This window comes from Barbus barbus, assembly GCF_936440315.1.
Source record: "Barbus barbus genome assembly, chromosome: 24".
Classification (NCBI taxonomy): domain Eukaryota; kingdom Metazoa; phylum Chordata; class Actinopteri; order Cypriniformes; family Cyprinidae; genus Barbus; species Barbus barbus.
The window spans coordinates 6,739,475-6,883,653 of record NC_136752.1 but is presented as its reverse complement, the minus strand read 5'-3'; the positions used below and the strand labels follow the sequence as shown (position 1 = coordinate 6,883,653).

At 37.2% G+C, this 144,179-nt stretch overlaps 8 protein-coding genes across 10 annotated transcripts in view; 5 read left to right on the top strand and 3 right to left on the bottom strand.

Annotated features, from left to right (window-relative positions):
* Positions 1–2,160, top strand: part of fam89a (family with sequence similarity 89 member A) — a 3,350-nt gene extending 1,190 nt beyond the window's left edge. Inside the window, exon 2 of the mRNA XM_079375838.1 lies at positions 193–2,160. Coding sequence (XP_079231964.1) covers positions 193–468 — 276 coding nt within the window. The 3' untranslated portion in view covers positions 469–2,160. The remainder of the gene's footprint in view (positions 1–192) is intronic.
* Positions 2,161–7,551: 5,391 nt separating this feature from the next.
* arv1 (ARV1 homolog, fatty acid homeostasis modulator) lies at positions 7,552–12,456 on the bottom strand. 2 transcript variants are annotated; one of them, XM_079375331.1, is made up of 5 exons: positions 12,322–12,436; positions 11,710–11,829; positions 11,414–11,567; positions 10,152–10,373; positions 7,552–8,819 (listed from the first exon to the last, which is right to left on the bottom strand). In XM_079375331.1, exons 1-5 carry the CDS (start codon positions 12,424–12,426, stop codon positions 8,692–8,694), a joined length of 729 nt encoding a protein of 242 aa, XP_079231457.1. In that variant the 5' UTR covers positions 12,427–12,436; the 3' UTR covers positions 7,552–8,691. The 2 variants fall into 2 exon arrangements, with proteins under 2 accessions (XP_079231457.1, XP_079231458.1); XM_079375332.1 differs by having other exon boundaries at positions 7,608–8,819; positions 10,187–10,373; positions 12,322–12,456.
* A 139-nt stretch (positions 12,457–12,595) lies between these two features.
* Positions 12,596–33,148, top strand: LOC306843623 (tetratricopeptide repeat protein 13-like). The gene is made up of 23 exons (XM_079375200.1): positions 12,596–12,779; positions 14,645–14,739; positions 15,274–15,349; positions 15,447–15,517; positions 16,678–16,743; positions 17,711–17,803; positions 17,905–18,021; positions 19,593–19,703; positions 19,866–19,948; positions 20,044–20,185; positions 21,297–21,471; positions 22,453–22,609; positions 22,745–22,875; positions 23,722–23,854; positions 23,985–24,077; positions 25,764–25,847; positions 28,372–28,456; positions 29,705–29,814; positions 30,462–30,597; positions 31,500–31,579; positions 31,813–31,891; positions 31,974–32,053; positions 32,142–33,148. Exons 1-23 carry the CDS (start codon positions 12,611–12,613, stop codon positions 32,254–32,256), a joined length of 2,481 nt encoding a protein of 826 aa, XP_079231326.1. The 5' UTR covers positions 12,596–12,610; the 3' UTR covers positions 32,257–33,148.
* Positions 33,149–34,951: 1,803 nt separating this feature from the next.
* On the top strand, positions 34,952–42,099 carry selenol (selenoprotein L). Of its 2 annotated transcripts, none has more exons than XM_079375497.1 (9): positions 34,952–35,293; positions 35,396–35,477; positions 35,565–35,618; positions 35,866–35,911; positions 36,346–36,473; positions 38,935–39,049; positions 39,280–39,402; positions 40,163–40,300; positions 41,723–42,037. In XM_079375497.1, exons 1-9 carry the CDS (start codon positions 35,191–35,193, stop codon positions 41,765–41,767), a joined length of 834 nt encoding a protein of 277 aa, XP_079231623.1. In that variant the 5' UTR covers positions 34,952–35,190; the 3' UTR covers positions 41,768–42,037. The 2 variants fall into 2 exon arrangements, with proteins under 2 accessions (XP_079231623.1, XP_079231622.1); XM_079375496.1 differs by having other exon boundaries at positions 35,136–35,293; positions 41,253–42,099.
* Positions 42,037–49,828, bottom strand: clec11a (C-type lectin domain containing 11A). Its single transcript, XM_079375498.1, has 4 exons — positions 49,285–49,828; positions 48,003–48,114; positions 47,438–47,629; positions 42,037–44,765 (listed from the first exon to the last, which is right to left on the bottom strand). Exons 1-4 carry the CDS (start codon positions 49,393–49,395, stop codon positions 44,368–44,370), a joined length of 813 nt encoding a protein of 270 aa, XP_079231624.1. The 5' UTR covers positions 49,396–49,828; the 3' UTR covers positions 42,037–44,367.
* On the bottom strand, positions 49,666–56,974 carry cUnh1orf198 (chromosome Un C1orf198 homolog). The gene is made up of 4 exons (XM_079375495.1): positions 56,657–56,974; positions 55,730–55,780; positions 55,074–55,640; positions 49,666–52,011 (listed from the first exon to the last, which is right to left on the bottom strand). The coding sequence occupies exons 1-4, from the start codon at positions 56,942–56,944 to the stop codon at positions 51,955–51,957; spliced, it is 963 nt and encodes a 320-aa protein (XP_079231621.1). The 5' UTR covers positions 56,945–56,974; the 3' UTR covers positions 49,666–51,954.
* A 3,383-nt stretch (positions 56,975–60,357) lies between these two features.
* On the top strand, positions 60,358–95,112 carry cnksr3 (cnksr family member 3). Its single transcript, XM_079375543.1, has 13 exons — positions 60,358–60,526; positions 71,455–71,618; positions 78,000–78,202; positions 81,223–81,310; positions 82,697–82,738; positions 84,054–84,173; positions 84,268–84,327; positions 84,486–84,554; positions 88,337–88,483; positions 90,338–90,462; positions 91,670–91,857; positions 92,749–92,835; positions 94,399–95,112. The coding sequence occupies exons 1-13, from the start codon at positions 60,475–60,477 to the stop codon at positions 94,689–94,691; spliced, it is 1,638 nt and encodes a 545-aa protein (XP_079231669.1). The 5' UTR covers positions 60,358–60,474; the 3' UTR covers positions 94,692–95,112.
* A 3,536-nt stretch (positions 95,113–98,648) lies between these two features.
* On the top strand, positions 98,649–116,917 carry ipcef1 (interaction protein for cytohesin exchange factors 1). Its single transcript, XM_079375544.1, has 9 exons — positions 98,649–98,944; positions 99,194–99,363; positions 102,398–102,471; positions 104,051–104,122; positions 105,325–105,386; positions 105,540–105,634; positions 106,932–107,103; positions 107,877–108,058; positions 115,930–116,917. The coding sequence occupies exons 2-9, from the start codon at positions 99,205–99,207 to the stop codon at positions 116,137–116,139; spliced, it is 1,026 nt and encodes a 341-aa protein (XP_079231670.1). The 5' UTR covers positions 98,649–98,944; positions 99,194–99,204; the 3' UTR covers positions 116,140–116,917.
* Positions 116,918–144,179: the final 27,262 nt, after the last annotated feature.

Sequence of the window (144,179 nt, the reverse complement as noted above, 5' to 3'; positions counted from 1 at the left end):
TTTAGGTCTATATTTGAGTATATTTGTGCATTACCTTTTGTTGTGACACTTGAACCATTACTGGGAAAGAATCAAATCATTACAACATCAGAACAAAGCTAAACCAGAAGAACATAAGGTTTGGAATATGTTTGGTTTTGAGTCACTTTGTTCTATGTTTCCGTAAGCACTCATTAGAGTTTATTTGCGCAGGTGGGTTTGCGGCAGCAGGACATGTCCCTGCTCTGTCAGCTCTGGTCCCTTCACGAGTCCATCCAGGAGTACAAGGGCAGCTGCCAGGACCTCTCCGCTGTGTCCAGTGCGGATGGACCCTACGGGATGGAGAACGGTTATTTCGACGAAGATGAGGAATATTATACTGAGTCCGGTATGACACCAGCCGAAACGCCAGATGGAAACGATACATCTCCTAAAAACGGGACATCCAAAGACAGCTGGATACATGACTCGTTCCATATCACAATCTAAAACACTTGACTCGTATTCTATAATGAAAACAAGCTGTGCCATAATTTAGTTTGCTGGCATTATTTCGTTTTACAGCAGACTCTTTCTATAGGACATATAATTGAGAATTATTAATTATTGTATATTCTACATAGTATTTTTTTTTTTCCTGATTTAATCAACATTGGAAATTTTATAAGCTCTTTTTTTATAAGGGGAGAAGCATATCATTTCATAATGAGGTTTACAGTAAATCATGTTAAACTTCCGTTGATGAATTTCTAGACATTTGTTTGATGCTTCACCCCTCTGAATTCAGAAAAGTCTTATTTCTTGTTGAGCAGTCGCTCGCTAGGTGCTTGCAGAAGACAGGGTTGTGTTTTTTATTGATAATATGAATTCTGAATATGCTGGAAATGCTACCTATTGTTTGCTGAAATGTAATCCAGGGTATAACCAGCACAAAGAGCTTGTGACAGCATCACCAAAACAAAACGCAATGTCCCAGTTTGCTCATTGCTTTATGTATTGTGTAACTCATTATGAACATATCTATAAGCAAGTAAATCGATAACCAGCTCCATAACATTTCCATAGTATTTACTTCTCACCTTGTGTAACCCTATTCTAGATGTTTTATTTATTTACTTATAATTGCTGCTTGGATTCAGTCTTCCATTGTGTTTGAACGTCCTCTCAGTGCATATCATGGGAGTGTCATCGTGTCTCTTTTTGCTCAAGTGACTCCCATAAGGTCACCTGTATTCATAATGTGAGATAATAAACTTTGTTTTGGCAAGTACAATGTCCATTAAATACACCAAAAAGGTTCAGTGTGTGCATATCATAGCATGCCATAATGTAAGCATTTTAGACAGTGTAACATTTACTTGATGTGTTGGTGAATCGTCTAATTCTGTAATGATAATCATCAGAGAGTATTACAAGAATATTAATATCAGCCGAGAGAGAATGTCTTCTACCTCTATTCTGTTTGAGCTCTGAAATCTTTTTTCTCACACCAGCAGACACAAACAAGTGGCCATTTACACAAATCCTGATTAAATTTTAACACTCTTCCAATATATTACCTTCAATTCTGAGAGAAAAAAGATGAAAAATGATATGCAACCAGCAAGGCTTTAGGTGCTTTGACCAAAATCATCAGCACTGAACTTCACACACCGTGCCTTGACGCACCTTGGCTTTGAATCCAGGTGTTTTTGCCATCTCTGTTATCATAATATTTCATATCTTCATGCATGCATTTCAGTCCCTCTCATTAACAGAAGAAAGTTCCACCCAGAAAATCTCTGCTCACCACCCATCTCATTATCTTCTACCCTGCGGTGATTTATTACTGTGGAAATTCCCACTCGATTTGTGTCATTTGCATAGAAGTCAGTAAAAGTGATTTTTGGCCTGTTTGATCTCTGTGGTTGGTTGTGAAATGATTGTCTTCGGTCAGTCTGTGTTCTTGAATGTTTTTCCAATTTTTTAAATGTGTTTAAACGCAAAACATTGCATATGTGAGGTTTGAACTGATAATCGATAAAGGAATGATCCTTTTGTATGTTTTATTGTGTGTGTTAGCGATATCAAATAAATGTATGGTCCATCTGGTTTTTATGTCACTTTAGAATTTTACTGTTCAAAATCTTCATTAAATATAAATATCAGCATAATTATGAAATAAATACTTTTTGTATACATAATATATGTGTGTGCACTGTGTATATTTATTATGTATATAAATACACATGCATGTATATATTTAATAAAAATATGTAAAGTTTATACACTTAATTTAATATTTATATATAATATTGATTATATGAATATAAATATATACATGGAAATATTTTCAAAATATATACTGTTTGTGTGTGTATTTATATATACATAATAAATATACACAGTACACACACATATATTATGTAAACAAAAACTTTTATTTTGGATGTGATTAGTCGTTTGACAGCAGTAATAAATACCTTTATTTATTAAAAAAAAATAGAAAAATGTGGCTTTCCAAAATAAGCGTTTCAGACTGTAGTATGCATTGATGTCACATGACCTTTTTCGCTTAATTCCAGTTGTTTATTTTGCATTTATATTTATATTGCATTTAAATAAAAATATCGTCCCGTCAAATAATGAATGCAGTTGATACCACTTTAGTTTCATCCATTACATTGGAAATAGAAGGTCAAGTTGATGCATTGTGGGTTATAATATTTCACACAATAAGCTCTTTTATAATGGTCATTTTGAAAACGTAGTAGGGCATCCACTGAATCTATTCTGTATATGCAGAAAACATGCTTAATGTACACAGTATACATGTTTTGAAGTTGGAATAGCACACTGTCATATACCACTCTGCTGCAGTATATACTGTGCACAGTATGCAAATCTTATGCATAGAATATCAGCCTGACCTACATATGCCAAAATGAACAGTACACAAGAGCTTACTGTGTGGAATATTGCATCCAATAATGTAAAGCACTCAATTTAACTTTCCATCTCCTTTTTGATGTATTATTTGACCATCCTGCCTAACTTGAATCTTCTCGCTAAATTAAACAAGGTCAGGTGTTGACACCTGACTGTGTCCCAATTTAGGGACTGTGTCCTTTGAAGAACGCAGACTTCAAAGTCCACACCTTTTTAGCCACAAAGGTCGAATTGAATTGTTAAATGGTAAGAGTGGCAGTAATATTTGTACTGGAATTTTTAGAGAGTTGCATTCAACTGTCTAAAACCAAACAGGGTTCACATCCTGTTAAAATATGTTCACCTTGGTCCATTTATGTGCATAATAAAAATGATAAACTAGCTATGAAATCACACCCTAGTAAGATTTTTTTGTAACATTTGTGTCATTAGATATTCAAAACCATGTTGACTGTAAAAATGGCTGTGATTTTAAGGGTAAAAAACTGTGAAAATGCTACAGTAAAAACCTGTTAAGTGGTTAACGGTAAGTTCTCCTAATATATATGGTGAAAAACTGTAATAGACATTTCAGACAATTTTACGGTGAAATACCGTTTTTGGATGTGAAAAAGAATGTAAAAAAACGTAAATTGACGTTCCCAGAATTCCCTGCGTTGCATTTCAAATTGGATGCTTTTTCTTAGTTTTTTTTTTTTCTTCTCAGTTATGTTTATTGGGGTTGTATGTTACATCTAATGTTGTTAAATGAATGTTTATTGCATATTTCAGTTTAATGATGGTGTTTAGTGTTTGTGTGAATGATACTGTGCACCTTCTATATGTTATTCTTTAAAAGCTGCTTGTGATGGGCTTTGGTTCATCATGTGACTTTCTCATCACCACCTGTATTTGGTGTTTATCAGTGCATTACAAAGGTAAAAAACAGATTTCAGTACCTCAATAGGTTGGTATATTAACATTATATCAGTTAATTAAATTACGGTATTTAACTGTAAATTTAAGCTAAAACCATAAAACCTAAAATGTTGCTGCCGTATTTTTTTACGGTAGACTTCCTGCAACCACAGGACAAAATAATGTGAACACCTGAGATATAGGCAGTATTCAGAATGTCTATCAGAACAACAGAGATGTTGAAGAAGGGAATCTGCTTCTCTCTCTTCTCACCAAACTGTCCACAGTGGTTTGCAAGTCAGGTGATTGGTCTAGCCTGGTCATAGTTTGAAGCTCATCTTGTCACTTGTCTACATACAGTACATGATGTATTTCCTGTATTTGGCCCTGTACTTGTAGTTTAGCTAAAAACCCTGATCATACTCATACCTACCTGTGATTTTCTGAAGACATTGATTAGCATGCTCAGGTGTGTTTGATTAGGGTTAGAGCTAAACTCTGCAGGAAAGTGGATCTCGCGAGCCAGATTTGAGTATCCCTGCCCTATAATAACAATGGGTGTTCACATTATTTAGTTCAGCCCCTGTACGTTTAGCCTGTATGCCGTAGCTATAGCATGACTTCATACTAATCTGAACAGAGCCAGAGATGCTCTGTTTTATATGCTACAGTGTCACCGGTCACATTGCTGTTTGAATAGCGTCCAGCACTAATTGGCATATAATTATAATGGGCAGAACAGTGAGTCCTTGCCCTGATCTGCCAGGAACAAACTGACAATGGGATTAAAAATCACACATTCATGCTGAATATTGAGGAGATGGATAACAGCCGTGTGGTGTTTTGGACACAGCTGCAGGCCACTGATGATATTATGATATTCCTCTGCTCACAGCTGTAACTGCGCTCGATATCTCAGAACATTTGATAGGATATTGCATCAATACTGATGCAGTTATACAGTGTCCTTTAGCAAAAGGGAGGTTAGATGCTCATCTTCATTGTTTCCATATGAGGGTGTCTTATTGCTGTGCACTAAATCTCTAAATCTAAATCCACACCTCTGAGTTTGGGCCTAAGCACCTGCTCAGGAGATTGAGCTGGATTACTGTAATCTTTATTGAATGTGTCCGCGTCATGTTGTCCAGGGATTTTCCTGCTCAAAATCCAACAAGTGAAAGACAAGTGCAGCAGAGACAGTGATAAAGGAGCCACTACATGTGTTAATAACAGGGGAAAACACCTTATTGGTGAACTAGTGCACGGTTCTATGAAGAAATTAAGGATTTTATAAAAGGATGGTTCATAAAAAATGAAAATTCTGTCATCATTTACTGTTTTTTAATGAAACCTAAAAGAGCTTTCTATTCCTTCAATGAAAGTCCATTCTACCAAAAGTTCCAAGCTTCAAAAAGTAATCCATACAAATCAAGAGATTTAATTACATGCTTCTAAAACACAATACAGTATTATTACATTTTTTTGTGACTTGAATAATTCTTCTTATATTGTCACTGAAAAATGAGGGTATGGGTCTCTCTTGACATGTTTGAGCTGACCTTTGCCCTCAGCCCATCCCCCTCTTAAAGCAATATTAGGGTTCAGAGCTGTTCACAGCTCAGTGCAGCACTTCCCTGGGTTTATTTTGCCGTTTTTAGTACATCAAGTTAAACTAGAAGATAATGAAGAGTGTTGCCTTGGTGTATATATATATTATTTTGTTTCAGTTAAAGTTTATTTTATTTCAAGTAACACATTTTTTTTGTATGGTTTTAATTTTAGTTACTACAAACTACAATCACATATCTGCTATATGACAGCTATATAACTGTGATACTTTGATATTTGTAAGTAATATGGAGTTTTAGGTTTGACATTGTGTTTAAAATGTTCATTCTGTAACGTCACTTTTTTTTTACCTTTAGTAGTTCTTTTGTAAATGGTCCTTATAAGACAAATTATTAAATAAATAAATGTAATTCTAATTCTATTTTCTATCTCTGACTCTGATTTGTTGCTAGATATACTCCCTGACATTGTTTAGCAGTTGGCCTCTAAATATATAAGATATATTTTATAATATATTTAACATTAATTTGAAAAGTGTAATAATATAAAGTATTTCAGACTATAATATGGAGACTGATTCTGTTACCTCATTCACATGTGTATTTTAGCATGGAATGCTACAGTGCCCTCCACTAATATTGGCACCATTGGTAAAATATGGAGTACCACAAGGATCTGTCCTAGGTCCTCTGCTATTTTCAATACACATGTTGCCCCTTGGTAATATTATTAGAAAATACGGGATTAGTTTCCATTGTTATGCTGATGATACTCAACTATATATCTCAACAAGACCAGATGAAACTTCTAAACTATCTAAGCTAATAGATTGTGTAAAAAATGTAAAAGATTGGATGATCAATAATTTCCTCCTACTAAATTTGGATAAGACTGAGATATTACTTATTGGACCAAAAAACAGTACACAGAATCTCTTGGATTACAATATACAACTAGACGGATACACTGTTACGTCCTCTAAAGTCAAAAATCTGGGTGTTATATTAGACAGCAACTTGTCCTTTGAAAATCATATTTCCCATGTTACAAAAACAGCATTCTTCCATCTTAGAAACATTGCCAAGCTTCGAAACATGCGACCTGTTTCTGATGCAGAAAAGCTAGTTCATGCATTCATGACCTCTAGACTGGACTATTGTAATGCACTGCTAGCTGGTTGTCCTGCATCTTCAATAAACAAGCTACAGATAGTCCAAAACATTTATTTCATCGTGAGATTTTCTCCCCGCTTTCAATTGTTTTGCTTCAATGAAAGGTTAACGTTTTTTAAATGAAAGATCAAAAGGATAAAAAATGCAGATTTATTTTCACTGCTAGCTTTGCTCATATTTACCAAGGGTGCTAATATTAGTGGAGGGCACTGTATATTGACTGATCATCATCCAGGACCTTAACTATTTAGTTTTTAATTCATTGGGAAGTAGGCCTGTTATAGCATCATTTTAACTTTTCTAACTTGTACACTTTACTGAAAATGACATTACATTTATACTAAATTTGCCCAGATGGCATCTGAAAAACAATACAGTATTCAAAGAATAACTTAAACTAATTGACTTTAATTTGAGCACAGCCCAACCTTACATTCTCTACTTATTGGATAATTTAATTTGAGGCCTTATTTAGCATGCTATTTTACTCTTAAACAATGCTGATCTGTGAAACAGACACACAAGAGATTCTTCAGACCTGAACCAAACCCTATGTCAGGAACGACAACAAATACCAGAGTGTGATCAAGCACCAAAGATATTTAAAAACCTGTTCTGACTTGTGGACGTTCCACACTGACCCGTGTTTAGTCATAACAATCTTCAGATGACAAAATATCTTCAGTGTGGATTGAATATTTCCACTACATCCACTGAAAAACAACACTGATTTAAAATATTTTTCTATCTGTAACTCATTTAAATTACTTTTAGCAATTAATTCATAATTGCTATTTTAAATGCTACTGTATCAGGTATATATATATATATATATAATATTAGTGCTGGGCAATGATTAAAACGTTTTTGTTTGCATAATATATGTGTGTGTTCTGTGTATATTTATTATATTTAAATACACACATACAGTATATATTTTGAAAATATTTCCATGTCTATATTTATATAATAAATATATTTAATATATACAAATATTTTTTTTTCTGAAATATATACATGCATGTGTATTTATATATACATAAATATACACAGCAAACATTTATGTAAACAAAAAACCTTTATTTTGGATTAATTGTTTGACAGCACTAATATACATATATATATGTACACGTGTGTGACAATACATATTACAAGGTTTTCATGCTTTAGATTGATACTGAAATCATCATGAAAAGTACACTCTTCAAACTCAATGCTGTATACGAAATCTTTTCTGTTGCATTACTTCTTACGACTTTTAAACAGTGGTTTAAAAGTTATGAAATATGAAACAGCTTCAGTTTACATAAACAGGTAATTTGTGCCAATGTGGATTTTAGACACCAATACCACAATGAATCAAACATAGCCTTTAATAACCACAATCCCCCTCAGCTAAACCGTTACAAAACATTCAGTTTCACAAATAAGTGCAAGATTTATTCCCCGAGTTTCATCAGAACAAGTTGTACAAGCTCATACTAAAGGCCCACACTTCACATTTAAGTAACAAGGATAAATTACACCAGTAAGAATGTCCATACATACATAACCCAATAAAAACAGATGGCATTCAGATCATTACATTATCGTGTCGACACTAATCCACCGGCATCTGTAGTATATTTGAGTTAACGTCTTCTCTCAGCAGAGCTAATTGAGGAATTTGACAAATTACCTCAAGAATGTGAAGCAGTGCCTTCAAAGTCTTTATAAACACACAGGATATTGTGAAAATTGCACAGGCTTACTCTTTTTCTATACAGACCCAAACCATTTTTACTCCGTATGAGGAGAATTCACAAGTGAAGACAAATTACTGGTATATATATAAGCAGGTAAAACCATGTGGTAACCATAGTAAAATAAACAATTTGCTCTCTATGACCTCATTTAGTTTCACTTAGACTTGCCAATGAATTTCTTTGTACAGAACATCTTGATCAAACAACATCTCCGAAGTAATGACAAGCAGTCTCGACATTCACATCTGAGATTTTACAAGGTAAACAGTTTTGGAACTCAAACTTTCTTCGCTGATGGCAAGGAGGACTTGAATCATTCTTGAAGAACGTTTTTGCTTCAGTTCCTAGAGCATCCATTTATCATCCGGACTCCTGGACTGAAGTTCCCGTGTTCTTCTAGACTACAGCATTGACAGATAGTCTTGTGAACAGACTTGCAGTGTTTTTAAAGCCTGGGCAACCCACGTCTCTAACAGCAAGCCACCACACACCGCCAGGAGAGACAGCCGCCGACTGCAGTTCAGAATCACTGAAACATGGAAAACACAAAATGAGTCCATGATAAAGGAAATGCATTTTAAAAATGTGCCAAGCTCATAATGTACTCCAAATATTTGTACACTTATTGACATATAGTCATAAAGGTTTGCAGGTGTTCTCTCGATGATATAATTTCATGCATGTTGGTTGCACCACATGACAAGAACAGCAAGTCACTGAAATATCTATACTACACATTACAATGCGTTTAAAGCATCTTTCAGCGGTGTCCAGATGTGCTAAAGAACACTAACATTTGCCCGCACTTTGATGATTTTTCATATTATCATATATTTTTAGAAAAATCACAATGTAGTGGACTAACTTCATAGTTTTTTCTTTCTTTTTTTTGGAAGGTCTTGGTTACCAGTCACTCAGGTGCTAAAATGAATCGCCATTAAAAGAAAAGTTCAGCCAAAAATTTAAATTTGCTTCCAAAAAAAAAAAAACGTACTCACCCTGAGACCACGCAAGTTGTAGTGAATGGGTGCCGACAGAATGAGAGTAAAAACATCACAGTAATCCACACAACTCCAGTCCATCAATTAAAGTCTTGTGAAGTGAAAAACTGCTTTTAAGAAACAAATCCATCATTATGGCTAGGCTATTTTACTTTAAACCATAGCTTCTGGCCAAAATACCAGTCTATCAACCATAATAACATTTCCTCCAGTGAGAAAGCCCATCTTCTGTTGTCCTCTCAAAACTACATTTTCCAACATACCTGTTTTGGAGTGTTTTTGCTTATAAACCGTGCATATTTCTCTCCTGATTCAGACTAGACCACTTATTTACTAAATCTGTTTAAAGTTAAACACATCCTAATGATGGATTACAAACATTCAGCTGTTTGGACTCTCGTTCTGACGGCACCCATTCACTGCAGAGGGTGACGCAATGATACATTTCTCCAAATCTGATGAAGAAACAACCTCATCTGCATCTTGGATCTCTTGAGAGAGTACTTTTTCAGGCAATTTTCATTTTTATGTGTACCGTTCCTTTAAATACACTTAATGTTTTGTTGATATCCCTATAACGGTGTTGGTGAACCATCTGCACACGCTACAGGAACTGCTGGGGGTGGTTAGCACCCCCGTGAAGACCTTACGCAAACAACGGCCCACTCTAAACAATACAATCCTCTGTGCGAACGAATATGTGTGGGAAAGAGAAAGTGTTTACTTTGGTTCTGTGAGTGTGATGTGGACTGTTCACTTTGCCTCTGGGTGTTTATGTGAATGAAAGAGAGTGTGCGGTTATCTTGCGCTGCCTGTGAGTGCGTTTAACGTGTGTGGATTCCATAAAAGTTGATATTCACCTCTTATGGCTTGTGAATTGGAGGTCAGGACGAACAGTCGTATGAGGCTGAAGCAGAGCGGGGAGAAATCGTGCTCCCAGATGACAGCTGGAATTAACAGCACTTTCCCGTAGCTGGACAGCAGAAGTGCCTTCAACAGCGGAGTGAATACTAGAGAGGTACCACAGCAGCGCTGCGCCGTCCAGAGAATGAACAACACACCGGTGCAAAACACGGCCAACTCTAGAAAAACACAAAGAACACGAGAGAATTAGGGTGAAATTCTGCATGGTGACATTATTTTAATGATAATTATGTACATTTTCCCCCAAATTCTCATTATGCTAAAGCACAAAACATTCTCAGTTTATTGCAACCTTTTGCATTACAGTGATAATAATAATAATTAGCAAAATTAAAACGATATCAGCAGTGTGCTATTATTTTCATGACAATTACAAAAATCATGTTGCATCCACGCGTTTAATTTTGGTACAGTACAGTAAGAAAATACTGCAATGTAAATAAGTACAAAAATAACAAATCCTAATATAAACAGTCGTATTTTTTTAGGAAATTATCACTTATATTGAGCAATGACGCATTAAACTGATCAAAAAGGTGACAGCAAAGACTTGTATATAGATACAAACAAAAAGTCAGATAAATCAAAAGCGGTTCTGAATCTCAAAAAAAAATTTTTTTAATCATTTTCAACATTGATAATAATATAAAGCACAAAATCAATATATTAGGATGATTTCGGAGGGATCATGTGACACTGAGGACTGCAATAATGATGCTGAAAATTCAGCTTTGATCACAGGAATAAATTACATTTTTATATATTTAAACAGAAAAGAGTTATTGTAAATTGTAATATTTCATATGTATTTTTAATTAAATAAATGCTGCCTTGGTGATCATAAGAGACTTAATAATAATAATAATAATAATAATCCTACATATCCCTAACTCTAGCAGTAGATTATGTTCTGGAAAAACTTTGTTCTTCATTCTACCCCTTTTGATTTTTTAAGGGGAATTAAACTAACCTTTTCCCGTAAAACATTATCATCAATGGTAGTGTAAGCCTGCAGATCAGTCAGAACAGACCTTTCAACAGATCACAGTAAAAATACTAGAGCTACAAAAATAGACTACAAAATCTTTCATAATAGCTTCATAAAAATGCATAACCTCTAAGCTACATTGTTACTCAACAACTCAATTAGTTAATTCTAATTAGCCAGTGCCGGACTTCATTACAAATGATGATTTACCCAGTGCAGCCAGTGCAAACATGCAGTAAAACTCCCACTCTTTAGTGTAACGGATGATATCAGCGGGGTCACTGCTGGGCTGGGACCCCTGCAGGAGGAACCAGCGCAGATACGCCTCACACAGCAGACAGAACACACACAGTTTCCAGTGGATCTACAGAGAGAGAGGAACAGAGGCGGTGTTCACTAAACAACACTTTGTATACCATTTATGCTGTCTGTATTCGGCACGCAGTACACTAATTTTAAGCATGCATTTTTTTTTCAATTCTGTTAAGTATAAAAGCTTTACTTGCATTGATCTCAGTGTTGAAGAGGATATGTCTAAAGGCCTGGATTTTGCATAAAATGGCATCTATCAGAACAATAACTGGATCATATTCAATGTATTTGTCAACTGGCTTCTTGCATGAACTCTGTAGAGAAACAGCACATCAGTTAGTTTCAGTTTTGAATGACAGTTTATGAATAGCAATGCATGTTAGCAAAAACACAGATTTTATTATTTGTATATGCATTTTATTTTATGAAATATTTTTTTGGGGTTTTATAACGTAGGCTACTTACATTATGCTGAAAGCCATTAAAAGCCTATAATATATTTAAAATGCAGAAGATGGCTTTACAGCATCAGATAATAGAGTTTTGTTTTTATTAAAAAGGTACTCGCTGTCAATAACGGGACCGTATTTGTTGTAAATTAACTATTTTATTTGCTTCTTTTTTTGGGGCAATAATGGTGAAAATGTATAACTTTTTTCTCCCCCCAAAAAGAAAGAAATACAGAAATAAATAACGTTACAGCCGTGCTCTTCACTATGTGCACTAGTTACCTCAGGCCTTGTGAGCACGCTAACCTCAAAAGAACAGAGAAAACAAACTTGACCTTTTGAACTTGATGCACTCACACATATGGTGATCTTCAGTATTCCGTTGCTGTAATCTCGATGCAGTTCGTCTGCATCTTCGTTACACTCGACGCATTTAAACAGTCCGGGTGCCATTCTCCACATGACAGCACTAAAACACGCCTACTGCTTCCTGAACCTCCAGAAGGGGCGGGGCTTACCAGGCTACTGACGGGAAATGTAGTTCTTTTCCTCTCCGTCTCCGCTGCTGGAAGCAGGCATTTAGTTCCACGTAACTACATTACCCAGACTACACCGTTCCTCACCTGCTCATAACATTACTCACAACATGGCACCTGCTGATGGGGGAGTTGTGCTGGCGGCTCTGTCGCTGCTGTACTCATGCGGAGCTATTTTATCCAGCGAGTATTTCTCCACCTTGACCTTTTTCAACAGCGACCTTCACAAGCACGGCTGCAGCTCTCCGGCCGAGTGGGAGGAGTATGCGGCGGACTGCGGTGAGCCACTGCCACGTCCTGATGTATATAATGTGCATCTGATTCACTCTCTTCCGCTTAACGTTACAGTGACACGAGCTTGACGGGATCATACATGTAAAAACTCAGACCAAACGGGAGAAACTCATATCATGTATGCATCAACTCATATAATGTATGCATCAACTCCTATCATGTATGCATCAACTCCTATCATGTATGCATCAACTCTAAAAATGCTTGTAGAAACTCATGCAGATCAATGCATGCAAAACTCATGCATGTCCTTCTAATTGCTAAATAAACATGCAACGATCTTTTTTATTGGGTGCCACAGAGTTCAAGATTGCTTTTAGCAGATGGAGATGATCGTGGCATTCTTTGAAGTAACTGAAATGAGTGCCATGAAAATACAAATAGCAAGTGTCCAACTGTTTTCAATAGTAACAATAACTATAGGGAGTAAATATGGCATTTTTTCAAATAGCCATGGTGACTTGGTATTCTGTTTCAGGTTGTATTTTGATCCAAAGGAGCCTTGAAATACAATCCTAGTAACACATAATGAAAGAACATAATGTACTTACTCAAGTGATCCATAGAGTATAAGAGATTAGGTTATGTTTGGTTACCTTTTATCGGTGGACTGTTTAATAATTTCATGCTTATGTATTTTGTGACCCTGGAACACAAAACCAGTCATAAGGGTAATTTTTTTGATTGCCATTGATGTATGGTTTGTTAGGATCGGACAATATTAGGCTGAAATACAACTATTTGAAAATCTGGAATCTGAGGGTGCAAAAATAATGAGAAAATCACATTTAAATTGTCCAAATGAAGTTCTTAGAAATGCATATTACTAATCAAAAATTAACTTTTGATATATTTACAGTAGGACATTTACAAACTGTTTTCATGGAACACGGTCTTTACTTAATATCCTGATTTTTGGCATAAAAGAAACCCATTTTGACCCATTCAATGTATTGTTGGCTATTGCTACAAATATATCTGTGCCACTTATGACTCCACGGTCACATTTCATGCTTTTTGAGCTAATATTACATGACTTTGCATTATGGATACAGATGTATGATGCAATATAAAGACAATTGTATTGATAATAAAAAGCAGAGGAAAAAAGACTATAGTGCAGCTAACTATATAATATTCAAATATTCAAGAAAGCAAAATAAATATTATTGTCGATATCAAAGATTGTGCATTTAATCAGACATTCTGGTATTTTGGCACAGATTTAGCTTTTGCTCACATAGACAAATGTCTATATGGAAAGTTTGTTGGCATCCTTAAAATGATTTTTAATCACTGTCATCATTTACTCGCCTTCCCCTTGTTCCAAGCCTGTATGAGTTTCTTTCTTCTGTTGAGCACAAAAGAAGGTATTTAGAACAATGCTGAATCCCAAACAGTTGACGGTAGCCATTTACTTCAATAGTATTTTTTTTTCTCCATCCTATGGAAGTCAATGGGTACCGCCAACTGTTTGTTACCAACATTCGTCTCTATATCATCTTTTGAGCTCAACAGAAGAAAGAAACTCATACAGGTTTGAAACAACATGAGGGTGAGAGAGTATTTTTTTTGGGGGGGGGGGGGGGGGGTGAATTATCCCTTTAAAATCCATGGACAAAACTATGCATGGTAAAAACGATCCAGATGCATTTGATGCTATTGATGAGGATAACATGTTTTACCTAGTAATTTTCTGAGCATTTGATTTGGGTTGTGCAGCAAAGCCAATCAGAAAGCAGTGATGGTGTATTGTTTTGAAAACAACACTCATTACATTTAGTTCAAGCCAAAGTTATTTGGTTAGCCTTTTACCTGTAGCATCCGGTAAATGTCTTTTGGTCCCTCAGAGTCAGCTATCCTGCAGTTGGAGGATCCGGACTGTGAAGAGGGGAGCAACCCACCCTGCGAGTCCATCTTTTCACTCAATGCGGAGAAAATCCTTGTGAGTTGCGTTTGCATTATATTGCACAGTGTTAAAGGATTAGTTCAGGCCATAATGACAATTCTGTCATTGGTTATTTACCCTCGTTTTGAACACAGAAGAATATTGATTAAGTGACCGGGTTCTGGGGCTGTTAAGCTCTAAAATGACCAGAATCACCATAAAATGTGCTTTAATGTTGTTGTTATTTGCTGCATAATTTCCAGTCCCCATTCATTTTAAGTGCATGAAAATGAGACACTGGTACATTAATATAGTTTTATTGAAGAAAGAAAGTCATAACGTGTGTAAGTGATGACAGAATTGTCATTTTCAGGTGAATATTCCTTCACCTGCTCTTTAGAACTTAGAACACTATAAAAAGAGTGTCGAACCAAAAACATTCCAATCCAGCACAAACAAAGGTGTTTTCCTCATCCTCTGTAATTATGGGTCTCTTCACATTGCTTTTGCAACCACTGGTGGGTTGGATTGATTGCTAGAGGTTGACCTACTTCCTGACATGTTGTTCTTTCTCTCTTTCTGTCACCACAGAATCAGGCAAAGTTGTTTGTCGAACAGCGACGGTTTCCTTTCGCTGTGGAAAACCAAAATACCAATGAAGAGCTTGGTGTGTATCAGCTCATTGTTTTGACTTTGGCAAGTGTGTTTTTTGCACTTGTCTTTAGTTGACGTGCTCCGCTAACACGGTTTTGTTTTTATTTCAGCCATTGGCTATGTTCTCATCGGAAATGGCCTGTATGATGAAGCTATCAAGCATTTCTCATTACTTCTGCAGGTCAGATTTGTTGGGACTGAAGTAAACATAACGATACAATGTTTATTTGGTGTTAGAATCAACATGAAATCAGCACTGTCCCCCATTTAGCATCATAATTCAAGTTTCTGGCCTTGTTGCGCATGATTTATTAGTTCCCATTATTCCAAATAGTAAAAATATATAAATATAAAAAAATAAAAATCTGTGATTTCATGATTATGACATCCTCGAACTCATTATTACGTGTAAACTCAGCTTCTATCTTGTAATAGTTCTAGTTAATTATTCCTATAACCGACTACTGTTAATGTCTTAAAAATGCAAGAATAATCTGAAAGTAATCAGACAATATAAAATATAGTTTAATGTAGCTGTTAAATAAAATAAACAAGCTTTGTATATAAAAAGAAATTAGTGCTGTTAAACTATTACTATCGCATCAAAATAAACGTTTTTGTTTACATAATATATGTGTGTGTGCTGTGTATATTTATTATGTAGATATAAATGCATGTATATATTTAAGCAAAATGTTATATTTGTATATTAAATATATTTATATGTAATCTAAATGATATAAATATATACATGTAAATATTTTCTAAATATATAATGTATGCGTGTATATTTATATATACGTAATAAATATACACAGCACACACACAAACAAACAAAAACGTTTATTTTGTATGCGATTAATCGTTTGAGCACTAAAATAAATAAATAAAGCACTACTATTACTTCTTGTATTGTGTTTTTTTTCTGTTAATTACTCAAATTAGACAGATTCTTTTTAGCGTTAATAGTGTTGCTATAGGAAGTAATATAGCAAAGAATTTCTGGCACGGTGTGAACGCACCACAGGCTGTTTCACGTGGAGCGGGTCGGCTCAGAGGAGACACATTTTGAGGTCACATGGATGAATCATTTGGTTATCTTGTTCTTTTCTTGTTATTGAACACTTTTCATGATCCACTCAGGTTTGGATATAAAGTTGCATGTATTATTTATTTAATTTTTTTGTAAAGAATATCCTATAAGTGCATTCTAGAAGTGAAAGTTGTGAAACACCCTAAATAAGATTGAGGAGTAGTAGTATTGAACAAGAAGTTGATTGTGTGGTAATAGTGAACTTGTTTTAAGGCCTTTTTCCCAAAAGAGCTGTCCTCTATCACCAGGGAGATCCTGAGCTGGTCAGTGCCATCTATGGACGGGGAATAGCCTACGGCAAAAAGAGTCTGCAGGTCAGTGTTTTCTTTAATACTGCCAGTCAAACATTTGGAATAATTAAGATTTTTTAATGTTTTTGAAAGAAGCCTCCTAAGACTAGATTTTAATATAGTAATATAGTAAAAACATAATAGAAAGTTTAGGGTAAAAAACAACAACTAGTGCTTTGAAACAATTCATTGCGATTAATCGCATCCAAAAAAAAATTTTTTTTGTTTACATAATATATATCTGTGTACTGTGTATATTTATTATGTATACATAAATACACACTCATACAGTATATACATGTATTTAAATGTATATATTTCTATTTCTATAATGTATATATTTAATATACAAATATATATTTTTCTTAAATGTGTATATATATGCATATGTGTGTATTTATATATACGTAATAAATATACACACGGTACACACACATTATGCAAACAAAAAAACTTTTTTTGGGATGCAATTAATGGTTTGACAGCACTAATAAATACACATGCATGTATATATTTAAGAAAAATGTTACGTTTATATATTTATATATGATATAATTTATATGAATGTAAATATATACATGTACATATTTTCAAAATATATGCTGTATGTGTGTGTCTTTATGTAGTATACACATATTATGTAAACAAAAGCTTAATCGTTTGACAGCACACAAAAAAAAATATTTTCAGCAAGGACACATTAAATTGATAGATTGATTTCTTTAAATAAATGCTGTTCATTGAACTTTCTATTCCTCAAGTCAATCCTGAAAAAAACGCTGTGGTTTCCACAAAATATATTAAGCAAGAACTGATAATGATAATGCAGCCTTGGTGAGAATAACAGACTTTCAAAAGCATTAAAATATCTTAATTATTCCAAAGTTTTGAACGGTAGTTTGTATATGTTGCTTCATCAATCACTACAACTCTATATGTGCAGTTTTAGTCATAGCTGTGAATATAAATGAAGGAATCTCTCTCTCTGAAGGACATAAAGAACACAGACTTGGCTCTGTATGAGTTGAGCAGAGTGATCGCACTGGAGCCCAGCAGACCAGAAGTGTATGAGCAAAGGGCGGAGGTGAGAAGCAAGGGATTGACATCCTTCAAAAATAGTATTTCACTACTAATTAAGACTGTTTATAAGGTGTTTAGGGGTAATAGTGAAGCGTGTGATTTCAGATTCTGTCTCCTCTGGGCCGCATCAGTGAAGCTCTGTCTGATCTGACTAAAGCCATACAGCTGCAGCCTTCAGCCCGACTCTACAGACACAGAGGAACGCTGCTCTTCATTTCAGAGGTACACACACATGACACGGCCGTCTTATCTGTCAGGATGCACTTTGATTTTGACTTGAGATTGTAAAAGTGTCGATCTATTATAGATCACTTTATATAATGTCCAGAGTGGACAGATAGCGCTGGATCAGTCTGGGTACAGAGTCCACAAACTTCACGTTTGTCAGCTTTAGCACAAGTGAAGATATTTATTGTTATCCAGTTGAACAGTAACTTGATTGATGCATTAAATACTACAGCGTGTCCTTGTGGTGATGCACATTGTAAGAGTGTATCCCCCCTTTAAGCTTAGTTGATAGCAATCTACATATAACTGTGCCTGACACGTTGTTTGGGTGGGTTATGGGGAGGGGTTTTACATTTAATTGTCTGTAAATGGGATATATTGTTTGCCCATTGAAGAAAAAAAGTCATAATCATTTAAAAAGAAATACTACAGCGTGATATAAAAAGAGATAAGTGAGTTTTTAATTGTAGGGGTCATATCATGAATAATCAATTATATCTAATGAGATAAGGGTTTATTGTACTATGAAACGGTTGTAATTTAAGGTTTAAATCCAGTCATTTAAAGAATCCATGCGATTAGGAATTTTTCATAAGAGTGAAATATTTCCCCACACAGATTAAAATCAGAAAGCTGCTTGGTTTGAAATGAACTTCTGCGTGAGCTGTGCAGTGTGCCTCATACATCTCTACACTATTAACAATTGAAAATGAACTTTATTCAACTGCTAATGTGACTTCCCACACGAAACATTTTTTGACCCTCCAAAGCAAACTGGCTGTTGCTACTGTACCTTTGAGACTTTAGATCATGTAATCATGTAATTTTGTCACAAAACTAACTTTGACTTGTTTTGTTCCTGTCATATTTCAATGCATATTCCACCTTAAGAATTGAAAAAAAAGGGCCCATTCTTATTTAATTTTTTTCCTGTTGATAATAGAAATAAACAGGAAGATAATCATTTATAGTGCAGGTTTTAATGTAATTTGTGGCTTGTTAATTATGATGTTATTTTATATATTGTATTATTAAAGGAATATACACTACTGTTCAAAGATTTGGGGTCGGGAAGATTTTTTTTTAAGTATAAATGTCACCAAGGCTGCATTTATTTGATCAAAATACAGTAAAATCAGTAATATTGTAAAAAAAACTATTATTACAATTTAAAACGACTATTTTCTATTTCAATATATTTAATATTTTTCAGCATCATTACTCATCATTACTTAAATCAGCATATTAGAATAATTTATGAAGAATCAAGAAACATTTATTATCATTACTGTTGGAAATAGTTAATAATGTGGAAACTGAGATATGTTTTCTTTTTTTTTTTGCAGGATTCTTTATTGTTCAGAAGAACAGCATTGATGTGAAATAGGATTTTTTTGTTTGTTTAAAAATCTTTACTGTCACTTTTAATCAATTTCACAAATCTTTCTAAATGAAACTATGAATGTACATTTCTTAAAACTCCAAACTTTTGAAAGATGTTGTTTTTAATTGCTTAAGATTTTATAATATTTACAGATACCTTCCTTTCTCTCATTGTCTTTCAGGACTATATGGCAGCCATGGAGGATTTCCAGCAGTCTCTAGAGATGAAGAAGAACCAGCCCATCGCTATGCTCTATAAAGGCCTGACCTTCTTCCACAGGGGCCTCCTGAAGGTAATAAGTGAAAACCTGTCCAGAATGCCCTGTTAAAGAACCTTATGTAGCTTAGATTTAAGAACTGAAGTTTAATGTTTAAAGAGGTTTACCATTGTACACATTTTACAATAGACTGCATTTACTGTAACTGTCTACTAAAATGGTGTTTTCTGCATGCAGGAGGCTATAGAGGTGTTTAAAGAAGCTCTCAAATTGAAGTCAGACTTCATAGATGCTTATAAAAGCTTGGGTCAGGCTTACAGGTGAGTTGCTACCGACTCATGATGATTTTAACAGTCGGTTTTTGCAGATGTTTCTCTGCAGACAATTGTTTGTTTGTGTGTGTCTGTGTGTTCAGGGAGTTGGGTGAGTTTGAGAATGCTATGGAGAGCTTCCAGAAAGCTCTGTTACTGGATCAGAACCACATCCAGTCTCTCCAGCTCAGAGGAATGATGCTGTACCATCACGGCAGCCTGCAGGAGGCCATCGGCAACTTTAAGGTAACTCAAGTGTGTGTGTGTACCAAATGGTGTTGTGTTGATCTCTGTATTGCCAATAGTAAACATGATGTAAAATAGATTTGAAGTAGACTGTTTACTGAATGTTAATATCATAAACCAACATTACAGTTTTAATGGGAAGTATATTACATTGCAGTAAAATTAATAATACAGAATAATTAATATGAGTTCTTATAAGCTTGAACAAAAATACAAGATTCACATTTATGCTTTAACATCGTTTTAGAATGCCTCGAACCATAGGCTTGTAAGCATTTTATTTTATTTTTTATCTATTAAGTGATATTTCAAAGTGAGGAACAACTCAAAATTTAGTAATTGACAAAATGTGCTGCTAGTAGAGTTTACCCAGAAATGAAACGTTCAAAACTCACAAGACTTCCGTCCGTCTTTGAAACACAAAAGATATTTTAAATGCAACCTGAGAGATGTCCATTGAACCAAAACTTTGATGCTTCAAAAAGTTCATAAAGACAACGACAATCCATATGAATCAAATTTAGGTTTTTAGTTGCCTATAAACATTTCCCATCACACATATATAGATCACATTGAATACGGTAAACAGAAGCTCAAAGCACTTGTTTGACGCGTAAGAACCAATGAGTTAAGTGTTTCAATTGTTTTTCTGAAGCCAAACAAAAGGCTTATGGGTTTGCAGCAACATGAGGATGCGTAAACTACAGAATTGTCATTTTAATTTTTAAGGTCTTTCTAGATACTCCGATTGTTTGTTTAAATGGATTCACTTATGTGGGACTATATCAGTCTCTATTGAAGATCAAGTAGACGTTTGTGATCATCAAGATGACCTGTGTAGAGTTGTGCAACTCCAAAGTCCTTCTTTACAATATCAATAACATTGATTTTTGTTTTTTTTAAAGTTCATTAAAGTCACTTATACATGATTGTTTTTCTTTCAACACAGTATTTTTCAGAAAACGTCTTTTTTAACTCTTGTATTGAATCTACAAACGAACACATTTTTGAGATATTCTGGTCAGCTGATGACAGTTTTCGCTTGTGTTGCACATTTGGGTTTGTGTCGTGGTTGTTTGTTTCAGTAGTGCTTTATCATGTTGTCTTTCAGAGATGTCTGCAGCTGGAGCCCTATAATGAAGTGTGCCAGTACATGAAGGGTCTCAGTCACGTGGCCATGGGCCAGTTCTACGAGGGCATAAAAGCTCAGACTAAAGTCATGCTCAACGACCCGCTCTTGGGACAGAAAGCCAGCTCTGAGTATCTCAAAGTCAAATATCTCAGAGGTGAGAAATTACATTTCCATTAGGTCATTAACAAACATTACATAATCACTAGTTCTTACTAGCTTCAGTATCTGTGTTAGCCAGATAGATAGTGCTGTCTTGTGACATAAACCAGCAAATATATCTAATATAAATAATCAAATATATATAATAAAATCACATTGGTTCCGCTCCATTCTTATTGTTGTAATAGAGGTGCAAATATTTGTTGTTAAATGATGTGATGCATCAACCTGGTTCAGATTAAAGTAAAAAAAAAAAAAAGTAGTATATTTATTATGTATATATATATATATATATATATATATATATATATATATATATATACACAAAAACATGCATGTATAGATTTAAGAAAAATGTTATGTTTATATATGAAATATATTTATATAAAATATAATAATGTAAATATATAAATACATTTTCAAAATATATACCAGATGCGTGTATTTATATATACATAATAAATAAACAGTACGCATGCATATATTATGTAAACAAAAACGTTTATTTTGAATCTCGATTAATCGTTTGATAGCACTATTAATCGTTTGATAGCACTAAAGTAATATTGTGAAATATTATTATAATTTCAAATACACTTTATTTATTTAAACATATAAATCACTTTAGTAACATGATCCTTCAGAAATCATTCTAATATGCTGGTTTGACTCTCAAGAAACATTATTTATTATTATCTTTATTAAAAACCGCTTCAGATTTTCATGGAAACCATGGTATTTCCTTTTGATGATGATCCTTGATGTTCAAAAGCACATCATTTACTTGGAAAAAGAAAAATTCCCCAAACATTTGAACAGTACCGTGTGTGTTTTGTTGTATAGTAATTATATGCATACAGTAATAATTATATTACATGAAAAATTAAATTATAATCAATTTGATTTCACTCCTTTAGTAAAAGGTGTGAAGTATTTAGGTAATGATTTGGAGTATGTTCTCTCTCTCATGTGATAGAATACTCCCGTTATTTACACTCTCATCTGGATGTACCGGTAGCGGAGTATAATGTTGATCAGGATTTGCCCGGAAACTTTAAAAACCACTGGGCAAAAAATCTTCCCTTCCTCATCGAGGATTACGAAGAACAGCCTGGACTTCAGCCTCATATTAAGTGAGTTTAGATCCAATCTGTGTCTTTTGTGTTTTGGGGCATCACATTAAATGTATATGTATGTATAATGGAGATTATTATCATGTTTTTGCTTGTTTTAACTTTCTTTTATTCCCTGCTTGTTTGTGATTGTAGAGATGTTCTACCTCAGAACTTTGACAGTTACTCTGCTGAAGTCCAGAAGCTGATCTGTACAGCGGATCACCTCGGTGCTCTGATGCAGTACGACACATTAGGCTTCTTACTAAACCTCAGAATACACAGAGGTCAGAGCTCTTTAAAAGCACTAAATAATAAAATCATACTTTAAAAAAAAAATGTAAATGATTAAATAATAAAAAAAAAAATCAATAACGTGGTGCAAAAAAGAACACAGACACTTGAATACATATCAGTGTAATTTTACTTATGTTTTTACATATAATTTTGTTAAATGATTTTTTTTTTACCTTTTTTAATATTTGAGATCAAAGCTCTTTAAAATCGCTAAATAATAGTGATACAAATATAAATATAGAAAAGTTTAAATGACTAAAAGAAAAAATATTAAATCATGTGGTGCAGCCTTTAAATTAAATTTGATAACACATATATATATATTAATTTATAAATTAATAATTCATTATATTTGCTATATATATATATATATATATATATATATATATATATATATATATATATATATATAGCAAATATAATGAATTATTAATTTATAAATATCATTAAGTGTTTTAGGAGATGCACCACAGGACATTTTTTGTAATGACTTAAAAGTCGAAAGCTATGATATTATTATTTTCTGTTTTATGCTGTTTGTTCATAAGTAATAAAAAAAATTTAATTCATTGTTACATTTTTTCATCTTAGAAATAACAAAATCCTATGCCTACTTAAATTTTTTATTTAAATAATATAATTTTTTTGAGAACTTTTTTCTTCGTTATGATGTCAAAACAGTTCCATTTTTGACTTTGTTTCTAAAAAAATATCAAAATGAATTGTAATTAAAAAATAAAAAGCATGCTTATCATAGAAGAGGTGCATTCAAGCCGTGATATTTATGAATTGCGTTTTTAATTTTGTGTGGTGTTTTTATTGTGTGTTTTGTGTAGCGATGGGGTTGGCCACCATAGAGGTGATGCAGGCCATGCAGCGCACCTGGAGTAACTCGAAGGTTCGAGTCAACGGAAAGACCAGACAGCTGCAGTGGAGAGACATGTTTGACATCGCAGTGAAATGGAGAAGGTCAGATTCCAGCCAGCGTGCCTGAGCTCTTCTCACGGCTCTGTGGAGGGTGTTACCAGGGCTTGATGATTAATCTTTGCTGGTGTGTGTGTGTGTGTGTGTGCGTGTGTGTGTTCACGGGCGTGAGCAGGATTGCAGATCCAGACCAGCCTGTGCTGTGGTTGGATCAGATGCCTGCCAGGAGTCTTAGCAGAGGATTTAACAACCACATTAACCTCATCAGGTGCTGTCTCTGCCCTCAACCTGTCATTTGCCCTGTAAAGCGCCCAGTCCTAATCGCTTAAGAACTTTGTTTGACTTTTAAAGGAACACTCCACTTTGTTTGGAAATAGGCTCATTTTCCAACTCCCCTAGAGTTAAACAGTTGAGTTTTACCGTTTTTGAATCCATTCAGCCGATCTCCGGGTCTGGCGGTAGCACTTTTAGCTTAGCTTAGCATAGATCATTGAATCTGATTAGACCATTAGCATCTCGCTCAAAAATGACCAAAGAGTTTCGATAATTTTCCTATTTAAAACTTGACTCATCTGTAGTTACATCGTGTACTAAGACTGACGGAAAATGAAAAGCTGCGATTTTCTAGGCCGATATGGCTAGGAACTAGGAAAATGAGCCTATTTCCAAAAAAAGTGGAGTGTTCCTTTAAGGGCCGTTCACACCAAGGATGATAACTAGAACCATGAAGTTTTAATGATTATTTTATTTCTCCACGACAATGACTATAACGAAGGAACGATATTGTTGTAAATTTTGTGGAAAAAAGAGAAGCTTTAAAAGGCTCCCTGTAGTTTTCCAGCAAAATGTAAGTTAGTTGGATGAAATTTAAAGAAATTAAGACAGCCGTAGATATTAGTATTATAATTTTAAAGTTGTAATGTAGAATAAAATGATTATATTTTATATTATTTATATATATATTTGTTTTATTATATTATTTTTATTTTTATTATATTTATTTATTTTACTTTGAAACATTACAATAGTAATATTTCTTATTTTGTTTTTATTTGTAAATGTTTGCCATTTTTATATTATTATTATTATTATTTAATAGTAGTAAAAATGATTATTAGTATTATTAGTATTAATATTGATATTATTTTATAGCTATATTGATGTATAATCACAAAGTGCTGGCCAATTTATGTAGCCTTGCAAACAAGCAAAGAAAACCTTGATTTTATAAAAAAAAAAATATATTTTTTTAAATCAATTCGATTTTTTTCCTCAAATCGTGCAGGCCTTCAGTGTGCTGTCAATGAAAATAGATACCTAACCAATATTAGATATTACTAATATTGGTATCATTAATGATGATTCTGTACAGAGAAGATGCAGCCAATTTCACACCTCAAGCGTGAGCAGAGTATGAATAGTTTTACTTCCTATTAGAATACTTTCTGATTGAAACACTGAAGTAAGCATTTCAGTAAAGCTGCTTTGAAACCGCATGTCTTGTGAAAGCGCTTCTGACTGCTGCTTTTGTTGTGAAGACACTGGTGTCAAACTCAAGGCCTTTGGGCCAATTCCGGTCTGTCACCTCATTTCATGCGGCCTGCGAGCGAATTTTTTAAACGTACAAGTGAAATGTCTCATTTAGTGCTTTTCTTGTAAACATTAACCCTTTGATGGATACAAGCACACTAGTATGTTTATAGCGTTCAGCGTGTGCCGTGATCAGCTGCTACACTCACATCGCTCAGCGCTAGTCATATTTCGCTATTATTAATGTTTTTTTTTTATTTTAATACATAATGTTTATTTTAGGTTCCTGGAATTGAGTTTGTGACCTCAGTTCTAACATTGGTGCCATTAAATATGTGCTGCTCACACTTGTGGTGTGAAATACTTAAAACTTTTACTATGGTTGTTTCATAGTTTTTTCATTGTTTTTTCTGTTGTTTCACAGAGGCCAGATCATTAATATCAGATATCTGGAGTATTTCAGTAGTATTCTCAGCTTTGTGAAGGAAAGAATACTAGTTTATCATGGGTAAGTCTCTGTGTGTGTTTTATTTATTTTGGAAGGCAGAATTTAAAAAAAAATACTGACAGAAGCTTAACAAAATTATTTGTTAGTTCTTCCATTTATTCATTTAAGGAACACTCCACTTTTTTGAAAATAGGCCCATTTTCCAATTCTCCTAGAGTTAAACAGTTGAGTTTTACTGTTTTTGAATCCATTCAGCCGATCTCCGGATCTGGCGGTAGCACTTTTAGCGTAGCTTAGCATAGATCATTGAATCTGAATAGATCATTAGCATCTTGCTCAAAAATGACCAAAGAGTTTTGATAATTTTCCTATTTAAAGCTTGACACTTCTGTAGTTACATTGTGTACTAAGATTGACGAAAAAGGGGAAGTTGTGATTTTCTAGGCCGATATGGCTAGGAACTATACTCTCGTTCTGGCGTAATAATCAAGGAACTTTACTGCCGTACTGTGGGTGCAGCAGGCGCAATGATATTACGCAGCGCCTGAAAGTAGTACTACTTTCAGGTGTTGCATCATATCATTGTACAAGTTTTAAATTATCGAAACTCTTTGGTCATTTTTGAGCGAGATGCTAACGGTCTAATCCGATTCAATGATCTATGCTAAGCTAAAAGTGCTACCGCCAGACCCGGAGATCGGCTGAATGGATTCAAAAACGGTAAAACTCAACTGTTTAACTCTAGGGGAGCTGGAAAATGAGCTTATTTCCAAAAAAAGTGGAGTGTTCCTTTAAAAGTGCACTAAGCGATTTTTGAAATACGCTTTTGACCACAGCGTCGGACCGAGTCCCAAAACACACTTGTAGCCAATCAGCAGTAAGGGGGCGTGTCTTGTAATGATAGAGAGAAGAGAGTGCACAGACGGATATCAGCAGATAGAGAGAGGTGGCCGATTAAAAAGAGGAAAATATCAGAGGAACAAAACATTAAAAAGAAGGGTTATGATCTGATGTAGGACCCGCGTAAATATCAGAGCAGCGGCTTTTTAATCTTCCCAGCGGTGTAGAGAACCCAAGGAGCAGGAAGGGCTCGAATCGTACGCCGAGGTTGCGTTGTTTCTTCTTGATAGGTGAGTAACGTTGATTTTGCTTCGGTTCATACAACTTATCCGTGTTGGCTGTTGTTTGAATATGCTTGTGTGTCGTCTTTGCTTGTTTCCGCGATCGTCGTTGCCATGGTTGCGTACTTACATGTGGGGCGGAGATTTCAAAATAAGGGCGAGGTCCTGCTGGGGTATGGGCGTTTGTTTTGGTGCTTTCAAGTATCAAAAATCGCTTAGTGCACCTTTAATAACATGCACCTCATTAATTCACAACTCCCATTCATTTATCCACAAAATTACCAAATTGAATATTTTCAACGTTGATAATAATAATAATAATAAATGTTTCTTGAGGAGTAAATCAGTATATTAGAATGATTTAGAATGATTTAGAATGATTTCTGAAGGATCGTGTAACACCGAAGACTGGAGTAATTCAGCTTTGATCACAGGAATAAGTTACATTTAAAAAAATATTAAAAATAGACAACGATTATTTTACATTGTAATAATATTTCACAGTATTACTGTTTTTACTGCATTTTTGATGGAAAGAGGAGTGGGATACATGTACAAATAATAAATGACATGAAATCCATCCTGAAATTTCAAACAGATTTTAATCTCTTTTAAAACTAGATTTGATCAAGTAGTATTTACCGGATGTCGCGTAGGTCATGCAAGACTGACTCGTGCATTTTTGCTTTTCTGTCAAACATATTTTATTGGACTGTCCCGCTTTTAATGTATGTAGAAAACTCTTTTATGAAGTGAACGCACTTAGTTATTTGTGACCCTGGAGCACAAAACCAGTCTTAAGTCGCTGGGGTATATTTGTAGCAATAGCCAAAAATACATTGTATGGGTCAAAATTATAAATTTTTCTTTTATGCCAAAAATCATTAGGATATTAAGTAAAGATCATGTTCCATGAAGAGATTTAGTCAATTTCTTACCGTAAATATATCAAAACTTCATTTTTTATTAGTAATATGCATGCTAAGAACTTCATTTGGACAAATTTAAAGGTGATTTTCTCCATATTTAGATTTGTTTTGTACCCTCAGATTCCAGATTTTCAAACAGGTGTATCTCGGCCAAATATAGTCCGATCCTAACAACATACATCAATGGAAAGCTCATTTATTCAACTTTCAGATGATGTATACATCTCAATTTCGAAAAAAAAATTCAGGGTCACATTTGGTATAATTTTTCCAGAAAAAAGTTGTAAAAATCTTAGTTTCCAAACTTTTAAACGGTAGCGTACATTATATTTTATACGCTGTACACTCAGTCAAACACTTCACCATTCAGTTATAAACCTAGTTTGTTTATTCATTTATTAATTCATTCATTATTTTCTTCAAACACCTTATTTTGTTATTTATTTGCCTCATTCATGCATGCATTCATGCATTTATTAACATTTATTAATACATTTGAATAATTTCCATGCACATGTTTTTTTCCTCCATCAGGGCGTATAACCCGCGGGGGCTTCAGGAAGTAATGCAGGCTCTGGAAAATGTGAATAAAGTGGAGGATCTGCTGCCCATCATGAAGGTAACATGAGCATTAAACATGACAAACAGTAGAGTTTTATAGCTGTTTATCAGTCTTTTTAATCATTTAATTATCTTTATTAATCATTAACTGGATAATTTGTGTGCTGAGCGAAATGAAGTAATCTTTCTGGTTAGACAAGGTAACTGTTTCTAGGTCTAGAAGCATCATTCGCACCCTAAATGTTTATTAGTGTTTAATGTCTGAGATATATTCAGTTTCCTATTATTAGTGCTGGGCAATGATTAATCTCATCCAAAATAAATGTTTTTATGTACATAATATATGTATGTGTACTGTGTATGTTTATTATGTATATATTATCTAAAAATTGATCCTTATGACTGGTTTTGTGGTCACATGATATTTTTTGGAACTTTACATCGGGATTCATTCATACAAGTTGAAAAGAAGAGCAGTTATTTGCAGTAGAAATCTTTTGTAGCATTATAAATGTCTTTACTGTAATTTTTGATCAATTAAATGTGTCATTGATGTTTTCAAAGTATTGTTTTCTTTTAATCTTTGAAATAGTATTGTATCATGGTTTTTACAAAACATTTGAGCTGCTAAAACTGTAAACTAAAACTATAACAATATTATATCAACATTTTCAACATAATAAAAATAAATGTTTCAACAAATCAGCATCTTAGAATAGTTTCTGAGGGATCATGTGACACTGAAGACTGGAAATTCAGCTTTGATCACAGGAATAAATTACATGGAAAGAAAATAGTTTCAAAATATTACTATCTTTACTGTAAATTATTCAAATAAATGCAGCCTTGGTATAAGGATAAGAGAAAAATATCAAATTAATTATTCCAAACTTTTTACCCTGTAGTGTATACAGTATATACTGCATATAAATAATGCCATTATGAATTTTTATGATTTTTTGGACACACCATTCATATATTTCATATGACAAACAAAATTATGTTCACAGAGAACAATAATGAGTGTTAGTCATAGAAACAACTAACTCCCTCAACACATTAAGTGAGTTAATGAGTGTGCGTAATCTAGGATTAGGTCAGATCTGTGAGTAATGATATGAACAGATGATGAGAGATCTTTTTGAAAATCTTTTTGTTTGCTGGCTCATAATTATGCGTGGTATCTAACACTTGCATTTGTTTATTAATAGACATATTTATTAAAAAATATGCATGTTCTCACAAACCGCATGAAGAAAGACGGAGTTTCTCTGATGTGCTTCTGTGTTTTTTTTTATATCTGAAGCAGTTCAACAGTAAAACCAGAGACGGCTTCACAGTTAACGCTAAAGTGCCCAGTATGAAGGATCCTGGGATAGAATACGACGGATTCACCATCACCATCACCGGAGATCGGTGAGAATTAAACTAGTCTGAAATATCATGCCTTTACAGTTCATGCTCTTTGGTGTATTTTCAGTTCATGGGATGAGGCAGGCCATGTTTTTAATTCTCACAGCTTCCATATGCAGCTGTGTGAAGGGCTTTCTGGAGGTGCTTAATATGATTAATTTGGTGCTTTAGAGAACAGATTCTGTCTTTCAGACACACTTAATCACACACAATTATGAGAGGTTTGTGTGCCTGGTTATTATTAATATAGCTTTATGTGATTCATGATATCTAACAGGCTTTTTTTCAAAAAAATTAACAAGCAAGTATGCACCAGGAACCACTATAATGAATAGATAGTAATATGTTATATTATTTACTTACATATACTTGTACAGGAACATTTAAATATATTTTAAAAATATAAAAATTTCTGTGAACTTTTTATAAAAGTTATATAAAATTGCCAGTTTATATTTCGCAATTCTGATTTTATAACTTGCAATTGCGTGTTATAATTGCGATTTTTGACTTTATTTCTCCGAGTTGCGAGTTTATATCTCGCAGACTTTTTTTTCTTACAATTGCGAGTTTATATGTCAGAATTGCGAGATGTAAAGTCACAGTTGGGAGAGAAAAGTATGCTAATGATTTAGTTGTTTGTGTGTTAGAGTGGGGAACATGCTGTTTTCAGTAGAGACTCAGACCACAGACGAGAGGACGCAGCAGTATCAGTCAGAAATTGAAGCGATATATAAAGATCTCACTGCCAAAGGCAAAGCCCTGATGCTCTCCACTGAACTCGGGGTAAGATTAACATCTGTCTGTCTCTGCTGAACATCGTTTTCACAATTTCCTGTTGAACCTGTAGTGTGACTGCTGGCGTGTGTTCATTAGTCACGTCTCTTGAAGCAAATGAATTCAGCGTCACGTAAATGGTCTGACCTGTTACACAGAGAATCATGGGAGATCTGTGACCTGTGACACACGCACATGGAGAGACACCCGGATGTCTTTGCCTGTGTCTTTATATTACTGCACAGAGCAGCACACAACGTTTGAATGTCATGAACAAAAACTAAAAAACTAAGGCTTAGTGCAGTAATTAGTGTGATTAATTAATCTGTACATAATTTCCATAAAACATTTTTTTAAACCACTGATATAACAGCACTTTACATATAATTCTTTATAAGAATCTAAAAGAAATTAAAAGAAACATTAGAATATATTTCTGTTAATTTGAAAAATTTAAATGCTGAAAATTTCACAGGAATAATGCATTTGAATATATTTTAAAATACAAAGTTTCTATTTTAAACAATGTCATGGTTAATTCATTCATACATTTATATTATTCCGAAATATTAAAATCTATCAGCCAGTTAATCAGCCTGTTTTAGTTATCAATTTTGAACACTTATAATTTTAATAAATGTTTGGTAAATCTTTCTGCACTGTAAGTTTCTGTAGATAAAAGCATCTGCCAAATGCATAAATGACATATATAAACATAAAATATAAAGTTAACCTGCTGATTTTTTGCTGTCATTATTACCTCCATCAAATCCTAATGAATATTTAGAGCCATCGGTGCTCCGATTTAATGACTACAGAACACAGACTACAGTCAGAGAGTAACAAAGCAAGAAGAACAATAAATAAATAAACATACAACCTTAATATGTTCACTCTCTTTGTGTTTGTAGGACGCAGATGCTGTGTGTAATTTAATTCTGTCTCTGGTGTATTACTTCTGTAACCTCATGCCACTGTCCAGAGGCTCCAGGTAAGAAAATGGCAAATACGTGCTTGCTAAGGTTTTAGTTGAATGTTTACTTTTTGCATAATCAGTAAAAATAAAAAGGGTATTTGGTTGTTTTGAACTATGTTTATTATTAAATAATTGCACATTTGTTGTTTTCAGTGACGGCAGATTTTTATATCAGAACTTCAGATCAGATTTTTATATATATTTTTTTATGTTTCTTGAATTTTTTTAAATCACTGTTATGTTTTCAGTGTCGTGGCATACTCTGTGGTCATGGGAGCTCTGATGGCCAGCGGGAAAGAGGTGCTGGGCCGAATCCCATCTGGAAAGGTAACATCAATGATTCGACGAGGCACATGAGCCTTTATAAGTGTCTATTGTAATGCTTGACTCTTTCTGGTTTGTCTACCAGCTGTTTGATTTCGAGGCCATGACTACAGCGAGCCCTGATCGCTTCAGTAAGACTGTCAAGAGTTGGATGAACTTAAAGAGGTACAACTTTAATGCATTGAGTGCTTGTTTTGAGTCCCAATCACTGTTACGAATGCTCATATTCGGAAACTTCTTTCTCTCTCTGTAGTTTGCCGAGTTGGTACCAGAACCTTCCATCGGTTTCAGAGACGTTCCAGTTAACGAGGACCATGATTGAAGTTCTCAACACAGACTCGTCTTCGCACTGTCCCAAAAAATCCTGAACTTGAAATACCATCAATATATTCAAAACACAAAGCACCATCTCTACTCAGGGCATCTTGGCTCACAGTCCTCACTTTTACATGTTTTTTACATATCGAATATCTCTTTGATTTTAGCTTTTATATTTCCACAAATATGGAGAAGAGAGATGACTCTTTATTCAAATTTTAAATTTGGGTTGCCCTTTATTATGTCATTAAAGTTCAGCAATTGCAAGCAAAAACTGAGTTGGGATAAAACAGCACGAAATGTAGCAGAATATAGTTGAAAATCTTTATGAAGTTATTATTCATCTGTTGCTTTTCATGGATCTTTTAGGTTTTAGACTCAAACCGGTGACTTGTTGCAGAGATGTCCTTTGAAGAGTTTATGAAGCAATATTCTGTTCCTTTCTGAATACTTGAACACAGTGGGGAAATATGTTTGTGAAGTTTTTTGTTTGTTTGACAGACAGAAGTTGGTAATATCACCATGTTCACTGTCCACACTGGCTTCTTTATCATTTTTGTTGTCTCTATTTAATGGCTCAACTGAATAATGTGCGATCGGATTCTGGAGATGTCCATGTGACCTAAAACACTGGGAACAGTTGAGCCTCAATCTGTAGTTGACTCAAAGCAAAAAAAAAGTCTTATTTCATTAATACATACATCTTGGACTTTATTTTATCTTCTTAACGGACCACTTTAAGTAGGTTTTCCGTTTCTTCATGTCATGGTTGGTGCTTTTTGGCAAAGACTTATTTCCTTTATTTTCCTGTGAAAAAGAGAAAAACTGAGGGAAAGGGGAAATAAAGGTGGGTTCTTTAACGCACAAAAAAAAACTTGAAAGTGGAAAATCTGTGACTTTATTTGCTGGAACAGCCACAGTCAATAAAAGCAGTTGAATGAAACCACTGTTGTTGTATTTAATCCCCTTTTGATCTTTTTTGTGGACCAAAATTCACAAATTTAGAAATAAATGGCGTATTTATTATTATAATTCTACAGGTGCTGGTCATAAAATTAGAATATCATGAAAAAGTTGATTTATTTCAGTAATACCATTCAAAAAATGAAACTTGTATATTAGATTCATTCGTTACACACAGACTGGTATATTTCAAATGTTTATTTCCTTTAATTTTGATGATTATAACTGACAACTAATGAAAGTCCCAAATTCAGTATCTCAGAAAATTAGAATATCAATTAAGACCAATGCAAAAAAAAGATTTTTAGAAATGTTGGCCGACTGAAAAGTATGAACATGAAAAGTATGAGCATGTACAGCACTCAATATTTAGTTGGGGCTCCTTTGGCCAGGATTACTGCAGCAATGCGGCGTGGCATGGAGTCGATCAGTCTGTGGCACTGCTCAGGTGTTATGAGAGCCCATGTTGCTCTGATAGTGGCCTTCAGCTCTTCTGAATTGTTGGGTCTGGCGTATTGCATCTTCCTCTTCACAATACCCCATAGGTTTTCTATGGGGTTAAGGTCAGGCGAGTTTGCTGGCCAATCAAGAACAGGGATACCATGGTCCTTAAACCAGGTACTGGTAGCTTTGGCAGTGTCTGCAGGTGCCAAGTCCTGTTGGAAAATGAAATCTGCATCTCCATAAAGTTGGTCAGCAGCAGGAAGCATGAAGTGCTCTAAAACTTCCTGGTAGACGGCTGCATTGACCTTGGACCTCAGAAAACACAATGGACCAACACCAGCAGATGACATGGCACCCCAAACCATCAATGACTGTGGAAACTTTACACTGGACCTCAAGCAACGTGGATTATGTGCCTCTCCTCTCTTCCTCCAGACTCTGGTACCTTGATTTCCAAAGGAAATGCAAAATTTACTTTCATCAGAGAACATAACTTTGGACCACTCAGCAGCAGTCCAGTCAAGACGCTTCTGACGCTGTCTCTTGTTCAAGAGTGGCTTGACACAAGGAATGCGACAGCTGAAACCCATGTCTTGCATACGTCTGTGCGCGGTGGTTCTTGAAGCACTTACTCCAGCTGCAGTCCACTCTTTGTGAATCTCCCGCACATTTTTGAATGGGTTTTTTTTCATAATCCTCTCCAGGGTGCAGTTATCCCTATTGCTTGTACACTTTTTTCTACCACATCTTGTCCTTCCCTTCGCCTCTCTATTAATGTGCTTGGACACAGAGCTCTGTGAACAGCCAGCCTCTTTAGCAATGACCTTTTGTGTCTTGCCCTCCTTGTGCAAGGTGTCAATGGTCGTCTTTTGGACAACTGTCAAGTCAGCAGTCTTCCCCATGATTGTGTAGCTACAGAACTAGACTGAGAGACCATTTAAAGGCTTTTGCAGGTGTTTTGAGTTAATTAGCTGATTAGAGTGTGGCACCAGGGGTCTTCAATATTGAACATTTTCACAATATTCTAATTTTCTGAGATACTGAATTTGGGACTTTCATTAGTTGTCAGTTATAATCGTCAAAATTAAAGGAAATAAACATTTGAAATATACCAGTCTGTGTGTAATGAATGAATCTAATATACAAGTTTCACTTTTTGAATGGTATTACTGAAATAAATCAACTTTTTCATGATATTCTAATTTTATGGCCAGCACCTGTATATATTTTCACTTAATTACTACTAAACAGGACAGACGAGACGGCTTGTAGTATGCAGTACTTCAGTGAGCCACTAGATGGCACATGTTTCAATGTAGATACGTCCCGGAAGCTGTCACTCACTGTTGCAGATGTAATAAGTCAAAGTAACCTTTTTTATTTTTTAAATGAGTCTCTGTGTGAATTTCTATTCAAGTTTCGAATTATTTCGTGAATTATTATTGGCCAAACGTGCTGCTGATGAAAATTCTATGATGACACGTGGTGCCTGGCGCATTTAAGGCTTGACCAATCACCGTTTAGTTTCCGTAATCACCAGATCATCTGGGTGACCGGTAACTCGGTGAAGGCTCAGCATGGCTACTGAAGTGGGCCTAAACACACTCTTAGCGGCTTTGAAAGAACTGGTCGGCTTTGGTAGAACATCTTTGGAAAATGTAGAAAAGGACGTCGCCAAAGGTATCTGAGATTTGACCTCGTACTGGTGCGCAAATGTATGCATTATGTAATATGCATGTAGGGTTCAAAGTGTATCTGTTTGCATGTGCTACTTTTGTTTAGGTGGTTCTTTGCACGAAATTGTCGATAAGAAAATTCGTCCTTTATTTGGTCTGATGTCAGCAGGTGCCAAGTTCTTTAACAGGTGTGTATATTTATCTTTAAACATTGCAATGGTGCATTTTTTTTGTTCCATGATCTGAAAATGTTCATGATATGATAATTCTTTCAGTCTGTGTGTGAAAAACCAAAAGGAGGCAGAGCATTTATGGGAACAGTTTTTTCAGTGAGTATCGGTTGTGGTCAAATATTTAGCATAATTATAATAATAACTGTTTGAATGATGGTGTACCAGGCAATCTCATCTTTTAAGAATTATTAATCAATAAAATCAGTGTTTTTTGGTGTAATAAACAGTCACGTATGTAAATAATGTATAGTTAGTTAAGAAAATTCAAACTTTTGCCTGTACATCATACTGAATATCATAATGGTATATTGATGATAATGCTATTTGATTCCCAATTTAACAGAAACACTGAGGTTCGAGATAATGTTGAAGGCTTACTACAGCTGGAAGTAAGCAATATCATTTTTAATAAAAAATGTTCATGAGACTGCTATGATGCCCCTAACAGGACATGAGGATGATATTAAAAATAAATAAATTAAACGAGAAGAATATTATATTACGATTCTTTGCGTACTCTCACAAAATTATTTTGCATTCTCACAAGAAACATAGCGTTTTTTTTTTTTTTTTTTTTTTTTTTTTTTTTAATGGAAATGATTTGAGATGGGAAGAAAAACTGTACTTTTGTGAGGGAAGGGAAAGTTTCTTCAGAGGAACACAAAACAATGAAAATATATTGTTTTCTCTGATCGCCGTCGGGGCTCCACGGAGTGCTTGTTTTCATATGATACATTGTTTGAATGTTTTTATGTTAGCAGGTAATATATTAAGTGTGTTTGAGTAGTTTAGTGAGCTGAATGCATGTTTGTTTGATTGACAGGTGGAGTGGGATAGGTTTTTGAAACGTCTGGATGTTCAGATGCAAATGAGCGACACAGTTCTTTCCCAGTGTCCTGCAGCCCAGACGCTCAGCTCAGAGACACAGTTTATACACGTCCAGACTAAAGAGTGAGATAAACACATAATATCATTTCTATTCATATCCAGAACTGCTGTTGAAACTAAATGAAGGCCTGCAGTTGCAACAGTTCATCACGTTACATTATGACTGTGATTACATCAGTGTCTCAGGGATTGTTTTGTTACCTGGTTGAAATTTACTCACGCATTTATTTTTTTGTAATGGACAACCCATAGGTTATAGCTGTAATTAAACTTATCTCTATATACAGTTAATGTTCATTGTTTTGTTTTTTTTGGTCATTTAGCAGACGCTTTTATCCAAAGCGACTTACAAATGAGGACATAAGAAGCAATCAAAACCAACAAAAGAGCGACAACGTGCAAGTGCTATTACAAGTCTCCGTTAGCCTAACGCAGTACAGATAAATATTATTATTATTATTAATTTTTTATTTATTTTTAATAAAAAGACATAGATAAAATAAAATTAGAATAGAATAGAGAGTGCTAGAGTTAGAGGGTCAAGTAAAGATGGAACAGATGAGTTTTTAGCCGTTTCTTGAAGATGGGTAAGGATTCAGCTGCTCGGATTGAGTTGGGCAGGTCATTCCACCAGATGGGAACAGTTAATGAAAAAGTCTGTGAAAGTGTTTTTGTGTGTCTTTGGGATGGTACAATAATGCGTCGTTCACTTGAAGAACGCAAGCTTCTAGAGGGCACATAAGTCTGAAGTAATGAATTTAGGTAAAGGGGTGTAGAGCCAGTGGTGGTTCTGTAGGCAAACATTAATGCCTTGAATCTAATGCGAGCAGCTATTGGTAGCCAGTGCAAATTGATGAACAGAGGTGTGACGTGCGTTCTTTTCGGCTCATTAAAGATTAATCTTGCAGCGGCATTTTGGATTAATTGTAGAGGTTTAATAGAATAGGCTGGAAGACCTGACAAGAGAGCATTGCAATAGTCAAGTCTGGAGAGAACAAGAGCCTGAACAAGGAGTTGTGTTGCATGTTCCAAGAGAAAGGGCCTGATCTTCTTAATATTGTATAATGCAAATCTGCAGGACCGGGCAGTTTTAGCAATGTGGTCTGAGAAATTCAGCTTATCAATCACAACTCCAAGGTTTCTGGCTGTTTTTGAAAGCGTTATGGTAGATGAGCCTAACTGGAAGGTGAGATTGTGATGATACGATGGGTTAACTGAAACCACAAGCAGTTCTGTCTTAGCTAGGTTGAGTTGAAGGTGATGGTCCATCATCCAGCAAGAAATGGATGCGAGCAGCTATTGTCGGATCATCAGGATGGAATGAGAGGTAGAGTTGAGTGTCATCAGCATAGCAGTGATCTGAAAAGCCATGTTTCTGAATGACAGAACCTAGTGATGCCATGTAGACAGAAAAGAGAAGTGGTCTAAAAACTGAGCCCTGAGGCACCCCAGTAGTTAGATGTTGTGGCTTGGATACCTCACCTGTCCAAGATACTTTGAAGGACCTATCAGAGAGGTTTTGTAAATTTGAGAATTCCAGTAACATTTTTGAATGAGGCAGGAAATTTAAATGAATATGAAATGAAATTTAGAAGAAATGATTAAATGCAATATTTCCAGAAATGTTGAAAATAATATAATGTATGTAAATTATATATACCTTACCATTCAAACGTTTGGGGTCTGTAGGGTTTTTTTTTTTTTTTTTTTTTTTTTTTTTTTTTTTTTTTTTTTAAGTCTGTTAAGGTGGTGACACACAAAAAAATTCAGCTAAAATTTAGTGGGGAAAAAATGGTTCATTTTCCATTGTCAATAGTGTAGCGATGTATGAAGCACAGCTAGTCAAAATATTATGATTTTAAATAAGTCTTCTATTTGAATATATTTGAAAATAAAATGTATTCCTTCAATGGTAAAGCTGAATTTCCAGCATCATTACTCCAGTCTTCAGTGTTAGGACACATGATCCTTCAGAAGTCATTCCTCATTTGCTGCTCAAGAAACATTTATTATTATCAGTTTTGAAAACAGTTGTGCTGCTTAATAATTTCATGGAAACTGTGATCGAAAGATTGAGCATTTATTTAAAATCGAAACATTATTACCATAACTTTTAATCAATTCAGTGCATCCTTGCCGAATCAAAGTATTTATTTATTCTGAAAACTGATTTTAAACAATTGTATATGGAAACATGTCAAATATGGAGCATTTTAGTAAATTTATTAACTGGTCAGTTGAGCACCATAGTGAATTTAAAACTTCCTAAATGCTATCATTTATCCCAGATGTTAATGTCAGTAATATTCAACTTTAGAAAAAATATTTCTAATCAGTTGAGAAACAAAATATATTGTATGTCAGGGGCTAAATATGCATTTGTCAATAAATTGTTCATGTGACGACTGTTAAATTTCTTTGAATTGCAGTAATTCTTCTTGTCAGTTCAATTTAACATGCTGTGGACTGTGGCTATTTCAGTTCAAATTTCAGCAAAAATGTTGGTTTTCCTGTACTCCTGTAGGAATGTGTCACTGGGTCAGTACTTGGGGAAGGGAGACAATCTCCTCCTTGTGTTGCTCCGGCATTTCGGATGACAGCCATGACGAGACCACCTGACTGAGCTGAAGAACAGCAAGGTAAGACAACCTGTCATTAAAGGAGATGGAAACTGCACAGCTGCAAGTAAATTCAGAGCAGACCTCCGCCATTTCTGATTGCTTGGAAAATATCTTTCGAAAGCTTGTTGACCCAGCTGTGGACTTGGCAAGGCAAAATGTTGTGCTGCTTTTTTGTAGCAAATGTTCCAGAGTCAGTATCCCTGTGTTCTTTGAATCATCGACTCTGTTTCTGCCTCTTTCTCTTACAGAAGCTTCTGGAAGCTCAGTCATTGCGGGTGCTGGTGGTCTCTTACGGTTCTCTTGAAGGGGCCACATTCTGGCTTGATCACACAGGCTATGAATTTGACATGCTGTTGGATGCAGAGAGAGCGGTGAGGACTATCAACTGGGCAAAAACATAATTAGCCCTTCTTTGCTTAATCCTAAGGTTATGAAAGCTTGTTTCAGCTATTTAATAAAGTAATTGCGACTTTTTTCTCGCAATTGCGAGTTTACATCTCACAATTCTGACTTTTTCTTTTAGAACTGCATGACATAAACTTGCAATTGCAAATTATAAAGTCCGAATTCTGAGATATAAACTTGCAATTTTAAGAAAATTGACAGTTTTTCTCCTCAGAATTCGACTCGCAAAAATGGCAAATTCCGAAAAAATGTCAGAATTGCGAGGAAAAAAAGTTTAAAGAGTTTAAATGGCAGTTCTGACTTTCTTTTTCACAATTGGGTGTTTATATTACACGCTTCTAAGAAAAAAGTCAGAATTGTGAGTTTATATCTTGCAGTTATGACTTTATAACTCTTAATAGGGAGTTTACAACTGCAAAATGTCAGAATTGTGAAATAAAAAGTCACAATAACTCTGGTTTATTTTTTAATTCAGTGGCAGAAATGGGCTTCCATATAAGGTCTTCAATGTTAATGGCTTAAAAAAATCTTTTTTTTTTTTTTTTATGTTGCAGTTGAGCCCTGCACATGACATGCAATCAATCAATAAAAAATTATTAATAACCACAATTTATCATCTTTCACAAATAACTTAAATGAGGGAACAAATGAATAAGACTCCATATACTTGACAGTAGTTTAATACTGATCATATGTGCTGATTGGTCTGTTTATGACGGGCCACAGGTGTTTCAAGCGTTCGGTCTGGGTTCATCTATCAGCAAGGTGATTAAGTTTAAGATATTGCTCCACTACTCTGAAATTCTGGCGACGAACCGACAGCTTCCCGATGTGCCACCTCAGTTCATCGATGATCTCTTTCAGGTGACATGCAAACATTTATTCAAAATATCACACGCAGAACAAAAGAATAATACTCTGACTTGGGAAATGAGTTGCACTTCTTTCCATGAGTTTATTACCCAGATTTTATGGCTTAAGGGTATGTATATAGGGCCAGTTACACAATGACAGTATCATAAATTGCACTTCTTCAGCTCAAATCACTCAACAAAACTGTGTTTTGTAGGCTGGTCTAGTTATGCAGTAGAACTGAGCCATATTAATGTATCTTTCCACAAATAGGATATAATTTGTTGTCCGATTTTGGCCCAAAGGTGTTTACCTTCTCACCTGTGTCATGTAAATATTCAATTCATTGTTGTAAAAAGCTGTTCTTAATTATTAAATATTAACTAACAAAAACATAAGTGTTCTACAGCCTGTTACTGTATGATTTTACCCTATTAAAAAATTGTGACACCTGAGAAATAATATTATTTGAACCCTTTCTACATCATGGCCAAGAAAAGTAGCTAGCTATATAATTCTGATATAGTTTCTTTACATTTTTTTTCTATTTAACATTTATTGCCGGAAAATGCATTCACATAAATAAGGGCTTAAACTGCATTTAGATAATGCATTTAATTCCAAAGGTTGCAGAAATTATAAACTGCTGATAAAATGTAAAAACTGTAACTTGAATGCAATGTAAGTCACGTCTGCTAAATGCATAAATGTAAATGTTATAAACCTTATGTAAAATCAATAGGAAAAAAAACAGCTGATATAGCATTTCATTTGACATCCTGAGGTAAACCAAGATTTTCTGAATGAGAAGGAAAATGGTTTTAAGAGATTCATGCTATTTGTGGCATTCCAAAATCATAAAAACTAACTCCAAACATTGCATAATACCCAGTGATAGAATAAACATTTGTCTCCCTGTAGTCTTGAAAATGGAGTAAAAGCCCTCTCCCTCTGTCTCTCTCAGATGGGTGGTGATTTTATGCTGGACCAGGATGGTAAAGTGATATATTCCTACCGGTGTAAAAGCCCTGTGGACAGACCATCAGTTACACAGATTCTGGCTGCCGTCTCTGCTCATTCTTAGCATTCCTGGAGAAAAATGTCTTTTATGTTTCGTCTTTCTAATGTTAAACTGCTTGACTTGCTTCCTTGCCATCCTGATAAGAAGTTCCAGTTCCTGAAAAGTTATACTCGTTCGTGTTCGTGCCAGATTTAGTATGATGGCCAAAATAAAGTTTATAAAATTAGCCGTTCCAGGCCAATTTGGCATGGAGGAGGGCTGTTCTTTTCCAATGCAAATTTTGGCCTGAATGGGTGATTTTACTAATCTGTAAAATATAAAAATGGCAGCTACTGTATTGCTATGAGATTCGTATTAAAGGGAACACTAAACAAATATGATTTTTTTTTTGGGCCTTAAATGTGTTGCTGTAGGTCGACTCCACAGATAGACAGCTCGCCCAGAGGTTGTATGGATGAAGATCTGACTCAAACTCATACACTTATGAAGAGTCATTTCTGATGGGCATTTACACCCTCTGGCCATCACAGCTTCTCATCTGTTGAGTTACTGTAGCACAGACCTGTCTGAACTCTATATCACACATCAGTGTCTTGATTAAATGAAATGTTAACTTAATTTTTACAGTTATTCAAGCCATATGAAATGAAATCTCATTAAGCTGTTTAACTATTTACTGTGAATGGTAAATGTTTACAAAAAAATGAAATAAAATATATAACTGATTTAAAATGTATATATTTATAGGTTTGAATTTCTTTGAGTACTAAAATCAACATTGAATAATGTCGGCCAGAATGAGACTGGACTTTTTTCTACCATTCAGCATAGCTCAAGAGTCCTATTTCACTTTAAACCTGCTTCAGTAGTGAAACAAATACAACTTTGAAAACAAATACAGGGTTGAAACAACAAGCCATAATTCTAAAGAATTTTAGAACAATAAAGAAGAAAAAGAAAACAAATTTCTGTTACGGTTTTGAACACGCGTCTAAAAAAGCACTAATGTAATGTCAGAACCAGGGCAGATGCAGACAACCCTTGAAATAATACAAACATTAAACATCAAAAAGATTAAATAATTTATTGTATTGCAGTATGTTTTCATTTGTCCATGATCTTCAAACCTTTATTACAAATATTTCCAGCACTGGCTTTAAGATCCCATGAATATTGGAGTTTTGTGGCATTTATTAGCTTTAAAGCCATCTACAGTATAGGATGTTGTATTTTTTTGTAAAGTTTGTTTACTTCTAGCAGTTATACGCTTTTTAAAATATACAGTATTTCTCTTCTCTACGCCCTACAATATACGATCCAGAGGAGTATCCTGGAGAATCCTATCCCCCTTCCTGAGCTAGTAGGCTAAGTAATTTGCTTGCTAACTGAAAATACTAAGAAAGAGACATTTTTAATTTGACCGTTTTTAGCTTCAGTAATATAACATGATACATGTATGTAGTATGTAATTCAAAAGGCATTAACATTTTCATGAATACAGGGTAAAATTATATATAGGGCATATAATAATGCATAAAATTTGTCTCAACCAATGGAATTGCTTTGGTATTTAAGGGGGACAGGAAGTTAAAGGATTAGTTCACTTCCAGAATAAAATTTTACAAAGAAAGATAAAACAACAATGTTGGACAATTTTGGAGTTGGAGGAGAAAATTTAAATGGAGTTTGGTACTATTTCTGCCTACGTCACACGTAAACGTTTCAACGTAACTACGTAATTCTTTGTGGACGTACATTGCGGAGCTAATGCAGGATGAGCATTTGTGTTTAAAAAGGATATACATTTGAATTTTTTTTTATTGTTTGTTTTTGTTTGTTTCGCTAGATAAGAGATTTAATTGTTTCGCTAGATAAGACCCTTATTGCTCGACTGGGATCGTGTAGAGCCCTTTGAAGCTGCACTGAAACTTCAATTTGGACCTTCAAACCATTGGTCCCCGTTAAAGGTGGGGTAAGTGATTTCTTGTAGCGAATGTTGATATTTGAAATCACCAAAACAAACACGCCGCTACCCCAAAAGGGTCTCGCCCCTATTTTGATAGCTCCGCTCCACACATACGTACGGCAACGATTAGTTCTGTGAAACAAAGCAAAACCAATGTTACTCGCTTATCAAGAAGAAACAAAGCAACCTCGGCGCCCGATCGCAGGCCTTCCCGCTCCTTGAGTTCTCTACAGCGCTAGAAAGCTGATCCGATATGTACACGGGTCCTACTTCTTGCCTTATCGTGTCTACACTGGATGCGAGCGGCGCGGAGCGGCGTGACAAAATACTATATTCATTATAATCAGTGATGATGTCTACACTGGATGCCGTGCCGTGACACGACAAATTCCCGACAGTAAACTGCTGCTGCGTTCTATTTATGACAATTGACGGACATTTCAAATGATTTTCAATGGTCGCTTTGTTGCGTCCAGTGTAGCATCCGGTGTAGACACTGTAAGCCTTCTTTTGTTCCGCAGACGGTTTCCTCTTTTGTTTTTTTTATCCACCATCTCTAGCGTTCTGTCGTCGCTCGGCTAATGTCCATCATGTGCACTGAGTGCTCTCTCCTCCGGAGTCCGGATCATGAGTAGACAGGCCCCTTACTGTTGATTGGCCACAAGTTTATTTTGGTACTGGACCCGACTCAGTTTTCTAAAGCGTTTTTGAAAAAATACATACCCCACATTTAAAGTCCACCATATGGAGGAAAATCCTGGAATGTTTTCCTCAAAAACCTTAATTTCTTTTCAACTGAAGAAAGAAAGACATTTACATCTTGGATGATATGGGGATGAGTAAATTATCAGTAAATGTTTATTCTGGAAGCAAACTAATGCTTTATAGAGTCCTGCTCCAACTTCCTGTTTCAATAGGAAAAATGTTTAACAGGTAAGAAAATTGCATTTATCAAACCATTTCATGGGATCATTAAATTCACTGGTCCTAATTTTACCTGTGCAATAACTGTTTTTAAAACGGTTAATAGCTGCTCTTGACTTTTTTTAAAAACAAACTCTTAATTAGAAGCCATTTAGGAAAGTATCAAGGTCAAACATCAAACTCGCACAGATAATACATGCGTCTTTCACAGTAGGTGTCCCACCAGTCTCCGTCATCTGAAGACATGGCTACACAGTTCTCTCGTTTCCCACCATCTGGCTGGCTTGACAGGAAGTGCTTCCTCCACTGGAAGTAAGTGACACGAGTTGTGTCCTCAAATAGATAGAGGCCTTCAGAGCGCTCGTCATTGATCCCAAGCCACACAGGCCAGTTTCCATGGAATACTGATTTCACATATTCAGCCAAAGCTTCCTGCTCCTTGCGATCTCGTGGCATAGCCATGCGTCCTCCCCGCTCCTGACACTTCTTGGATGCATCTGCGTAGGTCTCATACACGCGGTATGCCAGGAAGCATTTGTAACCCATTTTACGGCCTTTCTGGCACCCTGGAACCACAAAATAATTTTCATCTTATTTTACTAAAATACAGAACACAAAAGTTAATGAGTGTCAAGAGGAATATTTTGCTGTCATCTTAACCAGATTTGCCCAAGTAGTACATATTCCTGGACCAACAACCATTCTGGTCCTGGAACGTTACGATTAAACCGTCCAATTTTAGTGTTAAGCTTCTTTAGACATTAGGTCCTTAATTAAAAGATCAGAACCAGCACACACAGCATGTGTGATTTTCCTATATTACATTCAGATTTCAATTAGGGATTGGCATTAGGAGTTTTGTCAAGGAAAACACTACTAGAGTTTAGGTAACTCTGAAATTTGACAACTAGGTGTAGCTTTGGGAATAATGCTTAGGGTAGGACATTGGAGTTAGGTCTGAAGGTTAGAGGGTGTTGGGAATAAAGAACAGAAGTTAGAAATGGAGATTAAGGGTCAAGTTTTGAACTAGAGGTTGGAGTTTCAGGACTAGAGGGTTCAGAGATAACACTGCAGGGTTAGGATTGGGTTAGGTAAAGGTTGTCCAGTTCTGTTCCTGGCAAGCCACCGTCCAGCAGAATTTAGCTCTAGCCCTTACTAAACACGCATGAACCAGCCAGCCAAGGTCTTCAGAATCAATAGGGAGCGTCCAGGCAAGTGTGCTTGAACAAAACTCTGCAGGAAAGTGTCCCTGCAGGAGCAGGATTTGACTCCTTGTTCGGTCAAATGTTGGGGGCTGGAGGGATCAATAGCAGGGGTAAGGCCCCAGTATACTCACAGCAAAGTTATTTGCTGTTGTTTGCTTAGGGTTAAAAATACATTTAAAAAGAAGTTTCAAATACCTTAGCAGCGGTATATTGTTAAAATACTGAAACTGCTTACACTGCTGGGATTGGTGTTTAGGTGAATATGTAAATAGGTTCTGCAGACTTTCCTCTCAATACCAAAATAAACTAAATGAAAATGACAGCAGTGTGAAAACAGCCATTAATGAATAATCTAATCATAATGATGTGGATATATTTGCACAAGCTCTCCAGTGTGTCCATGTTCTTACTTGAGTCTGACCTGGACTTCCTGATTAGAAGAAATAAATCAGAAGATTTCCACGTCAAAAAGTGGAGCCCAGAGCACACCTTCATATTATGTATTCAGACCAATGGTTATTTGAAGGTGTTTATCAGCCACAGCAAACATTTCCTGAGAGTTTGCTTTGGCAAGCCGTTTCAAACACCTGAAATGAATTAGACAAAATTTGTTTTGGCATCATTTTGTTTGAAATGGCGTTGCACCAGTTTATTCTTCGGTTTTGCTTAAAGTATTGTTGCCTTGAAGGGTTAGAGTTCAGGCAGGGTTATGGTGTGAAATGGTCAAATTTCAGCTTGAAAGGGATTGAAAGAGTAGGACTTGTGTAACATGAAGGGATGGAGGCCAGAATTTAGATTTGAAAATTGACGGTGAGGTTTAGGACTAGGAATTTAGCGTTATGGTTAGGGCTGGTTTTAAGGGGTTGATCTTCTCATTTACCAATGATTTTGCTCTGAATTTAGGGTAGGTTAGGGATTGGTTTGGATAGTCATACCCTCATACGCCACTCCCACAGACCACCCACACCCATTCATTGAATGTCTGATATACATGGCGCACTAAACTGGCAACACTTGTGTGAAGGCAAAAGTGTAATCTGAAAAGTCTAAAGTGAAATCTGGCTAATATCTTCAGCTTTTCTAAGAGATTAGGTGTCAGCAAGCTTTAACAGTTCACCAGGAAACAAAGCTTTGTAAACAAGTACCGGGTGTAACCCCTTTGGTTCTACTCCTCCAACTTTTGCTGAGCAGGATTTGAACCGTTGTTTCCAACAAGGAAGCTAAAGACCGTAACTTCTAGCATCAGTCAATTGTGCACCTCTTAAGATCAGCGGAATGAGTTTTACCTGCGCAGCTCTTACCAGCTAGCCTCCGTTACACGGGACTACAGCAATGAGTGCTTCAACTAATTTCTGGATTTAAAAAAAGTTTGTGAAGTTCACAGCTAAAAGTAATTTAAGGCATTTTGAATTTAAAAGAGATGTGTTGACATGTTTACCTATAGCATACAAGAAAAGTTCTATTTTTCTGAGCTTGGTTGAATCTCTGGATTCTGTGTGATTTCATTTCATTAGTAGTGCATCCTCTGAAATACCTCACTGAGAAGGAAATATCTGTGGCATACTCAGGTGACATTTAACATGCCCCTAAACATGAAGTTGAACAAAACATAACTGTGATTGGTCACTTTTCAGATGACCTCTTCCTGACTAAGTGAGCAGTCCTTGGCCAATTTCAGTGGCTATAGAGCCTAAACCTTATGTCTTTAGGCAATGGTCTGGCTACATGGATCTAGGATTAGGGTTGGGATGGACTTATAACTATAACTTTGTTCCAGGTCCAACAAAGGGTGTTGATCCCACTTGTTCTGCCTAATTATTTGCTGCCCAAATAACCTTATGTATTGGGTCATCGTGAGCAAAAGGTTTAACTTGAGAGACTGCCCTTGAAATAAACTGTCACCACCTTACTTTATATTTGGTAAGATCCTCAGTAATAAAAATATGGATTCTTTAAGCACAGCTAGATTTCCACTGTTGACTACACTGCCATTTATAGCCCACAGCTATGAGCCCAAAGGTAAAGCCACTAACCCTCTAGTCGTCCGATCTCTTTGCGATTGTCCTTGCAGTAGGACGAGACTTGTTGAATGGCATCCTCAGTGTCGCCTAATCTATTCTCAAGTCGTGACATTCTTTCCAACAGTTGTGTAACTTTAATGTCCAATGTGTAATGTCCCACATTAAGCCTGTGGATAGCCTGATCCATCGCTGCCAGTCTAGACACTGCAAAAATGTATAAATAGACAAATGTGAATCAAGTCTTTCATTAGTCAGCTATGCTGCTGCATACCAGTGAATGAATAGAATATTAAGAAACTGTGTTGTGGAGGGGGAAGGGGTTGACAAAGGTAGCCGTCTGGATTCTTGAATAGCTTTTTTTTTTTTTTTGATCTTACTGATGTTGCATTATGTAATTCACATACCAAAACTATTAAATATTACCATACAAACAAGCCGTCACGTCAGGACAAATAACACCGGCTGTTATTGCAAGTAGAATATATGCAAATATACATTCCGTTGGATTGGTTTTGGCTTGTTTTTCTGGGTCTTCAGATGGAAGTGGGTAAGTGAAGTGAGTGTTTGGTTAACGCACGGATGTAGTTGTAAGTGCTCTCCATTTCAGAGACTGCAGTGGTGGGTTCAGGTTCTATGATGTCAGGAGTGTCCCCTCGCCCTCTAACCATCTCCTCATTGAACACTCTCACCTGTAGGATTAAACGACAGCAAAACCACCATCAAAACCAGACTTAAGGCTGGAATATACTACACAACTTCTGCCCATATTATTGCCCCAATTTACACTCTGAAAGAGTCAACATTAGTTCCCAAAATTCAGACGCCGTCTCCCATTTTGGGCAGTCACAGATTTTGCAGAAAATTGCATGGTATATGATGACCACAGACTTTGAATTTTTAGCTCAGACTACGAATCCATTCAGTGGCAGGATATCAAACAGATTTAATTATTTGAGCCAATTGTAGAACAAATAATGTTTCCACTTTAATTCAATTTCCTAGCAATGTTTCTGTGTGGGTTTGTTGTGTTCGGAGCAGTGTGTGACCCTTAGTCATAAAATGTATGATGCCCAGTTTTCCTCTGTAACCAACACAGCCAAATATGTGATGCCTAGTGGTTTGAAATCTGTCCAGATTTTAAGTCACATAGTTAATTCCAGCCTTTGCTTGATACACATGCACAATCACACTGGAGGTCATGGCCAGGCACTTCAAGTAATGTGATTGCTAATCGAGGATGTTTTGTAGCAACCAAAGTGCATGCCCTTGACATTTGATCTCATAGACTCTTAAAAGTGCTTAAAAGGTTCTTCACACGCGATGCCATAGAAGAACCATTTTTGGTTCCACAAAGAACCATTAGGTCAAAGATTCTTTAAAGAACCATCTCTTTCTTACCTTTTTATAATCGGAAGAACCTTCTTTCACCACAAAGAACCTTTTGTGAAACAGAAAGGTTCTTCAGATGTTAAAGGTTCTTTATGGAACCATTTAGACAAAAAGGTTCTTCTATGGCATCGTGAAGCACCTTTATTTTTAAGAGTGTAAATGCAGACGCATTGTGAACTAGCTTCATCGTTCCAAAGCTGTACAGTAACCCCAAGCAGAAAGCCATAGTGATGCAACATCACGGTAATACCCTGGTATTTTGATGTATGTTAAGGTGTTTACATAATACTCCAAGGTACTTCAATGAATACCATTCTATTAGCATCATGGTAGGTTTTCAAAGACATTTTGTAAGTCAAACAATTCACAATTGTTGCGATGGAAATCATTGATATATTAAGTTATAAAGAAAATGTCACTGTTCAACAGTAAATGGATAATTTCCCACAAAATAAATCTAAAATCTTAACCTGAGACAGATGAGCTGTCGTGATGGCCGGTCTCGTGGTGTTCTCGCCAGAGTTACAGGAAGACAGAGCGCTGAAGCCCAGTACAGCCGCCAGAATCACTGTTAGACTCATCTCCTCTTCAAATCACTTCACTTCATAAATCACTTTCTTCTGTTCAGTTTTACTGCATATATACACAACTCCTGATGTTCACTCAACAGCAGCCTTCTCTCCTCCTTTCACATCGCTTTCAACTCTGTCTCGCTCTATCGTTCACCTCTATACAGCTCTGTTTTGTTTTAGCCTCCTCCCTCTCTGCAGCTGTCGGACACTTTTCCTCCTCCTTTCACCTTGTCTGAAAGATTCCTTTTTTCTTTCTCTCTTTTTCTGTTTTCTTTCTTTCAGCTGCTTGTTCCTGAGAACCCAAACACAGGATTTATTTTTTCATCCCTCCCACATCTATTCTTTGTGCTAACATGGCAGTTTTACTGACACAGCTCTTTCTCCCTCTTCCATAAACATTTAAATAGATCTTAATTTTCTTGTCCAAGACTCAGCCTTCTGTGACGTTTTTATGCTGTTGTCCCTTGGGAACATTCTGTTCTGTAGGAGTCAATAGTGGCCGAATGACAGGAAAATGATGAACGTCTCATTACCAGCTGAGTTCTGTCTCCACACATGGAAGGAATTTGGACTTCTTGTCCTCTAAACAGGACACTTCTCTCTTTCTTGCTCACTTCCTCTGGAGGAGACTCTGGAAGGGAGTTAGATGTAAGAATGGAGTTTTGCCCAAAAGAATCCAGTTCATTACATAACAAATTCTAACTAAGCAAATCTCTCCCAGATGACTGTGTCTAGACATTATACGGTACAAGAAACTGATAAACAGCTTAGATGTCTACCTTTGACAAATAACAATTAGAAAATTACAAAACCATGGATATCTACTCGTTAGACTGATCTAATCCACCTATCAACTGAACTCCTTAAAAATAATTCCGATATAGCCAAAAAAACCTTTGAACGTTGAATGACCTCTTGGACAACTACAGAGCCACTTTCCTGTCAGAAACTAACAATGTGGTGCAATAACGTCAATCCTCCAAAATAAAAGTTATTGCCTGGGGAAATAAACTCTTTAAATAAAGCATATTAGAAGCATTTTGAAAGTGCCACATATGTGACCAATTACATTAACGCACATCCAATGGTTATATTTAACTAAAATAAATAACACTCCGGGCAGAAAACTGTCATGGGATTTATGAGTAGAGCTCCATCTTTCTGTTTTCAATTAGTGCTGCACTGCCCACTACCAGGCAAGAGAAGAATGAGACAAACAACAAGAGTTAGTGTACTTCTTTTATCGTACTTATCTTCCATTACAGAGATATGAATGCATAAATACTGGCTCCAGGCCACGCATTCGTATTCAACAAAAACATCTCGCAACAAAGCTCCAAAAATGATTCCTATCCTTGAACCCTAGTTAGCTTAGCCCTGAATCATATGACAGACAAGTACGTAAATGCAAACATCGATTTCACACATCCAAAATCAAGTAAAGAGCGAGTTATATCTATGCGTTTACAGTTGAACAAATGGCACATTCGGTTTCAGTTAACTCTATCGCCCCCTTGAGTTCTGGACATTTGCGTACTTGCGTGGAGTATGCTTCGGGCCTAACAGTGAATGGAAATTTTAACTATTGCTTTAAGATATTAAGTCATTTCTGGTGTACTGGGCTACAGGAAAGAGACAAAGAAAGGAAGCATTCAGGAGAATGAAGAGAAAAGTCAATGATTCACTTTAAAGCATACAATGAAAGTAGCACGCATATAAAAAGTCTACAAAACAAGCAAGGCGCAAGTCATCTTCTCAAAACCATGCTAGCGCTACGGTGTCTCATTTAGGTCCTTATCAATAAATGTACAGTGAAGCATCTTAACACTAGTATTGAGGTCTAGATAAATATAGATACAAATTTATGGCAGTGACTGATGTAGCATTCACACTAGTGGTTTTAGTGTGGATCTGAGTTCTGGCTTGTTTGATTAATGCATCTTCCGAACGTCTGTAACTGCACACAAAGGAATTTTACTTGAGTCTGAAAGAGGGGTTTGTTTTAATGTGAGCCACAGTGTGGTTCGTGGTTGATGTGAATGCAATCCAGAAGTGGGCTGGTACTGATTAGTGTGCCAGTTTGGTAGTCACACCAAATAAAAATTTAAAGCATTGTTCTGCAACTTTAAGATTTCAAACTCCGTTGCCTGGATACACAGGATAAACAGATTTTGGTGGTTCTAATGTTGATGGTAAAATAATTTTTGCAAACATACCACAGTTTAGAATAACAATAACAGAAAGCAGACCAACAGGGCCAGGAGAGTAGAGACAATGGGTTCTGAATCAAGCAAATGTACCAAGTGTGAAAACAACCAAAGTAACAAAGATTGACTTTTGCTCTGTTTAAAATCTTATCTGATGTATCATAGCTCATGCATTCAGTAACTTCTAACCAGTGAGATGAAGTCAAACAGATGAAGACTTTACTACAATCATAGAGATATTGATGCACTATAAAGAAACTACTGAAGCATTTGGATTTAAAAGGAAAGTGTTTGGTAGTGTTGGGTTTGTGGTGCTTGTAGGTCCTGTGATCTGGAATGGGTTCTTCAGGATATTCAAGCGTTACCAGTTGTCCAAGAAATCAAAGCCAGTCTTCAGGATACTGCTGCTTGTGTTAAACTGAAAAAAAGGAAATACAACAATTTATGTTGTTAGTCGTTAAAATGTTAGTAGGAAAAATCAAGAGAGAATGTGGGTCAGTGACTTACAAGTGTAAGTAAAAATAAATTAGTAAATGCAAATTAAATTAAAATAAATAAAATTAATAATTTAGATGCATTTTATTTATTGCCAAACAACAACTGTCTGAAATATATATATACACACACACACACACACACACATATATATATATATATATACACATATAAAAGTGTTACAAGCACTGATCTATAATCGAGAACATATAGATCAGTGGTTACGACCCAGTTTAAGCTACAGCGATCTATCAGACCACATTAAAGAGCGCCAAAACGGTATTTATTGCTTGAATTTCCTAATAAAATTGACAGAATTTGAAATCGGAGACTTTGTTTCATATCAAAAGTAACAACGTGATTTATTGGATGGCAGGTGTACTCTCTGTACTGTTCATTCATCAACTGAAAGCAGCATCGATTGGGATTTAACCATCGATATTGGTTCATAAAAATGAGAATCTATTAAAATTGAGAAATCCATTTTTTTTTTTTTTTTTTTACCCAGACCTAGCATATTTCGTTTATAGTGGCCTCCGCTGTCACTGTGGTGTTGAACATGAAAAATTACGCGCAGTCTGTTTATCTGTTCTCATCATAAATAAATTAATCCATAAACCTATATGCTCCTCCTGTAGGTTCAATATTAAAAATGAAAATGAGAACAAAATTAGAAGCAATTAAATGTATTATAATTAAAATATTAAAATGACGGGTAATAATAGATTATGATGGAATTTTTATGACCCTGTCCGTCAGAATTACGGAATATGTACAGTATATATATATATATATATATATAACCGATCGCAATTTGATGACGTCAACGCGTGAGGACGTATATATGCGTGAGATGCTGCAAGTCCAGCTGGTTCATTTTTAACAGCAGATTCAGTGACGTTAGATCTGATCAGCGCATCACTGCACGCGTCTGCGGAGCGCAGGCTTTACGGCTCCACGTGCACCGGAGCTGATCGCAGCCGCTCTATGAACGTTTATATGCACGTATGTATATGTATACATGTTCTTAGCCTACAGATTAATTATGCTAAATGTAGATCACAAACGTCTTGTTACATCTGGTTTGAGTATTGGTTATAGATAAATAGATGGTAAGAAAAATAACTATTTGCAGCATTGTTTTTTTTCCTGCTGTATTTTAGTGAAAGTATTCTATAATTTAGCTTTAGATAAAAATATTAGAGGATATAGCGCTGAAAGATATTTACCATAAACGACCCTGAGCGTTTGTTATGTGATCCGCGTCGCTGTTTTGACGCCCTGCTCACTTAAAATGGAAATAATAATAAATGATTATACCAAACTACTTGGTTTTCTTTTTTAAGGACATGATTATTTTAATAACTTTGATGCATTCTCATTTTTTATTCTGATAAACTAGCTTGTCAGTGAACTACGGCGTAGTAATTGCCGCTCCATCTGAAAGCAGATGATGGCGATTTACTGCTAAAAGAAACCGGCTTTACTGAAGAGATGCGCATGATGATCGAATTCGATTAATTGCACAGCGCTATGATAAACTCTTAAAAATATATGTTCCAGAAGATGATTTTGACCAATACATAGACATAGAAGAACCATTCTGGGTTCCCCAAAGAACCTTTCAGTCTTCTTAAAAGAATCATTTATTTTTCCAGTATAAGGAAACCTTGTGTGGAATGGAAAAGTTCTATGAATATTAAAATGTTCTTCATATAACTACAGATGCCAGAAAAATGGATCAAGATTATGAACTCTGTGCCCCCAAAACATGCTCATTCTATAGGAGTCGTATGCAAGTCATTGTACTCGTTAATTTCGTTTTAAAGGGGTCATATGATGCGATTTCACGTTTTCCTTTCTCTTTGGAGTATTACAAGCTGTTTGTGCAGAGATAAGATCCCTGAAGTTGCAAAGACTAAAGTCTCAAAACCAAAGAGATATTCTTTATAAAAGTTAAGACTTGACCACGCCCACCTAAAACGCCTCATTCAAACACGCCCCAAAATGTCTACGTCACGATGTGGGAAGATTTGCAAAACACTGCCCAAATGTCGACGCAATGAAAGAAGATGGAAGTATTATTCTCGTTGTAGTATTGTTGCTGCCGCCAGCACCATGTCCTGGAGACGCTGTGTTTCGTTGTGAAAACTAAACTACTTTGTTTGGGCTTCCAACTAGAAATCAGTGGTTAAGTTGTATTTACAACACTGTTCCAGTTCAACACAAATATTAGAGTGTGTGCAGCGCATTTTACAGAGGACTGGGAGTAGCCTGACAGCTGTGCACAAAGGCTGTTTCTATAAAGTGGGGCAATTCCAACTTTGCAAGGACAGTCTGGCGCTTCTGACTGTACGTTTTCTTATTTAAAGAATTTGCCACTGACTATTCAAACACATTCTATACAGACACTTCACAGCATGTAGGCTAGCGCTTGTTGTATGTCGTTTCTCCGATCACAAATGCAGACATGGTAATGTAAAAAGACAGTATAAGTCATTATATTCAGTAATTATGTCCCCACTGGATGCAACAAATGCCTCGTTTATAATGGGTTTTATTGTTTTTGTGTCGTCGCGCCGGGACACGGCATCGCAATGCGTAAGGGGCGTAACACTTCATCTCACGCTTGAGGTATTCAGCCAATCACAATGCGCCGGATAGCTGGCCAATCAGAGCACGCCTCGCTTCTCAGAACGATGAGCTTTGTAAAAATCGACGCGTTTCAGAAAGGCGGAGCATAGAGGGGCAACACTAATGTACAGTATGTGAAAAATAATGTGGTTTTTTAACCTTAAACCGCATAAACATTGCATCACACCAAATACACAAAATAATGCTCTTTTTAGCAACCTCACATGACCCTTTTAATATATTGCATTAATTAACGGAAAGAAAAATATGAAGAACATCAAGGCATTTTCCCCATGTACAACTGTCTGTCTTCATCTAACTGTATGAAATGAAGGTGAAATCCCATCTAACCTGTGAGAAGGTAGGACTGGAGGCGGGTGAGCTTTCTGCCTTGCCGGCATCTTTGACTGTGCTGTTGGACTGAGAGGAAGACCTGGTGACCAGACCAGGACTGAACACATCATCCATAGTGCTTACAGAGGGAAGCGTGCTCTGGGCCCTCTCCCACCCTTCCTCTGAGGAGGACACGGGAGCAGGAGGTGTTGGGGTCATGCTAATGGCCACAGGGGTCACGCTGATGGGAATGGGGGGAGGAGGGGCATGAGGTTTGGTGATTCTCTGCTGAACCGGCCGTGAGGGAGGCGCATCCTCTGACTCCCTCGGCCCAGACTCTGGCCTCAGGTACGACGGCAAATGCTTCTCTCCTTTCTCCAGAGACTTAATCTGGCTGGGCGTCAGAGACTGAAACTCATTCTTCTCGCCCTCTAGCCGCGAGCGCTCAGCGCTGATCTTCCAGAAGGACGACTCGTCAGTGCTGGGCTGCTTGGTACTCTGAGAGGGCTTGGGTTTGGATTCGTTCACTGAGGAGGGAACGAGCGGTTCTGGAGCGCCGGAGGTGATGCTGAATTCCATCTGACTCTGTTGGGAAGGGACAGGCTGAATCACTTTTGTTTGCTCTTTGCTAGCAAAATGAATACATGTATTTTTAGTAGAGGTGGCCTACTTACCTTGGTTTCCCAAGAGAAAGGAGCCGAGTGCTCATCTTGCCAAGTTAAGTCCTTGAAACAAGAGACAGAGATGTTAACATGCCATAAGATGTGACAATACTCCTTTAACTAATCTGCCATTTCTGCATTGAATAGGGATAAACATACAGGAGTACGCCAGCCCATCACTATATAATACATAACTTAAAAATGGTGCAGATTTGTTTAATAAGTGGTTCATAGATTCATCTTTCATAAACATTTTAATGTATAGAATTCAAAGAGATTTGTTTGGTAAACGCTTATTGATATTTGTTTGTTTTTACTTTTATCATCAGTTTACAAGCCAGTTTAACTGTATGAAGAATTTAAAATATTTGGTAAACGGTTTAATTTATAGCTATTTGGTTCAGGCTTTTAGTTTAGGCTAGACAATTTTAAATTTATTTTGTTGACACTTACATTGGTTTGGTAGCCTGTTTAACTAAATTAAATTAAATGTACTTTTTAGATATAACCGACAAAGATTTTAGTAAACATTTTAATGTACAGAAATGTGAAATATCTGAGAATAGCCGTTTTCTGAAATGTGAGAGATTTTAAGTATTAAATTATAAATAGTTGATGGAGATTTAAGTACGAACTGAGAGGTTTGTCTATTAAACTTTAATCTGAATTTGTTTTGACATTGAAGTCTAACAAGTTAAAAATTAACTTAAATTTGACTAGTTGAAGATAGCACTTTAATTAATATACACTTCACTTTTTAGCAGCTGGTTTAATAACAGTTTTGATTTACTAAACTATTTTATTTAGACCTACATATTTGGCAAATAAACAGATAGGCATGATAATATGTAAAGGTAATGGTTTTGTACAGACAAGCCCTATATTACTAGAGACACCCAAAACAACACTGAAATAACCAAACCAGCTCTAACTCAACACCTCGTCTCCGAAGTGCACGGTCTTCTGTCCGGTCTGGAGGAGCAGTTTCGGGAAGCAGACCAGCTCCTCTCGCTCCACCCGGTGCATCGCGTACCGAGCCCGGATCCGCGGATCCATCATCCCGTTGTCTATCGCCGTGTCCTGTTCGACGGGACTCATCTGGTCCCACTCCGTACCGTGCCTCTCCTTTATCTTCTCCCTTTCCTCCATGATCTTACGGGCCATAGAGTTGATGGAGGAGAAATATTCCAGCTTTTTAGCCTCCGTGAGGAGCGGATGATCCGCCATTTCCTCAAGCGCTGACGCACACAAGACTTTTATTCTGTTTCTCAGGTTAAAGTTATTCTTAAAATGATTCATTTGGGTAAAAAAAAAAAGAACTTTTTTTGACACGTACAAGCAAAAACAGATAAATAAATGGACCATGGTTCCATAGTTTTCCCATTCCCAAGCTGTCTAGTTGCTGATGGTTTCATAATAATAATTTAATAGATTTTTTTAAAAGTCAAAATTCCTTTATAATTCCATATTTAAAAGTTTGTGAGCAGTACGATAATATTTTTTAAAGGCTCTTATGCTCATTAAGGCTGCATTTATTTGATCAAAACTACAGTAAAAACAACAATACTGATAAATATTATTACAATTTGAAATTATAATTAATTCCTCTGATGGCAATATATATATATATATATAATTATTATTATTTTTTTTTTATAAATGTGGTTCTTTTTCAACTTTTTATTCATCATAGAAACTGAAGAAAGTACCACAGGTTACACAAAATATTAAGAAACGCCTTTTTTCAGCATTGATTAAATTTAATAAAAAAATAGAAACCCGGTATATCGTATTGTAATAATATTTAACAATATGACAATGTTTTTACTGTATTTTTGATCAAATAAATGCAGCTTTGATGTGCATAAGATACTTCTTAAAAAAAAAAAAAAAAAACATTAAAAAACTTACTTTTAACTTTTAAACGATAGTTTAAGCCACGTAGTATTTATAAACACCAGGAAGCATAATATTGGATTATTTTATTATTTAATTCAAGTATATGCATTGAAAATGTTTATACATTTAATAATAATAATGTTTTTCATTTTTCTTTACTTGTATTCCTTCAAAACTATCACAAAAATAAAAGACTTTTATTCTGTTTTACGCACGCGCGTGAATAAGTGCCTCTCAAAAGTAATGGCTTTAGTATCGGCGACCTCTAACGGTACAACAGAAGAAAACCATCCAGAGGAAAGAGACGAGCGGAAAAAAGGATGGTTATTTAAGAAAACGCACTTCACCAAGCGCTGGGAAATGATGTGGTTTCATATCAGAGACAGACAGCTTGTTTATGGTTTTAATGAAAAGGTAAGAGCGAATGATAGCGATTACGTCTCGCAGCCCTCTTAAGAAACTTGTAACAGTGTGATCAGTTTTAACTTCAGCACACCTGCGCGGACGCTGTGAACGCGGTCTAATTAAGAAACTGTTTTTGCACGTTAAATAATTAATAATTAAATGTCACGAGATTGAGTTGCTAATCGCCATGTTGTTGTTGTTATGTTACCATGGCGACGCCTGCTTGAGTTTTTTTCAATGATTCTGAACGGGGATCTTTTCCTAGTCAGCAGAAAAGGCCATTAATCTGGTTGGAGCAAAGGTGGAGATGCTGGAGGGTGATGGTGGGACATTTGGCTGGACCCTCACACCAAAGCACAGTAAACGCACCTTCATCCTGAGGGCCAGCACCGCAGAAGAGCAGCAGGCGTGGATGAGCGCCATATGTGAGGCACAGCTCACTTCTGAAGAGCACAGCTCCAATGCATGTGTTGTGCAATAACAAGACCATTTCCTTTTTTTCCACCATAGAGATTGTATAGTTTTCTACACCGTATTGTTTTACTTCCTTCTTGAAATGACCAAGAAAAATGCTCTACCCCTCGTGAAGTTATTTTAAAACATGTTTAATATAAGACATTGAGAGAACATTGTTTTCCTATATAACTTAGTTCTACCTAAAATGTTTTGAAAATCAAAGCCATATTTTTATGTGCTTTATATGTTACTGCATATGTTTTAATAAAACAGATTGCTTGATTTCACTGTTCAGTGAGTATATGCATCCTATATGTGACCCTGGAGCACAAAAGCAGTCTTAATATTTGTAGCAATAGCCAAAAACACACTGAATGGGTCAAAATTATCCATTTTTCTTTTATGCCAAAAATCATTAGGTTATTAAGTAAAGATCATGTTCCATCAAGATATTTAGTACATTTCTTACCATAAATACATCAAAACATAACTTTTGATTAGTAATATGCATTGCTAAGAGCTTCATTTGAACAACTCGACTCTACCGTGCGACTCCACCGGGCAGGGACACCGGCAAGGGATAGTAGTAGCTTTTTATTTAATTTTTTCATTGATATGTTTATTATTGAAATGTTGTTGTTATATGCATGTGTTAATTTTATTTTATTTCTTTATTTTCTTAAATATGTGGGTAGATAGTATTTATAGAGTTGTAACTTTTTAGTTTTAGTTACTTTTTCTTATTTGTAAGTCGCTTTGGACAAAAGCGTCTGCTAAATGACAAAAGTAAGTAAAGTAAAGTTAAAGGTGATTTTCTCAATATACTGATTTTTTGCTCCCTCAGATTCCAGATGTATCTCAGCCAAATATAGTCCGATCCTAACAAACCATACATCCATGGAAAGCTTATTTATTCGGATTTCAGATTATGTATGCATCTCATTTTTGGAAAAATTGACACTTAAGACAAGGTTTTGTGGTCCAGGGTCACAGATATACAGTGAACGTTATGAGCCTATCATTAACAGAAATTAAAACATCAAAAACACACTTTAAACAAAATAATCTGAAATAAAATATAAATGTAAAAAGCATTTTATTTCAGCTAGCTGCCAAGGCAACATTTAAAAAGAATAAAAAGGAAGAGAGTTCATCTCTTGGTTTGAGATAATGTCTCTGAGGCAGGTTTACACACTTGTGGCCTGTAGAGGGCAGCCTGTTACTAAATATGAAGAGCTAAACATCCAAAGTGACAAACTCCAGATGTTGTGATAAACAAGCAAATAATGGAGACGTCAATAAAATGCGTCTATTTGTGGCCGTGGCTCATTTCTATTTGACTTTTTTTATATCATATCGTTTATTATTGTATCGTTTTATAATGAATCATTATATTTATTTACTGTATAGTAGCCTAATATATTTTCCCTCTTTTTATTAATGTTATACATTTTATGGAGATTGTTAGCAATCGTAGTCATTCAGTAACAATAGCATCAGATATCAATGTCATGTATATATATATATATATTCAGCAAGGAAGAATTAAAATAGCAACAAGTAACTGTAAAGACTTTTCCATCGAGAGAGACTGAGTACTGCATGTTTGAAGTATGTTTTTAAAAATATTCACAATATTAATTCAATTCAAGATTTAGTTCAATATTACTATTTCACTTTATTTTTTACTTACAGTAAACTCTAAAAGTAGCCTATATAAAGCTTAAATAGCGTGTTTTGAGAAATCATGTTTGGAAATATAACGAGTGTAACATGACCCCCCCCCCCCCCCCCCCCCTCTCTCTCCCTCTCTCTCCCTCTCTCTCTCTCTCTCGCTCTCTCTCTCTCTCTCTCTCTCTCTCTATCTAGTTTCGGTCTGTGGGTGATCTGATCATTAGTGTTTAGTGGTTAGACATGAGAAAGGACGCTCGAGTGTATTTAACTCTATTTAACTTTAGTGAATTTTAGAACTTGGCCGAAACTTTCTGAACAGGAGAATGGAGCCGATCACAAAGTGGACATCGACTCAGGTTGTGGACTGGATCCGAGGTAGGAACTCAATTGACTTGTTGCTCCTTTAACATACTGCATCGTTCCTTTAATTAATGAACCACGATAACCATAGTTCACATAGCTTGAGTGTTAGTTTGAAAAACAAAACGCAAAACTCAGTTATATTGTTTTATATACAGTTCTTAAAATGAATACTTATTATATATTATTATTAATATGTTGAGAAATTATGATCGATGATCACTTTAGTTTAGAGACTGATTCTCACTATTAACTCGTTGCTTATTAGCATGCCTATTATTAACATATTAGTGCTTATAAAGCACATATTCTGCATGACCATATTCTACATCCCTAATTCAAAACGTGACAACTACCTAACTATTAATAAGCAGACAATTAGGAGTTTATTGATGCAAAATTCATAGTTTATGATTTGTTAATAGTGAGAATTGGACCTTAAAATAAAGTGTGACCTTGTAACTCTTGTCAGAAACTATGGTTGCTATGGTAAATGTTTGTAAAGGCAACATCTACATCCCTAACCAAATACAGAAATTCAGTGTTTATATATTCCTCCCTAAGCATGATCGAAACTGGGAAAGCTTTTGAAACAGTCTACTTCAGCCAAACTGTTCGTATAGGAAAGCAAATAGATGACAGATATATTTAATATCAGATATTATTATTATTAGTAAACCAGCTGCTGTACGTTTGGGTGATTAAATGTACCAGTAGGCCTACATTTCTAATAGCTAGTAATAAGGCCAGTTCTTAAATTTGACAAAAAAGTAATATTGCAGCAATGGACATTTTTACTCCCAGTTTATTGTTTTACTGAAGAGTCGAAAGTTTATTTGAATAAGCAAATTACTTTGTGTAGGTTGGACATCTTGTGGTTGGTCATTTAAATTTGAAAGTTGTTTTTGTGCTTAGCACTTAAAGTCTTTCTGTGTGTAATTTTATTTATTCTGTGATCTAATTCTAGCTACTGTAGCATTTCAATAGGAAAAAATTATATACATCATCATGGATATTGTTTTCCCATTCAGACTGCTTTGCATTGCCTTCGTAAATTGCTGTTAGAGTTAAAGCGGATATAAAGATTATAATTAGAAAAAGTGATGGAAAGTCTGATGAGGTCAGTGCATTAGATCTGTATTAGACAAACGTCTTCCATTTCTGGATAGTTACCACATTTGTGTTTAATTCTGGAAGTCTTTGCACTTATTTGTGGCTTGTTTTTGTTGCCTGATCCATACTTGCTCTCTATCTTGCTCCAATTGCCCGAAACAACACCATAAAAAACTTTCACTTAGCAGAGACCTTGGGTAAACCGTCAAGGTCCACCACAATATGAAATACCTATAATTCTCTGCTAACCAGAAATGACTGGTCATTCAATGCGAAAGACTTCTAAGATGGTTTGTGTCCAAGCCATTCACACACTCCCAAACAGAGACGTTTCAGCAGATGCATCTAATTATAAACCGAGCCATCTTGAAAGTTTCAAACCTGCTGTTCAAACTCTGGATACAAGTTGGCCTTTGGCGCTAATGAAGGACTAGCGTATCTCTCCTGACGCCAGTTTGAGACAATAAAAGCTGTGTCAGACAATGCAAACGTGAACAGATGTGGTAAATTATAAGTATGTGTGCTGGTCTAGGAACAGCTCCCATTGTTAAACTGACTTGATTAAGACACATACAGTATAGACTTTAGGTGCGTCCCAAATTGCATACTTATGCACTATTCTATGATGTTTTGTAGTATAAACCGTGCGAGTAGTGTGTTCACACGGGATATTCCAAAAAGAAAAAGTGCACTTTAAATACCCGGATGATGCACTTAAATAACCGAAAAAAACTAAGTGTGGAATGTTGGACACTTCATGCACTCAACTGTCGCAGCTTTAATTACGTTGCGAAGGGGGAGGGGCTATCAGCCTTAAATTATTAATGACAAAATAACCTTATAAAATTCATACACTACATGGTTGAGTACATAGTGCATAAGTACATAGTGTATACGTGCATAGTGCATAGTGGGTCATTTGGGACGCAGAGAAACAAGTGTGCAGCCATCTTTAAAATGTTGTCTTTGAACTTCCGTTTTGGCTCTATAGCATCAGGAGAATTGTAATTCATGAGAATTGTAATTTCAAAGCAGATGTCATAACAAATGGCAGTATACTGGGAAGATTTTAAAACAAGCGGTTTTTTTTTTTTCTTTCTTTTTTTGTATAATGTAGAAATTACACAACCATGGATAACAATCGGTGACTATGTAAATGAGGCTTACGAAAAACCGGCTTGTGAGACGGTGGCATAAGTTTACCTCAGACTGACTCGACTGTATAAAAGACTGCTGTGGACTGAAGGACAGTGCTTATGTTTAATGGTATAAAAATGTAAAACAAACAAAATATGACTTCAAAATCTACTTTTTGTCTATTCAATCCTTTACTTGCCTGCCAAAATAATGCTCTTTAGTCTTCATTTGAGGGCTTTTCTCAGCAAGTACTAAAATGCAATTAATTTGATCAATTAATAAACATTATTAATTAATAATATGGTAAGGTCCTAGACCAGTTCTCATATTTGGTTTCCCGGCAGATCAGCAAACTTCACAGATCCAGGATTCAAGTATGGCCTTGTGTTTACATTTGAATCCTGATTCACTGATAGCATTAGCCGTTACTGTCTGTTTACTTGTTCCTATGATGACAAGCTACACCAACCATTCACACACTAGCTCCTTATCGCCAGATTGGCAGGTCGCTGACTATTGCAGTGTGGTATGTATTTTATTAGCTATAAAAACTGTTTGCTGTGGGAAATTTGTCGATAATTAGCAAAACAGGACTGCTGTTTCAATGACCTTTAGACTTAGCAATACAAATATGCAAGTTCCCTCCTCAAGCACTGCTTTCACAAAACACATATTGCATATAGTATATCATCCAGTGCAATGCAGTTGGATCAGGTGCAGAAATACGTTTGGCTGAAAATATGCCACATTGCCTGCAGTCGTTGATGTGATTATCTGTTATCAGCAGGTATCATGTAGTAACACGCCCGCATATTTCAGCAGACTGACACACTTCACTCAGTACAGTAGACATGTTTTCTCTTTTCGTGATCAAATCTCTTCTATACATCCTGGCCACATCACAGTGTATCTGACATCATCACTGTATCGCAGACTCATCGTTGTGTTGTAGGTACTTTTGGGACTCGTTTGCAAATCATCGTCACACATGAGTGAGTTGCGTGACTGCGGTTGAACTGTTTGGGTTTCAGGCGGAGACGACAGTTTCGTCTTTGTTATCAATGTTGACTCTGAGTCATACACACACAGACATAAACACTTTAGCACCACCCCGCCACCAAAAGAGAGGTGACAGTTGTCTATCTATCTATCTATCTATCTATCTATCTATCTATCTATCTATCTATCTATCTATCTATCTATCTATCTATCTATCTATCTATCTATCTATCTATCTATCTATCTATCTATCTGTCTGTCTGTCTGTCTGTTTATCTGTCTGTCTGTCTGTCTATCTGTCTATTTGTCTGTCTGTCTGTCTGTCTATCTGTTTGTCTGTCTGTTTATCTGTCTGTCTGTTTATCTGTCTATTTATCTGTCTGTCTGTCTGTTTATCTGTCTGTCTATTTATCTGTCTGTCTGTCTGTCTGTTTATCTGTCTGTCTGTTTATCTGTCTATTTATCTGTCTGTCTGTCTGTTTATCTGTCTGTCTATTTATCTGTCTGTCTGTCTGTCTGTTTATCTGTCTGTCTGTCTGTTTATATGTCTGTCTGTCTGTCTGTCTGTCTGTCTGTCTATCTATCTGTCTGTCTGTCTGTCTGTCTATTTATCTGTCTGTCTGTTTATCTGTCTGTCTGTCTGTTTGTCTATCTGTCTGTCTGTTTGTCTATCTGTCTGTCTGTTTGTCTGTCTGTCTGTCTGTCTGTCTATTTATCTGTCTGTCTGTTTATCTGTCTGTCTGTCTGTTTGTCTATCTGTCTGTCTGTCTGTCTGTTTATCTGTCTGTCTGTCTGTTTATCTGTCTGTTTGTCTATCTGTCTGTCTGTCTGTCTGTCTGTCTGTTTATCTGTCTGTCTGTCTGTCTGTCTGTCTGTTTGTCTGTCTGTTTATCTGTCTGTCTGTCTGTCTGTCTGTCTGTTTATCTGTCTGTCTGTCTGTCTGTCTGTCTGTCTATCTGTTTGTCTGTCTGTTTATCTGTCTGTCTGTTTATCTGTCTATTTATCTGTCTGTCTGTCTGTTTATCTGTCTGTCTGTCTATTTATCTGTCTGTCTGTCTGTCTGTTTATCTGTCTGTCTGTCTGTTTATCTGTCTGTCTGTCTGTTTATCTGTCTGTCTGTCTGTCTGTCTGTCTGTCTGTCTGTCTATCTGTCTGTCTGTCTGTCTATTTATCTGTCTGTCTGTTTATCTGTCTGTCTGTCTATCTGTCTGTCTGTTTGTCTGTCTGTCTGTCTGTCTATTTATCTGTCTGTCTGTTTGTCTGTCTGTTTATCTGTCTGTCTGTCTGTTTGTCTATCTGTCTGTCTGTCTGTCTGTTTATCTGTCTGTCTGTCTGTCTATCTGTCTGTCTGTCTGTCTGTCTGTTTATCTGTCTGTCTGTCTGTCTGTTTGTCTGTCTGTTTATCTGTCTGTCTGTTTATCTGTCTGTTTGTCTATCTGTCTGTCTGTCTGTCTGTCTGTTTATCTGTCTGTCTGTCTGTCTGCTTGTCTGTCTGTTTATCTGTCTATAACTTGGCACTGGTCTTCACTTCATTATGGATTAGCACCAGTTAACTTAATTGGGGCTTAAAGGGGCCATATCCTACACTTATATTCTCACATATATTTCTGACCAAGTTATAATGTTAGTCAAGGTATTTTGCATCAGGTTGTGTTACTGCACATTTAAGACAGTATTATTCAGGTACCATGTGGGACCAGTCAGACAGTGAATTCATTCAGGATAATTGAGTCTCAATGAGCTCAAACAGGAAGCTGTTATATCACTGCTGGAATTACCCCAGAATACACAAGTAGAGTTTCAGGAACAGCACGACGGCCGACTATGTGGACGCTTTGTTGAGTTCTAAAGGGTTTGGATGGAGGAAATTCTCTTTTCCATCCTCTCTCTCTTTTCCCCACCCCCCACTACTGCCTTTGTTGTTTCTCATCTCCTGCCGATGGAGAAGACTGATGTCACGTCACCATTGAGAGGGACACTAAATGCACCAAATGTTTCTTTCATCCACTCTTGCTTTCCATGCGAACACTTGTTTCTGGTGGGAGAGGAGGGGCGGAGCAAACATTCCCTCTATTGACCCCCCAGGCTGTAGAATGTGTGCCAAACTTCACTTATTCACAGCTCTGACAACTAAGCACGTGTCCACAGTGATGAGCTGACTATACTGAGGGCTAGCTAAATGTATATGCTAGTAAATGACAAGGCCAGCTAAGCAGAATAGTCTGTGTTTAATAGGGCTGCCCTTGACTAAAGATGTTTCTGGTCGACTAGTAGTCGTTCATTTTAAGCATTAGTCGACTATTAGTTGCACATTTATTTATAAACTATATAAATAATGAGCCTTTAATTGCCTACAGCTTGCCAGAGCGCACCAGCCAATATAATAATTATGAATGTGTCATGGAAAAACAGTAAGTAGACTGCATTAACGTTTAAATAATTTATAGATAAACTAGTGCTTTCTTTGTTTTCGATTTAAGAGATGACAAATCGGCGACACTGACTCATCATCTCCACAGTAGTGGCTGCGCCTTTATGCATGTTTCATAATGGACTACATAATCTGAGAATATGTGTTTTCTATTTGAATTGTTTCATCTAGAAGTAGACATTTCACTCACTATAGATATATTTTTCATGTCTGTAAAGGCAAGCATACACAGAGTTTCTAAGTGACGTACTCAGGTTCACAGAGACCAAGACGGCAAAAAGCGCATCCTGTTTGCTTTCATTATTTTACAAAAGCGCCACGTTTCATTGTTATTGTGAGTGCACACACAAAAATGTAGAGTCTTTATAGATTTGAAAAATGTATTACTTTTATCTGTATGGCCGAAAATGAAGGAGTATTTTAAGAGCAAGTGAGCGCACCAGCACCTTCCACTCTGCACAGACACTTCAATAGCACCCATTTTTCTAGGTTAACATATTAAGCGGCCATGTATAGTTGCTACTACATACATCTTTCAGATGAAAAGCCATATTTCAGGTCGATGAATGATAGGTGAGAGTTTGGATGTTCTCCTCGGTGTATTACCACATACTAGTCCAGCTGTTAACAATCTGTCCGTCACGGACTGCATGACTTTTAATATGTGAATAGCTTTGTGCTACTTATTGCTAAAAAGCAGGATTGACTTTCATTATTCAAGAAAAAAAAAAAAACTTCAATGTTAACAGTGATGGCTTGGCATCATTCCAAAGGATGCGCTTTGCAAACATGTGAAGGCATATAGTTTAGCTAAGCAAGACAATGAGCTAGGCAACAATTCTGAGGTAAAGGCCACATGCAGTAAACAAACAATATGTAAAAAATTATATAGGCCTATGAATAATTGAACGTGCATATGTTATAGGGTAAGCTGTCAGGCTAAACAGCTAGCTATTTGCTAGCTGAGCGGTTAGCTTACAAAATGCTAACTAGCTAACTGACCCCCCCCCAAAAAAGTCTACAGCTTCAGTTACATAATATTATTATTATATGTACAGTAACAAATAATATAAAAGATGTTTTACTAACAAGATGACAGATTTCATACTTTAAAGGGATATCTAAAATAATAGGTTAAAGAGCAAAATAAAACTGTTTTTAGTTATTGTGCTCTTATGATGAAATAACTAAATCTGACTTTTGATGTGGTTGCTATATGAATGAATTACTACGCTTTAGAAATGAAGATATTTTTGGTTTTCTGATCTAATTCATCCAGCAGGAGGGCGGACATACTGTGACATCATTCGAGCCCTCAGTATGATGCATGCTTTGTTTTAGAAGAAAATATTTTGTTTGCATATTTTTACAAGTCTACTAAAGGGCAAAAATGCAAAGGCTGATGATTCATGCAGGCCTAGATATGGAGTGGAAGAGTAACACTCCGCACCGTTTCGGAATCTTGGAGGAGTTTCAGTCGCACACGGAGAACAATAAACATTCTTCAGGTCTCCAAAGGCTCAGTAGGAAAGCTTTAGAAACACACACTGCTACTGCTGACTTTCTCACCGCCGCTCTCTCAGAGCAGCAGGCCAGCTCTCTCAGTGAGAGAGAAAGACACCCTACCCTCTCATTTGTAACTGAAGCTCGGGTGCCTCGGCCCTCTAATACGGCGCTTTTAAGCTTGTTAGTCATTTGGATATGAGCAGGGTCAGTGGATACCATTAGTGTCTGTTTCCCACCACATAACACCAAGAAAGCCCTCATGCATTAAAGCAGACAATGTTTTCAAGTTTGGTAACTGTTGCAGCATGAGATACTTTTATTTCTGCTAAATTTACCTACCAGGGTAAGTGTTTATATTTGAGGCATTTTCCTAAACAAGATTAGAAGTTGTTGTGACATGGAAGCTTTGGGCTATAGCTCTTCTTGAGTGTTTATCTCAGTTAGGACTTTTATTTTGTCAACTTCCACTTATTAGTTTGTCTTTAAGAGTTCATCTAAATAAAATGAAAATTCTTCCATTATTTAGTCATCTAAATTTAATCTGATGTGACTTGTGCTGTGGCAGAGGAGAAGATTTTTAGAATTCCTCACAAGCTTTTGTGGCTACGAATTAAATGTAAAATTAATTAAATGGATTATGTTTATGAAGTTTTTATGGTGTTTTCTTGTCCTTTTTGGATCTTTTTCATTTTAATGCTTAATTTGAAGGCTTGCAGAGCATGTGTTTATGTAAACAGATCTCCGTCCACAAACATCCACATTCATCTTCTTTTCTTCAACTTTCTCCTGTGAACCACGAGACAGTCAAACTGTAAGATTCGAGGAGCTGGAAATAGAAATGCAGAAGATACAGATTTTTTTTGTCATGTATATAAGGCTAATGCAGTGGTTTTAAAATGTTTTCAGGTGGCAGATCACTTTCCCACTAAAACAAAACTTAACCAAACAACCCTAAACTCATTGAGGTCTTATTTGACATTCTTTTTACTTTGTAAAATTATTTTGTTTTATTTTAATTTTATTGTATATAATTTATTAAGTATTGTTTTTCATTTTTGATTTTTGAGTTGATAGACTAGTCAATTCATTCTTCGTGGATGCTTTTTTATTTAATTTTTTATACTAGAAGCTTCACCAAAACAAATCTATGGAAGCCTGTTTCCGCCACTGAATAATAAAAAAAAAAGTTAATTGCGATATTTTTTATCTCACAATTCTGACTTTTTTTCTCATAATTGCGTGATACAAACTCGCAATTGCGAGTTAAAAAGTCAGAATTGCGAGACATAAAGTTGCAATTCTGAGAAAAAAAGTCAGAATTGTGACTTTATATCTCGCAATTGAGAGTTTATATAACACAATTCTGACTTTATTTCTTATTATTGTGAGATATAAACCAACCCGAGCTCATGAAAATGCGTATGAATAGTACGCCAAATAAAAACAAAAACTTGTGGTATTGATACGCAAAAATGGCGAATAATAATATATTTTGTATCATATGCACACGAAAACTGCATATCATATGCACGCTAATACATTTCATATCATATGTATACGAAAACTGCGTATTATATGCACGCCAAACACGTTCATATCATATGCACGTGAAAACTGCGTATCATATGCATGCTAATAAATTTCGTATCACATGTACATGAAAACTGCGTATTATATGCACGCCAAACACGTTCATATCATATGCACGCGAAAACTGCTTATCATATGCATGCTAATACATTTCGTATCATATGCACGTGAAAAGTGCGTATCATATGCACGCGAAAACTGCATATCATAGGCTATGCACGCTAATAAATTTCGTATCATATGTACACGAAAACTGCGTACTATATGCACGCCAAACACGTTCATATCATATGCACGCGAAAACTGCTTATCATATGCACGCTAATAAATTTTGTATCATATGCACGCGAAAACTGCGTATTATATGCACGCCAAACACGTTCATATCATATGCACGCGAAAACTGCGGATTAAAATGCGTATGAATAGTACGCCAAATAAAAACTAAAACTTGTGGTATTGTTACGCAAAAATGGCGAATAATAAATTTTGTATCATATGCACGCGGAAACTGCGTATTATATGCACGCCAAACACGTTTGTATCATATATATGCCAAAGTCCATTTTTGCGTGTCAATACCATGAGTTTTCGCTTTTATTTGACGTACTGTTTATACGCATTTTTATGACACCGGCCTCTATATCTCACAAAAAAGTAAGAATTGCGAGTTTTTATCTCGCAATTGTGACTTTATAAATCATAATTCTGACTTTATAACTCACAATTGTGAAAACGGATCCCTTGTGTGTAAGCATATTTGGCAATAAATCTTATTCTTATTCTGATTTAGAGATTTTATTTTATTTTAGCTGTTTCAAACTTAAACTGCCTTTTCGCTGCACCGGTTTACAGACATCCATGCAGCATAGACGACCTTTCATCACCAAAAGTGCATGTCAATCAAACTGAACGGCACATGCCTGTATCCCTTTAGCTTCACCAGATTATTGAGCACAGAATACTTTAAGAATTAGAGATAACAAAAGCTGATGATCGTTTGCTCACACTGCATCGGTGGACTGTTATTGTTGACACTTTCTCGTATGTGGCAGCTTTTCTCTGGCGGTTCCATTGACACTCTGTCTCTCTTTTTGAGCTCAGAAAATGCAGCTGTTGTCTCTCAGTAGGGGCATTGAGGGTGGAGGGTATTCAGGAGTCCCTAACTTTGCCCTTTGACCCTTCTTTGCCTCCTTTTCTCGCTTTCTCTTTGATTTTAAAAGGGCCGTCTACCCCCCACAAAGAGCCACTTTTCATACTGCAGTCTCACACACAGTGGACAGAAGGGTGTTTAGAGCTCACCTCCCCGCTACAGACAAAAGTTTCAGGAGAAAAAGAGCTTCTCTGTGTCTTTCCCAGACTTGGTTTGCACAGTACTGTAAGTCTTTAGCCTTCCGGTGAAATCCAGTGAAATGCAAATTCCGGTTTAAATGAGTCAAATGAAGGTGAATCTTACCAAAACATGCCCAGGTCATTTCTCTCCAAGATAAAAAGCAAATATAGTAAAATGCATTAAAAAGTTAAGCCTATTCTAAAATAAAATTTGGTGTAGGATTTACTTTGAAACTATTTTCTAGTAAATGTTGAAGTAAGCATCAAGCAACACATTGAATTGAACATTTTGAAGCTTTTGAAACATTTTGAAATGTTTGCTTGTTGAACAAACTCCAGTAAACTCTGGTTTTAGTTTTATTTACAGCTATATTTACAACTTTGAAAAATCATTTTAAGATCATTGGGTTTTTTGGATTGTGGCTAGAGCTGTAAATCAATTAAAATGTTTAATTAATCAAAATTAATTACATGATACATTAATTAATTAAATGGATTAGCATGAATTACTCAGTTGGTAAGACAATTTCTTATTAAATTTACACACAGATAAGTGGGAATGATTAATTGTGTTTATCACAGGACAGTGATGTGATCTCATAGATCTTGCTTTATTTGTTTGCCCTTATATAGCAATGATCTGTTCTCAGATCAGGTAACTGGCACTTGTACTTGAGAAATACTGAGGAACTAGTGCAAATGTCTTACATTGACTCAGCGGCTCAATATTTGCACAGATTCTTGCTGTGTCAAAACACACGAGGATCCACACACTCTCCCTGAGAGAGTTTCTTTGTGTTGTGTCTCTCATGCTCACTTTCTGTCTGTGTCTCAGGGTTGGATGACAGTCTCCAGCAGTATGTTCCTAACTTCGAGAGAGAGAAGATCAGTGGAGAGCAGCTTTTGAAGATTTCCCATCAGGATCTGGAGGAGCTGACGATGACCCGCGTCGGCCATCAGGAGCTGATTCTGGAGGCTGTGGATCTGCTCTGCGCATTGGTCAGTACTTCTTTTCCCACCACGCATCCAATCAGATTTCCCAGAGAAGCCTTGTCCAATGATATTTATCTGCATCAGAATATATATATATATAGGTGCTGACCTTTGCTCTCCTTTTTAAAGTAGGTTATGTCTATGTTCAGAATAGCATACTACCATACTATTCTTACTATTCCTGCAATATTTAGGATGTATATACTGTGCACAGTATCTTTTCTGTATTCATAACATACTCAGATGACCTACTGTAGATTTGGCCTAAAATTGTCAAATTATGCAGTGTATACAACACTGTGTAGAATACTACTGTATGTCCCACAATGCAATGGGCTCAACTTGAACTTACATTTCCAGTGTTGCATCTGTTTCTTTACTCTTTATTTGATTGTGCTGCCAACTGTTAAGACATTTTTCACAAAAGTCAATTAAAAATGGCAATATAATCGAAATAGTCCAAGGTTACTAGACACCGCTCACATGAAGTAGCTTGAGATCATGTGACTACAATGTAGCATACTACAAATTTAAATGTTTGTTGTAGAAAAATATATGTATATTTTTATTTTGAAAGAATAGTTATTAGCTTAAAAGTTTAACATTTTTAATGCAATTTTGTGCAAAAATGTCTTAGCACAATGCAATGCGCTCAACTTCAACGTAGATTTCCAGAAAAAAAAACTGTTTTACTTATTATTTTGAAAGAATACAGATGTTGGCTTAAAATATTGCATTTTAGTGCAATTTTGAGTAAAAGTGGCTTGGCAGACCAAAAGAGTCAAATATATTAGTTACTTGTTCACCTGTTCACCACCTTAAGTTTATTGAATTGTGGGAAATTTACCCAGCATTATATATGCTCTAATATATATATGTATATATATAATGTGACGAGTCGGCGGCCTCCCCCCTTATTATCATCACCACCCCGTCCCGTATTCGCCGCCCTTCACCAGGCTCCCGACGGGAGTGGGTGTGTGAGAGAGGAGGGGCGCTGAAACAGCTAGGGCTGGCGGCGTGTCATGAGGCGCACCTGATGTGAATAGAGCCTCATCACCGCCGCTGTTTAAATGCCGAGCGCGCCTCTCCTCGGGAGACCGGTCTCTTCCCCGTGCATGCACGCTGGTGTCCTCGCAGGTCCAGGAAGGGAGCGTCGAGTCGGAAGTCTGCCGCACCCGTGACGGCTGACGGGCCAGGATGCCGGGCTGTTTAATCCCCCAGAAGCTCCAGGGGGGCCAAGGAGTAGGATGAAGCCGCTCGAGAGAAGCCGCCGCCACTCGCTCCCGGACCCGAGAGGGGAGCGCGTGTGGCCACCGGACTCCGCCCCTTCCCTGGACCCTTCCTTTCTGAACACTGCCCTCCTTCACGAACCCCGTAGCACGGCGAGGACTCCAAGATAAACTGTTTATTTTGGACACTTTTTCCCCTTGGACACTATTTCGATTATTATTGTTTAATAAAAACCTCTCCGAGGCCTGACGCCACGCCCACTGTGTCTGTCGTTTGCTCCTCCCACCACAATATATATAGATATATATTCTGTACTGTTTACTGAATGATCAGATCATTCAGTAAATTCAGTAAACTTTATTAAGTCATACTGTATCCCTCTAATATGTCATGTTTTAGTGTCAATCAGGCCACATAAAGCTGTTATCATGTTCAAAACTGTTTGGACACAGCTAGCTTAGCATTCTGTCACAAATGCCCTTATCTAACACTGGAAGAGCGTGAGCTCTGTTATAGGTGGAGACTGCCGTGAACAGGAAAGCAGAGATTTCCCAGGCATTCCGATCAGCTGTTTTCTCTCACTTCCTTCCAAAGATTTCTCCTCAATTTCCCCCGCTCTCTTTTTTTTACATTCAGACAGTATTAATGACCACAAAGTGCATCTTAAAGCACATGGTGGACTAGAGGAATGTTCTGTCTGTATAATCCCGTGTGTGTGTGTGTGTTTGTGTGTGTTTGTGTGCAGTTAGCAAACCCAAAGTTGTAGACAGTGCTGATTTTTATCGCAGAAGCTGTGCTAGCTGCCGCTCTGTAACAATGTTGTGGAGGATATGAATAGGGAGGGTCAGCTGGAATAAACAGTGTCCACTGTGTCTATTCAGAGTCTATTCTGTGTCAGGACAGGAGACTGACACTGGACCTTATAATTGGAGACTGCACCCTAAAGAGACACTGATGAGACACTTTCTGTTTTGTTGCCATTTCTCTGTGTAATTTGTTTGTACGTGAAATGGTACTTTTAGAAAGGAAGCTTATACAGTACAATGTGTAGCAACATCAAATGTGTCTTAAAGGGATAGTTCACCCAAAAATGAAAGTTATCTCTTTACTTACTCAACGTCATGAGTACAAACAGACATTAGGCAAAATGAGCCATATGGACACATTTATATACTTTTTTGTATACAATATATTAGTATAATATTGTCAATATTAGATTTAAAAGTATTGGTCACTATACACACACACACACTCATACAAATAAATTACCAATAAATGTAAAAATATATAATATTTATGATAACTATATATGACAAATGTGTCCATACGATTCATTTTGCATTTTGATTCATTGCCCTTTTTTTGGAGGGGGGTGGGATTTAAATTCATATATTGTTAATATAATTAATATTAATTTCATGAAACAGCTCAGACTTACATTTTAGTCAGGGACTAGGCTTAAGCCTGGTCTGAAACCGGGGGTAAAAGCTCCAAAATACGTTTAGGTCTAAATTTAAGATTTATGAATTTGAATTGCAAAATACATAAATGAAACAAGTAAGATTTACACTCAATTCAGTTAGTTAAAAATATAGATGATACAGATTTAAAGAAATTGGATTTAATAATGTTAAATATATAAACCTTGTTATTTTGTTTTTAAAACACATTCGGTTAATTAGTACTACACTGTAAAAAATAAAAGTGGTTTCAACTATGCAATTTAAATACTTTTTTTTTGTTATTTTTAATTTGTTTAGACTAAATTGTATAAAATTATAATAAAATAGTATTAGTGATATCACTAATATTGTTGTTTGACAGCACCTGGTCATCATCATATGCAAGAAGTAAGAAATGCATACAGGTTTGGAGCATGTAAGTGTGCAAATGACAACAATGAGTGAACTAATCCTTTATATCCGTCCATAATTGTACAAAAATTGTACAAAAGGTGTGTTTCTTTGAAAGAACACGCCTGCAGCAAACAGTAAACGGAAGCTCTGTGGTGTGGTTTGATGTTTGAGCTCTACCTGTCAGACCAGGTGGCTGTTCACAATGTTGTTGAGATTTACCTCAGTGGTTTTCCGCTTGTTTTTAAGCGTCATCTGTTCTAGGAGGTACTGAGCAGAGAACCACAGAGGAACTGTAGCATGAAGGCTGGAAAAGACAATGCTGTGTTGAATTTGTGAGAGGTCAGTTCTAGTGGGTAGAATGTTCTGGAAGATATCTCCTGGAGAGCAGGAAACAGATGTGACCCACCCACCTGTCAGAGAGCCCCCCGCCCAGCGCTCGCACACACAAACCCATACACACAAACACACAGTAACCAGCGCAGGAAAATATGTCACGCCATTGTTCCAGTAGTTTCCGCCCAGCGGATTGACTCAGCCTCATCTTAACTCTGTGTATCTGGCCGGCCTCTGTTTATTTTTAAAATCGCTTTCATGAGTGTTAGAGGACGTGCTAAACTCCCCAACTCTGGCTCGGGTCCACAGCGGTAAAGTACCATAGTTTAGGACAATATGAGTCTGAACAGTTTCTAACACCAACAATAAGAAAAAAAGACCGTTTCCGAATACAAAAAAACTACACTAGTTTTTCTCCTCAAAACAGCTACAAACTTATCAATATTAAATAACCAAACATGCTGTCATGGTTTGCCTTATATTTATATTTTTGTATGATCCTAAAGAAGAATGGGAGCTAATTTCTAAACGACACATTGTTGGCTGAGCCTGTTTTCACCTCAGATTAAAAAATAAATAGTTCATATCTTGTTTTGACTCTTGCACAATTGCGATTTAATATTTCTCCTGGTTTTAGCTAAATGTGACAGTTGCGACTTTATGTCCTGGTTTCACAGACAGGGCTTAGACTAAGCCAGGATTAGGCCATAGTTCAATTAGGACATTTAAGTAATTTTTATAAACATGCTTAGAAAAAAGTATTACTTTAGTGGAACTTGAGACAAAACAAAGGCACTGCTATGTTTTAAGATCAGTCAGTGCAAGGATATGTCAGCTGAAACAGCTCAGACTTACATTTTAGTCTAGGACTAGGCTTAAGCCTTGTCTGTGAAACCGGGGGTATGTCTCACAATTTCAACTTTCTCTGAATGTTTTGTGGAAGTTCAGCGTCTTCTCCGTCTGTCCTTCTCATTTATTTCTCTCAGGTATTTTGGTGAATGAAAAATCGGTAATTTGCTTTCAAAATATTCATGTTTGCGCACATGGCACCAAATTTGACACCAAACGCCATTGGATGATTGCAATGCTAACAGATAGCTTGATTGAAATAACATTTTCATTAGATGTGAAATGCTACAATGAATTGCTTGTTCGTTTAAAATGAAACCGATCCTACAGCCTGTGAGAGATTCTGCTTTTAATTTCTATCACAGTTTTCCTCCTCATCTTCGAGGAGGACAGCATGAAACGAATATCTGGAGAATGGATTTCCCTTTATCATTCCGTTAATAATTCAGCCATCATGAACTCATCAGAGCTAAGCTTCGGTGTAATACAAAAACAACAGGAGACGATTCCAGAAGAGCACCTGCACCCTTCCTGAACTCAGTGAGGCTATTCCCTCAAGCACCTGTATTCTGTGTTGTTGTAGCTGACCAGGCCAAAGTCTGTGCACTTTTTGGCCAACTTCATGTCCATGCAGACAGTCTGTCGGTCCGTGTCTGGCTGGGTTTAGAGCAGAGACGGTTTTCTGGAATCCCTTTGAAGTCAGGCAGTGACCATGTTCATGCGTCGGCTCTGACCGGTGCGATGGAATGCGATGGGATTTTTAGCTGGAGAGGTTGTGAGAATGACCCGTGCGCCGCAGCCACTGTCACATGGCATTACAAACACCACATACTTCACATTTCATATCACTAAAGGAAGATAGTATGGAAGATACACAAATGGAAACTGCCTTAGCGTTTGATAAGCCAGGCATTTATTAGTGGTACTGTCAGCATCACTATTATTATTACTTATTGATATGGATTTGGACAAAACCCCCTAAGTTTTAAACTTCAGCCTGACAATAAAATGGGACAACTTGCCCCAATTTACTGCATCTGTAGAGTACTTTAAATCTTTAAATCCGTGACCTTTTTCTAACACACTTAATTGCACTTTTAAAGAGTGCATTTTTGTAAGTTTTACTTTGAAGTACATTTTTAAATGTTCTTATAAACTTGCTTTACTTATTTTCATGTGTTGACAAACACATTTTAGCTGTAGTGTGTTATTTAAAACTATATTTTAAGTTAATATATGTAGTAAACTAAAACTTTATCATTACAAATGTGTTTAAATACATTACATACCATGTTCAATAGAAATTGTTACAGTATATTTTAGTTTTATCATAAACGCTCAGCAGTACACTTTAACCATATTTCAATGAAAGTGGGTGAAAAAGCACTGTAAAGTTCAGCTAATTGCATTTAGAAAATATTGAAACTATAATGCATTTTCTTTAAATTGCAGTTAACATGCTATTAATTGCAGTTAACATCTGAAAACATCACATTCAGTTCACACTTGAAATGATAGTTCACCAAAAAAAAGAAAATTCAGTCATCATTGACTTCCCCTCGTGTTATTTAAGTTTCTTTCTTCTGTCAAACACAAAAGAATAATAATACGAGTAACCGAACAATTGATGGTCCCCATTGACTCCCATAGTAAGGAAAAAAATACTATGGACCATTAATTTTAAGTTTATATCAAACACAAAAGAAGATATTTGGAACAATACGAGTAACCGAACAATCCCCATTGACTCCCATAGTAAGGAAAAAAATACTATGGAAGTCAATGAGGACCAATAATTTTAAGTTTATATTTTTAAAGTATTTAGTTTCCATAAGAAGTACTCTTTTTAGAGGTAGGCTAAAGTACTTCTTTTTCACAAGAGTATCTACAGATTTATCTCTCTATTTTTCCTAGAGACTGGGAATTGGTCTCTCTCAGAAAGCAACCATCCAAAACACCCTAGCAATTGCATAGAAACGTGCTAAAAGCACTTTAGTAACACCTAATACCATAGCATTGTGTCATTGACCTTTGAATGGAAAAGGCCCGCTTTCTTTAGATGAAAAATGTAGTTTAATTTAAAATGACTAATGCAAATGCTTATTTGTTGTTGCAGAACTGTGGCGTGGAGACGGATAACTTGAAGACTCTGGTGGGTCAGATGCGAGCAGCATCCAACAACTTGCAAAACTGTGCGTCAGAGCGCAGGAAAAACCCTAATTATGATGGAGGAAGTCCAAACAAACCACCTAACGTGTTTCTCACCGCTGTGGTGGAGCTGATAGGGGCTGCCAAGGGCATGCTGGCCTGGCTTGACAGGTATGTGAGATTTACACACTCCTTCTGTCTCTTACAGACTTCACCTACAAGGAATGTTCCAAGCACTTTGGCTAACGTAATGTAAAGGCTGTGCGAATGCTTGGAAGAAATGTTCTTAAAATAGTGTTAACAGGACATTAAGAAAAAAAATGTAATGTCCTTAAATGTAGGTTTATTTGAATTTTTAAGATTTTATTTGAATCATGTTCCAACCGCTTCGGCTAATGTTATGCAAAGAATGTGTAAATGTTAGGAACAAATATTGGGACAGCTCACTCAAAAATTGAAATTCATTTACTCACACTCAATTTGTTCCAAACTTGAATGAGTTGCTCTTTTCTGTTGAACACTAACTAATAGCACTAACTAATTACATTGAGGGAACCTTTTGAATAATTTGAATAATAACTCACCTAACAAGGAATTTTGGCTAACATTATTAAAGGGCTTCTAAATTAAATATGTATATAAATATAATGAAACCTGACTTCAAGTTCTCACAGTGTCAAGAGAAAACATTTTTTTAACATTGTTCAAATGTCTTTCAAATTAAAGGGTTAGTTCACCAAAAATGGAAAAGTCTGTCATTAATTATACAACCTCATGTCATTCCCAACTAAAAGCGACACTGACTCTGTTTTTCAAGTTTAAAACTGTAAAGCTGCTTAATTTAAGGCTATCTATGGCAGAAAGTACTATATAAATAAACGTGATATGACTGGACTTCACTACAGAGCTCGTGCATCGCTGTAATTATATGCATTCTTAACTGCTGCTTTCTCACCACTGTCAGTTTTTGTTGTATATTTCATTATTGAGAGGAAAGCGTGCAGCATATATTTACGCTGCTCAGCAGCTTCAGGTTCGGCTGTGTTTGCTGGGTTGCCAGGTTTTCACAACAAAACCGTCCCAATTGCTACTCAAAACTAGCCCAAAACTAGCACATTCGCATTTCGAGGGGGGCCCCTGGTAAAAATTGTGTTCCGGAGGGGTAAAATAATTTTTTTTTCAGTAGCCCCTCACTGCAGAACAAAGATCTAGGGGGTGGGGTTGGATCCACATCTAGGGGGTGTAGATGGTAGGTTTAGGGGTGGGTTTAGGGATCAGGGGGTGGAGATGGTAGGTTTAGGGGTGGGGATGGGTGGGTTTAGGGATCAGGGGGTGAAGATGGTAGGTTTAGGGGTGGGGATGGGTGGGTTTAGGGATCAGGGGGTGGAGATGGTAGGTTTAGGGGTGGGGATGGGTGGGTTTAGGGATCAGGGGGTGGAGATGGTAGGTTTAGGGGTGGGGATGGGTGGGTTTAGGGATCAGGGGGTGGAGATGGTAGGTTTAGGGGTGGGGATGGGTGGGTTTAGGGATCAGGGGGTGGAGATGGTAGGTTTAGGGGTGGGGATGGGTGGGTTTAGGGATCAGGGGGTGGAGAGGGTAGGTTTAGGGGTGGGGATGGGTGGGTTTAGGGATCAGGGGGTGGAGATGGTAGGTTTAGGGGTGGGGATGGGTGGGTTTAGGGATCAGGGGGTGGAGATGGTAGGTTTAGGTGTGGGGATGGGTGGGTTTAGGGATCAGGGGGTGAAGATGGTAGGTTTAGGGGTGGGGATGGGTGGGTTTAGGGATCAGGGGGTGAAGATGGTAGGTTTAGGGGTGGGGATGGGTGGGTTTAGGGATCAGGGGGTGGAGATGGTAGGTTTAGGGGTGGGGATGGGTGGGTTTAGGGATCAGGGGGTGGAGATGGTAGGTTTAGGGGTGGGGATGGGTGGGTTTAGGGATCAGGGGGTGGAGATGGTAGGTTTAGGGGTGGGGATGGGTGGGTTTAGGGATCAGGGGGTGGAGACGGGTAGGTTTAGGGGTGGGGATGGGTGAGTTTAGGGATCAGGGGGTGGAGATGGTAGGTTTAGTGGTGGGGATGGGTGGGTTTAGGGATCAGGGGGTGGAGATGGTAGGTTTAGGGGTGGGGATGGGCGGGTTTAGGGATCAGGGGGTGGAGATGGTAGGTTTAGGGGTGGGGATGGGTGGGTTTAGGTCTATGTAAGGTGGGAGGAGTTGGATCTATATCCAACCACGCCCCCTGGATCTTGTGTTCTGCAGTGAGGACCATCTCCATTTTTTGGCGGTGTTCGCCTGGTAAAATTTGCATTCCAGGGTCTAAATATCACGTTATTGGGGTCGCTTCAACCCACGGACATGATAAACAACCTGCGGCAACAGTGTTTAAGTAAACAAAATTGCGGGAAAATCACGGCCTTGGAAACACTGTCTGAAGTGCTGTGTCTTCTTCTCTTGAATTGCATCCAGGAAGGCTGAATGACAGTCTTGAGCTATAGTGCCACAGTGGTCAAACCGCATTATTGCAGGCTCTTACATTAGGTCATCAAATGACTACTTGACAGCAATTAATTTTTTTTTTGTCGACTAATCGTTTCAGCGCTAATAGACAGCAATGCAACTACCACATTCAAGGCCCAGAAAGGTAGTAAGGACATCGTTGAAATAGTCCATGTGACACCAGTGGTTCAACTGTAATGTTACGAAGCTATATGAGAATACTTTTTTTGCGCAAAGATAAATTATTAATAGGCTGACAAATTCAGTGTTATGCTAACCTTCATGTAACGTTCTGTTAACGCTAAGACAATTTTTAATTTCTAGTGAACCCAAAATCTTATGTTTGGAAAACATTTTAGAACTTATTTAGAGCAACAGTTCTAGCTCTCTACAGTATTTTCATACTAGATATGGGTTGTAGTACAGAGGGCCTTGACAGGGTTTTCAAATAAATTTCAGCATCACATTTTTTACTGGCAGGTGTCTCACCAACTATTGTTTTGGTTTTTGTGTTCAGTCAAAACACTTTAAATCTTTCCACATGATGTCATGCAAGCTGCTGGCATACTGAAACACACGTACATATACATAGACTGCACGCTTGGACTTGAAGCGACACATACCAGAATTTGCAAATGTGTTAACATCTCATGAGCTTTTGGATGAGTTACACTGGTTCTCTTTGTTTCTGTCTGCAGGACTCCCTTGACAGGAATCAGTGATTTCACCTCAACCAAAAACAAGATCATTCAGCTCTGTTTGGAACTGACCACAACTGTCCAGCAGGTTTGTTACTGTGTTCATTAGCGTTGATCTCCTAGTCAAAGCTTTGCAAACATTCACTACACACTGAAAAAAAAAAAGTTAACCCAAAAATGGTTACTTGAAATGGTTACTAAAAATGGCTAGCAAAAATATAAATTGCGTTAAGTAGTTTCACTCAACCAACCTATATACATCAATTTATCCCAACAAAACTATTTTTTATTTGGTCTGTAAGGTAAATAGTACAGGTTGCTATGCACACAATTTCATTCGCCAAGTTTGTATTAAACTGTTCAAAAATTCCATTAAAAATAATAATTTAATCATAATTTCTTATTGAAATATGATTTTGTATTTTATAAGTACTTTCATAATTTAATTATTACATTCTTATTGAGTGCACATTTTCTTTTTTTATCCTTATAGTAATTTTTAGTAAAATTGTGACAAGAGTTATTAAATGTAATGCATATGTAACCAGGGTTATTATCGTTAACTAAAACAAAAACAGAAAAAACACTTTCTGTACTTGAAATAAAATAAATATTAATTTAAATAAAATAAAAATTTAGCTAGTTGACAAAGTATTAAAATGCTAAAATAACTAAGACTAAAATAAATAAATGAAATGAAACAAACTAAAACTAATAAATAAAAATGTAAAAAATATTATATGCATATAAAAATAATACAAATTATAAAAACAAAATTTTTTCAAAAAATGAATATATAATTGAAATTATATTTGAAATTTCCATTAAAAAACATGCTGACCGCTTCTCAAGACTCATAATTAAATTCTATTAAGTTAAAATGTCTAGCTGCATTTAAACACGTGTCCACATAACAGATAAACACATGGACATGAGAAAATGTCTCCTGTGTGAACAACCTTTATGGTCAGATAATTTGAAAAACTAAAAATTTAAATAATATTTCATTAAAATAGAAACAGTAATTTGTAAAAATGTCTCATGATCAATGAAATGCAACCTCTGTTGAACAGTAGTGTATTAAGGTATATCTTGATGAACTCTTTGAGCACACAGATGTCTCCTGAAGCACAGAGAAACATATGTTTTTACTGAGCCGGAGCTCAGTGGGGATGGGCGGCTCCTAACTGTGATCGATGTCTCTGCTCTGCTTTTGCTCTTCATAGTCTCAAGCACCGCAACCCTCAAACTCTGCAGCAATTATCCTGCCAGACTTGTCTTTAGATCAAAATTAAACACTGGCGATAGGCCCTTCTCCATCTATTTGTTTGCACATTCCATATTTTGAATCCTCATATTACATTTCTTAAATACTTTCGTTGGTATTTTGATTTCATGTTTACCATTCCATATTTTCCTGTGGGAACTCAACATAATGTGGCATCTCATGCGAATCCTCCCTTTTTAATTGCAGGACTGCACAGTGTTTGAAATAGAAGAGAAGATATTAGAAGTGGTAAGTAGAAAGTCTTGTCGCTAGTTATTTGACACACAGCGTATTTATCATTCAGGCATTTAAACGCCTCTCAGGTCAGAGATTCAGCTGTTATCTGTGATGCATTTGGGTTCATTTTAAGTGTTGAGATGCAACTCTATTGTTCAGTTTGAGATGTTTTCCTTAGGAACCACTGGGATATCCTGTGGTAGATAACAGTATCTCACAATCTCCATTAAAGGAATGTTCCAGATGCAATATAATCATTTCGACTGTTTGTAAAAACAAGCATAAATTGGGTTAACACTTATGATGAACATCTATGGTGCAAGGCATTGCACTGGAATAAATGTTAAAATAAACATAACATACAAAATTCTGGTATTTTAGCTTAATATGCAGAGTGTGCAAGTGAAACAGAATAAGTTGCACGATATAATATATAGAATCGGTGCTTCCTTTGATTCTTTTATTGGATTTGATAAGTCACCCCCATATTGCTTCAAAATATGCTGTTTTGGACCCCATTGACTTCCATTGTATGCACAAAAACATTCTTCAGAATATCTTTTTTTGCAGAAGAAAGAAAGTCATATGAGTTTGGAAGAACAAGAAATAGAGTTTTCCTTTTTGGGTGAACTATCCCTTAAAGTAAATCAGGTTAACTTTGACTTCATGATTTCATCCATCCAGCCTCAGTCTACAGTGCATGTACAACAGATTATCCTGTGCACATCATGTCTGGCTTTAACAGAGTGCAGATCTTTCTGGAAGCCCCTAGAATCGCCTCCTTTTGTGCAAATGATCTCTAACTGTGTGCATTTGTTCTCTAGTACATAGTAAACAAATGCAATTTGACGTGCATCACAAATGTCATTCTGATATAGTAAACTTGCTCGATAGCCCACCTGGTACAGCATTGCATTTGCTGGTAGGAATCCTGTTAAATGAATCATGATAAAAGAGCTTAAAGAACAGTAAAAGCATGCTAAAGTGGCATCATGGTTGTGTCAGCAAATGCATTTTTATCATACGTTTGCGTTTGTTAACCCTTTCGGTTAGGTTTAGCGTAGGGCGTAAGTGGTACATTTTTCAAACACGCACTAACCCTTTTGCACCAATCACGGGATATTTCACTTACGAACTGCTGTAGTACAACAATCAGTTTTAGTACCACTCACTGGACATTTCTCTTTAAAAACGCTGCAAAACATGCAAGAAACAGCGTAATATGTTTGCATAATGAGCCTGGGTTGTTCAGTCACTAAGTCCTGGATAAGTTTCATGACCAAATGAATCATAAAAACCACAACATTAATCTTTCTGTTCATTTCAGTCACGTGTTTTGACTGGCATTTGTGATTCCACCATGAGGATGACCTCTGACCCCTTGAAGAGTCAAATGACCTGTTTGGAGGAAGTCACCATCACTAATATCAAAGCAGGCGAGGGACTGGTGAGTGTCAACAACCTACTGTATGCACAAACCCTGTTGGTATTGTTTTGCCTTTTGCTTTAACAACTGCATATTGTTTGCTTATTTTTTAAAGGGAATGTATATCAAATCCACTTACGATGGGATGCACGTCATCACCGGAACCACGGAAAATGTGAGTCAACAGAACAACAGATCGCTTTGACATGTTTTTCGTTTTTTGCTGTTAATGCATCAATGTCCAGCATCATTCAAGCCACAGTCTGTGACTAATGGAGTTCAAAAGCATTGCTTCAATTGATTCATGACGTCCGTTTGTGTTCCACCCTTCAGTCTCCAGCAGACAGAACTCAGAGGATTCATGCAGGCGATGAGGTGATACAAGTCAACAGACAAACAGTGGTGAGTCCGTTCATCTATCACGTGATAGTGAGGAGGATTATGGGTAATTGTTCTGCCCTAAAAGAGTGAAAGGAGGCAAGATGGTGAGCTTTTGTGTTAGACTGAGGAAACCTGATCCATGGGAGAGAGCAGGAGATATTTCAGCACTGAAAGGCCTTTTGGATAAGCATATTGTTATGAACACCTTTATCATTGTTTTGGATCAGTGCTGTTTTTATTCACCTCATATTTACAGAGAAAGCATTGGGTTGGTGCCGACCCATTTGTGTTTGTACAACATAAAGCTATTCAGACTACATTTACTCAGCTACAGTGGGATCAACTTTCCCCCATTTATGATTGTTTATGTCCACGATTCATTTCTATGAAAGTCCATCCTTGTGAAAAAGAGGCGCACGTAATTGTATAGATTGTGCACTTATATTTATTACAAAATGTGCTTGCAGATAATATAATATTAATAAAGTAAAGGGCACTTTAGCATACTTGGTTAACTACTGTAATTTACTGTAATTTATTCTGAGATCGCCATGAAAATAGCCTTGATGCTGGCATGGCATTAAAAAGTGAATAAATAAATAATGCCACAGTGAATTGACGATCGTAAATCTTAGTAAATCGCGTTGCGTGAGTCATTTAAATACTCTCCTCCCATAAACTTACAGATCGAAAGGGAAACTCCTACAAATGCATATTCAATAAGGTGAGTCACAAAAATAACTGTGTCCACACCTTTTCAGTGCTAATTACCCACCGTGTGTCTTTAGTAAATCCTGACAGTAGTTTTTTAACGCCAAATGAGGGTTTGCGCTGGCGCAAGCTGATAGTAAATCTGGCCCTTAGAGTACACTTTTATGACTGTCTATCTTAACACACTTAAGTACACTTCTGTCAGGACCACTATCGTCAAAATGATAGATACTCAGCATAAAGTTTGGTTTGGCGGTATGGTTCTGTTCTGGGCAAAACTCCCTGTCCATCCATGCAGCCTGTCATGAATGAGCAGGGAGAGCAGCAATAATAATAATAATAATAACCCCCCCAACACAAACGAAAGGCCAGAACCCCCCAACACACGATAGGCCAGAACCGCCCAAACCACAACTGATGGCACAAAGAAGCATAGCCTTCTTAAAATAGCAGAGACTGGGGCAGCAGGAAGAAGGCAGTGAAGGGGTGCTCTTCTTTATAAGCAGCTAAGAAGAGCAGCAAGCCCCTTTAATGCAATACCTGAAAAAGATGCAGAAAACGCACTAGAATTGGCAGCCTAATCTGCAGCAAACACAGCGTACTGCAGCCATATGAGCAAACATGAATGGTTCAAGAGATCGCCGGTTCGACCTGGCCTAAAAGATTCAGCATCCATTTAAAAACTCTATAAAACAGCATATAACAACTCAAATCAACTCATCAGTTTACAAGTGTGTCGTCTCCCACTGACATTGTGCTCGTTGTGTTACGTGTCCTCAATCTTGACAACCCACATGAGCAAAGACAAAAAACCTTACCAATACACTCGATAGCTTGCAGCAAGCATGTTGCTTGCTTAAATCACAGCATGTTGCAGTAGTCAAGAAACTTAAGGCAATAGCAGTCCCAATACTAGATGAGCCATAAGCAACAGCATATTTCGAGAACAATCAGATGGTCTAAACAACAGCAAAACATTAGCTTCTTGCTGTTGCAAATTTAACGAAGTACCAGCACTTGCAGTAACACCAATAGTTTAAAGCAACAAGCAGGTCTAGCAACAAACATGATACTGAGCACTAGATAAGCCCTAAAAGCAAGCGAAATCCCTATACCCTAACAGCTTTAAGCAAATACCTTCTGAAATAGCATAGACTGGGGCAGCATGCCCTTTAAGAAGAAGAGAAGCAGCGAAGGGGTGCTCTTCTTTAATAAGCAGCTGAGAAGAGCAGCATGCCCCTTTATTGCAGTAGCTACAGCATATGGTCAATAGCCGAAGTTTAGGCAACACCATGTAGCCCAGTGCTTCTCAAAGTCCGGACTCCGGTCCGGATCCGGACCCGGAGGGAATTCAATCCGGACCCGCTTCTATTTCATATTTCAAGAACATTAATTATATTTCCTACTTTGATAAACTCACGTTAAACTTGTAAATCATGTTTATTTATTTATTTTTTCTTTTTGGAGAAGGTCCGAAATTGCAGGCGAGATATTGAAACTTTTCCTTCATGACATTTGTTGTCATCACGACATCCAGTGAGCTTATGACGTTTGACGTAATCGGGCGACATTTCACCGCTAATATTTTTATTTTTTTTTGTTTTGTTTTACTATCACTTATATTATGGCAATTTGTCTTATAGCAGTGCCCAGTGTATACATTTATTTGTGGCGGCTTGTCACAATATCAAAACTGACCGCTACAAATAGATTTTCCAAAAGGCTTGTACTTCGTTGAATAAAATGCTGCGCGGGTGTTTTTATATGAATGTATCTTTTAAAAGAACCGTCCGTTTTCTTCAGAAAAGCTTTGATGTCAATTTTCATTTGGTCTTTCCTGTAATGGCTGATAAAGTAGCGCTTATTTGATTACAGTCGTTACCGAGGAAACAGCTATATCACGCTCCAACAGCGCCTCCTGCTGGCAGAGAATCAACTTGCATTTGCTAGTATGCGGGAAACACTGGTGTCTGTCAGCAAACATAAACAAAAAAGCATGCTTCAGAACTGTTTTGAGAAGGTGCTTAAGTTTTGAGCCATGTATTATTACTATGAATTAGGCTACTACTACTACTACTATTACTATCTAGTGCCCTGCAATAACCATTTACGCAAACTCTCTTTTGATATAAAAGGAAAAAAAGAGAAAATCGGCCCAAAAAATCAGCTAATTTGCTCCTGAGCAAGCGGGAAAAGCTGCCGATTCAAACTGAATAGAGCTTATATAGGAATGCCGCAATAGGTGTCGTATTCCTATAGGTAGATGTGATCAGCTGATGCAAGCTTGACTCACGTGACCTGCCAGAATTGACGCTAACGCTCGATTTTTAAAACATGTACTTTGTAATGTCAAATTAAAAGTTTTAATTTTGCTAAATCTTTGTTGCAATGATCTTTTGTCATGTTTTAAAGAAGTACAATTATTTTAATGTCTTCACTAATATACTACAGCACATTAAAAGTACTTACAGTAATTATAATTGTAACTGTAGTGTCTTGTTTGATATTACAATTGAATTTATTTCAGTAGGTGACATACACATTTCAATAGAAATTACATTAAAGTATATTTTTATTTAGCTTTTTAGAAAAAAATGATTTAGAAAACACTTTCCTCCGGTTTCACAGACAAGACTTAAGGCTAGTCCCAGACTAAAATGCATGTTTGAGCTGCCTCAACTAAAAATATCTTGCTCTGACTTATCTTAAAATATGTCAGAGCCATTATTGTGTCTCAAGATGCACACCTGTAACGTTTTCTTCTAAGGCATTTTTAATAGAAGCTGCTTAAAAACTTTTAATTTAACTAAGGCCTAGTCTTGGTTTAAGATAAGCCCAGTCTGTGAAAGCAGGCCTTTATCTCTTTGTGTGAATTAAAGTTTAAAATGAATAAAATAACATTTAAAAATGCTATTTAAAAAAAAAACTTACGTTGAGACAAAAATCACATTTATGAGAAATACAGTTGCAACTGTGAAAAACACAGTTATTTACTGAAGAAAATAAGATATATGCAATCATGAGAAATTACGAGAGCAATTACGATTACAATTACGAGTCACCCATAAACAGATGTACTGCTTTCTTCTCAGGTGGGCTGGCAGTTGAAGAATCTGGTGGAAAAGCTCAGAGAAGATCCTCAGAATGTGACACTGATGGTGAAGAAAAGACCATCAGGAACCTGCGGCTTCACACCAGCACCCCTGAAAAACATGCGCTGGAGACCCCCTGTCGTCCAGGTACTGCCCTCATTCTCCTATAGTTTAACCTCTCAGAAAGCTTTTGTCTGAAAAAAAAAAATTAAGCAGCACAACTGTTTCAAAGAAATGTTTTTGAGCACCAAATCAGCATATTAGAATGATTTCTGAATGATCATGTGACACTCAAGATGGGAGTAATGATGCTCAAAATTCAGCTTTGCATCACAGAAATAAAGTACGTTTTATTATATATTCAAACAGAAACCAGTTTTTTTTTTTTTTTTATAATATTTCACAATATCACTGTTTTTACTATATAAAGTAAAAAAGTAAAGTCGTGACGTATTGTCAAGTATGGTGACCCATACTCGAAATTGGTGCTCTGCGTTTAACCCATCCAAGTGCACACACACAGCAGTGAGTAGTGAACAAATGCACACACACACACACACACACACGGAGCAGTGGGCAGCCATGCTGCAGCGCCCGGGGAGCAATTGGGGGTTCGGTGCCTTGCTCAAGGGCACCTCAGTCGTGGTATTGAGGGTGGAGAGAGCGCTGGACATTCACTCCCCCCACCTACAATCCCTGCCGGCCGGGGACTCGAACCCGCAACCTTTCGATTACGAGTCAGACTCTCTAACCATTAGGCCACGTTTTGAATAAACACAAGCAGCCTTGGTATCTTATCAACCCCAAACTTTTGAACACTAGTGTAGACTAGTTTGTAGTAGTATGTTTGTAGATATTTGTATGCAAATGACAGCTTGTGAGGCCTTTTCTACTGTTTCTGTGTTTCACATTTGGACAAATTCCATGAACTTTGTTCATTGTTTCAACATGAGTGGATGGCTTTGCATGGGTGTTGCAGAACTAAAACAATGAACACACACACACACACACGTTAACTTGCCTTTGAAAATGCATGTTGATGTCACACATCTTCCACAGCTGACTTATGTTGATTAATAGAGGTTAAGATTGCTGGACCAGCAGCAGGGTTTCACATCAGGATGTGTGTTTCCACCTGATTAAACTCCCGGTCCAAATGTCACACAGCCATTGATTTCAGAAATACTGTAGCTAATATTAGTCCATATGGACTCTCCCAAACACCTCGCTATTCTTTTAAAGGTCAGACTGTAGACCACAGCTCAAGAAAAACAAGAAAAAATGTCCTTCAATGAAAAAACATTATTAATGTTAAAAAAAATCCATGATAAAGAGACATTTTGATTTGTGTTATGAACATGAATGCTATTACAAATCAGGCTGTTTATTTAGGAGTGGTGTGCTGTTACTTTTAAAAGAGTTTTGCCTAAAAATGACAACTATCCATAAGCATAAGCATTATGGTGGCAGGTTTTGCACAAACAAGCACATTTCAGGAAGTGTAAAAATCTAGTTTACATAATGAACCTTTCAATGAACGAAAGTTTGCCAACAAATGTCCTTAATATCGGTTTATCCAATTCATATAATCCATACAGGAACTTACTGAGTAAAAAGCCTACTATTGGTTCTTTCTTCAAAAGTAAAACAGTACTCTTGAAATGATGTGGATTTATGTCCATTCTTGCCCTAGCAAAGTCTCTAATTAAAGGCTTAAAGAAAGTCTACTTTCAACAAAAATGGGCATGTCTCACAAAATAAAGCAGGTCCTTGAGAAGAAAAAAAATACTTGAGTACAAAGTGTCTTAATGTAGTGATTTACTGTTGAGATCAAAGGTCTGTGGATTCAGATTTAGTAAAAATGAAAAGCTCTGTGATCCAACTAATCTCATTTAAAAGATTATATAAGATGTAATTTAACAAGGGTTTCTTCACAGCTATCATATGTAAATATATCTTAAACCAGGCAGAACGAGGGAGTAATAATTTTGTTTGTTTTAGAGCCCATCGTATGTGCCTCCTGCCGCCCAGTCATCCAGAAATCCTGTGCAAATCAAGCGTCCGGAGAAATCTGCAATTTTAGATCTCTATATTCCTCCTCCTCCTTCCATGCCATACAGCCCACGGTCAGTATCTGTTTCTCTGATAACGTATCTCCTTCATATTAAATCAATTACTCTGTGGCTCTGTTCCAAAACAGTGATCTGCCTTGCAGTACATTACAAATTATGCTCACTTAGTCCAAATTATACTTCAGTTTTGCCATGTATGCAACACCATCATTCCATCATTGTCCAGTGTCTGCGCTATTTCTCTCCAGAATTTATGATTGACTTATATGTCTCATACATGTGGCCATCTAAATTTTTGCTGTTTTCAGTAGTTAGTTGTATTTGTTCCATCTCACTGCATGGTGAAAAAAAAATCAAGCCGCACATGCAACCTTACCGTACAGAATATTTAGAAAAATTGGTTACACTATGCAGGCACTATACTGGTGACGAAATTTACGCCACGTGTACTGTATGCATACCTTAGCGTACTGAAGTGTACAATGTGCTTGATTCCAGTAGTTTTATGTTAGCATTTTGCTAAGCTATCTAAACTATTGGTGCATTCAAGCCATGAAAGAAACAATCATATTAATGAGTTAAATGCACATAACTGCCGCCACAAAGTCGTAATTACAAGTGTGAGACTCCAAACTTTCTCTAAGCATGGATTTTTCAAGTTGGTGACGTGTTGGATGCATTAGATGCAGCGTCATAACTTTTTTTCATTTGCAATAAAACTAGCTAAGTTGCAAGTATAAAATTTGACATTTGTATACAGTTACGGTCAGGGGCACCTCTATGGTTTCTTGGGTCCCCTGGACAGCATATTCACTCGGGACCCCGCGGTGGGGAGTTTGTCCCCCTCGTCAGAAATCGTGATCGCAGTCCGGGGAGGAGGGGTGTCCCCCTCCGTACAGATCCTTTCGGTAAATCGTGTTCCAGGGGGGTTCCCCATCGGTAGAAACCGCATTCTCCTCGATAGAAACCGCATTTCCCCCTCGGGTGGCCCCCCTCCATCGTCACCCCTGGTTACGGTAGAATATATACAGTAATGATTCAATTTACCGCACCTTCATAAATTGAATAAAAAGAAAAAAACACTCCTGATGCACATTCTTTATTCATCATTTTGTAGAAGCGGAGTTGTAGAAATCTTGCTGGATTTTTCATAGAAAAGGTGCATCTTGCTTTGGCCAAAGTGACTTGAACACACCTGAGGTCAAAATTATGACTTCCGAAATCATAAATACAAACTTTCTTTATCTCTGTGTGTGTGTAGGGATGCAGAGATGAGCGAATATGCAGGAGTAAAGATGAGACCAAAAGGTTCAGAGTCGCCCAACTCATCTCTGGATTTAGCTAGTAGACGGCGTTCAAATATCAGCGACTACAACAGCAAACCTAGCGTAAACCCAGCTGAGGTCGCCATCCCACAAGCACGACTGAGACAGCGGACCCCATCTAGAGGTCTGTACCTGTTCAACCTACATGACTTTATTTTGTAACATCACCAAAGCAGCCGCACTGATAACTCGATTGTTACGATTGTGATTGTTATGATTTTCTTCAGACAGCAAAATTTGTGTTTTTAAACTGAATGCTTTCTGATCATTCAAAAGTCAAGTTTTTTTAAATGTTTTAAAAATGTTTTTTGTTATGCGAACATTAAGAGAGCATTCCAGTTTATAATTTTCCAAACATTAAGGGAACGTTACCTTTGAATGTCCTCTGAACGATCTGAAACAAGTAGACACACATGCATGTATATATTTAAAAAATGTTATATTTATATATAAATTTAATTATATGAATATAAATATATACATGTAAATACATGTAGATATTTTCTAAATACATACTGAATGTGAGTGTATTTATATATACATAATAAATATACACAGTACACACATATATTATGTAAACAAAAACTTTTATTTTAGATACGATTAATCGTTTGACAACACTGTAGTAACATTTAAAAAAACATTAAACATTTCAAAATAAAACATTCCATAAATTAAATAAACATGTGCTGATGTTTTGAGAACATTAGTAAAGCACAGATGACTTTGAATGAACGCTCTATTAACGTTACTGGAAAAAAAGTTTGTTCAAAACAAAGCTGGGTTGCATTACTGACTGATTGTCCATACGACAACATGAAGTTTTTAATAAAGCTCTTTAGTCAACTATGTGGCATTTGAATGCATTGTGAACAAAGCTTCAAAACAAACTCAAATAAAACCTGCACAGAAATTAAAGAGGAGATTCATATGGTTCCATGACGTCTGCTTCCTTTTCACTCTGAGCCTTTAAAGACTCAATTAGACTGATTATTTCATTGTGCATGTGCTTTAGGGAAGCCACGTCCCATGTCCATGCCTGTAGACACTTGCCTGGGCGTCTCGGACTCCCCCTCCAGACCCTGGGCTCTTGGACGGAAAGGTAAGTGCAACACCTGCCTGTGTGTAAACTACCGCTGAAGCGAGTTAATCTCCAGCTGTCAGCGTAAACATTTCACGAGCCCAATTACATTGGAAGGAGCAGACAAAGGTCAGATAACGCTGTTGCATTGCATTTTTGTCTCTGTATGTCAGTAGCTCAAGGGGTGACCTCTGTATACCCATAGTTCATCAGTAAACGTGCAATGTTTTTTACAGACTATAAACAGATGTAGAGATGTTTTCTTGTTGCTACTGAAGAATGCCTGTTATCATAGCTAGTCAAAAGCAAGTTATCATGTTGCATCATGATTTTTTTTTAACTTTGTTGCTTGATCCATAGTCTGGCAGAGCCAGAGCATAAATCTGTAAAAATTCCACATTGTAACTTAAACTTGTCACATTAGCAAGTTTTCAGTGAAATATTGCAGGCAAAAACCTCTAAGTCTAGCGATGTATGAAGCACAGCTCACATAAAAGTTACTTTCAAAACAAGCAGCTTTCCGCTGGAAATCTGTCTGGAAAAATCTTCAAATTTCCTTATTGTGTAGATTACTATAAAAACGACTGGATTTCAGCCATGAACATTTGCTCATCATAAACATGACCAAACCTTAAACCTGTAATCAATGGCACCATATACAATTACAGACTGATGTGTACAGAATACGTTTTGATTATCTTATGGACATAATTGTGGGTTTCTTTTGCTTGATTTAATTATATATGAGTTAAATATACAGATTTATATATTTTGCTATATTTCAAATGATTGTTTAAAATTGTATGAGAACTTAAAAAAAAAAAAAGAGTAATATTAACATTATAATATTAAAACTCTAATATTATTTTTTTTTCTAAATTGGGACTATCCCACATGTGTGGTGTTATTTCCAATGCACTGAAAATTTTTGCAACTTTTTTTTTTTTAAATAAAAAAAATTATTTTAAAATATATATATTTTTATTTTTAAAAAATAAAAGAATATATATATATATATATATATATAAAGTTTGTTTATTGAAGAAGATAACAGTGTGAGAGTAGAGTGTGCTTACGATGAAAAGAAAACAAGCAAAAATCTAAATAATTGTGTCGTTTTAAAAAACTTTAATTTTGTCAAATTAGGAAAAAGTGTCAATGGTGTCCATCATGCAATATATCTTTTTAGATGTTCTGGAAATTACACTGTGATGGGGGGGAAATTCATGCCTATGATAAAGTAATAATAGAGAAAAACACTTTGTTTTCTTGTAATGTACACTGTTGGGCATAGTGGACAAATTAAATTAACTAGTGCAGTATGAAAAATTTGAAGATATTTTCTTTTCCTACAGGGTTACAAAATGGTATTGGTAATAGTAAATCGAGCTATGAAAACAAAGCAGAATATACAGCTTTTACATTATAAAAATGACTTTGGTTCCACATAAGTCAGCCAATTAGATTGACTCTTGCCACAGTCCCTGAACAGTTTAAGAATGCCATCAAAGGTTTTCAGTTATGTTAAACAGCTCTCATAAAAGGTGTTTCCATCCTTACATGATGTGTCTCGTCTGTCCTCAGGTGATGAGATCTTGCACAGGTATCTGAGTAACGAACAGATCCCCACCATCTCAGAAGAGTCGCCCTGTTACCCGCTGCCCTACCGCCGCACAGGAGAACGGCAACTCATCCGAGGAGTCGACCACATCCGCGGCAGCCAGTGCTTTATCAACGCAGACCTACACAACAGCGCCACCATACCCTACCAGGAGGCTGTGGCTCGGAAACCTGCAGCCAAATCTTCCAAGAGACCCCCCTCAGAACCCTCACTGCTGAGCAGCTGGATCGCCCGACTCAAGCTGCTCACACACTGAACGCCTTGCTGCTCGTCTGCAGTATTATCACTTCAGATCCAGAACGCTCCACAGGACCTGTTGAAATTCAGTTGGGCCAGTATTAAAGACATCCTCAGTGAAACACCTGTTACTTTATTTAAGGTTTCTTCAGCATTAAGGACACTACTGAAAACTCTTTCTCTGATAAATCAGGTCTTTAAAAGGACTTGGAACTGTGTTATCAATAAGGTATTTAATTTTGTGCATATATTGTATATTATAGATACAGCTCCAGCATATTTCCCACTTAATAAATGGCTTTTTTAAACATATGCTTTAGGTAAGTTAAAGATATGTTATCTCTGAAATGAGAAAAAGAAATATACTGTACATGCAAGAGTTTTTTTTTTTAATAAGAACATTTCTTTTGAAATAAATGTGCACACTGGTGTAAGGCAAGAAAGTTTTTGTGAAATTCAAAATGTTTGCTTCAAAATTGACTCCCTTTTAATACATGAGTGTAAATGTGAATCCATTTGGTCACTCCCCGCAGGAAGTAGAAATGGATTTGGAATGACAGGAAGTGGAATTTACTGAAATGCAATCTAATGAAATTTCAAAGGTCCAAGGAAATTTGACTAATTATTAGTGCTGTCAAATGATAAATCACGATTAATTGCATCCAAAATGAACGTTTTTGTATGTATATATAAAAACACACATACAGTATATATTTAGAAAATATTTATATATTGTATATACATTTATATATTTATATTATTAAATTTTATATTATAAATAAATATATACATACCATATTTTTCTTAAATATATACATGCATGTGTTTGTATTTATATATACATAATAAATATATACATTACACATATATTATGTAAACAAAAACTTATTTTGGATGCGTTTGACAGTACTATTAATTATGGTTAATAAGTAGAATATATTTTATTCTGATTAGAAAAAAAACTCACTTCAAATTAACAATCTTTTTTTTTTTTTTTTTTTTTTAGGTCAGTAATATTTGTTTTAAGAAATTAATACCTGTATTCAGTAAGGATGCATTTAATTGATCAAAAGTGACATATTTCTAATTCATATTAGATTCATAAATGCATGGCATTTACTACCAAATTCAGGAAAGTGTCAAAATTCTAAATTCAGTTCTCAGTAACACAGAGCCGAGTGAGTATATTTTGCCATAGCATAGTGTGACGTGTATGCTACAGTAGCACAATAATAAAGTCTGAAATCTTTTTTATTTTATGTACTAACTCGCATTTCAGTGTGCAAATTACTAACTGTCTTAGATCATATAAATGGTCTTCTGTTGTGAGTGTTATTCATGCTTGAATCCTTTCAACCGTTTCAGATGCAAACAAACTGTTATTAACAAGTGGGTGGTCTTAAAACCATCTGCTGTAACACAAGTCATTAGTTTTGAGTAAGATAGGATACTACTTGATACTCCTTTATGTTGTCAAACACTATTAATAAAGAATGCTAAATGGAAAAATCCCCATCATACCATAGATTCTTGTGCGGGGCAAATGTGACAACCAGTCTTAAGTCGCCGGGGTATATTTGTAGCAATAGCCAAAAATACACTGCATGGGTCAAAATTATCCATTTTTATTTTATGCCAAAAATCATTAGGATATTAAGTAAAGATCATGTTCGATGAAGATATTTAGTAAATTTCCTACTGTAAATATATCAAAACTTCATTTTTGATCAGTAATATGCATGGCTAAGAACTTCATTTGAACAAATTTAAAGGGAATTTTCTCAATATTTAGATTTTTTTGCACCCTCAGATTCCAGTTTAAATAGTTGTATCTCAGCCAAATATTGTCCGATCATAACAAACCATACATCCATGGAAAGCATATTGACATCCTGGGTCACAAATGCATTGGGCTATCTGATATTTTATGGTCTTCCTCCAGAGGGCGCTCGCGGCTCAGAAAGCCAAAAAAAAAAACATCTGAAATTTGAAAAATCTGATTTATTGGAGAGATTTGCATATTTAAAAAAGTGTAAGTGTTTAAATCTATTCATTCCCAGGTTTTATACGTAAAATATAAATAAAAATATCACATTTAAATATATAATCCAACGAATTCTACATAAAAATAAAACCTTACACATTTTTCTGAATTCTTTATTTAGTTATTTATTAGTTATCACAACCGACGCTGTTTCAATTCAAAGACTTTTTTTTTTAATTAAAAAAAAAAAAACAGTAGAGTTGAGAATCACACCTGATACAACAAACAAAGTCCCGCCCATTTTTAGTACCTGTGTTATGCTAATTGCCTTTCTACTTTATTTTCTACTTGTGTATCATATTATCCGAATAATTAGATAATTAAAGGAGATTATAAATACATCCCAAAGCATGTTGAAGAAAGTTTTTTCACCTCGGTGGTCGACAGCTGAAGTCCTTCTTTTACGCAAACCACTAGATTACACTTGAATATAATGAAAGAAAAATGTCTTATAATGCCATGAAGTTAAATACAAAGGACTTGCTGAAGAGACGCGAGTGATTAAATCAATTATGCAAATGAAAGGCGTTATTAGAGTCAAACTGAGGCGCTTCACAAACACACTGTGTGTGTCTCACAATGTCTTCCCGGGGGGTTTTCCGAGGAATAAAACACCTGCAGGTTTTCACATGTTGGTTACAGGTAAGTAAATGAAAAATATACATAATAACATAAAGAAAGAGTAAAAAAGTGCATGCGTCTGTAAAAGTTTGTCAGTCAAAGATAGGCTACTTCAAACAAACAATACAATTAATTTCTATGTCTTTATTAGAATATATAAAGCCAGATTTGTTTTCTTCGTTCAGTTGGTAGAGGACATCTTTCTATTGTTCTCCTATCTGAAGGCAGCAGAGGTGAATCAGATGAGCCGGACAGAGTCAGTAAGTATATGAAGTATGTCATTTATTCTTTCTTTTGAGGACATAATTGTTTCCTAACCATATAAACAAACAGCATTTCTATCAAATAGTTTAAACGAATACTTCAAACTGAATCAGTCGAGTACAACAATCTCAGTGTCTCAATTATAACATTAAAAGTAGCTGTAAATAATGTTAAATGTATTTGAAATGAGCTGTTTTACTGACTTTAGCAGATGTTTTCCTCTACATTCAGTGCTGATATTATCACTTTTTTATTCTACTTTTTGCATTTTAATCATAAACCTATTAACTAGACATTGAGCTGTCACCAGTTCCCAAGCGACGCTTTAGATGTTTTTCACATAATATTCAACAGAATGTCTATCCATCTCTATACAAATTCTGTTTAAATGACAACCTTCAGAAATAAAGGTACAAAAGCTGGCACTGGGGTGGTACCTTTTCAAAAGGTACACTTTTGTACCTATTAGATTCAAATATGTACACTTTAAGTACTAATATGTACCATAATGGACCCTTTAGGTCAGTATAAATCAGCAAGGCGGTAAGATTGTAAAACTGACCCTAGGTGGAATAACAACTTCAGAATATCAAAGGTCAGAAGCATTATCAGCGGCTAACCTTAAAGCTGATGAAACCGAAGTATAGATCATGACAGATCTTTACTTCCAACCTGATCTCATAGGAAAACGTAACGTTTTTTAGTAGATGCCAGAGTCAAGTAACCGAAACATAAAAATTCAATAAGCCACTACAGTTTTTTTTCAGCTGCTTGCACACATTTTCAAAACTTTTTTTTCCGAACTTCACACACAAATCTAAGAATTGTACACACAAAACGCAAAAGCCTGTTGCACAAGATGACATTTATATAAATGTTTCTGGGAAAGTGTGTGTTTAAGCATGGTTACTGATCACCATTTAAAGTTTTTTATATCTAACCAAGGATTAGAGGGAAATAAATGTTTTGGAATATGACGAATAGCATGTTACACTGCTTTTCACGTCATATCAACTATCCAATTACTGTAGCTTCAAAACATTCGTCAGCCTGTGGGGAGTCCCTGTTTACTGTAGGTGGCTATATAGCGTTACACGTGAATGTTTTGAAACGGTAAGAGGGAGGATATCAGTAGAAATGTGTACGTGTACTTGAACTCTCTTACTGGCATGTGTGTGGCAGTTCTGGGAAGTGAAGACTCTCTTTAGAGGCAGCTGTGTTATTAACGCGGTCTCTCTGAGCTGTGGGCGCTGATGGCAGAGTTCACTGCGTAATTTACAGCATTTCTGTTTCCTTGCACCTTCAGTACCCTCTTCAAGACTTTGCTGCTGAGAAGGCTCAAGGTAAGGTTTCTAACATAGATTATTATTAAGACAATGTTTTAAACTTACTGAAACAGTAAAATGATCAAGCACACAATGTACAAACAAAATTTTGATTTGCTAGTGTAATCTTGACCCTGTTGAGTGCATCATGCTATTATCTTTGCTATTGATATTTCAAAGTACCGGTACTATTAAGTTAAGAACCTGGTGAGAACGGCACTGCTGAGGACTGATGTGGCCTCATTTGCATGTGTTTGTTTGTGATAGGAGATGGTGTGATGAGCCGCAGAAGGGTCTCGGTGAAAGACCTGGGTCAGGGCGACTGTCAGGGCTGGTTGTACAAAAGGAAGGAGAGCAAAGGGCTCTTAGGCTGGAGGTGGAAGAAGTTTTGGTTTGTGCTCAAGAAATGTTCGCTCTACTGGTACACGTCGGACATGGTAAGTTACGTGGTTTTCCACTGTTAATATGTGGCTTCGCTGTGGAAAATGTGAACATGTGCATTTATGTCTTGAGAGTTCATTTGTTATCTCATATTGGAAATGAGTATCTAGACGTCTGTTGCACAAAACAAGATGAACAAACTGCATTTCGATAGCAAAGTCACAGCTCTCGCTACTGTGGGTTTGATTCAGAGTATGCAGTGAACAGCCAATCTCATGAGCAGTTTGATTCGCAATTCACTTTTCTGATGAAAATTAGGAGATTATGAAAAAATATGAGTAGTTTAAACACATTTACAAGGTTATAAGAACCATTGCTGCTCCCACAAAATTGAGAAAAAATATCTGGATGTCAGTGTAAGTGAAACATCAAGTTAATAATTTATATACTTTATACAGAGCTCAACCAAAACATGTAAGATTAGTCATTTTAAAAACTTTTTATATTGTCTAAAGCATTTATTTATATGTATTTATAATAATTTAAGTTAAAAGCTTATTAATATTATGAAATAATTATTAGCTAAAGATAATTATTAAAAAACAAATTTAATTGTCAAATTATAAATTCTTATGTTCATTTAAGCATGCTTTAAGAATATCATATAAATATGATAATATATAATTTATATAAAATATAATAATTAGCAAGATCAAAACAAATTTTCTCTAAAATTCTTGTACTGTTTAATTTAGAGCAAGAGAGACAAAGGAGTGACTTTATTGTGTCAGAGAAGCATCGTTTTGCTCACAGCTAATTGGTCCATTTTCAGTTTGCGATCTCGTATCCATAAAAAAAATCCTTGTTTCAAATCACGGCTAAATTTCGTGAAAGCATAGCTATCCTTAAAGGGGTCATCAAATGCAAAATTCACATTACATGTTATTTGAACAAATGTGTGTTGGAAGTGTGTGTGTACATCCACCCTATAATGATAAAAGTCCACCCAGTGGTTTTTTGTAAATCCTTATTTTAAAATCCTCTTCTCAAATCAGGCTGTTCTGAGATTCCTGTCAGTATGACGTAGTTCTGCACAGGCCCCTCCCACGATAGTTGATTGACAAGACCGTCTTACCTTAGATCTGCCCTGAGTGAGCTGAGAGCTGTCCGCCATTGTGTCGACTCCGGTGCAGGGGAAGACAAGATGTCTCCGATTAATTGATTGAAGTGTTTTGTTGTTGGATGTAATAATGAATACAGCAGCCGTCATTTACTCCCGACATCTGAGTAAGAGTAATGTTACTTTCGTTTTGAAGGGAATGCTCTGATCCCCGATCTGCCTAAATGCGTCTGTTCGCGCGAATCATTTGTGATCCAGCTTCGTCTACAGAAGTGAATATAAGGGTTTTTTATGAATCTTTGCAAATCGCCTTTCCTAATACATGCTGGTTAGCAAGTTTTGCGGCTGAAGTTTACATTCTGCTCGTCAACCCATGGAACAGAGGGCGGGGCAAGCAGAGCTCATTAGCATTTAAAGCGACATGGACTAAAAACAGCTTGCTTGAAAACAAAGCTGATTTTGACCGGTTAAAAAGGGTGTTTTTTTTAAGCCCGGCTCACACTGTGCGGTTTTTGGCCACGATTTGGTCGTCTGAGACAAATTTTGAAAATCCTAAAAGATTCCTATAATCCTAGGCTAAAATCGGTTGTCTAGATCGCTGGTTTGACATGTTCACCGACAGCCGATTAATGGCCGTTGCGATCAATTTTTTCCTCCGATTAAATTCTGGCAGTGTCAGAAGATTTCAGACACTTTCCTGCAGTGTGACATCTCCTACGACGACCGTCAAACCAAGAACCAATAGGAGCAGTGAACTTGATGACGCAATTAGCGCGACAACTTCAAACTTCAACTTCGTTATTTGTAAAAACAATATATGTACAAAGTAAAGTTTACTTAAAGTTTATTTATTAAGGGGCAGGATGTTTAAACTCGAATAACAAAATTACCTCAAGTTCGCTCTGTAGAACTGGAAGTCCATAAAGTCCTCTTTTGCCCAGCCATGACTTGCTCCACACACGTCGTCTTTTTCATTTGTTTTTTTTTTTTTTTTTTTTTTTTTTTTTTTTTTTTACATCAAGGCATGTAATTAATAAAACTAACGCTACACGTTGCTGTTGTTTGCTAGCTACCATTATAGCGAGAGAACGCAGGTCCCGTATTGATGACGTAAAACTCCAGACAAGTCTTCTTGAGTAACTGTTACGTCCGTTTTTGTAATATGTTTTGTCTGGAATTAATATGGTATTATTGTGTTAAGCCTTCCATACCAGATTCTTTTTTGTATACTAATTAAGGCCATTTTGTTGTACTTCGATTTTGTACTCCATTTAAAAAAAAAAAGTACATCCGTTTTTGTCATGTCTTGACTGTCGTACAGTCTGACATTAAGACAACTGAGATCCTACAGTCTGACATGGGGATCATGTTCGTACAGTGTGACAAGCAACAATCGCAAAAGACTTTTAAAAATCGCACAGTGTGAGCCCGGCTTTACAATACCATTGAAAAATTTTAACCTTTTTTTTTTTTTTTTTTTTTTTTTTTTTAATCAACACAACCAATTTTAACAGGTTGTTCCAAACCTGTATGAGCTTCTTTCTTCTGTGGAACGAATTTTGAAGAATGCGGGTACCGAACAGTTGATGGTCCCCATTGATTTCCATAGCCTGGAAGAATTACTATGGAAGGCAATGGGGACCAGCTGTTTGGTTACCAACATTCTTCAAAATATCTTCTTGTTCAGCAGGAGAAAGAAACTCGTATAGGTTTGGAACAACTTGAGAGTGAAAAAATAACACTACTTTCACTTTTTAGGTGAACTATACCTTTAAGTAGATTGTAGAGACCATTGGTGCCAGTGGTTTCTACAATGTATTAAGACTTATGCTTTTGGGTATCACAGCCCTGGCTATATGTATACCGTAAGTTGTGTATCATGGCAATGAACATCGCTAAAAACCAATCCACCAGAGTTTGTTCAAAACTAAACTCAAACTTAAATGGGTAGTCTCTCTGTTTCTTTTCAGGCAGAGAAAGCCGAAGGCTACATCAACCTGAGAGACTTCACCATAGAACAGGCTACCGAATGCAAGAAGAAGTTGTGAGTTCATCTTTTTTAGAGAGGTTTTTTTTGGCTGCTTGTGGTTTAAAAACAACAACTCTGACATATTTGCACCATGTGGCCTTATGTCTATTTTCTGAAATTACTGGATGTTAAAGAAAGCATGGCTATAATTGTTGCTCATGCTTGGTAACACACAGCGATCATATGCAACACCCCCACAAATTCATAAAAACTCCTTGGGATCCACACAGAGGATCCTAACACCCTAGGACATCCTAGCAACATCTTGTCAACCATTCAGATCACACTCACACTGGTCTCTCAAAACCATGCCTCAGAAACCACCTAGAATTCCCCTAGATACATAGAGACCCAGAACACCAGCAGCCATAGAAATGCATTAAAACACTAAGATCCTTAAGAAGTGAATGGCAACTAGCCAAACTACACTATTAACAGCATAGAAAAGCCCTGGAAACTACTCAGAACATCCTAGCTACCACATAGCAAGGAATGCCATTCCAGTAAAGATTAACAAGACTTTTTTTTTTTTTTTTTTTTTTTTTTTTTTTTTTTTTACTTGCTCAGCAACACCAACAAAAACATAATAGGAGCACACTTAAAGGTGCAGTGTGTAATATTGACAGCTAGCACTTGAAATGGATACTGCAATCCAAATTGAAAATTTTGAAGAGAGTTGTTTACCCTCCTCCTCAAATTCAATGCTTATGTGGGTTGCCAGATTAAGGACATGCAACAGGAACAATTGACATTGGAATGCGACAAACCTTACACTGTAAGTTAATGAGTTAATTTATCCTCATTTTAATGTGTCTCTGGTAGGATCTGCGATCTCTGACTGTTCGTTTACTGGCTTCCATGGCTTTGTTTCCCACCAACTGGCAACCCGGGGTGTCAAAATACTATTAGATAAACTGGCAGTGGGCTGAATCGCACAGACCAAAACAAAAACAGACATTCCGACACGGAACACACATTTCAAAAGTAGAATAACTGGCTGTTGCATTGTTTTTGAGAAACAAGCATCATGTGAACTTGGCATGTTTCCTAAATATCTCCGAACATATTATTGTATTTTAATGCTTTAGTACAGTCAAAAAATTATACAACAATTATGCAACAACCCACAAAAGGTGAAAATATGCTTATGCAATATGCAGTATTCACAAATTTTCTGAAGAAAATGTAAAATGGCTTTTTTTTTGTTGTTGTTTAACTGATGCATTTTGAAGAGCTAGTGTGAGTTCTCAGGCTGTAAATCAGATTTTTTTTTCACACTGGAAGTGTGTCATTTATACCCCTCTTAAAGCGAGCTCAGAACACAGGAAACTGCCTGCTCTAAGTGTGTGGTTTGAGCTACTATGTTTTACACAGATATCCTTCATAAAAGACATACAGTAACTGTGCTTTACTTTGATAACTAAGATTGGATCTAGATGAGACCGGAGACAAACCTTGGTGTCAAACATGTTTTTGGGTTTTGTGTAATGCTTCCACTACATCATGTAACCACACATCCACAAAGATGCTGTCTCTGAGATCTGCTGGGGTTGTGTATGTTTTAATTTGCATTCACTTTATTCTTATTTTCCAGTGCAATGAAAGCAAGCCACCTTCACATGCTGACACTCTACTTTGCAGCTGAGAACATGAAAGACATGAACAAGTGAGTGTGAAAAGACACAATGTCTTGTTAGTAAATGTGGTCCGAGATAAAGTGCTTGCTGATGCTACACTCATGAAAAAAAAACTACCTTTTTTAGTCATCTAGCAGTTATGCATACATGTGAAGCTTGTGGGTCTGGTTTTTGGCCCAGCGTGACATGTTTTCAATGCAGTCTTGGCAGGCTGCTTTGACACCTCGCTGTGACCAAGCACACCATGCAGTTGAGCATGTTTGATGAAAATACAGGGTTTTGCAGACCTCCAGTACTAAAATTACAGTTTGGAATCCTTAAACTAAGCTTTGCTGGTAGAAAGTGTCCAAAAAGTGATGTGCTCTATTGCAACTATTTTATATGAATATCTTATTTAATAGAGTAGTCCACACAAAAAAAAAAATCAAACTTTTAAAATGTAGACAAATTTAAATATTGAGGAAAAAACTAAAGTTAAAAATATATGTATAAAACAAATGTATGGGAGCCTTCTAACAAAAAATACAAAGATATTAATTTGCAATAATTAGCAACAGGGCCCAAACTTTGCAGTTTAATTGCTATTTTTTGCCAGATATAACCAAGAACTGCTCTGTGGATGCCAAATTAAATAAATTTTAAATTATTATAATGTGTACATGCGTGTAAAATTCAGTATGCAGTACATTTCTAATCTCATGAACACTTCAGTTGTAAAATTAGCCTCAAAAATGTCTATATTAAACGTAACAGTTGTCTATGGTGTGAGCGAGCTACACATTTATAGTGAATGTTTTAAATTTCAATTGGACTCCTTCAAAGCTGTTGTTTGGCTTCAGAATACCTGAGTATATCACACAATTCATATGGACCTGTTTTTACAATACTGTTGTGGCGCTTGTCATGTTTACTACAAAGCTTTTTTGTATGGAAAAGATCAGCCTCGAGATTCTTCAAAATACCTCTTTTTGTTCCATGGAATCAAAAAGTCAAATGGTTTTGAAACGACAGACAGATCTTTTTTTTGTTTGTTTTTGTAAACCATTCCTGTAAAGGTTTATTGAAACATGCTGAAATAAACCTATGAGTGGAAAAAAAAAAACATTGAGAGAAACCTGTGGGTGTGCTGCTATTAAACTGTGTGGGCAGAGGACACACACAATGATCCATTACAATTATTCCACAGATCTGTTGAGCAGATTAACTGTAATTAATGTTCTTTTTAACCTAGATGGCTGGCTAAACTCACCCAGGCTTCAAATGAACCTGAGCCCACAGATTCAACCGATGGAGGTAAAGATTCACACCACACACGCTTACAGAAACCAGGTTAATACCGAGTGTCTATTTCAGTCTACTTAATGTGTTTCACCAAAGCCACACCTGACACTTTAATAGCTGTATTATTATTATTCTGATATTGAGACTGTGATTGTGTGAATATAGAGTGCTACAGTGAGGAGAGTGACGATGAGGATGAAGCAGACACAGCTGAGATGTATGCAGAGTACATGGATCAGCTGACTCCCGGCTCTCTGCATGTGAGTAACCACACTGTATGCTAATATAAACAGACCCATAACCATAAGTATTTAAAGTCAGCATTCAACTCTTCTATTGGTTTATATGTGCTATTAATACCTGGTGAAATGGGTCACACAATATTTTGACTGCTTGGTTTGATAAAAAAAAAAAAAAAAAAAAAACTGAGAACACTAAACCTATTGTTAATAGATATCTATAAAGGTGCATTTAAAAAAATCATGAAAAACGTATTTTTTTGTAACTTATTTCAAAGTGAAACTTTCATATATTGTAGATTCATTACATGTAAAGTAAAACATTTCAAAAGTGTTTTTGTTTTAATTTTGATGATTTGAGCTTACAGCTCATGAAAGTCAAAAATCCAGTATCTCAAAAAATTAGAATATTTCCTAAGATCAATCTAAAAAAGGATTTACTAAACAGAAAAGTTCAAGTTCTTTAAAGTATGTTTATTTCTGCACTCAATACTTGGTCGGTGCTCCTTTAGCACAAACTCCAGCATCAGTGAGGTGTGGCATGGAAGCGATCAGCCTGTGGCTCTGCTGAGGCACTATTGAGTCTTCAGCTCATCTGTTGGATCGACTGTTTCTCATCTTTCTCTTGAAAATGTCCCATAGATTCCATATGGGGTTCAGGTCAGGCATGTTGGCTGGCCAATCAAGCACAGTAATATCATGGTCAGCAAACCACTTGGAAGTGGTTTTGGCAGTGTGGGCAGATGCTAAAGTCCAGCTGGAAAAGAAAATCAGCATCTCCATAAAGCTTGTCAGCAGATGGAGGAATGAAGTGCTCCAAAATCTCCTGGTAGATTGCTGGATTGACTTTGGACTTGATAAAACACAATGGACCAACACCAGCAGACGTCACGGCACCCCAAATCATCACTGACTTCAGAAACTTCACTCTGTACTTCAAGAAACTTGGATTCTGTGCCTCTCCAGTCTTCCTCATTTAATGGTCATTTAATGAAGCTCAAGTGTAAATATTCTAATATTTTGAGATGCTGCATTTTTGATTTTCATGAGCTGTAAGCTCTAATCAATTAAAAAAAGAAACCATTTTTTTTTTTTAATGTTTTACTTTACATGTAATGCATCTAGAATATATGAACCTTTCACTTTTTGAAATAGGTTCCAAAAAAAATGAACTTTCACGACATTCTAATTTTTTGAGATGCACCTGTATATAATTTTGTCTTACAAGTTTTTTTTTTTCTTTTTTAAACTGAATTTATTTGATATTTTGATAGACTGATGTTATATTTTTAAATGTATTTGTGTGTGAATGTTTCAGGGCTGTCTCCCGCCTCCCCGCTCCTCTTCCTCTCCATGTCAGGACTCGTTCCCGCTGGTTGCTCCGGTGTGTAAGCGCACAGAGACTCAGAGTGCAGACAGTGAGTCGTGGCAGGAGATCAGCTCAGAGGAAGACCCCATTCAGAAAATACAGGAATTCAAAGGAAATGACTGTAAGTGAGTGCTGGAATAAGATCTTTTATCCTTATGAGAGCACTGCATAGGAGTCTGAAATAAAAACTTTTTGTTTTGTTTTAAAGGGATAGTTCACCCTAAATGCAAACTGTCATGCTCATGCTACTCATGCTCATTTCATTCTGCAACCATAAGTCTTTCATTCATCTTGGAAATAAAAATTAAGATTTTTAATGAAACCTGTGAGATTTCTGTTCCTCCATTGAAAGTCCATTCACCCAAAACTTTAAATCGAGGTCACGAGACTCGGTCCTGGAGGGCCACTGTCCTGCAGAGTTTAGCTCCAACCCTAATTAAACACACCTGACCCAGCTAATCAAGGTCTTGCTAGGTATGGTGTGTTGAGGCGAGTTGGAGCTAAACCCTCCAGGACAGTTATATAATGCTTATATAATTTAATGCACAAAGTAAATTTGATCTAAAATTAATATGAAAATGTAGCCATGTGCTGTAATATTGAGAATGCAATGCATCATATTGAATTGAATCAAATGATAATTGTAATCGAATCGTGAAGCCAGTGGAGATACACACCCCTAATTTTTACTAGAATATTCTTAACACAAATGAGGAGATTTAAGCTTCTTACTTATACTAGATATTGCTTGTTGTCCCTATAAAATGATTTTTAAAAATTCTTACCCAGTTATTGCAAACTTCTGGAAAATTCATGGAAATGGATTTCTCAATAAATGTGGTAATCATGTAAACTGGTTTGTAACTAAATACTCTTATGTTAATGTTTGAGCAGGCCCCCCGTCTGATGAGATGGAGATGCTGTATCTTCACCTCAAACAAGCGAGTCTGTCCCCCGCAGGAGCCCTGCAGCCGACCACCAAACGTGACTTCAGGTCCTCCTTCATCAGACGCTGCAAAAATGAGAGCGTTAATGAGAAACTGCACCTGATTCGAGCTTTAAACAGCACTTTAAAGGTGAGTTTGACATTGGTGTCCATTCATAGGTTAAAAGTGTCCTGTTTAAGTCCTGAAAGGGATATTCTAAATAGTAATTAATCTACAGGGAACATGTTAACGGATACAATTCTAGATTTTAGTTTAATATATATATTTTTTTTAAACTTTATTTTAAAGGTATTTTTTTTATTAACTTCAGAAAACTGCATTAGTTCTTGTTTTAGTTAACCGTAACACTAATCCAGATGTATTTATTTATCCAAAATACCTTAAAATTCTACATAAGTTAAATTTTGTAAAAATAATGAAGGAACAAAATGTCAGTTTTAGTTGTCAAATGTCAGGGCTGTTTTGTGATTATGATTTTTTTTTTCTTTATGTAAACTGCTGAATTTTTTTTAAATTTCGTAGAAACTGTTGTGTGTGGTGTACCTTTTGTAGTTTTTAAAAGTCTCTTCTGCTCACCAAGCCTGCATTTATTGGATCCAAAGTACAAAAAGAGTAGAGTTTTAAAATATTTTTACTATTTGAAATAACTATTTTCTATTTGAAAATATTGTAAAATGTAATTTATTCCTGTGATTTCAAAGCTGAAATATTAGCATCATTACTCCAGTCACATGATACTTCAGAAATCATTATAATATTCTGATTTGCTGCTCAAAAAATATTTGTTGAAAACAGCTGAGTAGAATTATTATTATTTTATTTTTTTTGATGAGTAGACAGTTCAGAATAATGGTATTTATCTTAAATATAAATCTTTTGTAACATTGTAAATGACTTTAACATATAATAAAATAATCATAACTTTTGATCAATTTAGTGTGTTATGGTAGTGTATTATGTTGAGAAATAGGAGGAAACATTTTATTTTCCAAATGCACTATAAAACTGAGTTCTGAGCACTAAAGGCCCGTTCACACCAAGATTACTTTACTTGTAGCAGACGCTTTTATCCAAAGCAACTTACAAATAAGAAAAAGTAACTAAAACGAAGTCAAAACTCTGTAAATACTATATACACACATTTAAGAAAATAAAGAAATTAAATAAAATTGACAAATGCATACATTTCAATACTAAACATTTAAATGAAAACAAAAATTAAGCTAAAAACACAACAAAAGGTATGAGTATAATAATGCTTCTAACATAACACTAAGCTACAACCACACACATACATGTAAAAATAAATTCAATATATATTATTTCATTTCCATATAGTATGAAGTACTAAAATAACTCAAATTAAATAAAGATAAACTGAATAAACAACCTATACAGACATCAACACTGAGCCAAGCACACGTTTTAAAACAACAACAACGACCTACTTACACATAGTAAGAAATGGTTATAAAAACTGAAACAGAAGATAAACAAGTAGTAGGAAAGAGGAGAAATAAAAAGCGATGCTTATATCCTTTGCCGGTGTCCCTGTCCGGTGGAGTCGCGCGGTAGAGTCGATGGTCTTTACACTCTTCGGTCTTCACACGAGGAGGCCTTCACACGACGGCTGCCGCGGTATAATAACCTTTTTTATACCCATCTAACAAATCACTGTTTGAATTCAGCTGGACCCACTTTCCTGTTTATCACAAAAAATGGCCAAGCAAGTGCAGACACTGACAAGATACGCGATTTAGTATGAGACCAAACCCGATTTCAGCAACTCTCAACAGTCAACAAAATAAGTGTTTCCTAGCAATGGCAACTGCGCTAAACCCTAATGAGACAAGTAAATACACTTACGAGCTGATTTTAACTTCCGCTGATAGACTGCTTCTCAAAGTTCACACCGTAGTTCTAAAAATTGTTCTCGGTATTAAAGAATAGCACAGTCCACACCACAACTATAACGAAAGGCACAGAGAAACGATATTGTTGGAATCACTTTCAGAACGATTTTTTCCAGCTGATGAACGATACAAACATTGACATCCAATCAGGATCCATCCTGCTATAAGGAGCTGGAGAATTTAAAGGGGCAAACGCGTGTGTGCTTAGAATAAACAGATGGTATCATTTGCTGGTGTGGAAGCTAATATCGTCATCTCTACAGTTATCATTCTTGGTGTGAATGGGGCTTAAGTCTAATAGATTTCTCCTTATTTGGAGCTGTAACATTTGTTAAAGCTTGTTACTGTTACTACTACAGTAAAACCGTGATCATGATGTGTAGTTGGATAGCGTGTAATTTATTTTGGTGCATGGTGAAGTTTTGTCGTCTTCTTGTTAGTGCAGTTTTGTCGAAGATATTTGACTTCCTCTTTAGTGCTTTAAAGTGGAATATCATCGCTGGTCTGTGATATCAAGGGAAACTACACTGACTCACCCTAATGATCTGCTTTGCACTATGTACAGTGTTTAGGCGGAGGCAGGTGGTATTTATAATTCAGAGGTGAGGGGGATGTTTGTGTTCGAGGAAGCGTTAAGATTGGTCAGAATCTCTCCAGTGCATTGTGACTCATCAGACTGTTTTAAATATTTAGTCAGAAGCCAGAAAGAGCTTTATTGCCAAGTATGTTTGCACATTCAAGGAATTAGTTTTAGTGTCACAAGCTTCCAGTACACAGACGACAACAACATTTTCTCAGTATTTTTATTGTATTTATTTTTATTTATTTATTTTTTGCACCCTCCGATTCCAGATGTTCAAATAGTTGCATCTCGGCCAAATATTTTCCCATCCTAACAAACAATACATCAATGGAAAGCTTATTTATTCAGCTTTCAGGCAATTATTGTTATATAGTTATCTGAACATAGATCTTAAGTTGTATTCTCTTCTTGTATCAATACTTTACAAAACCCCAAATAATATAACATGACCTGATGAGACTAGTCTGATAAATGCTTGCTAACCTAGTTTGTCATTTTTATCTATAAATATCAGAATCAGAATGAGCTTTATTGGCCAAGTACGTTTACACACACAAGGAATATTAGTGACAGAAGCTCCACAGTGCAACAAAAAGACAGCAACAGGACAGGACACGGATAATAAAAGAATCATTTCCAAATATCCAAATAGGCAATGTACATAACCGCAAAAACATTATGTAATAGACTATTATGTGTGTACAGGTCTGATGTGTGCAAATTTGAAATGAAGAAAAAAATAATTGTGGTGAATAAATGTATAATAGAGTTGTGCGTTCCTTATTGTCAAGTGTTCATGAGATGGATTGCCTGAGGGAAGAAACTGTTTCTGTGTCTGGTCGTTCTGGTGCTCAGAGCTCTGTAACATTGACCAGACGATAACAGTTCAAAGAGGGAGTGTGCTGGATGTGAGGGGTCCAGAGTGATTTTACCAGCCCTTTTGCTCACTCTGGATAAGTACAGTTCTTGGAGAGTGGGGAGGGTTGTACCAATGATTCGCTCAGCAGTCCGGACTACCCTCCGTAGTCTTCTGAGGTCAGATTTGGTAGCTGAGCTGAACCAGACAGTTATTGAAGTGCAGAGGATGGATTCAATGATGGCAGAGTAGAACTGTTTCAGTAAGTCCTGTGGCAGGTTGAACTTCCTCAGCTGGCGAAGGAAGTACAACCTCTGCTGGGCCTTCCTGACAATGGAGTCAATGTGAATGTCCCACTTCAGGCCCTGAGAGATGGTGGTGCCCAGTAATCTGAATGACTCCACTGCAGTCACAGTGCTGTTCATGATGGTGAGTGGGGGGAGAGCAGGGGTGTTTCTCCTGAAGTCCACAATCATTTCCACAGTTTTGAGCGTGTTAAGCTCCAGGTTGTTGAGACTGCACCAGACAGCCAGCTCCTTAACCTTCTGTCTGTAAGCAGACTCGTCACCGTCCTGAATGAGGCCGATCAGTGTGGTGTCGTCTGTAAACTTCAGGAGCTTGACAGAGGGGTCTTTAGAGGTGCAGTCGTTGGTGTAGAGGGAGAAAAGCAGTGGGGAGAGAACGCAGCCCTGAGGAGTTCCAGTGCTAATGGGGCAGGTGTTGGATGTGAATTTACCAAGCTTTACTAACTGCTGCCTGTCTGTCAGGAAGCTGTTGATCCACTGACAGACAGAGGTGGGGACGGAGATCTGTCAGTTTATTCTGAATGGTGTCCGTGATGATGTTAAAAGCGGAGCTGAAATCCACAAACAGGATCCTCACATAAGTCCCTGGTCTGTCCAGATGCTGCAGGATGAAGTGCAGTCCCATGTTGACTGCATCATCCACAGACCTGTTTGCTCTGTAGGCAAACTGCAGGGGGTCCAGTGATGTCTTTCAAATGATTTCATGGCCACAGACGTTAGAGCCACAGGTCTGTAGTCATTAAGTCCAGTAATTTTGGGTTTCTTTGGGACGGGGATGATGGAGCGTTTGAAGCATGAGGGGACTTCGCACAGCTCTGTTGAAGATCTGTGTGAAGATCGGGGCCAGCTGGTCAGCACAGATTTTTAGGCAGGCTGGTGACACACCGTCTGGGCCTGGTGCTTTCGTTTTGTTCTTTCTGGAGACCTGGCACACATCTCCTTCGCTTATCTGAATTGTAGGTGTGGGAGAGAGGGGGGGTTGCTGGAGGTGTGACTGGTTGTGTGGAGAGGTGTTCAGGGCGGGTGTGGGGTGATTTTTCAAACCGGCAATAAAACTCGTTCAAGTCGTCTGCTAGTTGTTGATTCTCCAAAGTGCTGGGGGATGGTGTTTTGTAACTGGTGATATCTTTCATACCTTTCCAGACTTTCCTCTTTGCCACTCTGATCTCCTTTTCCAGTGTGTATTTGGCCTGTTTATACAAGACTTTATCCCCCTTTCTGTGAGCATCTTCTTTGGCCTGATGGAGCTGTCTGAGTTTTGTAGTGAACCATGGTTTGTCATTGTTGTAGGTTAAATGAGTCCTGGAAGGAATGCACATATCCTCACAGAAACTGATATATGATGTTACAGTCTCTGTGAGCTCGTCCAGATTGGTGGCAGCAGCTTCAAAAACAGTCCCATCAGTGAGAGAGAAACAGGCTTGTAAATCCCGCTGTTACATTAGTCCATCTTTTAACAGTTCTTAATACAGGTTTTGCAGATTTAAGTTTCTGCCTGTAGCTCTGAATAAGATGAACCAAACAGTGATCAGAGAGTCCTAAAGCTGCTCGTGGAACAGAGTGATATGCGTCCTTTATTGCTATGTAACAGTGATCTAATATATTACTGTCTCTGGTGGGACATGTTATGTGCTGTCTGTATTTTGGCAGTTCGTGGGAGAGATTTGCTTTATTAAAGTCCCCGAGAATGATTAAAACAGAGTCTGGGTGTTGTTCTGTGATCAGATCAGCGAGTTTCTGTAAATCGCTTGCGGTGGAATGTGAACACTCACGAGAATGAACGAGCAGAACTCCCGCGGCGAATAGAACGACTTGCAGTTAATGAAGAGCGTTTCTAGATCTGAACCGCACATCTTCTTTAACACCGTTACATCTGTACACCACCTCTCATTGATGTAAAAGCACGTCCCGCCGCTGCGCGATTTCCCCGTTGATTCCACGTCCCGATCTGCTCTGATCAGCTGGAAGTTAGCCAGATGAATCGCGCTGTCCGGTATGTTGCCATTCAGCCAGGTTTCCGTGAAACACAGAGCATCAGAGTTAGTAAAATCCTTGTTTGTCCAAGAGAGCAGAAAGAGTTTGTCCGTTTTGTTGGGTAGAGATGGAGATTCGCCAGATGGATGCTAGGCAATGGCATTCAAAATCCATGCTGTCTGAGCTTCACAAGCGCGCTGGCTCGCTTCCCCCGTCTGCACGTCCTGAAGCGTTTGACCAGAGCTACAGCTCAAAGCACAGTGGCTGCCATCTGCGGCGCCATCTTAGTTGTCATCAAATATACACTTTAAATAAACACTTTAGTTATATTTAAACTTTTAGCTTTGTTGTCATAATTACATAATGCGGTTGAGCCTCTAAACCCGGTAACTTCTGCACAAAGAAAATACTGAGATGGGAGATAAGGTAACGTGATTGTTGGTGATGAACATGAAGTTTTCCAGGCCGTTGTCTTGATTCAGGAACACAAACTTGTCTTCTTACTGCTGCCTGCATATGTTCATACAAACCAGCTAGGAACAGAACAGGTGTGTCACATCACAGGCAAGAGCCACAACATTACATTTATAACAGTTCAAATACATTTTGGCGGTAAATTTTATTTATTTTTAGTCAGTGTTATTTTAGTATATGGGCCATTCTACAGAATTGGTGCAAACTGCTGTCCCACAACTAAAAAACATTTAAAACGCATTAAAGTATTCAAATCTTCGATGTTTATTAAGATCCTTCTATTATCTATTGAAACCCACAATAATATTTAAAATATTGGGTACTTTCAATTAGGAGGTGGCTGTCCCGAACCCGAACCCCTAAATTTGAACATGAAAATATTGAAATCATTTTTGTACTTTCTTTTTTGGGTTTTTTTTTGTCAGGACATATTCCTGTCCCCCTCTCTCATAGCTATAAGGTGTCAGTAGATGATGGTGAGATTAAGGTCTCGTCGTTTTGAGGGAAATTTGTTCAAAAATCTATGTGAAACTTTAAGGAACGTCACTACTGAACACTTTTTTTTTTTTTTTTTGAGGTTATTCCATAACATTTAGTTGTTGTTTTTTTATATGTATACCACTGTTCAGAACTGTGCTAGGCTAGCTAACCATGTGCTGATTAGTATCTTTGAGCTGATTAGTATCTGAGGTTCAGAAGTATCTAAAATTGTCACTACCGAAACATTTGGTGGAGTTTCGGTAGTGACATCTTTGGGTGATGGGTTTTATAGTTTTAGTTTTTTTATTAAAGGTTTTAGTCATTTTAGTGCTTTAGTTTAAACTTTTTATTTTTAATTACTTGCCAAGGCAGAATTGATCATTTATATTTAAGGTTTTCAGGTTCAAGGTATGAATGATATTTATATTTTTATTTGATTTAATCTTTGTCAAGTTCATTTTAACTTGATTTAAAGTTTTAATTAGCGATTACATGTGACTTAAGTGTTAACAGTTTTTATGTTAATGTTAACATAGTGTCTGTATGCATAAAAACTTTGGAAACATTGATATTTAAATGTTTTTAAGTATCTTACACTCACCAAGGCTCAAAAATACAGTAAAAACACTAATATTATTACAATATAAAAACTGTTTTCTATTGTAACTTGTTAAAATACATTTTATTTTTCTAATGCAAAAGAGGAGTTTGCCATCACCATCACTCCAGTCCTCAATGTCACATGATTCTTCAGAAATCATTGTAATATGCTGATTTGCTGCTCATTTCAAACATGTCTAAATATTATCAATGCTGAAAACAGTTGTGCTGTTTAATATTTAAAAGTAACAGTAAAAACTATACTGTTACAAAACACTCTATTTTAAATAAATGCTGTTCTTTTGAACTTCTTTCTCAACTTTGAACTTTCTATTCTCAAAAAACATTTTTAAAAAGTTTCCATAAAATATTAAGCAGCAAAAACCATTTTTAACATTAATTGAGAACCCTTATTAATAACTGAGCACCAATAACAACTGGGCAGCAAATCAGTATATTAGAATAAAAGACCATGTGACACTGGAGTAATGATGCTGAAAACTCAGCTTTGCATCACAGGAATAAATTCAAATATTTATTTCAAATTGTTCACAATATTTGCGCTTTTTTTTTTTTTTTTTTTTTTTTTTTTTTTTATCAAATAAATTCAGCCTTGTTGAGCATACTTTAAAAACATTTTAAAATCAGACTCATTGACAAACTCTGTTGATTGAACCAAGAGTATTTGAAGTCTACAGACAGTAGGTGGCGGTATTGATCAAACGAAATCACAGCAGCTTCACTTGAACAGCTGGAAATTATATTTATAGTTTCAGAAGAAACCATCATATGATTCTGTGTCTGTCTCATTTCAGGCGAAGGAGGCCGATCTGCAGGCCATCGAGCAGGTCTTGAGTGAACAGTCTCTGAGCGCTTGTAAATACAGACAGTGGCGAGATGCTAATGTGCTCCTGCTGCATGAGATCGGAGAGAAACCCGAGAGCCACGGAGCTGCAAGCCCAGGAAGCTCTGGTTCAGACGCTCGGCGTCAGTCGCTCCCTGTGTACACCGAGACCAACCTGTGAAGACCAGAGGACGATTACAGACAAACTGAAACTGATGCGTGTTGTGTGAAGACGACCACAGGAACACAAACAGAGGGGGGTTTCCTGGAAACAAATAAAGCTTCGCTGAAACACTTCAAACCGTCTGCAGTGGCAGAACACAGTAACTGCATCATGGAGAAAAATGACCTCAATTTTGATTCATTTGATATCAGTTCTCTCTGAATCTGAGCACAGAAGAGCCTAACTTGATCATAACTCATTTCTGAAACATGTAGTTACTGACCCTAACCCTGCCTTTGTAGTTCAGAGTTGTAACAAATGAATAAATGTCATATTTGTTCATATTCAGTGATTTGATAAAAAAAGTGGGCGAGAAAAATGTTGCAGACTTGTGTTTCTGTAAACTTTACTCATCGAACTGTTGAATGAAATGGTGAGTTTAAAAGGAAAATGAATCACTCATGGATATATAACGACACTGTCTTTTTTTTTTTTCTTTTTTTTTTTTTTTTTTAAAGCAGTCTATACATGTATTTCTTCAAATTGTGGTTTGCACAGGACGAACACACTCCTACATGTCTTGTATTTGTTCCCAAAAACTGTTTTTAGAAACGGGGTGTTGTTTATCTGTTTTTAACATGACAGTCCCTTTTAGATGTGCATATTTGAGCATTTTACAACTGGAAATGAGTGTCTTGGGTATTGTATATTTTTGTATAAATGTTACTTTTTTGGAGTAATTAATGCTGAAGGTGTGCCAAAGGAAATAAAAATGGCAATTTAATATTTTATTTCAAGATTTTGTCTGTTAGAGTGTGTTTGAGAAATTGAAGTATGTCCATTCAACCACTTTCTGGTTGTCAGACTTGCTCATTGTGAATGTGGTTATTATTCAAGGACACCTGTGTGAACTTGAGGGGATCTGACTTCATACATCCTCTAAAAATCACTTTGGCAGTTGCGTGGAAGTCATTGTTCAGAAAAATGAAGTAAATTCTGAGAAGTGTCACTTATGAGAAAATGCATTTTCAGTTTCTAAACCCATTATAGCATTTGAGAACTAATTTTGATTTTAGAAGTTTCAGCTTTCTGTAAAGGACAAGAGAGACAACTTAAAATGCTTAAATGATAGTTAAATAAAACAAATTTACATATCAAATATGGTAAACAGACGCTCAAACATGGTTCATGCACTAAAATCGTTTTTTTTACAACAGAGACATAATTCAAATATGCCACGGTGACAACATAAAAATAAAGTATAATAGAAGTTGTAAATCACATCTTTAAATAAACGCTTCAAAATCTGGCATTTTTACAATGCAAGTCTGTGGGATGAAATTCAATAAGAAAATAATTGAAAACACATTTTTTGTTTTTGAATAAACCATTTTGCTTACAATATAATGAAGTTGGCAACATATTCAGGAGATAAATGATGAAAGTTTTCATTATAAGAACAAAGGGCTGGTAACATATAAAAATAAATCAGCCCAGAATATTTCCTGAAATCCATGTTTGTGCACTGGGCAATGTTTAAATATGTTGATTTAAATTAATAGAAAATGCAAAAATGTCTTTCACACCATGACACCAGACAGAGCTGAGGTCCTCTATCATGCCATCTGTGAGGGACGAGTGTATGAATGTATACTCGGACTGAAACTTTTTGATATGAGTCCAGCGCACCGATCACACTCGGCCATCTGCTGCCAACTTTTGTACCCCAGCACAAAGAGAGTTAATCCGACTGCTGTCCTGTTATCCTTCACTGCCACTGATTTACATGACAATAGAAGCTTCTGCACACTTTTAGCTGAAGGCCTGTAGGGGACACCATAGAGTAAAATGTATAATTTGACATCTGAATGTATGCTACTTTTAAACTTTTTAATACTATACCCTGAAACTATGTACTTGACTTGTTAATGGGAAAAGTACATGCTACACACATTCATACTACATAGAATGCACTTTTTTAATGCTTGTGAAATAATGACTTATTCAAAGGTATAAGTATGCAACTTCAGATGCAGCCTGAGAGCTAATGTGTCTAATGTGGATAATTAGCTTGTTGCGATTATCTTATTAGTGGAAATGTCTTTTCTTTTGGATGGATAATATGATAATACACCAGTATTGTGCTAAATTGTGTCTTGGTAGCACACACCCCCTTTTTGTCAAAATGTTGCAATTATATATAAATGTTAGCATTTAGCTAAGAAATTCCTTATTTTCTTGACTTTCAGATTTGTACATTTACAAACTACTATATAGAAAAGCATCTTTTGACCTCAAATAAATTTTTATTTAAGTGGAAACGTCTGTCCACCTTGTGCGTTGCACAAGGGTTTGTGGGTAATCAAATTGAGCACACCAGTGCATGGCCACTTTTTCACCAGCATTGGTTCCAGAAGTATTTTTCCCATTCATTTTTCCCAAAGGGATTTTCCAAGAAGTCTTTGTTAAAGAGCTAAAAGCCATGAATGAACCAGTTTTGAGGTAAATTACAACATTTCGACAACTTTGAGTTGATGTGTTTGAAATTTGACACAAAAAAAGTACAAAACATAACAGTTTTAATGGGAGAAAAACTACAATCCCATAATACTACACTACCAACGCTATCTCACGGCAATTCGTATGTATTTTACGAGGTGGCTAATTTGTAAGAATTCGTATGACCTCACTCGTACGATTTAGTACGATTTGTCTAAACCCCAGTGACGGGTAGGTTTAGGGGCGGGGTTAGGTGTAAGTCATTCGCACAAATTCATACGAATTGGCAACTCATAAAATACGTATGATTTAGCAAAAATCATATGAATTTGTATGAGTGAGGTCGTATGAATTCATACGAATTAGCTACCTCGTAAAATATGTACGTATTGCCGTGAGATCAGGCTGACACTACTGATTTAAGGATGTTGATTAAATAATGAAACAATATGTTTTACATTTATTGCAAAATATGCATGCATACATTGAAGCGTACTCAAACTACATTGAAGTAGTTTGAGAGTTTAGGGAAGCGGACTCTATCACATCATTCGTAGTGCTTCATGGGAGTAGTCGCCGATAAAGGGCCCAAATTGCATGTTGCAATTGTCTCTGTAAAATCATGGGTAATGTAGTTTTCTGTCAGGAATTCTACTGTTGAACACAATTATTTAAATATACTGATGATCAAAAGCATATACTATTGATTGCATTTTTACTTTTTACTTCCAGAACCTGACTTTTGCTCTCTATAGCATGTACAGATGCTCACTTTAAAAAAAAAATCCATTAGAAAAAGTATAAACAGCACTATTAGCATATTTATTAAATTCCCTTTATAATACTATTTAGAATGGAAACTATGTGAATTGGGCTGCAATGCTAATTAGGCCAGTGTAAAGAGACAGACTGAAAAGGTGTTATTGTTTCTTGTGAGGTGAAGAGAGGGTAAACTCATGTCTCCTGGGATCAAAATAACAATGTTACTGTCTATTTACGCGGCAGACAGCAGTTTAACACACAGCAGAGGTCAGGGAGAAGGCAAGACACTCACTGTAAACAGAAGAAAGTGTCCGTTTGGGCAGAGATTGGAATACTACATCTTTTTATGTGTCCTGTGAGGCCATATTTCTTCAGAGCGGTCAAATGTGGCTAGCTCAATGAAACTTAATGACAGTGTGCTGTCCACAGGTTTATAATGGTGTATGTGTGTGTATTCTTCTGCAATAGCCTCCGCAGAACAGGACCTTCTTAAAATGTAATAAAGCATAAATGTGGAATATTTATATGAATAAATATTTTATTCATTATTGAGTTGCTTTTTTTTAACACATCAGGAAACCATTCTAGATACCAATTTCAATAGCAAAGATGAATAAAAAAAAAAGCTATTGAATATTTTTTTTTCAGCTGTTGAACTTCTTCAGTGTTTTCAATTTTAAACAATATACATTTACATTTAGTCATTTAGCAGATGCTTTTATTCAAAGCGACTTACAAATGAGGACAATAGAAGCAATCAAAACCAACAAAAGAGCAATAATATGTAAGTGCTGTGACAAGTCTAGTCTAACACAACAGACGTAGCAAGGTTTCTTCTTTTTTTTTTTGACTTCTTTTTAACTTCCGGCTTCGCTACTGTTCGGACGCTCTTGCTTACTGCTCTGCGCTTTGCTCCCTGCTTACGTACTTTTCTCAGATTTTTCTAAGATTTTAACTTCAGCAGACCAGCACAGTGCTCAAACAACACATTTTTGGCAGAAACACTAAAACTAAAAACTTTTCGGGACTGGATGACAAAGAAGAATCTTTGCCTCCCACTGCCAGCAGCTTATATTCTGGAGAAGGGAAAACACAGCTGTCTACGTTCAAACAGACGAGAAAGAAATGCCACTTGTGGAATCAACTTGCTGCATGAACTGCCACAGACTTCTACAAAGGATTACGGTTTTTGAAGCAAAGTTACTTGCTGGACTTCCAAAACAGGTGGAACACACAGCAGATGGTCATCACGGACCCTCTCAGCCGGACAGTTCTGTGAATCTCAACAGTTTATACCAAGTGTAGAGGAACAAGCCGAAACTGATCGACAGACTAATTGATGACACAAAGGAAGTCGTGGCCTAATGGTTAGAGAGTCGGACTTGTAATCCGAAGGTTGCGGGTTCGAGTCCCCGGCCGGCAGGGATTGTAGGTGGGGGGAGTGAATGTACAGCGCTCTCTCCACGCTCAATACCACGACTGAGGTGCCCTTGAGCAAGGCACCGAACCCCCAACTGCTCCCCGGGCGCTGCAGCCGTGTGTGTGTGTGTGTGTGTGTGTGTGCGTGCGTGCGTGCGTGCGTGCGTGTGTGTGTGTGTGTGCATTTGTTCACTACTCACTGCTGTGTGTGTGCACTTGGATGGGTTAAACGCAGAGCACCAATTTCGAGTATGGGTCACCATACTTGACAATACGTCACGACTTAAACAGGGAGCGAGACATCAGAATACCACGAGTATCTCGTATTGCTGCAGTAGAATCCTCTACCCCAGATACAGCTATGACAAGGCTTGCAAACACTTATATTCTACCACCCCCTATACATCTTGAGAACAGATTTGAAGCATTAATGAATGTGGGTGAGGAATCCCCAAATGTGACAAAACATGGATTGAATCAACCAGCAGCTAACATTGCTACTAACCGGCTGCTTGGGCTGAATACATGGCTACAAAGAACCTGCGTTATAAAAGGAGTCAGCTTCATCGACAACTTCAATATTTTCTGGGGCCATAGACAACTGTTTATACTGGATGTCCTCCACCAGGGCCGGTGCCCCCCCAAACGAGTTACTGTGCCCCTCCACTTTCCATCCTCTCCCCTCCTTGCTGAACGCAATCGATTTTTAAAGCGAAAGTACCGATAAAACAGCGCACATAAGAAAGCGATTGCACGCTTTAGCGAGCATCAGCAACTGCCCGAGATCACAGATTGCACGCCCCCCCCCCACACACACACACACACAACGTGATTTGTGCCCCCCCTAGAAATTTAAATGCCCCCCCGATGAAGGTGCCCTGGTGCCAGCTCTGGCCTCCACCCAAACAAACTTGGTGCAAGAGTGCTAAAGGACAATATCTATTTCTCCAGCCGTCATCCTTCAGTGATGTGTGCCAATCCACTTAACCTGAATGGCACACACACACACCTGGACAGAATATGAGTGACCACAGGACTTCATATCAGCTTCAGAGTCATTATATTGTTGAAGAATCCCACAAGGATAACGCCACGTAGCTGCAACAAACTTGGCTCATAGAAACTATCCCGGCTGAGCCCTGCCCACAGAGCTCATCACAGACAGACTGTGACGTACTACAACAGCTCCAAGACTCAGCACCCAAGGACGACTTTCTGGAAAACAGCCAGGGAAACACCAGAGCCAGAGCCCCGTTCACCAGACACACTTTCCCTATCTCCAGCATCTCCACTTCTAAGCTTCTCACAGAAAATGGAGGAACTGGTACATGCAGGGTCCAAACTCTCCCACTCTTTCGCTGCAAGCCCCCAGATATCAACTAAAAAACGGCGGGCTCCACAACCACCAAAGCCTGTGGACCCAGCTCATCCTCCTCCCCCTTTGAGAGCACTTCGACCGCTGCCACAACGCCAGGGCCCAAACCCTCCTCCATCGGCTGTAGGTGAACCACAAACAACTGATAGCTACTCTCAGTGATGTGTGTCGGGTCCCCGCTATGATAGCATCAACTTTCACAATTGTTTACAGAACAAGCGGTAACCCAGTGTGCCTGTAGCTTTCTCTATCTCTGTTCTATCACGTGATAGAAAGTCTAAGGCCTTCTCAAGCCATACGGTTGACCTAATCTAATCTGCGGCCTACAATGCTTCAAACTAAGATTGCTGAGACACAAAATAATTCCATCAAGTTAGCATTTTTAAACATTTGCTCACTAAAAAATAAATTTCTGATCAATGACTTAATAACCACAAACAACCTGGATTTTATGTTTCTAACCGAAAAATGGCTAGAAGACAGCTGCAGTTCAACAGTCCTAAATGAAACAGCCCCTCCTAACTTTAAATGTAAAAGTGTCTGCAGGACTGTTAAGAGAGGTGGAGGTGTAGCTGCTCTTTTTAAAGATGTCTATCAATGCAAGCAAGTGTCATTTGGTCAGTATTTGTCTTTTGAATACCTAGGTATTGTGCTGAAAGGTGCTCTGCGTATTCTGTTTATCATTATTTACAGGCCTCCAAAATACTCTGCAGCCTTTGTTGAAGATTTCACAGAACTGTTATCAATGATTTTCTCAGAGTTTGACTGTTTTGCTATTGCAGGGGATTTTAATATTCACATAGATAATGCAGAAATCAAAACTACTAAAGAAATTATAACTGCTTTAAACACCTTTGACCTGATTCAGCATGTGCATGGACCCACACACAATCGTGGACACACTCTAGATTTACTCATCAGTAGAGGTCTAAACATTTCATCCATTGTTATTAATGATGTAGCACTATCTGATCACTTCTGTATTTTCTTTGATATATTGATCTCTGTTACCACTGAATCTAGATCTGTCTCTGTCAGAAAGAGATGCATTAATGAGAACACTAGTGTGCTATTTATGGAGGCTATATCTTCAACACCAAGCATTTCTGTAGACTGTAGACTGTTGATCTTCTCCTTGATTCCTTTAACTCAAAAGTTAAGAATGTTATTTATGATATTGCTCCCGTGAAAATCTGCAAGAAGCATGGCAGACAAAAATCAACATGGAGAAAATCAACAGCAGTTCAGAGTATGAAAAGACAATGCAGAAAACCTGAGCAGATGTGGCGGAAGACGAAACTCAAAATTCATTATAGCATCTATAAAAACAGCCTTCATGCTTTCAATGCGGAACTAGCCACAGCTAGACAGACCTTCTTCTCAAACCTTATAACACAGTAACTTAAACAACACTCGCACTCTTTTTGCTACTGTTGAGAGACTAACAAACCCCCCAAATCAGACTCCCAGTGAAATGCTTTCCGACAGCAAATGCAATGAGTTTGCTTCCTTCTTTTCTGAGAAGATCAATAATATCAGAAAGGCGATTGACACGTCCTAAAGTTATGCAGAGGTCACACAGGTTCGACCGCAATTTCAAAAAGAAGTAAATATGTCTATTTTTGAAGCAACTGATAGCAAAATATTGGAAGAAATAGTACAGCACCTTAAATTGTCAACCTATATCTTGACACACTTCCCACATCTTTTTTCAAAAGTGTGTTTAACTGTTTGGAAGCAGATCTCTTGAAGTGGTGATTGTCTCACTCCTCTCTGGGATTTTTCCAAACTCCATGAAAACTGCAGTTGTTAAGCCCCTTCTGAAAAAGCGCAATCTTGATAACACCATATTGAGCAACTATAGACCAATTTCAAATCATCCTTTCATAAGTAAGATTATTGAAAAGGTAGTTTTTAATCAGCTGAACAACTACTTAAACTCAAATGGATATCTGGACAATTTTCAATCTGGTTTCCGAGCACATCATAGCACAGAGACAGCATTTATTAAGATAATAAATGATATTCACAAAATAAAGACTCTGACAAAATATCATTGCTGGTACTACTAGATCTCAGTGCTGCATTTGACACTGTCGATCATAACATACTTCTAGAGAGACTGGAAGACTGGATTGGGCTTTCTGGGATGGTATTCAAATGGTTATTATGCGAGTATAGGAGAGCATAAGTCTAAGTGGACGTCCATGACATGCGGAGTCCCACAAGGCTCAATTCTTGCACCGCTCTTGTTTAGCTTGTATATGCTCCCACTAAGTCAGATAATGAGGAAGAACCAAATTGCCTATCACAGCTATGCTGACGATACCCAGATTTACCTAGCCTTATTTCCAAATGACTACAGCCCCATTGACTCCCTCTGCAAATGCATTGATGAAATTAACGGTTGGATGTGCCAAAACTTTCTTCAGTTAAACAAGGAGCAAACTGAAGTCATTGCATTTGGAAACAAAGATGAAGTTCTCAAGGTCAATGCATACCTTGACTCTAGGGGTCAAACAACTAAAAATCAAGACAAAAATATTGGTGTGATTCAGCAGTCATGTCAAAGCAGTAACTAAGTCAGCATACTATCATCTCAAAAACATTGCAAGAATTAGATGTTTTGTTTCCAGTCAAGATTTGGAGAAACTTGTTCATGCCTTAATCACCAGCAGGGTGGATTATTGTAATGGTCTCCTCACAGGACTTCCAAAGAAGACCATTAGACAGCTGCAGCTCATCCAGAACGCTGCTGCCAGGATTCTGACTAGAACCAGAAAATCTGAGCATATCACACCAGTCCTCAGGTCCTTACACTGGCTTCCAGTTACATTTAGGATTGATTTTAAAGTTCATTTACTCGTCTATAAATCATTAAATGGCCTAGGACCCAAATACATTGCAGATATGCTCACTGAATATAAACCTAACAGACCACCCAGATCATTAGGATCGAGTCAGTTAGAAATACCAAGGGTTCACAGAAAACAAGGGGAGTCCACTTTTAGCTATTATGTCGCGCACAGTTGGAACCAGCTTCCAGAAGAGATCAGATGTGCTAAAACATTAGCCACATTTAAATCCAGACTCAAAACTCATATGTTTAGCTGTGCATTTGTTGAATGAGCACGGTGCTACATCCGAACTGATTGCACTGTACTTTCATCTTATATAATTTTTCTTGTTTTAGTGTTGTGATTATTATTCCTTGTTTTTATTGCTGTGATAATCATTTTCTATTCTTAACCGTTTTAAATTTATTTTAATTAAATTTTATATCATTTTAAAAGTTTAAACTGAAGGCTAAAATAAGTGCTGTGATGGTAAAGAGAATGTGGGCAAAGAAAGACAAGTGTGTTGTTTAATCAGTTTAAAGTAGGACCTCTGAGTTCTATTTGTTTGGTTTCTGGTTAGGGACTGTATGTAAGCGGAGGGAGTGCGGGAGGGGGAGAGCAATGGACTCACTCGGGCGTGAGTGAGGGACACCAGCAGAAGAAAACTGGTGTCATAATTTAGGTAAACCTGTAAGTGTAAAGGTGTACGAGTGCACATTTATAGATTGAGAGACGTGCATAGTCCGGGGGGAGACATAATGCATTCTCTAAGGCACTAAGAACCCTACATGTGATTAGTGCATTTGAAGGTATAAATACAGAGAGAATGTGAGACGTTAGAAGAGAGGTTCTAATCGTGAATCACTCTACCAACTCTAAATTCCTACCATTACAGACAGGGGCACGCCCCGAGTTTTAGCGAATAGGTCAGATATGATGTTCAAAGTAAGTAGGGGGTGAAGTAGTGTAATAGTTAGGTGTTTTTCTTTCATGTAATTACCATTTCATTTGAATTACCATTGTGTATGAAATGTGCTATATAAATAAACTTGCCTTGCCTTGCCTATAACAAATAAAAAGAAAACAAGTAGATAGAATAGAAAAGGAGTAGAGAACACTAGTGTCAGAGGGTAATTTTCATAATAAATTAAAAGAAAACAGGTATTTAAAATAGAAATAAACCAGAGAATGCTAATGTTAGAGGGTCAAATATAGATAGAGGAGATGTGTTTTTAGCTGTTTCTTGAAGATGGCTAAAGACTCAGCTGCTCGGATTGAGTTGGGCAGGTCATTCCATCAGGAGTGAATAGTTAAGGTAAGAGTCTGTGAAAGTGATTTTTTGCCTCTTTGGGATGGCACTGTAATGCTTCGTTCACTTGCAGAATGCAAGCTTCTGTAGGGCACATAAGTCTGAAGTAGTGAATTGAGGTAAAGGTGTGCAGAGCCAGTGGTTGTTTTGCAGGCAAACATCAATGCCTTGAATTTTATGCAAGCAGCTATTGGTAGACAGTGCAAATTCATGAACAGAGGTGTGACATGAGCTCTTTTCGGCTCATTATAGATTAATCTTGCAGCCACATTATGGATTATTTGTAGAGGTTTGATTGAATTGGCTGGAAGACCTGCCAAGAATGGATTGCAGTAGTCCAGCCTGGACAGAACAAGAGCTTGAACAAGGAGTTGTGAAGCATGTTCCAAAAGAAAGGGCCTGATCTTCCTGATGTTGTATAAAGCAAATCTGCAGGACCCCGGGTTTTAGCAATGTGGTCTGTGAAATTTAGTTGATCATCAATCACAACTCCAAGGTTCCTGCATGGGTGCCTTTAAAGGAGTTATGGTTGATGCATCTAGCTGGATGGTGAAATTGTGATGAAGTCATGGGCTTGCTGAAACCACAAGCAGTTCTGCCTTGGCAAGGTTGAGTTGAAGATGATGGTTCATCATCCAGCAAGAAATGTCTGTTAGGCATGCTGAGATGCGTGTAGCTTTCGTCGGATCATCAGGATGGAATGAGAGATAAAGTTGAGTGTCATCACCATAGCAGTGATATGGAAAGCCATATTTTCTAGTGATGCAATGTAGACAGAGAAGAGAAGTGGTCCAAAAACTGAGCCCTGAGGCACTCCAGTAGCTAGATGTTGTGACTTGGACACCTCACCCCTCCAAGATTGAAGGACCTTGAAGGACCTAGCAGAGAGGTAAGACTTGAACACTGGAGTGCAGTTCCTGAGATGCCCTTTGCCAATAGGGTTGACAGGAGGATGGGGTGGTTAACCGTGTCAAAAGCAGTGGACAGATCCAGCGAGATAAGTATTGAAATATAGCATCAAAATATTCAAGCAAATAGTCAGTAATAAAGAAGAACAAAGAAACACATTACAAGCAATAATAAAGAAAAAGTGTCTTCAGTATCAAGGACAGTAAATGATTTTTCTTTTTTTTTCTCAGCATTATTACTCTTTGAGTATTGGATGAAATAGATCTAATAGGCAGCATTCACACTAATGTACAGATCGATTTTAACATCGTCCCATCTGTTTACAATCCTTTAAGACATACTATAACTCACTAGGTTTACATTCATTTCACATCATAAAAAGCTGAAGCTAAAAATTTATTTATTTGTTTGTTTGAATGTTCCCTTTAATTTTTGTTCTTGCTTTCTCTATAAGGTGGACATTTTGGTCATCTGAGCAAAAACATCATGCAGTAACTTCAAAGTGCTATTTCTATTTGATTTAACACTTAAAATTAGGCAAATGCACCTCAGTGTATTGTAGTACTAGTACATTATAAAACAGTATACAGTCTGATTCCCACAAAGGCATCACGTCAGTTATAATAATTCATTACATTTATATAGCGCTTTTCTACTTTTCTAAGCACTCAAAGCGCTCTACATTGTGAGGGGTGGTGTCTCCTCATCCACCACCAGTGTGCAGCATCCACCTGGATGATGCGACGGCAGCCATAGTGCGCCAGAACGCCCACCACACACCAGCTTACTGGTGGAGAGGAGACAGAGTGATGAAGCCAATCAGTGTAAGGGGATGATTAGGAGGCCATGATGGTCAGAGACCAATGGGGAAATTTGGCCAGGATGCCGAGGTCACACCTCTACTCTTTTCGAAAGACATCCTGGGATTTTTAATGACCACAGAGAGTCAGGACCTCGGTTTAACGTCTCATCCGAAAGACGGTGCTTTTTTGACAGTATAGTGTCCCCGTCACTATACTGGGGCGTTAGGACCCACACAGACCGCAGGGTTATAGGCCTAATAATAGTTATAGGCCTAATAAATGCCAGTTAGACACAAATGGGATTAAAAAAAGTAGGATTCAAACACGTGTCGATCACAACCAAAACTATAACCGCTATTCTTACCCTACTGCTCCTGTTACCAGACAGGTTTGTTTTGTAATTATGTCTGGCTCAACCAAACAATAGTGGGCAGAATTACTGCGAACAGCCTATGATAACAAGGCAGGCTATTTGCAATTAGTGTAAAAAGACACTCTGTTAAAACAACAAACATCCATACAGCATTGGATAGCTCTTCTTTTCACACTACGTAACTATATAGCAATATTAATAGCATTCATGAAATTAAATCTAATTCTGATCACGTGACTGTCTTCTGTAATATTTCAAAGTTCCATGTTCCAGTAGACATTCAAGCATTTAAAAACAAGCCAGATTCCACAGGCTAAACCAGAGCTTCATAAATGTACAACTGTATATGTTCTTCTTCCTTCATTCTGTGGATGTGACATTGGCTCCTGGACTGCTGAAGGTTGAAAACTTCGTTTTGGAGAGATGCTGAGGTTCCTGTGCATTCCTCAGAGGGAATGTGGTTTTGAGTTGTGACTCACTGTAAACCACAGCACAGCAAACTCACCATTCATTCTTCTGGTTTGACTCATAATAGCATATAAGAGAATCTGTTGCTCATTTTAACTAAAATATAAAAGCCTGTGATGGGTTTGTTCGTTTTCCAGGGAATTGTTGTTGAAGATCTGTAATTATATGGGAAGACTTCCATGGTTAAGAGTGAGACTCCATATATCATACTTATAATATTCCTAATTTCCCATGAACAGTTGTATCTAGCTGTGTGTGTTCCATAATACACTTTTCAGTTGTTCACAATGTAAAATTCACTCTAGGCACAGAATTTAACAATTCTAGTTCCTGTTCCACTCACTTACCATTAAGGAGTCCATTCTCTGTTCTGAATATGTATCTTTAACTATAGATCATGAACAACACATCAGTTTTGAGTCATTGTTTGTGTTCTAAATGATGTGCTACACACTGCACTTATACTATGAATTCTTCCATTTAGTGTATAGACGGTAACACTGTATCAAAGATTTCAGAAAGGTGCCGTCATCTCAAATAGAAGAAAAACATTTTTAGTACATGGAAGCAGTCACCATTTTCCAGTTGAAGGAAATTTCAAACACATGTGAGGTCTTGGCGCTAGCTTTAGCACACTTAGCCCCTCCCTTTCTTCTACATAGGGAACACTAAAAAATCTAATTTAACTGGTTTTATTCAAATCACAAATATCATTTAACGTCACTGAATCAACTGAAATTCATTAATATGTACTATTTTATGGGTTAAATCAGATGAAAATAGCTGTTAAAGTTTACTTTAACTTTTTTAGTATTTCATACTTTGTCTTTTCCAGTTTCATTCCAACCTATTCTTATAGAATAGGTTGCGTGAGTTTTAGGCCTACATGAATTTTAAACAAATTTGAGTCTTTTTGACCAAATCGTTAAAAAGAACTAATTCCAAAGAGTCATTCATTTGGGAATCTGACTACACTGGTTGCTCTGTATGTTGTTTTTTTTCTCCCATGTATGGACTATGTAATATGAAAATTTGATGTCAATTTCTCGCCTTTGTCTTATTCTCTGTTTCTTATCACAGTCAACAGTTCAAGGTTCAGATTTACTAAACATGGCAAATTAGCCGAGACCACAATCCAATAAAAGCACCGATGGGAGTGCAAAGTTCTACTGGTGATGTACATTTATAATGAGGGGTCAGAAGCGTGTGGATCCATTTGCAGATATCTTTAATCAAAGTCAGGTCAAACAGGCAGTGTTCAAAACAACAGTGGCAGGAATAACAGAGGCAGAGCAGAGACAAACAATACCGGGCTTGAGTCAGGGCAGGCAGCAAAGCAGTCAGAGTTCCAGAAAGCAAGATCACAAGGGCAGGCGGCAGAGAAAATCAACAGTAGTCAAACAATCCAAAGTCATACACAGAAGGGTCACAGAATGGTAGACGCTTAGAAATGTCAGCCAGGGCAAAACAAGACTTCGCAATGAGAGTGAGAGTGGATGCTGTTTAAGTAGTGTGGATAATGGGGAACACCTGTGCAGGTGATTAGTCTCTGAACGGGGTGTATGGGAAATGTAGTCCGGGAAAGTCAATACTCAGGAGAGGGTGCCCTCCGGTGGCCATCGGAGAGAGCCACAGAGGTCTGAATCATGGCAGAGCCCCTCCCCTGCGAGAGCCTCCGAAGGGCATCACGACACCAAGGTCTTCCACGAGCACGTGGTGCAGGTTTGTCTGGATGAGCTTGGTGAAATTCCAAGATGGGATCCAAGATGTCATGGGCGTTGACCCAGGATCTTTCCTCTGGGCCATATCCCTCCCAATCGATCAGATATTGCAGTACTCGCCCACGGCGTCGAGAATAAGCCGGTAAGCCTCCTTGCCGTCCACGATGATGGGAGGGGTCCTCTCGACAGCGACCTCTTCCTGGGCCCCTCTCCTCTGGGACCACCGGCGGGCTTAAGCAGGGAAACATGAAAGGTGGGTGAGATACGATAATTGGCAGGTAAAGCTAAACGATATGAAACTGGAGTGATTTGTCGGAGTATTTTGAATAGACCTACGTACCTGGGACTTAATTTCTTGCTGAGCAGGCAGTCGGAGTCGTAGGTCTCTAATTGAGAGCCAGACCCATTGTCCAGGGGCATATTCTGGTCCCTCCCTTCTCCGGCGATAAGCTTGTTCCCTAGTTTGCCATACAGCTCGTTGTAGATGCACATGGGCTGCGTCCCAAGTGTTCTCGCTTCTTGTAAGCCAATCGTTGACTGCAGGGAGTTCAGAGGGTTCTCCTGACCAGGGAAACAGAGGCGGCTGGAAGCAGAGAACACACTGGAATGCGGTGAGTCCGGTTGAGGGTTTGCGGAGCGAATTCTGGGCGTACTCGGCCCAGATCAGGAACCAGCTCCAATCATTCTGGTTTTGATGGCAGTAGGATCTTAGAAATCGGGTTACTTCTTGATTGAGTCTTTCTACCTGACCGTTGGATTGTGGATGGTAACCTGAAGTGAGACTGACGTTGATGTGGAGTTGTTGACAGAAGGATTTCCAAACTCGTGACGTGAATTGTGGACCCCCGGTCTGAAACAATGTCCTCGGGGAGTCCATAGAATCGGAAGACCTGCTCTAATAGTACCTCTGCTGTCTCGAAGGCTGTGGGTAGTTTTGGTAAGTGTATGAGTCGGCATGCCTTGGAGAGTCGATCGATTACGGTCAGAATGGTTGTGTGATTTCTGGAGTTGGGAAGGTCAGTAACAAAGTCTATGGCAATATGGGCATTGAGGAACGGCAGAGGCTGTAACAACCCAGTGGGGCATTCATGTGACGATTTGGACATATTACAAGTTGGGCATTGTTGGATGAAAGCGATGGTGTCAGCCTGTAGTGATGGCCACCAGAAGCGTTCTGACATCAGTTGAAGTGATGCTGTAATTCCGGGGTGACCAGAGCTGGGCGAGTCGTGTACCAGATGTAGTGCCCGTTGTCGGAGGTCCTGAGGAACACAGGTTCGGTCATTGGGGCAATTCGGTGGAGTGGGATCATTGGTTTGAGCCTCGGTGATCTCAGTGAGAATATCCCATTGGACCGGAGCTACGATGAGGGTAGATGGAATGATGGTCTCAGTGATATTTCCCAGAGGTGCTGAAGAGTCGTATAGTCGTGACAGTCCATCAGCTTTGCAGTTCTTGGAGACCCCCGTCCTTCTTGACAAAGAAGAATCCAGTTGAAGCAGCAGAGGTAGAGGGTCTAATGAAGCCCTTAGCTAGTTCCTCCTCAATGTATGCTTTCATCGTTTCAGACTCAGGTTGTGATAGGGGAAATACTCTACCTCTCATCGGCATAGCTCCTGGAAGCAAATCGATGGCGCAATCACTGGATCGATGTGGTGGCAGCTGAGAGGCCTTTGATTTGCTGAATGCCTCAGAGAGAGCTTGATATTCTGCAGGAAGGTCTGTTATGACTGGAGTTTCTGATGACGAAGGAGATTCGGGGATGGTGGCATGAAGTTGAAATTGCAGGCATTCCTTTTGACAGGGTTCTGACCATTGTTGAATCTGTTTAGTGGTCCAGGAAATGCGAGGGTTGTGTTTCTCCAGCCAGGGTAAGCCGAGAATTACCGGATTTTGTGGCGAATCAATAGCAAAGAGACGAATGAGTTCGGTGTGGAAGGATCCAACTTTAAGAATGAGGTCCTGGGAAGTGAATTTGACCAGTCCTGTGCCTAAAGGGCGACCGTCTAGCGCCGCCACTGCCAAGCGGGATCCACATGGTTGATATCAATGAAGTTCCCCGCTGCCCCAGAGTCAATTAAAGCCATTGTCTCAACCGTAACATTCATCTGGGTTAGAGAGATGGGTACATTTAAACTATTAGAAGATGAACTCACCGCCGTAGTATCCTTGGTGGATGGTCGAGTGGGACAGTTGGCTCGTAGGTGACCCGCAGTATAGACAGAGGTGGTTTGTATTCTGCGTTCCCTCTCCTCCGCAGACAGATGAGTAACTCCTACTTGCATGGGTTCAGGTTCTGGAGTGAAAGTGAAGGCTGGCGTTTGAGTGGGTGAGTGTCGTCGTGAACGTAGCAGATTATCGTGGCGGATGGCTAGAGCGATAAACTGTTCCAGCGTCTTTCCTTCATCGCGACAAGCCAGTTCAGTTTGAAGTTCAATCGCTAGACCCTTTCGATATAGCGGTTTCAAAGGACCATTACCCCAACCTGTCTGAGCTGCGAGTGTGCGAAAAGTGAGAGAGTAGTCAGCTGCCGTGTCTCTCCCTTGGTGGAGCGCAAGCAATTGTTCACCTGCCTCTTTGCCACCAGCCGTGTGTTCGAAGACTTCTCGAAATTGCCTGAGAAAGTTGGTGTATGAGGGGAATGCCATGCTTCCACCCTCCCATACTGCAGTAGCCCAGGCGAGAGCTCAGCCAGTTAATAGGGAAAAGATAAATGATACCCAGCTCTTGTCACTAGGGTATAACAATGGCTGCTGGTCCATAAACAGAGAGCATTGCAACAAAAATCCCTTACACTTGTCCGGAGAGCCATCAAATTTCTCTGGGAAGGACAGTCGCGGGTTCGCCATGGAGAGGTTCATATTAGGGCTGATGGGCTGAGGCTCAGGTACTGGCGGGCTCGGCGGTGGTGTGGTTAGCTGCAGTGCTTGCAGAGTCCTCACCAGTTCCTCCGTGACAGACGTAAGGCGGTGGAGTTGTTGTTGGTGGGACGTTAACATGGCAGCCTGAGCTGAAACCTCAGAGGTGAGTTGATACACGGCTGCTGGATCCGTATATGGCAAAGCCTTCTGTAATGAGGGGTCAGAAGCATGTGGATCCATTTGCAGATATCTTTAATAATCAAAGTCAGGGTCAAAACAACAGTGGCAGGAATATCAGAGGCAGAGCAGAGACATAAATAATACCAGGCTTGAGTCAGGGCAGGCAGCAAAGCAGTCAGAGTTCCAGAAAGCAAGATCACAAGGGCAGGCGGCAGAGAATTAACAGTAGTCAAACAATCCAAAGTCATACACAGAAGGGTCACAGAATCACAAGGTAAACACTTAGAAATATCAGCCAGGACAAAACAAGACTTCGCAATGAGAGTGAGAGTGGATGCGGTTTAAGTAGTGTGGATAATGGGGAACACCTGTGCAGGTTATTAGTCTCTGAATGGGGTGTATGGGAAATGGAGTCCGGGAAAGTCAATACTCAGGAGAGGGTGCTCTCCGGTGGCCATCGGAGAGAGCCACAGAGGTCTGATTCATGACAACATTACTGACAAATGTGCAAATTAAACACAGACGCTTCCAGATCATTTCCATAATGACCATTACAATCTACCAAGAGCAGTGCAAATTAGCAACTATTACAGCTGTGTCAAGTGCAAAATGGGTTAAGACATGCTTTTTGGGGGCGTTAAATAATATATTGACAACCACAAACCTTTATTTAAATGCTTCTTTTACTCCTATAAATTTCGCGAAATTCCTACAAATACTTATGCAATAAGGTCAGCTGAAAACATATGCCTTTTCATTGCTAATTTTTCACTGAATGTCTTTAGTAAATTCTGACAGTAATTATAGTTGTAATTCCAAAAGAGGTTTTGTGCTTTCACTGTTAGTAAATCTGGCCTCAAGTGCCTTTTTTAGATTTAAAGTTAGTAACCAAACATCATGATAAAAAAAAAGTAAAAAACAAAACAAAACATATAGTTGTGAATAAGAAACCAGTTCTCAATTCCCACCCTTCTGGGACCTTTATTAAACATTTCCTTTAATCTGTCTTCAAATCCCACTGTGCAAACTTCAATCTTCCTTTATCCTCCGTGTCAATAAGAATCATGATGAGTTTCTTTCTGCCTCGGTGGAGTGAAATTAATAATAATGCTGATTGGTTATATCTACTGCAGGCGGTTCGAATCCCATGAGGTCTCTGATGTTGTTTCCATTACATGATATGATTATATGTCTCTCTGCTCTTGAGATCTCTAACTCTCAGGCCCCTTGGCTATAATTCGGTGGTGAGAGCGATCGCTGTTGTCATTAACAAGGAGCTGCGAGATGTGAAATGTCGCTCTCAGATTGCAATGTGGGCAAACCAGCAGGGAGGCCAGGTAATAATGGTGTGTCTAATGGTGTTTGTGTGATCAGTACCCACCGCTGGAGCTGCAGGCTACGACAAAACACACGCGTGTCTGTGTGAATGAGGACGACCCTCTAAACAGACGTGACCTCAATGGAAAAAGAAATGCAAAGGCAGGAGTAACAATGAACTATTTTCCTCAAAAGACTTACCCAGTCAAGCATGGACAACATGCATCCTAATAGTCTGCTGGCTGACTGGGTTTGAATCTCTGAGACGAGAGGTCAAAGGGTTGGTAGAGAATTAAACTGCCTGTGGAAACTATACGAGGAAGGGAAATGTTTCAAGATATAACATTTTGGCGTAGATACCACAATTCCTGTTTGCGTGTGTTTTAAAGATTGGTTGAAAGAATAAAAAAGGAATTATTTGAATATGATAAATTAGCATTGTAGTAACTGAGTATTTGCTGTGTTTAAAGCTTTGATGTTGACCTTTAGACATGACTACAATGATGCTTCATTAACATTTTTAAAAGGGTTTATGTGTTTTTTTGAACAAAATAGTGTGGAAGTTGTTAGAGAGAGCACAGAGTGTCTTGTAGAAATTTAAATCAGGCTTTTCTTGTTAACACATTAGATAACTTAATATGAGTTTACAAAGACATGTGGAATGTCCCGTCTAACACAAGACATTGAAGTAATAGATCATAAAATTCCACTGAACAACTGCCTCCACTGAATACAAAGGGAGAAATTTTAAATACTGATGCTGTTTTTAATAATAAAACAAGAGTGAATTGGTTGTGATGCATTTAAAGGGATAGTTCACCCAAAAATGAAAATTGTGTCATTAATTACTCACCCTCCTGTTGTTCCAAACCCATAAGACCTTCGTTCATCTTCGGAACAAAGATTAAGATATTTTTTATGAATTTCCGAGAGCTCTCAGACCCTCCCATAGACAGCAAGTATCCTTACATGATCAAGGCTCAGAAAGGTAGCAAGGACATCATTAAAATAATCCATGTGACATCAGTGGTTCAACCGTAATTTTATGAACCTACGAGAATACGTTTTGTGCGCAAAGAAAACAAAACAATTTCAACAATTTGTCTCGTCCGCGACACGCTATAGTGCCATTTTGGAGAGTATTACAAACAACGTATGCTGTTCTGTCTCAGCAGCACCGTATGTGGATATGTTATTTTTGTTTTCTTTGCGCACAAAAAGTATTCTATTAGCTTCGTAAAATTACGGTTGAACCACTGATATCACATGGATTATTTTAACGATCTCCTTGATATGTTTCAACCTTGATCGTGGTAGTATCCTTGCTGTCTATGGGAGGGTCAGAAAACTCTTGGAATACATCAAAGAATATCTTAATTTGTTTTCCGAAGATGAACGAAGGTCTTACAGTTTTGGAACGACATGAGGGTGAATAATGAATGACAGAATTTTCATTTTTGGGTGAACTATCCCTTTAAGTATCAAAATGTCACAAAAACACTACTTTAAGATTTACTTTCTTCATAAGCCATACAATGGCTTTCTGTAAATGATCAGAGAACTTTCATTTTTTAGTGAAATGCTGCTTTAATTTTTAAAATGCTCGTGGTTTGGTCAAGCTCATGTGGGTTATATTGGCTTTGTGACAGATGTCATGGGAATGCAGACTGATTTCTGTGAAAAGTTCATAAAAGCAGACACTCTTTGAGTATGTTCTCTCTCTCTCTTTTTTTTTTTTTGAATAAGTAATCACTTCGCAACCATGAAACCTTTTTTTCAACTATGTTCTATATACAGTAGAATAAATATGTGTATAGCTTGAATGTAATCCGGACATACTGCATCTGTCACGCTGCCATTATTATTATTTTTTTTTGCAATTGAAGCATCAGTCAATCCCCTAGGACGGTCCAATACAAAATTGGGTAACACTTTAGAATTGTAATGGTTGGGGGCTGTAGAGATGCGCGCGATGCAGGAGAATTCCAAAATAAACAGTCTTTAACTCAAATGGGGAGCTGGACGGGACCAGCGGAGGCGAAAGAGACTCAGGAGAGCATCTTGGAGCAGACTCTGGGGAGAGGACAGGAGCCAAGAACTCCGGGGGTAGCGTCATATCCATGATCTCGGAGTTGCATGCTGGACCCGACACTGGAGGGCTTGAGTGAGCCGCGGACGGCGGGCATAACTTCCCTGCGAACGGTGGCGGGCTTGATAGCGGAGCTGCGAACGGCGGCGGGCTTGAGTCAGTGTCGGCTGACAGGCTTGACTGGGGAATGGCGAACGGACTGGATGGTGGGGTTCCGGATCGGGATCGGAGACTCTCCAGACACCAGACGACCGCCTCCTTCCAATCGAGGTTGGAGGTGTTTAGGAGCTCCATGTGTAAGTGATCCCGAGCCGGAACAGTGTCACGAGGACCTCATTGTCGAGGGCGCTGGCGAGGGCGAGCGGCACAAATACCCTCGTGTAGGTGAACGGGTCATGGCTCGCCTGAGCCATGGCGATGAACGTGGCTCGTTCATCCATGTTCTTTGGTCCTGTATTCTGTAACGGTTGGTGGCTGTAGCGATGCACACGACGCAGGAGAATTCCAAAATAAACAGTCTTTAATTCAAACAAAAACTCAGGAGAGTAACCCAGAGAATGTACAATCACAAACACATCAACTACAGATAATACAGGACAAAGAAACAGAGGAAAGACAGGGCTATAAATACTAACCAAACGAGGGACTAACGAGTAAATTAACAAGGAACTGATAATGAGGACAGGAACAACACCAAATAAGGGCAAACAGGAACTCAAACACCTGACAAAAGTCGTAAAGTAAAAAAGTAAAGTCGTGACGTATTGTCAAGTATGGTGACCCATACTCGAAATTGGTGCTCTGCGTTTAACCCATCCAAGTGCACACACACAGCAGTGAGTAGTGAACAAATGCACACACACACACACACACACACCGTGAACACACACCCGGAGCAGTGGGCAGCCATGCTGCAGCGCCCGGGGAGCAGTTGGGGGTTCGGTGCCTTGCTCAAGGGCACCTCAGTCGTGGTATTGAGGGTGGAGAGAGCGCTGGACATTCACTCCCCCCACCTACAATCCCTGCCGGCCGGGGACTCGAACTCGCAACCTTTCGATTACGAGTCCAACTCTCTAACCATTAGGAATTGTTAACCATACAAGAATATTGTTCCATCGTTAATGAATAACTATACAGGAACAAATGACTAATGCACTATTAACATTCTCGTAACTACTATTAACTATCAATAAACTCTGATTAACAATTTGGATCAGTATTCTAAAGTGAAAACCATGATTACGCCTTAATATTGGATGATGTCATTGTAAGTTTTTGAGATATATGCAAGGTTTTGGATAGTAATGACTCAAGTGTTACTACATCCTTCTAAAGGAATACCTAATTATTTGGATCAGTATTCTAAAGTGAAGTTCATGGTGACCCACTACAAATGATTTAAGTGTTACCAAATCTAGCAAAATGAATTACTTACTAGAACCTTAAAAAAAACTCAAAAGTTTACAATGACTTCAGTAATTACTAGGGATTTATCACGATCTTCACTTTAGAATACTGATCCAAAAAATGAGTAATTCCTTTAGAAGGATGTAGTAACACCTGAATAATTACTATCCAATACTTTACAAAACCCTCAAAATCTTACACTGATTTCAGTCATTACTAGAGAAGTATGTTATTCACTTTAGAATATTGATCCAAATAATTAATAATTCATTCGGAAGAATTTGGCAATATTTCATAACTAGTGGGTTACCGTGACCTTCACTTTAAAATTAATCATACATTATGTATTATTACGAACTGTATATAGTAGTTCTTAGGGAGGTATGAAAACAACTGTTTAGCTTATAGTGAACTATCACATTCGACTAAGCACTATTGCTTACTACTTCATTAATCAGAGTTTCTGGTTAGATAGTTACTAGAGTGCTAATATTGCGTTACTCGTGTGTTTTTGTGTAGTTATTCATTAATGATGGAACAGTATTCTGAAGCTTTACCCAAAATTGACAAGCTCATCGATCACTTCTCAGGACTCACGAGTCGCAAATATTAAGTCCGAAGAAAACGTGATAAAAAACAGTGCGTGAGGTGACATTACTCACGTGAACTGCTCTAAAGCTGGATAATCAGTGAATAGTAGCATCAGGAATGCGAATAACAACTCAGTGGGCTGTTTTCGAGAGTTTGGAGAGGGTGGAGGTGTGGTTTCAGAGCGCGCTTTGGCTCCCGATGGTCATTTGGCGTTCTGCGCTCGAGGAGAGAACGACATGTACTTGTCCTGGAAGATAATAACATATTGAAGGATTTCGTTGTATAAAGATAATTTTGTCTGGTGACAGTTATTAATAGTCCAATAGTCTTCATTTCAGCTGCGGTGAGTAGATATAACCTTTATATATATATATATATATATATTTCCGCTATGCGTTTAATATCTGGTTCAGTGTAAAGGCTGTGAAATTTGAGACTGAAAATATCAAAGTTGCGCGTCTAGTAGCAGCATCATTCTTATAGAATATGCATAATGATTTTGCCACGAACCTCTCTTTTTCTCTGCCCAGTATTTAGCCTACTATAAATACAAAAACAATACTGATTTTTCTATCAGTTGCTTCTTTTTCTCTGTTACTGTAAGAATTGCACATCATTGACAGAGTGGCCCTAAAATATTTGGTCACTTAAGCAACAGTTAAAAATTTATGATTTTTATTCCATAAGAAATATCAAACCAGGTGTCATTTGGTTTAAATAAAGGCAGCATAAACACACCTACAGCATAATGTTTCCAAAAAGAATGAAAAAATGAATTTTCATTTTTGGGCAAAATGTCTCTCATATAAGGGATATTTTGCCCAAAAATGAAAATTCTGTCATCATATATTCACCCTCATGTTTTTCCAAATGTTTGAGTTTGTTTCTTCTGTTGAACAGAAAATAAGAAATTTGGAAGAATGTTGATTACCAAACAGTTGACGGTAGCCATTTGCTTCAGTGTTATTGAAAAATATACTATGAAAGTCAATGGCTACCGTCAACTGTTTGGTAATCAACATTCTTCAAACTATAAGATATATAAGATATAAGATATATCTTTTTAAAGAAAAATAACCTCATACAGATTTGGAACAACAGGCAGAGTAAATGCTGACAGAAATGTCATTTTTGGGTGAACTATCCCTTTAAAGGTAAAGTGTGTATCTTTTCTTGATTTTAAATTCTTTGTTTGTTTGAGCATCCTGATCAGCACATCATAGAAACACTGGCTCAACCAATGGTGTGAGGTTTGGGCGGGACTATCTGTTTGCCCAGCCAGTGGCTAAGAGAGTGTTTGGGAAACCTGTTTGGAAACATTTGATCATTAAATTTGTTATACTAAATCTGATGAAGAACCTTTTCTCTGCTGACAGTGTAGGCCTACATGCAGAAAGATCTCAGATTTGAGAGCTCAGATTAAAATGTCATAGGTCCTCTCCCTCTTGTCTCAGTATTAAATCAAATTATAACATTAATGAAATTTGCCTCAGTTTGTTGTAATGATAGCTAGTTAAAGTATAATTAGCGATGCTTAACAGCATAATCTCCACCCATATGTGACCCTGGACCACAAAACCAGTCAAAAGGATCAATTTTTCGAAATTGAGATTTATCCATCACCTGAAAGCTGAATAAATAAGCTTTCCATTGACGTATGGTTTGATATCATAGGGCAATATTTGGCTGACATACACCTGTTTGGAAATCTGGAATCTGAGGGTGCAAAAAAATCTAAATATTGAGAAAATCACCTTTAAAGTTGTCCAAATGAAGTTCTTAGCAATGCACATTACTAATCAAAAATGAAGTCTTGATATATTTACAGTAGGAAATTTACAACATATCTTGATGGAACATGAACTTTACTTAATATCCTAATGATTTTTGGCATAAAAGAAAATAAATAATTTTGACACATACAGTGTATTTTTGGCTATTGCTAAAATTATACCACAGCGACTGGTTTTGTGGTCCAGGGTCACATATGTTCTTAACGGTGGCCTTAAGTTAATAGGACAAACTATTAATGATTTACACTGTGTGAAATCCACCGCATGTTTCTCACGAAGAGTCTTCATGCCTCTTTATTGTGTCTTTAGTAGTCTTAACCAACCCCATCTGCAGCCTGTCTGTGTGTGTGCATGTGTGTGTGTGCGCACACACTTCTTTGTTGTTGCCACCTCATAGTGTTTGTTATGGATCTCAAAGAGCATCCAAAGACCAGCTGGATTCCCAGAGTGTGTTGAGGTGAATGGGCTCAAAGCATCAGCTGCAGACTCTTCTATCGCAAATAAAGCCGTGGATTTTGTAGAGGAAGCTCGTCTCAGAACAGTATACAAGTGTCTAGCAGCAGCAGCAGAAGGTTTATACCAAAGTGGCTCTGTCATGGAAACACTACCCCATAATCACCAGCACACACTACTCCGGCATTCAACCAAACCCGGCTTTTTGATCAGAGCGGCCACATCATAATGGAATGTGCACTCTGATATATTTTAAGCTGTAATTGGAGTTTTGCCTATGACAGTATGCATCAGAAATTCTATATTTGGCATAGTCTTCTAAAAATGTCCACTTAAAGGGATAGTTCACATAAAATTTAAATTCTGTCATCATTTACACCCCCTCAAGATGTTCCAAACCTGTATGTGTTTCTTTCTTCTGTTGAACAGAAAAAGAAGATATTTTGAAGAATGTTGGTCACCAAATAGTTGAAAAATACTATGGAAGTCACCAGCTACCAGCACCTGTTTGGTTACCAAAAATCTTCAAAATATCTACTTTCGTGTTCAACAGAAGAAGGAAATTTATACAGGTTTGGAACAATGTGAGTAAATGAATGACAACATTCTTGGTGAATTATTTATTAAGTGTTGTTTTTGGACCTAAAGTTTAAAATGATATAATAATTTTTTTTTGGTTAGTAAAGGTGCCCTTTGGATATTTAAGGGAATAGTTCACCCAAAAATGTAAATCTGTCATAATTTATTTACACTTATATAGTAACACACCAATACATCTTTGAAAAAAGGCTGTTGAAGAGCTAAAGATGGAGACCAGGGGCTGTCAAGCCCATAAAAAATATCATAAATAAAGTTCATACGACTCGTGCGCGTTAGATGTCATATTGTAGCCTTGTATGAGGAACAGATTGATAAAAATAGTTCGGTCATGCTCATTCTTTGTCTGGTTTTTTTAATGGAATAAAAAAAATTAAATGCAGTTCGATGATTAGAATACACCTCTTCAATGATGAATGTTTTTCATTTCGGAATTAAAATTAATTTAGATATTTTTAGAGCATGAAGTAGAAAAATTCTGAATGGTACAACTGTCCTGAATCTGATATTAATATAATAATGAAGAACAAAAACAAACTTAGTTCAGGATGTAAAATGTCATTATGCCGAGTTTCATTTAAGTCGGATGTCGGAGTTGGGAATGACATCCCATCCGAGTTGAACGTGTTCCAGTACACAAATATGTTAGCAATACCAGTTGATAAAAACATAAATAAGCAGTATCACATGCACAAGTCGGATAGTACTGTGTGCACCAGTTTCAGAAGTCAGGGTTGTTGCAGTTTCTGAGTCAGAACTCGATTTGAGTGGGCATTCCTGTCAAAATTTCCTACTGGGTACTCAGAATTTCCAACTTCATGTGCATATTCACACTTGCCTGTTTACAATGCATTAATCCACGGATGACATCAGTGAACGTCATTGGTTCTCGTAACTGATCGCGACGCATTCACATTTCCCTTTTGGCACAGAACCCTCATGCCTAATGCAGTCACACTAAATTTACTGCTGACAAGCGATTTGATTCCATCTCTTGATTGTGACAAATTTGCTCTGTTGTTTGATTTCAATTGAGCGTAAGAGCCAGGTAACTGCACCTGGACATCTGACAGTGTGGCATCTGCGTGCCAAGTTTATTCAGTGACTCTAATGCACCTGATAATTGTTGGTAAATTGTAAGCACATGGAGCTGTAGTGTAGAAACGTAATGCTGAGGTTAGTCTAATGTCTCTGAGGTTGAATTCTGTCCAAGCGTCATTTGGGCTTGTAATGTCTTTGTGCATCTGATCTCCGTCCAAAGTTTCTACTTTCTAGACAGTGTCTTCCACTGAGTGAGTGACAACCAAGCAAGCGGCACGCATGGAAATGAACTGTTTGAAAATGATATTGCTAGTTATGCTCTGTCTGCTAATTCATTAGTTATGGTTTTGCTTTTGGAACCAGATTTTAGAGTGGGCATCATATAGCAACCCAAAACTGTACCAAAATTATTCATAAAAAAGCGTCAAAAAGTTGTTAACCTTTTCCATTTTAAAAGTTGATAAGTCAATTTATTTTACTATTGTAAACATGCATGTTTATAAAAATCTATAGTAATAATTCCATTGGCATCATGTATGCGTCATCAAATTTTACATTGTGTGCATTTGTTACATTTCTAACAGATCGCTCTAAATAGCAAGGTAAAATTAGATTATGTTGGTATCTCTTGTTTGTTTGTAATAATGTGGCATTCTCTGATGACCTTTTGAGCTGCAGAGTTGATGCCGCCTTTCTGCTGGAATACTAATGAAAGCATTGTGAGCTCTCAGCTGCAAAGGTCACATTACACTGATTATAAGGGCAGTGGGTTTGACATTGTCTTATTGATTTAACAGCACACACCTTATTAGTCTATACGTTTGGGCAAAGTTAAATTTTTTTCCCCCTGTGAAAAATAAGTACTTTAAAAGAATATACCAAAACTAAATGTTTCCTGACGTTTAATTGTATATTAATTATTCGTACATATTTTACGAGGTGGCTAATTCGTACGAATTCGTACGACCTCACTCGTACAAATTCATACGATTTTTGCTAATTCGTTCGTATTTTACGAGTTGCCAATTCGTATGAATTTGTACGAATGACCTACACCTAACCCCGCCCCTAAACCTACCCGTCACTAGGGTTTCGACAAATCGTACTAAATCATACAAGTGAGGTCATACGTATTCGTACGAATTAGCCACCTCGTAAAATACATACGAATTGCCGTGAGATAGCGTTGAATTAGCTGAACTTAAGTTCCAATTTTGTACATTTAAAACATATTACCTTTTAATATAGAATATC

Coding starts and splice junctions, on each gene's coding strand:
- arv1 (XM_079375331.1), bottom strand. CDS start 12,426: ATGTGGAGAATGGCACCCGGACTGTTTAAATGCGTCGAGTGTAACGAA. Junction 11,830..12,321: donor TACTGAAGATCACCATATGT/GTGAGTGCATCA, acceptor GTTTCTCTACAG/AGTTCATGCAAGAAGCCAGT. Junction 8,820..10,151: donor CAATTCACAAGCCATAAGAG/GTGAATATCAAC, acceptor TCCATGTTTCAG/TGATTCTGAACTGCAGTCGG.
- LOC306843623 (XM_079375200.1), top strand. CDS start 12,611: ATGGCACCTGCTGATGGGGGAGTTGTGCTGGCGGCTCTGTCGCTGCTG. Junction 15,518..16,677: donor ATTTCTCATTACTTCTGCAG/GTCAGATTTGTT, acceptor CTCTATCACCAG/GGAGATCCTGAGCTGGTCAG. Junction 31,892..31,973: donor GCCGAATCCCATCTGGAAAG/GTAACATCAATG, acceptor TTTGTCTACCAG/CTGTTTGATTTCGAGGCCAT.
- clec11a (XM_079375498.1), bottom strand. CDS start 49,395: ATGAGTCTAACAGTGATTCTGGCGGCTGTACTGGGCTTCAGCGCTCTG. Junction 48,115..49,284: donor CGACAGCTCATCTGTCTCAG/GTTAAGATTTTA, acceptor TTAATCCTACAG/GTGAGAGTGTTCAATGAGGA. Junction 44,766..47,437: donor AGAGATCGGACGACTAGAGG/GTTAGTGGCTTT, acceptor TTGTGGTTCCAG/GGTGCCAGAAAGGCCGTAAA.
- cUnh1orf198 (XM_079375495.1), bottom strand. CDS start 56,944: ATGGCGGATCATCCGCTCCTCACGGAGGCTAAAAAGCTGGAATATTTC. Junction 55,781..56,656: donor CCGTGCACTTCGGAGACGAG/GTGTTGAGTTAG, acceptor TCTTGTTTCAAG/GACTTAACTTGGCAAGATGA. Junction 55,641..55,729: donor CTTTCTCTTGGGAAACCAAG/GTAAGTAGGCCA, acceptor CCTTCCCAACAG/AGTCAGATGGAATTCAGCAT.
- cnksr3 (XM_079375543.1), top strand. CDS start 60,475: ATGGAGCCGATCACAAAGTGGACATCGACTCAGGTTGTGGACTGGATC. Junction 81,311..82,696: donor TGACCACAACTGTCCAGCAG/GTTTGTTACTGT, acceptor TTTTAATTGCAG/GACTGCACAGTGTTTGAAAT. Junction 82,739..84,053: donor AAGAGAAGATATTAGAAGTG/GTAAGTAGAAAG, acceptor TGTTCATTTCAG/TCACGTGTTTTGACTGGCAT.
- ipcef1 (XM_079375544.1), top strand. CDS start 99,205: ATGAGCCGCAGAAGGGTCTCGGTGAAAGACCTGGGTCAGGGCGACTGT. Junction 107,104..107,876: donor GGAATTCAAAGGAAATGACT/GTAAGTGAGTGC, acceptor ATGTTTGAGCAG/GCCCCCCGTCTGATGAGATG. Junction 108,059..115,929: donor CTTTAAACAGCACTTTAAAG/GTGAGTTTGACA, acceptor GTCTCATTTCAG/GCGAAGGAGGCCGATCTGCA.